At 37.2% G+C, this 122,342-nt stretch overlaps 3 protein-coding genes and 1 long non-coding RNA gene across 8 annotated transcripts; 3 read left to right on the forward strand and 1 right to left on the reverse strand.

Moving 5' to 3' along the window:
- The first annotated feature begins 21,867 nt into the window (after window positions 1-21,867).
- On the forward strand, window positions 21,868-49,999 carry LOC121521164. Its single transcript, XM_041804919.1, has 19 exons — window positions 21,868-22,004; window positions 22,146-22,171; window positions 25,864-26,055; window positions 26,620-26,828; window positions 26,916-26,952; window positions 30,864-31,058; window positions 31,625-31,820; window positions 31,917-31,954; window positions 35,865-36,059; window positions 36,626-36,834; window positions 36,922-36,958; window positions 40,770-40,961; window positions 41,525-41,727; window positions 41,833-41,860; window positions 42,868-43,059; window positions 43,228-43,430; window positions 43,535-43,562; window positions 47,052-47,209; window positions 48,560-49,999. The coding sequence occupies exons 1-19, from the start codon at window positions 21,976-21,978 to the stop codon at window positions 48,941-48,943; spliced, it is 2,751 nt and encodes a 916-aa protein (XP_041660853.1). The 5' UTR covers window positions 21,868-21,975; the 3' UTR covers window positions 48,944-49,999.
- A 781-nt stretch (window positions 50,000-50,780) lies between these two features.
- Window positions 50,781-69,679, forward strand: LOC121521576. 4 transcript variants are annotated; one of them, XM_041805673.1, is made up of 11 exons: window positions 50,781-51,076; window positions 51,204-51,229; window positions 52,924-53,115; window positions 53,313-53,515; window positions 53,616-53,643; window positions 54,507-54,588; window positions 55,112-55,137; window positions 56,101-56,292; window positions 65,162-65,364; window positions 65,463-65,499; window positions 69,584-69,679. In XM_041805673.1, coding segments are annotated over exons 1-11 (1,026 nt in total). In that variant the 5' UTR covers window positions 50,781-51,041; the 3' UTR covers window positions 69,586-69,679. The 4 variants fall into 4 exon arrangements, with proteins under 4 accessions (XP_041661607.1, XP_041661606.1, XP_041661604.1 ...); XM_041805672.1 differs by lacking the exon at window positions 69,584-69,679 and adding an exon at window positions 67,873-69,071; XM_041805670.1 differs by lacking the exon at window positions 69,584-69,679 and having other exon boundaries at window positions 65,463-65,824.
- Window positions 69,621-73,061, reverse strand: LOC121521577. The gene is made up of 6 exons (XR_005992864.1): window positions 73,036-73,061; window positions 72,890-72,944; window positions 72,765-72,815; window positions 72,345-72,481; window positions 70,571-70,671; window positions 69,621-69,723 (listed from the first exon to the last, which is right to left on the reverse strand). It is a non-coding gene; the product is annotated as an uncharacterized LOC121521577 (long non-coding RNA).
- A 5,885-nt stretch (window positions 73,062-78,946) lies between these two features.
- On the forward strand, window positions 78,947-84,957 carry LOC121521655. 2 transcript variants are annotated; one of them, XM_041805782.1, is made up of 6 exons: window positions 78,947-79,175; window positions 79,396-79,421; window positions 80,003-80,194; window positions 81,462-81,670; window positions 81,763-81,799; window positions 83,763-84,957. In XM_041805782.1, the coding sequence occupies exons 2-6, from the start codon at window positions 79,400-79,402 to the stop codon at window positions 83,867-83,869; spliced, it is 567 nt and encodes a 188-aa protein (XP_041661716.1). In that variant the 5' UTR covers window positions 78,947-79,175; window positions 79,396-79,399; the 3' UTR covers window positions 83,870-84,957. The 2 variants fall into 2 exon arrangements, with proteins under 2 accessions (XP_041661716.1, XP_041661715.1); XM_041805781.1 differs by having other exon boundaries at window positions 78,947-79,171.
- The last annotated feature ends 37,385 nt before the right edge of the window (window positions 84,958-122,342 follow it).

Raw genomic sequence — 122,342 nt, forward strand, 5'->3', positions numbered from 1 at the left:
CCACCTAGGAACTTTGACCCAAGGAGTTTTATCCAGTTCTAAAGATAAGAGGCAAACACAGGTTCAGCTCTACAGGAAGACAGACGTGGTTCAGAAGCAAATAAACTGTATTCATATCTGTAAATGCAAAAATAAATTAATGTAACTGGAAGTGTCTGCAGAAAGAAAAAGGAGTTAGAGATTGGCAGTGAATTTCAAGTCAAAATTATGGAAAGGATGTATCAAAATTTTATTACAATTTATTCTTTTAACAATTAGTCTTTAACTAATAAAACACTTTCAGGTGAAATGGTGTAAAAAGAAGAACTGTGCCCTCATAGCAGAATTATCTTCATGCATGGCAATGCACAGTCTCATGCTGCAAAGAATCCCTCTGTGTCATTGGCTGCTATGGGCATAAAAGGAGAGAAACTCATGGTGTGGCCCCCATCCTCAACCCTACTGAGAACCTTTGGAGCATCCTCAAGCTAAAGATCTATGAGGGTGGGAGGAAGTTCACATCAAAAGAAGGGGTCCTATGTTAACATGTAACTTGGCCTGTGAAGATGTTTTTGATTGAAATAGCTTTTGATTTCAGTAAATATGACCTCCTAATGCTGCAAATTCAACAAATGAACATTTTCAGTTCTTTACAACGTATAAAATGTTTTTAAACTGTTGTGCTTAATTTGGAACAGTGCATTTTAAGTTTTTTTTATTTTCTATTTTTGAAGTTATCATTGGGAGGTTTGATAGATTTTGAAACAATCTAATGGTTGATGACTTGAAAATTATACTGACTGTCATTTGAATTGAATATTTCGGAAAATCAGAGAAAAATATCATTTGCATAATGATTTGGAGCATGATGTATTCTGATTTTGTAAGCCCACTTTTTTATTCTCAGTAGGACTTCCAGGTAAAATAATTAAATCACAAGCATTAAAGTGACTCAGACATGTTTTCTGTCTTCAGTGTCCTGGAGAAAGTTTTAATTAGTCTTTAATTAATAAAACACTGCCAGGTGAAATGACTAAAACTGACAAAAAGGGAAGGGGGAGTGAGTGGAAGCTAGCAAGAGGGAGGCAGTCTACCAAAGGAAGTGTCCCAGGAGTGCACTTACCCACCACACGTGAACTCACTGCAAACACGGCAAACAGGTGCAGACTACTGTGTCCCAGTGCGCCTGTCACTACAACAAAAAGGTGCAGGGAACCACCCAGAGTGCCTAGCCTCCACCGCTAGCCAGCAACCACTGCACTGTAGGGGACAAGAAAGAAAACGTTACACAAAAGAAATAGTTAAAACCTATGTAAAACCAGTTGTTCCGCTAAAAAAAGGCCTATTTTAACAATTCAGTGAAAATGCTTACACAAGAGAATAAAGCAAAACCTAAGGACCAAACAGAAGACAAAACAGCAGCTGATTGTGTCTGAAATATAAAAACCAGAATCATTATACTGTCATAAAAATATAATAAATGTGTAATAATCTCATACACTTCCTATCAACAGTATGCAGCTTGTCATACCTGCACAGGTAGCTACATTTAGCAGCTGTCCGCTGATCCAGCTTTACACCACTACAAAGATACAAATGTTAACTTCCATTGAAACAATTAAAATGTGTTCAACAATGTTCTAGAAGGTGACAAACCTTGATTCAATGGACACCAAGATGACCAGGTAAAAGTGTGCAAACAGGAAGGAAACTATTTAAAACAAACACAATTTGACTAATGATTAAAAGCTTTCAACTCAAGTTAAACAACAGACTAAAATGATCAAGGCCACAGTTCCTACCTCAGATCTGGCCATGCGGCAGCTACCAGGCAAAGACAAAGGGTAAAGACGCAGCTATCCTGCCACAGGTGGCTTAAATAGGCTCTGCCAATTTAGAGGGGGAGGAGCTGACCTACTTTTGCACCCAGATTCTCTCTGCTACATATGCAAAACATTCCAACATTCAGCAAAGATTTAATATTTGAGTTGTTTTATTAAATGTCTCCAAAGCAGCATTTAAGAGTGAAAGAAAAAACAAACAGCAGTTAGAAGCATTAGTGTTTGTTTAACCATCCAGTGGCTCCATTAAAAGAGGTAGTTCCAGCTCTGTTTTGTATGGAAATCCATGTGTGCCCCTGGAAAGAAGGATAATATATATTTACAGTGCTTAAAAAATCTATTAGACCACCTGCCATATTTGTCTCAAAGACCATCCAGCATCATGAAGTGCTTTAATGCGGACTCTTTCATTTTCAGTGAGCTCTCCACATTTTACCATTTTGAACAGGAATGAGGAATTTCAAACTGAATTCACCTTTTTATACCCAAATTTGAGCTGGCTCACTGGGCTTCTCTGAGAAGTCAGAAATTAGCCAAGCATAACATTCAACCACTAAAACTCATTTTTCTGTTCAGGAATGCAAGTAAATAATTTTAATTTGAAATATTAATCAAGAAATAATAATGCGCTTTACTATTTTTTCAGCTTTTTTGTGAATCAGTAAATTTGAAAATTTGTGGATAACAATAATAATTATATTTTAGCATTAAAATATCATTTGGGTTAAAGAGCTTCTACATATTGGTGTATTAACCATTGCAGAAACATAAAAAAAATGTGTGTGTGTGTATATATATATATATACACACAGAATTACATGAGTTTAGTTTTTTATGATTCTGTTGAACCACAATTTATAATTTGTCAGTTTCAAGTTATTTTAGTGACTATTTTTTCCTGTTTTTTTTTCTTTTTTTTTTTTTTTTTAACAGAAGTGTACCAACACCTGTGTCCATGTGTGTAAATTAAAAAACCCTCAAGTGACTCAAGCATGTTTTCTGTCTTCAGTGTCCAGGAGAAAGTTCTATGTCCACCTGTCAGGAACGACCCATGGAGCCCATCGTTCCTGGGTATCAAGATTTGAAGGTATTGGCCAAGTTAAGGTGGACTCTGCTGAGGACAGTGACTACATCCTGCTGTTCTGTCCCATCGCATCCAGAGTTGGAACAGACATCAGCAAGGCTCTGGAAAATATTCCAGGTAGGTGATGGATCAGGAACATTTTGGCTCATTTCTTACTGAGCATCAGTCTTTAGTGATGAATGATGTTGGATTTTTGCTGGTAGTCACAAATTCATTTTAGCTGGTACGGATTATTAATTGTAGTTCAAACCTTAAACTTTTGTCCTTCAAACTAGGGCTGGGCAATTTATTGCAAATTAATAATTCATGTTTTGCAGCAGCAGAGATTTTATGCCCATTATGCAAACATTTAAAATGATTTTCTTTTAGAATGCTTTACAAAAATTCTCCTTTTCTCATTTTATGTATGTTTTTTTCTTAAATTAAAACAAGTGATCTAAAAATAATAATCCCCTTCAATAAAGCAATGGATATCAAATTTGCAGTATAAGCAAGAATCGTATTTTTTAATTGTTCTGCCTGAGTTCATTCTATCTAATATTGATGAGACTTAGCGTTACTTCACAGAAGTCAAACCTCCAGCCACAATCACCTGATAGCCAGCTGATACCAATTATTGCCTCCCAGCTCCCACAGCCAATCACAGCTCTTTTTCTCAGTACAGCATCCCATTCAAACATGACATACTGCTCACTGATCCCTGCTTTCATTAATGCTAATGCAACACACTGCTGCTACTGGCAGAGCTTCACCTCCTCCACCCCAGCCTCCTCCATTATAGCATATAGCCGCACCCTCATATTCAAATTCATGCTACTATGGATGAATTGCTTCTGACATAATTTCATTGTTTAAAATTAGGACCGGGCAATTGATTGAAAATTAAATTAAAACACGATATGGCCTGCTGCAATTTTCAAATCACAAAAGGTAATTTTTTTGAAACTTTTCTCTTAATAAATACAAGAATGACAAAAACCCTTCAATGCAATAATTCATGTCCAATTTGCAATGTGAGCAAAATCATCACAATTAGATACTTTTAAAGAATTGTTCAGCCCTTGTTTAGTAATAAGAGAAAGTTAAGGAATAGTTGCATATCAAATCGCAGTTGCAATATTTGGGAAAATAATCGCAATTAGATTATTTTCCAAAATTGTTCAGCCCTATTTAAAATATACATTTTCTTAAATGTATCTATACATACAGGGGTTTCTAGCTATGCACTCCCTGGAAAGTCAAAGCAGCTGCTTGATTAACTCAGGGAGCATCTTGTCAGCAGAGCCTTCTCTGCTAAGTAAAACTGCAGCTCCATTAAGCATAAAATGCTTAAATGTATGACGAGAGTGCTCCTGGCTGAATGTGGGTTCAGATATAAAAATTTTTTGGCTGTTATTTTTAAAAGATTACATAAGATGAGGAACCTAATAATAAATGTGTATTAAATTGCAATGTTGGGTAAAAAAAAAATCACATTTAGATTATTTTTGCAGATCGTTCAGCCCCACTTCAAACACACTTTAATGTTTAAGAAATGAGGATGAAAAAGAAAGACTGTAGCTGGTGTACGTCTCTGTCCTTTACAAACTTATGAAGTTAAATACTGTTGATATTTAAGCTAATATAACGGTTGTGATCTCGCTTTATTGACTTTTCTCTGATATTTTTAAGTGAAGACATGTCTGTGTTTACAGCTGGTGACAAAGACGTCATCCTTGTGGTGATGCATCACACCTTCAACAAAGATCATGTTGTGGCTGAGAGCAGGAGGCAGGTCGAAGACCCAAAGGTCCTCCTGGTTGTGGACACTCTGTTCTTCGAGGGACGTGTTCTTGAGTCTAATCGCAATGATATCGCATGGGATGAAATCAAGAAGTTTTTTGGTGTCCGTGGCCTTGCTGAGGTAAAGCTAGATTTAACAGTCAGATTAATTCAATGCATGATGCACCAATATTGTACGTCTGTAACTGTTGTTTTTTTTACTCTTTCCTCAGTTCATTCAGGTCTCCAGCCGTGGTTTCATTAATGACCGTAAGTATAATATAAAAGTTAACTTCAGACTTAAAATCAGAGACTTTCAGTCTGTTTAAAATGTTCATTCAGATGGTTTTATGTAAACCAACTTTTATTGTGAACACTTCTGAGCAGCATGTACGGTTGTTTAGTAAGAAAAACTGACTCACATCACCTCCACTTCCCCTCTGTAGTAACTGTTCAGCCTGTTTTATATTCTTCTTCTTTTTATTTGCTTTACATGTACAATATTTCAGGTTTTTCCCTGAAATATCTACTTAAATATTTCACAAACTATTTTTTGTAAAGATATTTTTTAGTTGGGCCATCACATTACCACAAATATTTTCAACAGCTTTCAATAGGGCCTCCCTGATATGGATTTTTGGGCGCCAATACTGATATTAGGGAATAAAAAATTCCCATATATCAGTCAGTTAATTTTTACTTTAAAAAGAATTAATTAATAAATAAAACAAGAACTGCTTTTGATCCATTGACTTTTGTTTAAACATATATATGAACTGAGGGCAGAATTCCTCATATTTTTAAATACTTTTATTGTAAAAAAAGAACAATTCTGAACAAAATGCTGTGCAAAAATTCAACAACCTCTGGGAAATGGAGATGTCATTATTACTGTGCATTACATCACATAAGATAAGATGTATCTCTATTAGTCCCACAAGGGGGAATTCTAAATTCACAGCAACAAGAGTGGAGTAAACAAAACATGCCATCAGAAACAGAGAACAAAAAATAAACAAGAGCATGCAATTTAGGACAATGAAAAAATACAATAGGAAATCTAAAAATGTAACTTAAAAATTATATAAATATAAACAGTATTTACAGCTGTTATGTACAAGTTGGATAAATAGATGTGTCTAATCAAGTGGTCAGTGAATGTATTTACAAATGATGAATTCTTTATGATTATGATTATGATGATGATGATGATGAAGAAGATGAATATTATTATTACTATCATTATTATTATTATACAGTACTCCAGTAAAAGTACAGTTACTCTGGTTAAAATTTATTTAAATACAAGTAAAAGGACTGGCCTATACATCTACTGAAGTGAAAGTCAAAAGTATTTGATTTGAAGTTTACTTCAAGTCCTAAGCAGTTGGACAGTAAAATCTGATCTTTCTATATTGGCAAGAACAAAAAAAGAATAGAGTTCAAACCAGATTGTTCAGGTAAAGCCACACCTCTATAATAAGGTAAAATACAGAGGAAAAACTACCAGTTTTAATTGAACTGATGTAGAGTACATTCAAGTTTCTATATTGGTCCACATTGCACATAGCTAAACTACACTTTTCAATAAATATTTTACAATATTATAGAGCTCTCTAACTCTAACTCAGTTGATAACTTCATTCATGGTGCAAATGTGTCTCACATAAAAAAACAACAGCAATCGACCAGAAACATGACCAAAAACACCATAAAAGTCACTGGTAAATCACGATTTGTGACGCTCCTCTCTCATGTGCATTCACATTTTCTCTCCTCTATCTTTCTAAACTGTGAACTTACTGTTACTCAAAGGCCAACCAAAAACAACCCCCACTCCCTCTGGCCTAAACTCTTATTTGCTCTGATCATAACTGGCAGCATACGTCTGCCTTGAGTAAGTATAATATTAATGTGAGATATTGCACCATTACATGCATTGTGTTGTTACTGACTCAGCTAAAGCTAGCTAATATTAAGCTAGGTTATCCTAACTTGAGCTTGCTAACATAAACAAACTAGGTCAAAATTGCAGTTTCAGCTCAAATTACGTGGGGATGCTGGGAGCTGAATTGTGAAAGAACTGCTGAAAATAGCCAAAAGCACAAAAATAGCTGAAAATAGCATAAAAGTAGCTGAAAATGGCGTTCAATAGCTAAAAAAAGATAAAAATACATGAAAGTAGCATAAAAAAAGCTGAAAAATAGCTTTGAAATGGCTGAAAGTAGCCTAAAAATAGCCTAAAAGTAGCTGAAAATTGCATTCAATGGCTGAAAAAGCTTAGAAATACCTATAAATAGCTGAAAATAGTGGAAAAATAGCTGGAAATAGCATAAAAGCTGAAGAGTGCAATACCTGATTTGTGAAGAATGTGAAATCATTGCTAAAAACATAGAATTTATTAAACCAAAAAACTGAACACTGCCTTATTGACAGAGTAGCCTCTTGAGTCTAAAGGCTGAAGGTGTGTGAGATTGTGCTAAAGATGGTGGAGATATTGTTCACAGCAGTGTTACTTAACCTGCTCAACCAGAGGCCAAATTGTTGAAAAAATACCTTTGCAAGACCCACCCCTTTCACCTTGCAATGGTATTTGTTTGTATTATAAATGTGGACCAAATATTTTTTTCAGGAGAGCAGTTTGTTTGGGAAGTTCAGCCTCTATTTCACACAGCTTCTGTGCTCTAGAGTGTGACATCATCACTCTAAGCCTCTTCATTTACCCCCATTGTAATAATCATGAAATTTGATCAGTGATTATAAGAAATCTGTAAAAGATATCAATAATATGAATCAGTCCTAAATAGCTGAAGAGTTTGTCTATGTTTTAAAGTTAAAATGAAGTCTGTATGTGGAAGTGAGCTAAAGTTACAAGTCTTAGAAGCTGAAACAGTTTTAAAGGATTTAAAGAGCTGGCCCATCTGAAATATTGTTATTTTAGTTTTAGAAAAAGCAAAATAGTTAAAAAATTATAAATAGTATAAAAAAGTATTATTAATAGCTGGAAAGAGCACAATAAGCTGAAGAGTATGATAGTAGAATAGTGAAAATAGCCCAAGAAATGCCAAAGTGTAATGATGAAGGAACTTAATTTTTTAAAGTTTAAACGCTGTCAATATGAAGGAGGAGATAGCCGGCACGGAAGAAGAAGAATAAACAAAATGTCCAACGCGAATATCAATAGTGTGGATGCTCAGCATCCCCACTAACAAAATGGCAGATGTGATTATCAGTAGTACAGGTGCTCAGCATCGCCACTATTTAGTGTAGCCAACACACTGAGGTACATCATGACTCGTGGACAAGCAGGTTGACCTGAAACTTATGGAGTTATTTTATTGACAGACTAGTTATACACTCACCACTGAGGCAAACTGTTCTCTTCAACAAATCTGATGCTCAGCCAAGCTGCTCTGAGCTCTAGTTCACTCTGCTGTAAAGAGGAAAATATGGAGCGTGTGACATAAAAGGAGTCAGAGTGTCCTCTACTGGATAAATAATAGAACACAGACATCATGTCTAAGTAAAACCAAGTCATACTGTATTTCCTTCATTTTATCGCTGAAAACACAAGTAACATCGGCATCCATTGACCAACTTTTTGCCGATTAACATTTACTTTTAATATGCTATGATCGGCCAATCATCCAGCAGATAAATTACAAGTTTAAGATTTGTTAAAGTTTTCTTTATTATACTCAATATAATACTCTAACAATCTTTTTTCTTCATTTCAGGTATGAAGAACGTTTTGATCATTGTACTTACTTTCACCTTGGGGATAATTCTGGGTCGTCTAATCGAGAGATATTATTATTATTGTTAAAGGCTGTCGCTGACAAAGTTCACAGTCATTTGACTATCACATCAGGTGTTCTTAAAGCTACAAGTTTACACAGGAAATCTGTCCAGTAAAACAAGAATCATCTGATAAAATTAAATACAATTTGGATACTGTTGATAGGGTAGTGGTTTTTAGGGGTGATGAAGGTATTTTAGTGCCAAAGCCTTTCAGTGGTCTTTGACCCCCCCCTTTTCTGAAGGATGTTCATCCATTTTGGGTTTTGGCATACTGAGTGTTAATCCTTGATGCTTTTTAGCCAAAGCACCTTCATGTGAACTGAAAATAATTTGGTATCAGATAGCTCAGACTGCATACAGAGGCGGTCTCAGTTGCCTTAATCAGAACTAGATTGTAGTAAACTGCCACCTGATCTGCTGTATGACAAAAATAAAGGCTTTGTTTTAGGACTGTCAAGATTAATCGCATAAATCATGATTCATTAAGATCCACTAACAGTACACTATGCTTTCTTTTTTTATTTTATGTTATTTCTGTTTTGTGTGACTTTTTCTGCATCTTTTTCTTGTTAAAAAACTAAGGCTATGTGGGTTATCACCATCTGTGCTATAGACAATTTATTGTGGTTTTTCTTAAGTTTATTTTGGTTAATACTCACAAATAACCGTAATTTGCCTATTTTATACCTTTAAAGGGGACATATATGCAAAACTCACTTTTTCAGGCTTTTCTAATGAATATATGTGCCCCTGGCCTGTCCACAGTCTCCACAAATACCAGAAAATCCATTCCCTTCCCTCCCTTCTCCACCTTTCACAAAATGTGTGCTGAAACAAGCCATTCTCAGATTTTCCTCTCATGATGTCATGTGGGGAGTTAGCCCCACTCCCAGGTTTGGTTGGCCCTTGGAAGAAAGTTCCGCCCTCCTCTCATGATCCTCCTCTCAGCTGAGATGCTGGATAGCCCAGTGGGTTACCCTGCTGACTTTGGTCTGGGAGATTGATGGTTAATCCCAACCAGGTCCTTAAGTTTGGATGAAAGTGTCTGTAACATCAGGAATGCCACATCCATTTCCTGAGAGGGGTGTGGTCAGGGGCAAGGTCAGACAACTAACTAACATTTAAAGCCACACACAGAAACGGTTTGTTCTGAGAGGGGCTGAAACAGAGGGATTGCAAAAAAACACAAAAATCCTATACTGGAGTGTTTTTCAGCAACAAACTTCACAGGCATGTTTTGGGGACCTCTGAGAACAATATAAACTTGTTTTAAAAGGGTAAAATATATATGTGGCTCTTGCAAAGGCCTTTTTTAACAATTTGGCTCCTTGGTTAAGCAGGGTTGAGTAACACTGGTGTAGACTGAACATGTTTAAATTGTTTTTTTTTGTATCTAAATACAAGAATGCACGGACCATCCAGAGACTGTAGAAAGAATTGGACAAACCCTGTGTGACGTCAGCCGTCTGCTTACAATAGGCGGACTCAAACACCTTTTTTTTTGCCTTCCACTTTTCTTTTTCAAGTTCTTTTTTAATTAAACTTTATTGCAATTATTGAAAAAATACAAAATCTCGTTGAGGAAATACAAATGCCATAAACAATTCAACTGAATAACAAACAATAGACAAGGGAACAAAACAAGCTAGGGGGGTTTGAATATAAAATAAATATCAAATAAAATTACAGTACAGACATAAGTGCATTTGTCTTTAAGTCAAACAAACTGGATTAGAAGCCAAGGCTGGTGTGGAAAACAAGCTTCAATAAACATAAGACAAAAAAGACATTTGGATCAAGACAAATTTGACAAGTCAACACAGATTTGTCTTGCAATCTTGTTAGAGATCACTCTTTCCAGGGACAAGAAGTACAATTTAAATTCATTTATAAAACATTAAAATGAGGGCTTGCCACCTCTCCATTTACTATAAGGAAAAATGTATTTACCCATAAGTAAAATAGTATTAATCATGTCAGAAACAGATGTGTTCAAGTTATCCATATACAGAAAAATATTACAAGTCAAATAATGGAGTATCATCAATTCTGAGTGATAACCAATTTCTAATAGTAGTCCAGAGTTATAGGACATAAGACAAACAGATTTTCTAAGCTTTTTTCAGCCTCACCACAGAGGGCACATGGGCTTTCTCCAAAATTAAACCTTTTCTTAAGAAACATAGAGGTTGGGTAAATTTTGTGCATGATCTTAAAATGTGTTTCTTTTACTTTTGGAGAAACAAGCATCTAAATAAACTGAGAATGTGCTTTTTTAATACTAGAAAGCATTGTTGGTGTCAGCACGGGGAGGTTTTGGGACACAATAGCAGAAGAAGGGTTTCTTAAAGTTATCATAAAAGGATAACCACAAAAATCACAAGCGATTAGTTGGGAGAGGGGAATAAAAAAAAACAATGAACCAAAAGCTCCTAATCATAAACACCTCTAGAACAAAACCACCACTGCCCTGCAGCTGACAACAAACCTAAAATACTGGGGAGACTGAGAACCTCTCTTTAAATAGAACTCAAAGGCCACAAGGCTCACGTCAACAAAAAACACTGAGTAAGGAAACTCAGAACTGATTCACCACTGTCTTTGAATAAGAGGTAATTACTCTAATTACTCTAACTACTCAGAAAAATTGTCAGATTGCTTCAGCGGATTCTTATTTTCACACACACACAAGAGAAACCACAGAGAGATGCGCTCAGTATCTCTGGTGGTGAGATAATGAGTCAGCACAGAGTGCTGCAGCCCAGGAGTATATATAAGTTTGCCACACCTGGCCCTAATCAGTGGCAAACAGCCACCCACACCTTGTGGTGCAGTGATTGGCCCACACCTGGAACTGCACTGATTGACACACACCTGGCTGTGCACTGATTGACTCGCACTCAGTAGACATGTTTACATGGACCACTTGCTATCGGAATAAATGCCTGATCGGAATGAAAATGCTTCATATACACACTCCATTCGGAATGAAATCTTCCAATCCGGCGCATTTGGAAAGGAATTTCATTCCCAACGAGAGGGGTGGTTTTGGTCGATCCTCATTCGGATCAGCTATTAGGCTACACAATGAGTCTATACAGTTAGCATGATGTTAGCTCTAAACTGCTGGATCATGCTAGTTTTTCCAAAATACTGGGGCTGGGGTGATTTGTGCCAAAGGGCCTGGGTTAAGTTGTGCCAGTAGCACATCCATAAAACCAGACCCAAAGACACATCCAAACCCAAATACCCACACATGCAGACCCACACACCCAGAGACAGAAATCCCACACCAACAGACCTAGACCCTAACCCACACACACCGAAACACCCACCCTAACAAATCCACACAACCACACAATGAGACCTACACATCCAGAACCTAACAAAGAAGGGCCAAAAACAGCTGGAGAAGTGAGGAGATGGACATGCCTCATAAGTGTTTGATTTACCTGCCATTTGTTTAATATAGCTAACACTGATTTCAGTTTTGAGTTTGCACTGTTATTAAAGAGCAGTTTTATTCAGTTTTTAAGTGGCCTAAGTCACAATGAGATGTTCAGAAATTGGTCTAAATCACTTTATTGAATGATTCACAAATATCATATATTGTGTATTTAAGTTTTTTGTATTTTCCCAAAAACTAGAAAATATGACTTATGCCATTAGTTTAATAGGGTGATGATATCTAAATAAAACTTAAATGAGTAATTTTGTATTGAATTTGTCTTGCTTTTATATAGCATTACAGTTTATGAGATTAAAATGTTCTGTTTTACTTCAATAATCTTCAATAACCACTGGCACAATTTACCCCAACATATTCTCCCCAAAGGCACAACTTACCCCGCACCGGGGGCAAGTTGTGCCAAGAGACCACTTTTTTTTCTGAAAGCTGTATTTCTTAAACAGTTTATTTCAGATCCAAGGTTATTGTTCCCAGGGATGCACCACATCCTGAAATATGTGTACATACTTAAGTTGGAGGCATTACTGTCACGGCCTCACTTTAAAGTCACTTTGAGTAAAAACTGGCACAACTCACCCCACTCTCCCCTATGAGCCCTACATCGTTCTGCATATCCGTTCTGTCAGAATCCCCCTTACACCCCTGCATGCGTCATGAACTTATCCATCTCCGTGCGTAACTTTGGATGCCTTTTGGCGCTGCACCAAGTCACAGGACAGCCTGTGTACAGATTAGGATTAAATTTGTAGTTATAAAGAATTTTTTTTACAGTTATGAGTGGAATTTTTACCATTTGATGAGACCCTAAGTTAAACAGGATGCCCCGTTTAACGTGAGTGATCGAGACCATAATTGCACTTCTTGCTGACATAAAATTATATTGTATGTAAATAAATTTAGTTGATATTAGTTTGGCATTAAAGATTTTTTTTATATTAAGGGGTTAAATCAGGCGGACACTGAACTGAATCACTCACCAAAGTAAGGTACGACGTCTACGTTTGTGGCTGTTACGCAGGGAAAGTATTTGCTATCCTGACAGCAGCTCTTTTAATCCCCCACAGAGATAGAAGTTTGGTTTTAAAAGGCAAAAACCTCTGGCTCTGATATTTGTTAAGGCCCAGAGATGCAGAAAACTAGTCAGAGGTGCAGACAGGACTGGACTTCAGAGAGCGAATTGTAGCAGTGCACGGTGGTTAAATTCTTCGTCTTGAAAAAAAAAAAAAAGAAAGAATTTAAAAAACATTAAAAGTAGACAAAATAAATTAATCTCCTTCAGTCTAAAAAAATCATGCAGTCTGCATCAGCCTAGTATTTGACAGCATATTTGCAGAGCTGAGAGGATGTGCTGCTGGGCGTCTTTTTATGATATTCCCCCCTGCTCTTAGAAGAGTTCAGTGTACCACAGGCTATTTAAATCATTTACTGCATCATATTGCGACCTTTCCTTGCTACAATTATAGATAGATCATGATAAGTGAGTGGAAATTTGTATGTGAAATATGTAAATATTGTAAATTGATATTAAAAAAATATCCATCTTTTTCCCCAAACGTCTTGCGGGCCAGATGACCCCTGCTGGCACCAGACCTGGCCCGCTGGCCGTCATTTGGGGATGGCTAGTGTGAGTCAGGCGGTTTGTTTACAGCTGCAGAAGAAGAATTTCTTCTTCTACGGCAAATTGTCGGTAGATTTAACTGGTGGGATGATAAGGCGCATGTCAGAACATTTGTATTCAGATCAGATTGAGATGCCTGTGCATGCATGCCTGAATTAGATTGTATCTTCCAGCATCCATGTGTACAGAGACGTTTTCATCTCTGATCTGAATGAATTTAATCTGATCGTGAAAAAAAGGCTCATGTAACCACAGCTAATGAGTTACCAGGCAGATCTTCCTCACAGTTGGCTCTGAAAATGGAGTCTGCATCTCTCTGTGGTAATCATGGAACAGCCTTGATTTAAAAATAATGATAAAAAAATAATAAATGGATGAAATAAATTTGTTGTTACATTTTCTTTCACATAACTGAAATCCTTGGAAAACTAATTTTGGCAAGACAGGTGTAACGTGAGCATGTTATGTTAAGACGCTTTTAATCATTCGAATTAGTGGTAAAGGGATTGATTTGCAGATCTTATTAAATTCTCTGAGACTACAATTAAGATTGTATTTGTGTACAAAGGATTCAAATTCATAATCATACTACCATGAGAATCCATTAAATCAGTGACAAATATCACACCTTTCTCCTACCAGACATTGTTAAATATTGATTTCTTATTGGTTGTTATCACTCTATTGTTCCATAGAGATGTACAATGAGGAGAGAAATTATGGGTAAATATCATCTTCCAAAAGTGCAGTATTTGCTGGTGAAAATTAGCTAGCTTAATAGGAAATTTTTTTTATCTTGAAGTCACATTTTAGAAGAAAGTCTAATCCTCCAATTCTATTAAACAAAACTCTTGGAATATGAAACCACATTGAAGTTGGTTAATTTAAAAGGCTTTTATCCAGTTAATCTTAAATGCGCCATCCATAGATTCAAATTCAAGAGCTTTAACACCTCCCATATCATACTCTCTTAACCAGTGACCAGTGAAGAGATTTTCTCATATCATTGATACGATCAGAAATATTGTCTTCTCTTCTCAGAGGGTTTTTAGATATTGTTATTCCCAAGTATTTAACTTCAGGTTCAACTTTTACAGAAGCAATATTTTGATCAGTACTTGAATGAATAGGAAGTAGTTCACACTTGTTAATATTGAGAGATACACTATATTGCCAAAAGTATTCGCTCACCTGCATTGACTCGCATGTGAACTTAAGTGACATCCCATTCTTAATCTATAAGGTTTAATATGATGTTGGTCCTTTGCTGCTATAACAGCTTCAACTCTTCTGGGAAGGCTTTCCACAAGGTTTAGGAGTGTGTTTATGGGAATTTCTGACCATTCTTCCAGTATCCCATTTGTGAGGTCACACACTGATGTTGGACGAGAAGGCCTGGCTCTCATTCTCCGCTGTAATTCATCCCAAAGATGTTCTGTTGGGTTAAGGTCAGGACTCTGTGCAGGTCAGTCAAGTTGATTCACACCAAACTCTCTCATCCATGTCTTTATGGCCCTTGCTTTGTGCACTGGTGCACAGTCATGTTGGAACAGGAAAGGGCCATCCCCAAACTGTTCCCACAAAGTTTGGAGCATGGAATTGTCCAAAATCTCTTGGTATGCTGAAGAATTCAGAGTTCCTTTTACTGGAACTAAGGGGCCAAGCCCAGCTCCTGAAAAACAAGCCTACACTATAAACCCCCCTCCACCAAACTTTACACTTGGCACAATGCAGTCAGACAAGTACCGTTCTCCTGGCAACCGCCAAACCCAGAATCGTCCATCAGATTGCCAGATGGAGAAGCAAATTCGTCACTCCAGAGAACGCGTCTCCACTGCTCTAGAGTCCAGTGGCTGGGTGCTTTACACCACTGCATCTGACGCTTTGCATTGCACTTAGTGATGTATGGCTTGGGTGCAGCTGCTCAGCCATGGAAACCCATTCCATGAAGCTCTCTACGCACTGTTCTTGAGCTAATCTAAAGGCCACATGAAGTTTGGAGGTCTGTAGCGGTTGACTCTGCAGAGGGTTGGCGACCTCTGCGCATTATGCTCCTCGGCATCCGCTGACTCCGCTCCGTCATTTTATGTGGCCTACCACTTCATGGCTGAGTTGCTGTCGTTCCCAATCGCTTCCACTTTGTTATAATACCACTGACAGTTGACTGTGGAATATTTAGGAGCGAGGAAATTTCACCACTGGACATGTTGCACAGGTGGCATCCTATCACAGTACCACACTGGAATTCACTGAGCTCCTGAGAGCGACCCATTCTTTCACAAATGTTTGTAGAAACAGTCTGTATGCCTAGGTGCTTGATTTTATACACCTGCGGCCATGGAAGTGATTAGAACACCTGATTTTAATTATTTGGATGGGTGAGTGAATACTTTTGGCAATATAGTGTATCTTCAAGAGATATGCATCACTTCTACAAACACAAGCAGGTATTTCTCTAAGGAACAGAGAGGTGAAGGAAGCATCAAATGTTATGTCCAAGGTTTTCACAATTAACTGCTTCGCATCATTTCAGAAGGGACTAAGACATGGGCAGGACCAAAAAATATGAACACAGTCTGCAGAAACCATCCCACACCCCTTCCTGCAAGAGAACTGTGACCCACTTAACTTTGACTTCTGTTTTGGGGTAATAAAGAATCACATTAGATTTTTTCCAGCAGAAATCACACCAGAATAACAAGTGTGTGGTGCTGGACTGAATTACCCAGATTTGAAGCCACATTTCTTCTGTAATGACTACATTAGCTTCTTTATCTCAGCGCTGCCTCATATAGTCCATTATATTCCTACTGTTCAATGTGAAGATTTTGTAAAGTTTACCAGTAACACCTTTAGAAATTTATGAGTCATAAGCATCATTGAATATCTGTATTATTCCCGAGTCTTTCAGCCAAGTCAGGTGTTTTTATTTCTTTCAAGAAGAAGTGGCGAATTTCGGCGCACAGATGGTCAAGTGGTTTAAGGCGCACCATTTATGTGGGCGATGCAGGTTCGAATCCGGCTTGTGGCCCTTTGCCGCATGTCTCTCCCCACTCTCTTCCCTGTTTCAGTCTATAGCTGTTTTATTATCCTACAGAAGGAGATGATTCCTCTTTCAGTCCATTGCTTGTACTTATGATCCTGTAATGCTGGGAGGAAGTGCGGCTGGAACACAGGCCAACTCAGCATCCCGACCTCTCTGTGGAGCTTAAATCTCTTAACCCCCTCTGACCACATTTTCACAGATACACTAACACAATGATTTTGGAACTAGAATACTTCATTGATTCTACTAGAACAACCTAGGACTGACTGGATGGGAATGTCCATTAAAGATACTTCAATGTCTTTCCATTGAGCTTCATATGCTGGATTACACTGATATACTAAAGGCCTCAGCTAAGCTGAAAAATAGTAGTCTCTAAGTCAAGGTAGGGCCATACCTCCCCTCCCTCCCGGCTGCTGCAGCGTTGAATATCTTACTCTTGGTCATCTATTGTTCCAGATGAATCTTGCCAAATGTTCATCCTACTCCCTGATTAGTTTTAGAGAAACATCTGCTAGGGCTGTGAACAAATACCACAGTCTTGGGAGAATATTCATTTTGATAGTCTGGATTCTGCTGTTGAGGTTGAGAGGAAGCAAGCCCCACCTGTCCAGGTCATCATAGATTTTCTTATTTATCAGTTTCTGATTAACGTCATATATCTTGTTGTCAACAAAACACCCAAATATTAAATATATGTTTGGTATTATTCTTGTCAATGCAGGAGCTCCTTCTTACGTTGCCATAATCGTTGCCACACTCGTTGCCGTACTAGTCGCCATGTCACCAGTAGTCCATGTCAGTACTGTTTTTGAAAAGAGTATTCAAAGCTAGAATTTCAGCTCAAATGTTACAACATTAGTGCTTCAACTTTTTGTAGCATGTGAATGTTTAACTAAGTCTGTTAATGATTTATGTTCAATTTAATATTGTTGGTGTATAATGGAGACATAAAAATACCCATGTCAACAACTTTGTCCGGCCCATTTTTGTATAAAATGATGTCAACTTTGGCTTTTTTGTTCTGTTTTTTTGTGTTGTTCCAATGCACATGAAGGAAATAAACATGTTAATAATGTTAATTGCAACAACTTCTGGGAGAAATGGTGTATTTCCTGGAAAAATTCCAGGGGTGCCACTACTTTCACTACTCCTCAATTTACTCAATTACTCGTTCAGTCAAAAATTAATTGCATCATTTTTATCTGATCTAAATGTACCTATTTCTTTAGTTTTAAATGTCCTTATCAACAGTGTTCATAAAAATGCATTCCTTATGCAAATGTTTGTTCATGGTAGCAATCCACAGAATTCACAGAAACATCCCTTTAAACCTGAGGGGCTCAAAACAGGATCACACAAAAAGAGAGATTATAAATACAGTTAGAGGATTACACTACAGATTACTGGGTGAAGTTAAGGCTTCGGTGAGAGCAAACATGAAGATGAGAGGGCCTTCTAGTATTTTACTTACAATAATGGCTCTCAAAGAAAGTATTTATTTGCTGACAATGGATGCAAATTATTTCCAGCAGAACCTCATCCTCTACAACACTGATCATCAACTGGCGGCCCAAGGGTCATGTCAGGCCCCCAGAAGATCATTAAATTCAGAAAAGAGGATGTTGTGGTTTTAAGAGAATCTTGAGGCTTTAATTGTATGTTAACATCAACCTGCCCAGGTTCAAAGGACAGAAATTAGCCACTGGCTACAATCCTACATATTTACATGTAAGTGTTTAATAATATGTACTGACCCTGTTATTTCAAATAAAATAAATACAAATACAAATAAATGTCTGCAGCTGTTAATCCAAACCAAAAATAATTAATATTAAAATAGATTGAATGACTTAAGAATGACTAGAATGACTTAAAGTTTGATCTGTTTTTACAGAAATCCACTTGTCAACCATTATTACTAAATGTAAAAAAAAAAGAGTTAAGACTGGCAGAAATGTTGCAAAAATGGCCAGATAAAGTGATGAAAAGGGGTTAGAGAGTGGCAAAAATGGGTGATACAGTTGCAAGAAAAAGTATGTGAACCCTTTGAGATTTCTTGGATTTCTGCATAAATTGGTCATAAAGACAAACCCAGTCTGCTCAAACTAATACTGCACAAAAAATCAATATGTTTTCATGTTTTTATTGAACAAAACATGTAAACATTCACAGTGCAGGGTGGAAAAAGTATGTGAACCCCTAGGCTAATGACTGGTTGACCTTCCTTTGGCAGCAATAACCTCAACCAAACGTTTCCTGTAGTTGCAGATCAGACCTGCACAACGGTCAGGAGGAGTTTTGGACCATTCCTCTTTACAAAACTGTTTTAGTGCAGCAGTATTCTTGGGATGTCTGGTGTGAATCGCTCTCTTTAGGTCATGCCACAGCATCTTAATCGGGTTGAGGTCAGGACTCTGACTGGGCCACTCCAGAAGGCGTATTTTCTTCTGTTGAAGCCATTCTGTTGTTGATTTACTTCTATGCTTTGGGTCGTTGTCCTGTTGCATCACCCATCCTCTATTGAGCTTCAGTTGGCGGACAGATGGTCTTAAGTTTTCTTGCAAAATGTTTTGTTAAACTTGAAAACTCATTTTTCCATCAATGACAGCAATCCGTCCAGGCCCTGAGGCAGCAAAGCAGCCCCAAACCATGATGACCCCTCCACCATATTTCACAGTTGGGATGAGGTTTTGATGTTGGTGTGCTGTGCCTTTTTTTCTCCACATATATCGATGTTTGTTCCTTCCAAACAACTCAGTTTTGATTTCATCTGTCCACAGAATATTTTGCCAGTAGTGCTGTGGAACATCCAGGTGCTCTTTAGCAAACTTCAAACATGCAGCAATGTGTTTTTTGGACGGCAGTGGCTTCCTCCGTGGTGTCCTCCCATGAACTCCATTCTTGTTTCATGTTTTACTTATTGTAGATTTGTCAACACAAATGTTAGCATGTGCCAGAGATTTCTGTAAGTCTTTAGCTGACACTCTAGGATTCTTCTTCACCTCATTGAGCATTCTGCGCTGTGTTCTTGCAGTCATCTTTACAGGACGACCACGTCTAGGGAGAGTAGCAACAGTGCTGAACTTTCTCCATTTGTAGACAGTCTGTCTTACCGTGGACACATGAACATCAAGGCTTTCAGAGATACTTTTGTAACCCTTTCCAGCTTCATGCAAGTCAACAATTCTTGATCGTAGGTCTTCTGAGAGCTCTTTTGTGCCAGGCATGGTTCACATCAGGCAATGCTTCTTGAGAACAGCAAACTCAAAACTGGTGTGTGTTTTTTATAGGGCAGGGCAGCTTTAACCAACACATCGAATCTCATCACATTGATTGGACTCCAGGTTGGCTGACTCCTGGCTCCAAATACGTAGCTCTTGGAGAAGTCATTAGCCTAGGGGTTCACATACTTTTTCCATCCTGCACTGCGAATGTTTACATGTTTTGTTCAATAAAAACATGAAAACATATCATTTTTGTGCGGGATTAGTTTAAGCAGACTGTGTTTGTCTGTTGTTGTGACTTAGATGAAGATCAGAACACATTTTATGACCAATTTATGCAGAAATACAAGAAATCCCAAAGGGTTCACATACTTTTTCTTGCAACTGTAAGTGTCAAAATGGGTTGTTGAGTTGCACAATGGAACAAAAATTGGCAGGAAAAGTGGTGAAAAGAGGTCAAAATGTGGCAAAAATTGGTACAAGAGGAAAAAAAGGTCAAAATAGTGTGGAATGGGTAAAAAGTGGCAAAAATTAGTGCAAACAAGTAATGAGGGGGTTAAAAAGAGGCAAAAATAAATGAAAAATGGCAGATATTGATAAAAGACAGGGGGTTAAAGAATGGCTTTGTGTATAATAACTGTGTTTTTTTGTTTGTTTGTTTTTTTGGGGGGGTAAATATTTTATTATTATCAGTTGTGTTATAGGGATTGTCATTATTATTATTTGTTTTGTTTTGTTTTGTTTATGTACTCTGCTTTGGCAACAAAGGTTTTAACCATTCATGCCATTAAAGCATATTTTGAACTTTGAATGGCAAAAAATGATGTAAGAGGCAAAAGGGGGCAGATAGTATCATAAATGAGTTAAAAGTGGCAAAAAATATAGCAAAAACAGCCTGACAAAGCAGTGAAAAGGGGTCAAGGAGTGGCAAAGTTAGTGAAAAGTGGCAAAAAAAAAGATTTAAAAAATGGGGTAAGTGTGACAAAAATGTTGTAGAAATGGCTGAATGAAGTAGTGAAAAGGGGTTAAAAGTGCCAAAATGACTTAATATTGTTGAGGGCCTGTTCTGGGATTTTCAGGGGCCCAGCCAACTCTGTGGGCGGGCCTGTCTCTGTGTGGCCTGCTGCATTATAGATAACAGGCTATATCTCACTGGTAGTGCCTTAAAACTTACTGTGTTTTGAAAGAAACATACGACTACATAGTAATACACCAATATTTTAATCAGACCAAAATATGACATCTTTTTTAATTTATTGTTTAGAAGTCTCTGTGAAGACTAATCCTGGCCCTTGTGCAAATGTACTTGATGACCCCTGCTCTACAACCTTAATCGGCCTGCAATCTGTAGCCCCTCAGTTATATAGTTTGCTGATCTCTCAAACTGTTAACCTTGCAAAGCTGACCTGTTTCCATGTTTCTCACTGGTGGATCCATCTGACGTGTCAGGTTATCAAACTATGGGATGAGACTAAACTTTTGAATGCACATGTCCAGATGTTCAGTGTTTCAGTACTTATTACATATCATGCTGGTTTCTTACAAGGTGATTAACTACAGAAGTTACAAGTGTCTGATCCACGAATCGACCACTAAATGTTCTGATTTAGTGACAGTTTATATTTAAACAGGACTCTTCATCATACTGTTCACAATTCACATCATGAGACCAAAACGACACCGAACAGTTGATCAACAGTACCTGGCCACTCCAAGGCTTCAAACAGGATGAGACAGAGAGACTGGAGGAGTCAGACTGTGCGTCAGCAGCACTTGTTTCCTGCCTTCGCGCCTCTCGCCGCCACCAGAGGGCGATGTAACACAGACAGCTGTATGTAACCTAAAGAAAGATGAGAGGATTTTAAAGAGCAGGTAACAAAAGAAGACTGATGTTACAGGAGCTCCTGATCTTGTTTTATCTTCTCCTTCACACTGATAGTGTTATATGGTTCATATGTGATCTTTGTTTTTGGAGGTCAGTCAACAGGAAATGTTCGAGTAAAAAACAAAAGTGAAAGTATTTCACAGACAGGGAGCAGCTCCGGCTGAGAGAAAAATGTCAGAGACTTCACAAACAAATTCCGGATCTGTTTCGTAAGTAGGAATTATTTACTCTGAGGCTGTTTAACTTCTAAATCTCTACAAAGAAATGGAGAATAGAGATGATATCCTTCTGAGGTATTTTTAACTTCATCTGTTTTGCTGGACTGACGCTGGTACAGAGCAGCTATGACAGTGCAGCTTCTCATCAGATTAACTTTAAATATTTTTAAACGATGCTGACTAAAAATTCACGTCTTTTTTCTATCCATCCTCCAGGGCCATGGACGAAGAAAGAAGAATAGGTGAGAGAAAAATAAATCTTTTCGTTTACTGCTAAAATGATTGGCTTACACCAACAGATTCTGGATTGAAGTCTAACCTGAGAGCTTGAGAGGGTTAAAATTGGACCACAAACTGTCAACCTCTTTTTTCTCCAGGAAAAAAAAAAGTAAAAAATACACGACAAAAAAAAAAAACAAAAAGAAAAGAAAAAAAAAAACAACAACTTTGCATTGATTATAAATCACTTTTGAAATAAAAAGTCAAAATAATAAGTTTCAATGCTCATAATCTAATCAAATCAAAACTAAAATAGAAAAACAGTGTTTTAAGAAATGCAAATATATGAAAAAATAAAAATCATGACTTTAAAAGGTCAAGATATAGTTGAAATACCAAATTGTACGTTTAAACGGTCAAAATATGGGATTAAAAAGCTGAGGTTAAGAGTTGAATGGTCAAACTATGACTTAAAACTAAAAATGAGTTAAAATGGTAAAAATATGACTCCAAATTAAAAAATCTTGTATCTTAAAGGTCATTATATGATATAAAACATCAAAATTATGAGTTGAAAGGGTCAAAGATAAAATAAAAAGTCAAAATACTTAGTTTCTGTCATAATTTTGAGATGCAAAATTGCATATAAGACATGAACACACAAATTAATCACTTTTCCCATTTTCTTGACTTTTTATGATAATATTTTACTCTGTTTCAGATTTTCATGACTTACAAAGGATATTTTAAATCATCAAGGTTAGGTTTACATTTTTATACTGGAGGAAATCTGCAGGCCTCATCTCATACTGGTGGGCCAGTTAAAATAGAAATATATGATCTTGCGGGCCAGATTTACTTGTACCATGGGCCGGATTTGGCCCCTGGGCCTTGAGTTTGACACCCCTGGCTTACACTTTTATGTCAAAATTAAGTTGTACACACAAACCAGAAACATCATCATTATCAGCACTGTTGTGTTTTCATCAAAAATATGTAGACATGCTATGCAAAACATTCCAACATCACAGTATTCAGCAAAACATTCAAACCTTATTAATTATTAAACATCTCCAAAGCAACCTTTAAGAGTGAAAGTAAAAAAAACAGATGGAAACTTGGCTTTAGAAACCTTTTTGTTTAACAATTCAGTGGCTCAGTAAAAAAAAAAAAAATAATATAGATAGATAGATAGATAGATAGATAGATAGATAGATAGATAGATAGATAGATATGAGATAAAAAGTGTAAAATATGTGATGGGGAGATTTAATTGTGAGTTTAACCCCTTAAAGCCTGTTGTATTATTTTTGATACATACTTTTATGATACCTCTATCTAATCAATATGATCAATAAATTACTAAAAAAAAATTCTGAATACAATTTGATAAATAATAAAAATGCCCGCAAATGGATTATCAGTTACCAAAAACACCTAGTGTTTCAAATGAGATACAAAAAATGTATGTATATGTTAAATTTTATGGACATTTGGATTTTTTTTTATTTCAGTAGAAAGTGAAATAAACATTTCAATTCCAAAAATGAGAATTTTCTTGCTATAATTTCTTGTTTTCAGGCTTTAATGGGTTAAAATTCAAAATTCTGAGATTTAAGTTGAAATTTGTTCATTTAAAAGTTTTAATTAAGAGATTTAAAGTCAAAGCTATGAGAAGTACTATATGAGACGGCAAATCATGCATTTGAAATAAAACACAAGCAAGATTATGGAATAAACGGTAAATTATGAGATCAGAGGTTGAAATAATGGGATGAAAAATGTGAAACTTTGAGATTAAAAACTGGAGTTATGACAAAAAGCCCTAATTAATAAATTATGAGATAAAGTAAAACTTGAGAAAGTAAATCAAACTTATGAAATTAAAAGTTAAAAATATTGGGTAAAATGATAAAATATTAGAATGTGAGTTTAAATGATGAGATCAACAATGAAGTTGATGATAAATGTCAGAATTATTACCTCCGCCAAGAAGGTTTTGTGATCGGGTGGGTTTGTTCGTTTGTTTTTTTGTTTGTTTGTTTGTTAGCAATATAACTCAAAAAGTTGTGGACGGATTTTGATGAAATTTTCAGGAAATTTCAGAAATAGCATAAGGAAAAACTGATTAGATTTTGGGAGTGATCTGGATCACTGTCTGGATCCAGGAATTTTTTTAAGGATTCTGTGCTATTGGGAGATAGGGCTAACAGTGGAGCTCTGCGCTGTTACCACTTTACACCAGGAGATGGCGAACATGAGTAACTTCAATCCCAGCAGCATTTTGGCTGTTCCTATTCAAAGTTTTGGAGTTTATAGTGTTTGAAAGATGCACACCCGGTCGTGGAGATGAGTCGAATTGTAACAGAGAGAAAGACAGCGAACTGTAGTGAGAATTCTCACAGTGCTGGGAGGAATAGTGGAATATTCACCCTCTGCCATGACTTCCAGTCGTCCAGTGAAACCATGGGTGAGACTTTCAGTGCATCTGTTGGCACCAGCAGGAAATGCTGCAACCATTAAAGTCCATGTGTGGTGAAGCCAATACTTTGCCTCATTGTGTCTTCACCCCACTAGGGAGGGAGGAATTGGTGAGTACCATGGTGGGGAGCACATGGGGATGGATCCAGGAATTTCTTAAAGGACCCTTTGGTAAGGGGAGATAGGGCTAATAGTGGAGGTCTGCGCTCTCTGAATGCCTTAGTAATTAGATAACAAATGTTGAGTATTACTGTAATTCTGGTTTTTGACTCACATGAAAGTGTAGTGAGCAAACTCACCCTTCATGTGTTAAAGCCACATTTAAAGTAGAAATTGATTGTAAATAGTGTTTACTTTAAATCCATTTGTCTGTGGTATTATAAGGCTCCCACCAAAGTAATTCCAGATTGTTGGAAGAGATCTCATAATTTTTTTTTATCATACAATTTTGACTTTATATCTCAAAATTGCAACTTTCTATTTCAAAATTGTGACCAGGTAGCACAAATAACAGTATCTCATTTCATTTTACTGTCACATAATTATGACGGTTTATCTCTTAATTCTAACTTATCATTTTCTTATTTCAATTAACTCATAATGTAGTCTTTTTAAACTCACCCTTTTGACTTACTATCCCATTATTATGACTTATTGTCTCAATTTTACTTTATTCCATAATTTCCAAAGTGTATATCTCAGTTTTGACTACCCAGCTAATATTTTTGACTTTTTAATGTTAAAATGTCAACTTTTGACCCTGTTATGACTTATCTTGCCTTGTTATAGGTCTGATGATGACCCATATGCAGACCCAGAATCATAAGCATGTGTTGAATGGTGTGGGAGCTGAATGTTTTAAGTTGTTCAAGAGAAAAAAAATCTAAATTCAGAGGAGGTAATTTTCTATAGGCAGAGGGGGGCACTGCGTCAGAGTTATGATGCTGATGCATGAATGAACAGCTGTGGCAAGATTTTGAGAATGGACACAGGCCCTAAATCCTCCTAAAGAATGTGGTGGCAGAGGCATGTGGCTGCTTTCCTATAAAGGTCACTGATGATTATGAAATCCTATTTAAATTTGTCAGGTGTTGTCATTTTTGCTATTTATCTGGATTTATAATGTGTATTGTGATTTTGTCTGCCCACTTCTTTTTTATTCCCAGTGGGACTTCCAGGTCAAATAATGAAATCAAAAACATTAAAGTGACTCAGACATGTTTTCTGTCTTCAGTGTCCTGGAGAAAGTTCTATGTCCACCTGTCAGGAAGGACCAATGATGCTCATCTTCCCTGGGTATCAAGATTTGAAGGTATTGGCCAAGTTAAGGTGGACTCTGCTGAGGACAGTGACTACATCCTGCTGTTCTGTCCCATCACATCCAAAGTTGGAACAGACATCAGTGAGGCTCTGGAAAACCCTCCAGGTAGGCGATGAATCAGGGACAACTGAAAACCTAGAAACCAAATTTTTGTTTAACCCTTTACCTACTGAGTTTAAAATAGACATATACGTATAATATAATAATATATAATATTTGGACATATTTTGTTATTATGGGTTTAAGTCTAAGAGCTTTGGTCCCTTTTTTCCCAGGAGTACTTGAAACTTTACAACCTCTGGTTAATGATTATTGCACATTATATGGAATTGTCAGCAGTTTAAAGAAGAAACAAACAAAACTGGTGTTTTGCTATGAATGCCCACGTCATATGGTTGCGAGTACCATAATGTGCCATATATGTGCGCATGCCCACAATTCTCAGCTTTCCAAAACCATTGGAATTTTTCTGATCGGACAAACTCACACGGAGTTATGGTAATAATACTACGGACATATTAAATATAGCGTCGGCGCTATGGCACTAGCTAAAGGGTTAACTGGAATCATATTGACTTAATAATTTGTACAGAAAAATGTAGAAAACAAATGATCTCCTCTTATTGTTTTTTCTGATATTTTTACGTGAAGACATGTCTGTGTTTACAGCTGGTGACAAAGAAGTCATCCTTGTGGTGATGCATCACACCTTCAACAGAGATCATGTTGTGGCTGACAGCAGGTGGCAGGTCAACGACCCAAAAGTCCGCCTGGTTGTGGACACTCTGTTCTTCGAGGGATGTCCTCTGCAGTCTAACCGCAATGAAATCGCATGGGATGAAATCAAGAAGTTTCTTGGTGTCTGTGGCCGTGCTGAGGTGAAACTGATTAGTCTGATTAATTCATTGCATGATGCACCAATATTGTACGTCTGTAACTGTTGTTGTTTTTTACTCTTTACTCAGTCCATTCAGGCCTCTAGCGGTGGCTTCATTGATTGCTGTAAGTACAATATAACTTGAGACTTAACTCAGAGACTTTCACTCTGTTGTAAATGCTCATTCAGATGGTTTTATGTTAAACCTTTTATTTTTGTGGCCCTTCTTTCCATGAACATTGTGGAGTAAAAAATCAATTTTTAAGGTCTTGTGCTCACTGAATTGCCAATAACCTCAGTTTCAGTGCACTTCTCAGCAGCATGTACGGTTGTTTAGTAAGAAAAACTGGCTCCTATCACCTCCACTCCCATCTGTAGTAACTGTTCAACCTGTTTTATATTCTTCTTCATGCCTTTTATTTGCTTTAAGGGTACAATATGTCCGTTTTTTCACTGAACTATCTTCTCAAATATTCCACAGTCTATGTGACGTAAAGATACAGTGGCTTGCAAAAGTATTCATACCCTTTGAACTTTTCCACATTTCTTCACGCTACAACCACAAACGTAAATATATTTTATTGGGATTTCATGTGATAGATCAATAGAAAGTGGTGCATAATTGTGAAGTGGAAGGAAAACTATACATGGCTTTCACAGTTTTTACCAAATAAAAACCTGAAAAGTGTGGTGTGCAAAAGTGTTCAGCCCCCTTGAGTTAATACTTTGTAGAGCCACCTGTAGAGCCAAATAGCTCCAGCTCAGTCAGATTTGATGGATAGCGTCTGTGAACAGCAATTTCAAGTCTGGCCACAGATTCTCACTGGGATTTAAGCCTGGACTCTGACTGGGCCATTCTAACACATGAATATGCTTCAGTCTAAACCATTCCATTGTAGCTCTGTGTGTATGTTTAGGGTCGTTGTCCTGCTGGAAGGTGAACATCCACCCCAGTCTCAAGTCTTTTGCTGATTCTAACAGGTTTTCCTCTAAGATTGCCCTGTATTTGGCTCCATCCATTTTGCCATCAACTCTGACCAGCTTCCCTGTAGCAGCTGAAGAAAAGCATCCCCACAGCATGATGCTGCCACTGCCATGTTTCACAGTGGGAATGGTGTGTTCAGGGTGATGTGCAGTGTTAGTTTTCCACCACACAAATTGCTTGTGTTTCTGCCAGAATGTTAAATTTTGGTCTCATTTGACCAAAGCATCTTCTTCCACATGTTTGGTGTGTCCCCCACATGGCTTTAGGCAAACCCAGAGCCAATGAGAGAGAGTTGTGTCATTAAGGGGTCTGGAAGCTAGAGGGTCACGTGGTTCATGTAGCAGCCGAATAGTTCCAAACAAAGCTTGGCGGGCCATTTAAATGAACTGCTTAGCCGCGATTTCTGGTAACTGCTTACCAGTATTTTCCACTTTACATTCATACATAGATATAGATATATTCCAACGTGACACATATTCTATGCGCATGTGTAGGAACATTATTATTGCGATAATGCTTTTAAAATTGCTGAAATTTCCTCTGGAAGGGAAGAATGTGGACAGTAGACTAGCTGGCTTTACTTAGGTTCTTGACTAGCACACATTGCTTGACACTGTAACGTTACCAAATTGCCTTGTTTATAACGTCAACGTTGGTGATTTTGAAAATTACTGACTTGTTTTGTTTGAACATTTCAGATGAAGAAAGAAGCAGCCTGTGTGATATTCCTGAGTGGGAAAACATGTTCAGATGTTTCAAGGACAATGTCTATGCTGTGACTTAGCTCTATTAACTTAAAGCATGTAGGAAACTCTGTCTTGTGAAGTATAAAATATCTAAGTGATCAATCTGTAGTCCATACAATATAGCTGTTGCAAGATACTCCAAGCTGCAATATGCTGTTATGGAGGGGGAAACATCAGAATCGTATCCATCTACTGTATGTATGTATATGAAAATATGAAAGTGACAGCTGGTGACTGAAAAAATTAGGGAGGACAGGAGGACAACCAACCATGGCGTGGTTATTTTATACTAGTTAACTACTTCTCCATACTTTCTAATATTTCACAAAAATTGAGCTGTAATACAATGGCTTACACGAGTCCTTCAAAACATTTTATTCAATCCTGTTGTTTCCAGATGAACCATACAGGCCTAATGCAAAAGAGTATTCATCAAAGATGTGAGATGTAACAAGAGGCAGACCAGTGTTCAACACCTGTGTAGGCACCCAGTACGTCACAGTGGGAATTTACATGACACCCTCTGATTTAAAAAGGAAAAACAAAAACCATTAACATCTGGAATTATCAATAACAAAGCAAGTGTTCCACTCAATGTACATATTTGAAGACTATCTTTATAGCTGCTGTGAAGCCTCTTGTTGCATCCAGTCTTCCAAGAGCAAGAGAGAAGTAATGGCTGGCTGTCTTCTTTAGATCTTGCAAGGTCAGAAGAAGTCTAGTCAGTAAAATATCAACAGAAATCAAGCTTCAACAGTTTAATAGGGATTGGAAAAAGCTGTATTTTGAACACTGTGTAGGTCCTCCAGGGCAATATCTCATATCTGAGAAATCTGGAGCAGTTTGCAAAAGAAGAGTGGTCCAAAATTCTAGTTGAGAGGTGTAAGAAGCTTGTTGATGGTTATAGGAAGACATTGGTTTTAGTTCAATCAGGAGAGACCAGTGACTGATTTGAAGATAACATTTTATTTTACATGTGAGATAATGAATAATATTTATTAACCTAGATGTGATATTGAATTATTGTCAGAGTCTCTTTGGCGCTTGAACTCCACAAGGACATAGCGTGATCGAAGGGTGTCTGCCCTGAGCGGCCGAAAGATCTAGCCCCGTGGAGTCAGACACTGGTGGTGGTGGTGATGGCTGAAGAAGTCATCTTAGTCCATAGTTGATGGACCTGTAGACTTGGCAGTGATGGGGAGGTGGAGGGTCGCGCGGAACCACGCCATGAATGAACTGATGGAGGAGAAAGCCAGATTTAAAAGGGGCAGCAGAGATTTGATAGGCCAACAGTGAGGAAGTGGAGCAGTGCTATTGGATAGGTGTTATAGCGACTAAGTCTAAACTTAAAGCCACTGAGGGCTACATAGACTAATTAACTGATTGATGTGCTCACCATGGCACCGATCCTGAGTGTCTTGCGAAATAAGAATGTCCAATATTCTCCTTCTTTGACAGAAGATTTATTTGTGATCCAACACTGGTCTTCAATGCTCTTCACATGCAAGACTCCAACAAATCCATAAACCATTGAAAGATTCACATTGATCACTCAGTGTTTCCCGGCATAGCGGTCAAAAAACTGTATGTGCTCCTCCGTCTAGCAATACCTGACACCTCAATGAAGGTTCCTACCTAAATGTGCTTTACCTTTACCCAACAGTGACACCTTATGGATAGCTATATACATAACATTTTATGGCCTCCTTGTATGGCTCCTACAGGTGTGCCCAGGTGATGTGAACAGCTGATTATGATGTGACAGAGAGCAGAAGGAGGGAGTGCATGAAATAGCGCAGGCATGAGCTACTAAACCCGCATGGAGAATATGGTCTTCCTGACTGAACTTACGCTATAAGCTTCAGTTATTTTTCCCAAGGGTGTGCAACCAAATATTAAGTTAAGGGTGCTAACAATTTTGCCTGGCCCATTTTTTGAGTTTTGTGTAAAATTATGTCAATTTTGGCTTTTTTCTGCTTTTTGTGTTGTTCCAATGCACATAAAGGAAATAAACATGTGTACACAAAAACATTTGTAATTGCAACAATTTCTGGGAGAAATGGTGCATTTTCTGGAAAAAATCTGTGGAAACCAATAATTTCCTCCATGACTGTTTAAAGGTCACAGATGGATTTGAAATCCTGTTTTCATTTTTCAGGTGTTTTCATTTTATGCTATTTATTTGGATTTATAATGTGTTTTGTGATTTTGTATGCCCACTTCTTTTTTATTCCCCGTTGGACTTCTAGGTCAAATAATGAAATCAAAAGCATTAAAGTGACTCAGACATGTTTTCTGTCTTCAGTGCCCGTGAAAAAGTTCTATGTCCACCTGTGGGGAAAGACCAATGGCGCTCATCTTTCCTGGGTCTCGAAATTTGAAGGTATTGGCCAAGTTAAGGTGGACTCTGCTGAGGACAGTGACTACATCCTGCTGTTCTGTCCCATCGTATCCAGAGTTGGAGCAGACATCAGTGAGGCTCTGGAAAACTGGAAAACAGGTAGGCAATGAATCAGGGACAACTGAAAAACTAGAAACCAAATTTTTGTTTAACCCTTTACCCACTGAGTTTAAAATAGACATATATGTATCATATAATAATATATAATATTTGGACATATTTTGTTATTATTATTGGTTTAAGTCTAAGAGCTTTGGTCCCTTTTTTCCCAGGAGTACTTGAACTTTTCAACCTCTGGTTAATGATTATTGCACATTATATGGAATTGTCAGCAGTTTAAAGAAGAAACAAACAAAACTGGTGTTTTGCTATGAATGCCCACGTCATATGGTTGCGAGTACCATAATGTGCCATATATGTGCACATGCCCACAATTCTCAGCTTTCCAAAACCATTGGAATTTTTCTGATCGGACAAACTCACACGGAGTTATGGTAATAATACTACGGACATATTAAATATAGCGTCGGCGCTATGGCACTAGCTAGAGGGTTAACTGGAATCATATTGACTTAATAATTTGTACAGAAAAATGTAGAAAACAAATGATCTCCTCTTATTGTTTTTTCTGCTATTTTTAAGTGAAGACATGTCTGTGTTTACAGCTGGTGACAAAGAAGTCATCCTTGTGGTGATGCATCACACCTTCAACAGAGATCATGTTGTGGCTGAGAGCAGGTGGCAGGTCAAAGACCCAAAGGTCCGCCTGGTTGTGGACACTCTGTTCTTCGAGGATGTCCTCTGCAGTCTAACCTCAATGAAATCGCATGGGATGAAATCACAAAGTTTCTTGGTGTCTGCGTGCTGAGGTGAAACTGATTAGTCTGATTAATTCATTGCATGATGCACCAATATTGTACATCTGTAACTGTTGTTGTTTTTGTACTCTTTACTCAGTCCATTCAGGCCTCTAGTCGGTGGCTTCATTGATTGCTGTAAGTACAATATAACTTGAGACTTAACTCAGAGACTTTCACTCTGTTGTAAATGCTCATTCAGATGGTTTTATGTTAAACCTTTTATTTTTGTGGCCCTTCTTTCCATGAACATTGTGGAGTAAAATATCAATTTTAAGGTCTTGTGCTCACTGAATTGCCAATAACCTCAGTTTCAGTGCACTTCTCAGCAGCATGTACGGTTGTTTAGTAAGAAACTGGCTCCTATCACCTCCACTCCCATCTGTAGTAACTGTTCAACCTGTTTTATATTCTTCTTCATGCTTTTATTTGCTTTAAGGGTACAATATGTCCGTTTTTTCACTGAACTATCTTCTCAAATATTCCACAGTCTATGTGACGTAAAGATACAGTGGCTTGCAATTGTATTCATACCCTTTGAACTTTTCCCACATTTCTTCACGTTATAACCACAAATGTAGAAGTGTTTTATTGGGATTTTGTGTGGTAGATAAACACAAAGTGACACATAATTGTGAAGTGGAATGAAAATTATACATGGCTTTAAAAATTTTTTACAAATGAAAATCTGAAAGGTGTGGTGTGCAAAAGTATTCAGCCCCCTGGAGTCTAATACTTTGTAGAGCCACCTGTAGAGCCAAATAGCTCCAGCTCAGTCAGATTTGATGGATAGCTGTGAACAGCAATTTCAAGTCTGGCCACAGATTCTCACTGGGATTTAAGCCTGGACTCTGACTGGGCCATTCTAACACATGAATATGCTTCAATCTAAACCATTCCATTGTAGCTCTGTGTGTATGTTTAGGGTCGTTGTCCTGCTGGAAGGTGAACATCCACCCCAGTCTCAAGTCTTTTGCTGATTCTAACAGGTTTTCCTCTAAGATTGCCTTGTATTTGGCTCCATCCATTTTGCCATCAACTCTGACCAGCTTCCCTGTAGCAGCTGAAGAAAATCATCCCCACAGCATGATGCTGCCACCGCCATGTTTCACAGTGGGAATGGTGTGTTCAGGGTGATGTGCAGTGTTAGTTTTCCACCACACAAATTGCTTGTGTTTCTGCCAGAATGTTAAATTTTGGTCTCATTTGACCAAAGCATCTTCTTCCACATGTTTGGTGTGTCCCCCACATGGCTTTAGGCAAACCCAGAGCCAATGAGAGAGAGTTGTGTCATTAAGGGGTCTGGAAGCTAGAGGGTCACGTGGTTCATGTAGCAGCCGAATAGTTCCAAACAAAGCTTGGCGGGCCATTTAAATGAACTGCTTAGCCGCGATTTCTGGTAACTGCTTACCAGTATTTTCCACTTTACATTCATACATAGATATAGATATATTCCAACGTGACACATATTCTATGCGCATGTGTAGGAACATTATTATTGCGATAATGCTTTTAAAATTGCTGAAATTTCCTCTGGAAGGGAAGAATGTGGACAGTAGACTAGCTGGCTTTACTTAGGTTCTTGACTAGCACACATTGCTTGACACTGTAACGTTACCAAATTGCCTTGTTTATAACGTCAACGTTGGTGATTTTGAAAATTACTGACTTGTTTTGTTTGAACATTTCAGATGAAGAAAGAAGCAGCCTGTGTGATATTCCTGAGTGGGAAAACATGTTCAGATGTTTCAAGGACAATGTCTATGCTGTGACTTAGCTCTATTAACTTAAAGCATGTAGGAAACTCTGTCTTGTGAAGTATAAAATATCTAAGTGATCAATCTGTAGTCCATACAATATAGCTGTTGCAAGATACTCCAAGCTGCAATATGCTGTTATGGAGGGGGAAACATCAGAATCGTATCCATCTACTGTATGTATGTATATGAAAATATGAAAGTGACAGCTGGTGACTGAAAAAATTAGGGAGGACAGGAGGACAACCAACCATGGCGTGGTTATTTTATACTAGTTAACTACTTCTCCATACTTTCTAATATTTCACAAAAATTGAGCTGTAATACAATGGCTTACACGAGTCCTTCAAAACATTTTATTCAATCCTGTTGTTTCCAGATGAACCATACAGGCCTAATGCAAAAGAGTATTCATCAAAGATGTGAGATGTAACAAGAGGCAGACCAGTGTTCAACACCTGTGTAGGCACCCAGTACGTCACAGTGGGAATTTACATGACACCCTCTGATTTAAAAAGGAAAAACAAAAACCATTAACATCTGGAATTATCAATAACAAAGCAAGTGTTCCACTCAATGTACATATTTGAAGACTATCTTTATAGCTGCTGTGAAGCCTCTTGTTGCATCCAGTCTTCCAAGAGCAAGAGAGAAGTAATGGCTGGCTGTCTTCTTTAGATCTTGCAAGGTCAGAAGAAGTCTAGTCAGTAAAATATCAACAGAAATCAAGCTTCAACAGTTTAATAGGGATTGGAAAAGCTGTATTTTGAACACTGTGTAGGTCCTCCAGGGCAATATCTCATATCTGAGAAATCTGGAGCAGTTTGCAAAAGAAGAGTGGTCCAAAATTCTAGTTGAGAGGTGTAAGAAGCTTGTTGATGGTTATAGGAAGACATTGGTTTTAGTTCAATCAGGAGAGACCAGTGACTGATTTGAAGATAACATTTTATTTTACATGTGAGATAATGAATAATATTTATTAACCTAGATGTGATATTGAATTATTGTCAGAGTCTCTTTGGCGCTTGAACTCCACAAGGACATAGCGTGATCGAAGGGTGTCTGCCCTGAGCGGCCGAAAGATCTAGCCCCCCGTGGAGTCCAGACACTGGTGGTGGTGGTGATGGCTGAAGAAGTCATCTTAGTCCATAGTTGATGGACCTGTAGACTTGGCAGTGATGGGGAGGTGGAGGGTCGCTCGGAACCACGCCATGAATGAACTGATGGAGGAGAAAGCCAGATTTAAAAGGGGCAGCAGAGATTTGATAGGCCAACAGTGAGGAAGTGGAGCAGTGCTATTGGATAGGTGTTATAGCGGCTAAGTCTAAACTTAAAGCCACTGAGGGCTATGTAGACGGACTAATTAACTGATTGACGCACTCACCATGGCACCGATCCTGAGCGTCTTGCGAAATAAGAATGTCCAATATTCTCCTTCTTTGACAGAAGGTTTATTTGTAATCCAACACTGGTCTTCAATGCTCTTCACATGCAAATCCAACAAATCCATAAACCATTCAAAGATTCACATTGATCACTCAGTGTTTCCCAGCATAGCGGTCAAAAAACTGTATGTGCTCCTCCGTCTAGCAACACCTGACACCTCAATGAAGGTTCCTACCTAAATGTGCTTTACCTTTACCCAACAATGACACTTTATGGATAGCTATGTACATAACATTTTATGGCCTCCTAGTATGGCTCCTACAGGTGTGCCCAGGTGATGTGAACAGCTGATTATGATGTGACAGAGAGCAGAAGGAGGGAGTGCATGAAATAGCGCAGGCATGAGCTACTAAACCCGCATGGAGAATATGGTCTTCCTGACTGAACTTACGCTATAAGCTTCAGTTATTTTTCCCAAGGGTGTGCAACCAAATATTAAGTTAAGGGTGCTAACAATTTTGCCTGGCCCATTTTTTGAGTTTTGTGTAAAATTATGTCAATTTTGGCTTTTTTCTGCTTTTTGTGTTGTTCCAATGCACATAAAGGAAATAAACATGTGTACACAAAAACATTTGTAATTGCAACAATTTCTGGGAGAAATGGTGCATTTTCTGGAAAAAATCTGTGGAAACCAATAATTTCCTCCATGACTGTTTAAAGGTCACAGATGGATTTGAAATCCTGTTTTCATTTTTCAGGTGTTTTCATTTTATGCTATTTATTTGGATTTATAATGTGTTTTGTGATTTTGTATGCCCACTTCTTTTTTATTCCCCGTTGGACTTCTAGGTCAAATAATGAAATCAAAAGCATTAAAGTGACTCAGACATGTTTTCTGTCTTCAGTGCCCGTGAAAAAGTTCTATGTCCACCTGTGGGGAAAGACCAATGGCGCTCATCTTTCCTGGGTATCGAAATTTGAAGGTATTGGCCAAGTTAAGGTGGACTCTGCTGAGGACAGTGACTACATCCTGCTGTTCTGTCCCATCGTATCCAGAGTTGGAGCAGACATCAGTGAGGCTCTGGAAAACTGGAAAACAGGTAGGCAATGAATCAGGGACAACTGAAAAACTAGAAACCAAATTTTTGTTTAACCCTTTACCCACTGAGTTTAAAATAGACATATATGTATCATATAATAATATATAATATTTGGACATATTTTGTTATTATTATTGGTTTAAGTCTAAGAGCTTTGGTCCCTTTTTTCCCAGGAGTACTTGAACTTTTCAACCTCTGGTTAATGATTATTGCACATTATATGGAATTGTCAGCAGTTTAAAGAAGAAACAAACAAAACTGGTGTTTTGCTATGAATGCCCACGTCATATGGTTGCGAGTACCATAATGTGCCATATATGTGTGCATGCCCACAATTCTCAGCTTTCCAAAACCATTGGAATTTTTCTGATCGGACAAACTCACACGGAGTTATGGTAATAATACTACGGACATATTAAATATAGCGTCGGCGCTATGGCACTAGCTAGAGGGTTAACTGGAATCATATTGACTTAATAATTTGTACAGAAAAATGTAGAAAACAAATGATCTCCTCTTATTGTTTTTTCTGCTATTTTTAAGTGAAGACATGTCTGTGTTTACAGCTGGTGACAAAGAAGTCATCCTTGTGGTGATGCATCACACCTTCAACAGAGATCATGTTGTGGCTGAGAGCAGGTGGCAGGTCAAAGACCCAAAGGTCCGCCTGGTTGTGGACACTCTGTTCTTCGAGGGACGTCCTCTGCAGTCTAACCGCAATGAAATCGCGTGGGATGAAATCACAAAGTTTCTTGGTGTCCGTGGCCGTGCTGAGGTGAAACTGATTAGTCTGATTAATTCATTGCATGATGCACCAATATTGTACGTCTGTAACTGTTGTTGTTTTTTACTCTTTACTCAGTCCATTCAGGCCTCTAGCGGTGGCTTCATTGATTGCTGTAAGTACAATATAACTTGAGACTTAACTCAGAGACTTTCACTCTGTTGTAAATGCTCATTCAGATGGTTTTATGTTAAACCTTTTATTTTTGTGGCCCTTCTTTCCATGAACATTGTGGAGTAAAATATCAATTTTTAAGGTCTTGTGCTCACTGAATTGCCAATAACCTCAGTTTCAGTGCACTTCTCAGCAGCATGTACGGTTGTTTAGTAAGAAAAACTGGCTCCTATCACCTCCACTCCCATCTGTAGTAACTGTTCAACCTGTTTTATATTCTTCTTCATGCTTTTTATTTGCTTTAAGGGTACAATATGTCCGTTTTTTCACTGAACTATCTTCTCAAATATTCCACAGTCTATGTGACGTAAAGATACAGTGGCTTGCAAAAGTATTCATACCCTTTGAACTTTTCCACATTTCTTCACGCTACAACCACAAACGTAAATATATTTTATTGGGATTTCATGTGATAGATCAATAGAAAGTGGTGCATAATTGTGAAGTGGAAGGAAAACTATACATGGCTTTCACAGTTTTTACCAAATAAAAACCTGAAAAGTGTGGTGTGCAAAAGTGTTCAGCCCCCTTGAGTTAATACTTTGTAGAGCCACCTGTAGAGCCAAATAGCTCCAGCTCAGTCAGATTTGATGGATAGCGTCTGTGAACAGCAATTTCAAGTCTGGCCACAGATTCTCACTGGGATTTAAGCCTGGACTCTGACTGGGCCATTCTAACACATGAATATGCTTCAATCTAAACCATTCCATTGTAGCTCTGTGTGTATGTTTAGGGTCGTTGTCCTGCTGGAAGGTGAACATCCACCCCAGTCTCAAGTCTTTTGCTGATTCTAACAGGTTTTCCTCTAAGATTGCCTTGTATTTGGCTCCATCCATTTTGCCATCAACTCTGACCAGCTTCCCTGTAGCAGCTGAAGAAAATCATCCCCACAGCATGATGCTGCCACCGCCATGTTTCACAGTGGGAATGGTGTGTTCAGGGTGATGTGCAGTGTTAGTTTTCCACCACACAAATTGCTTGTGTTTCTGCCAGAATGTTAAATTTTGGTCTCATTTGACCAAAGCATCTTCTTCCACATGTTTGGTGTGTCCCCCACATGGCTTTAGGCAAACCCAGAGCCAATGAGAGAGAGTTGTGTCATTAAGGGGTCTGGAAGCTAGAGGGTCACGTGGTTCATGTAGCAGCCGAATAGTTCCAAACAAAGCTTGGCGGGCCATTTAAATGAACTGCTTAGCCGCGATTTCTGGTAACTGCTTACCAGTATTTTCCACTTTACATTCATACATAGATATAGATATATTCCAACGTGACACATATTCTATGCGCATGTGTAGGAACATTATTATTGCGATAATGCTTTTAAAATTGCTGAAATTTCCTCTGGAAGGGAAGAATGTGGACAGTAGACTAGCTGGCTTTACTTAGGTTCTTGACTAGCACACATTGCTTGACACTGTAACGTTACCAAATTGCCTTGTTTATAACGTCAACGTTGGTGATTTTGAAAATTACTGACTTGTTTTGTTTGCTCTATTAACTTAAAGCATGTAGGAAACTCTGTCTTGTGAAGTATAAAATATCTAAGTGATCAATCTGTAGTCCATACAATATAGCTGTTGCAAGATACTCCAAGCTGCAATATGCTGTTATGGAGGGAGAAAAATCAGAATTGTATCCATCTACTGTATGTATGTATATAAAAATATGAAAGTGACAGCTGGTGACTGAAAAAATTAGGGAGGACAGGAGGGCAACCAACCCATGGCGCGGTTATTTTATACTAGTTAACTACTTCTCCATACTTTCTAATATTTCACAAAAATTGAGCTGTAATACAATGGCTTACACGAGTCCTTCAAAACATTTTATTCAATCCTGTTGTTTCCAGATGAACCATACAGGCCTAATGCAAAAGAGTATTCATCAAAGATGTGAGATGTAACAAGAAGCAGACCAGTGTTCAACACCTGTGTAGGCACCCAGTACGTCACAGTGGGAATTTACATGACACCCTCTGATTTAAAAAGGAAAAACAAAAACCATTAACATCTGGAATTATCAATAACAAAGCAAGTGTTCCACTCAATGTACATATTTGAAGACTATCTTTATAGCTGCTGTGAAGCCTCTTGTTGCATCCAGTCTTCCAAGAGCAAGAGAGAAGTAATGGCTGGCTGTCTTCTTTAGATCTTGCAAAGTCAGAAGAAGTCTAGTCAGTAAAATATCAACAGAAATCAAGCTTCAACAGTTTAATAGGGATTGGAAAAAGCTGTATTTTGAACACTGTGTAGGTCCTCCAGGGCAATATCTCATATCTGAGAAATCTGGAGCAGTTTGCAAAAGAAGAGTGGTCCAAAATTCTAGTTGAGAGGTGTAAGAAGCTTGTTGATGGTTATAGGAAGACATTGGTTTTAGTTCAATCAGGAGAGACCAGTGACTGATTTGAAGATACCATTTTATTTTACATGTGAGATAATGAATAATATTTATTAACCTAGATGTGATATTGAATTATTGTCAGAGTCTCTTTGGCGCTTGAACTCCACAAGGACATAGCGTGATCGAAGGGTGTCTGCCCTGAGCGGCCGAAAGATCTAGCCCCCCGTGGAGTCCAGACACTGGTGGTGGTGGTGATGGCTGAAGAAGTCATCTTAGTCCATAGTTGATGGACTTGTAGACTTGGCAGTGATGGGGAGGTGGAGGGTCGCTCGGAACCACGCCATGAATGAACTGATGGAGGAGAAAGCCAGATTTAAAAGGGGCAGCAGAGATTTGATAGGCCAACAGTGAGGAAGTGGAGCAGTGCTATTGGATAGGTGTTATAGCGACTAAGTCTAAACTTAAAGCCACTGAGGGCTACATAGACTAATTAACTGATTGATGCGCTCACCATGGCACCGATCCTGAGTGTCTTGCGAAATAAGAATGTCCAATATTCTCCTTCTTTGACAGGAGATTTATTTGTGATCCAACACTGGTCTTCAATGCTCTTCACATGCAAGACTCCAACAAATCCATAAACCATTGAAAGATTCACATTGATCACTCAGTGTTTTCCGGCATAGCGGTCAAAAAACTGTATGTGCTCCTCCGTCTAGCAATACCTGACAACTCAATGAAGGTTCCTACCTAAATGTGCTTTACCTTTACCCAACAGTGACACCTTATGGATAGCTATATACATAACATTTTATGGCCTCCTTGTATGGCTCCTACAGGTGTGCCCAGGTGATGTAAACAGCTGATAATGATGTGACAGAGAGCAGAAGGAGGGAGTGCATGAAATAGCGCAGGCATGAGCTACTAAACCCGCATGGAGAATATGGTCTTCCTGACTGAACTTACGCTATAAGCTTCAATTATTTTTTCGAAGGGTGTGCAACCAAATATTAAGTTAAGGGTGCTAACAATTTTGCCTGGCCCATTTTTTGAGTTTTGTGTAAAATTATGTCAATTTTGGCTTTTTTCTGCTTTTTGTGTTGTTCCAATGCACATAAAGGAAATAAACATGTGTACACCAAAAACATTTGTAATTGCAACAATTTCTGGGAGAAATGGTGCATTTTCTGGAAAAAATCAGCGGAAACCAATATTTTCCTCCATGACTGTTTAAAGGTCACAGATGGATTTGAAATCCTGTTTTAATTTTTCAGGTGTTTTCATTTTATGCTATTTATTTGGATTTATAATGTGTATTGTGATTTTGTATGCCCACTTCTTTTTTATTCCCAGTTGGAATAATAATGAAATCAAAAGCATTAAAGTGACTCAGACATGTTTTCTGTCTTCAGTGCCCGTGAAAAAGTTCTATGTCCACCTGTGGGGAAAGACCAATGGCGCTCATCTTTCCTGGGTATCGAAATTTGAAGGTATTGGCCAAGTTAAGGTGGAGTCTCTTGAGGACAGTGACTACATCCTGCTGTTCTGTCCCATCGTATCCAGAGTTGGAGCAGACATCAGTGAGGCTCTGGAAAACCTTCCAGGTAGGCGATGAATCAGGGACAACTGAAAAACTAGAAACCAAATTTTTGTTTAACCCTTTACCTACTGAGTTTAAAATAGACATATATGTATAATAAAATAATATATAATATTTGGACATATTTTGTTATTATGGGTTTAAGTCTAAGAGCTTTGGTCCCTTTTTTCCCAGGAGTACTTGAACTTTTCAACCTCTGGTTAATGATTATTGCACATTATATGGAATTGTCAGCAGTTTAAAGAAGAAACAAACAAAACTGGTGTTTTGCTATGAATGCCCACGTCATATGGTTGCGAGTACCATAATGTGCCATATATGTGCACATGCCCACAATTCTCAGCTTTCCTAAACCATTGGAATTTTTCTGATCGGACAAACTCACACGGAGTTATGGTAATAATACTACAGACATATTAAATATAGCGTCGGCGCTATGGCACTAGCTAAAGGGTTAACTGGAATCATATTGACTTAATAATTTGTACACAGAAATGTAGAAAACAAATGATCTCCTCTTATTGTTTTTTCTGATATTTTTAAGTGAAGACATGTCTGTGTTTACAGCTGGTGACAAAGAAGTCATCCTTGTGGTGATGCATCACACCTTTGACAATGATCATATTGTGGCTGACAGCAGGAGGCAGGTCAACAACACAAATGTCCGCCTGGTTGTGGACACTCTGTTCTTCGAGGGATGTCCTCTGCAGTCTGACCTCAATGAAATCGCATGGGATGAAATCAAGAAGTTTCTTGGTGTCTGTGCTGAGGTAAAACTAGATGTATCAGTCTGATTAATTCGATGCATAATGCACCAATATTGTACATCTGTACCTGTTGTTGTTGTTTTTTTTACTTTTCCTCTGTTCATTCAGGTCCCCAGCCGTGGCTTCAGTGATTACTGTAAGTATAACAGTTAACTTCAGATTTAACTCAGAGACTTTCAGTCTGTTTAAAATGCTCATTCAGATGGTTTTATATTAAACATTTTATTTTTGTGACCCTTCTTTCCATGATCATTGTGAAGTAAACAATCAGTCTTTAAGGTCTTGTGTTCACTGAATCACCAATAACCTCAGTTTCAGTGCACTTCTCAGCAGCATGTATGGTTTTTATCTTGAAATTGCAACTTTCTGTTTCATAATTGTGACCAAGTATCTCATATAACAGTATCTCATTTTATCTTACTGTCACATAATTATGACGGTTTATCTCTTAATTCTAACTTATCATTTTCTTATTTCAATTAACTCATAATGTAGTCTTTTTAAACACATACTTTTGACTTAGTATCACATTATTATGACTTACTGTCTCATATTTTACTTTATTCCATAATTTCCAAAGTATATATCTCAGTCTTGACTACCCATCTAATATTTTTGACTTTTTAATCTTAAAATTTCAGCTTTTGATCCTGTTATGACTTATCTTGCCTTGTTATTGGCTTGAAGTCTTTTTTGTAGGTCTGATGATGACCCATATGCAGACACAGAATCATAAGCATGTGTTGAATGGTGTGGGAGCTGAATGTTTTAAGTTGTTTAAGAGAAAAAAATCTAAATTCAGAGGAGGAAATTTTCTATTGGCAGAGGGGGGCACTGCGTCAGAGTTATGATGCTGATGCATGAATGAACAGCTGTGGCCAGGTTATGAGAATGGACACAGGCCCTAAATCCTCCTAAAGAATGTGGTGGCAGAGGCATGTTGATGCTTTCCTATAAAGGTCACTGATGATTATGAAATCCTGTTTAATTTGTCAGGTGTTTTCATTTTATGCTATTTATCTGGATTTATAATGTGTATTGTGATTTTGTATGCCCACTTCTTTTTTATTCCCAGTGGGACTTCCAGATAAAATAATGAAATCAAAAGCATTAAAGTGACTCAGACATGTTTTCTGTCTTCAGTGTCCTGGAGAAAGTTCTGTGTCCAGCTGTCAGGAAGGACCAATGACGCTCATCTTCCCTGGGTATCAAGATTTGAAGGTATTGGCCAAGTTAAGGTGGACTCTGCTGAGGACAGTGACTACATCCTGCTGTTCTGTCCCATCACATCCAGAGTTGGAACAGACATCAGTGTCGCTCTGGAAAACCTTCCAGGTAGGCAATGGATCAGGGACAACTGAAAAACTAAAAATCAAATATTTGTTTGATTGAAATCATATTCAAATAATAATTTGGAACACTGTATATATACTAGAAAACAAATGATCTCCTTTTATTGTTTTTTCCTGATATTTTTAAGTGAAGACATGTCTGTGTTTACAGCTGGTGACAAGGAAGTCATCCTTGTGGTGATGCATCACACCTTCAACAAAGATCATATTGTGGCTGACAGCAGGAGGCAGGTCAACAACACAAATGTCCGCCTGGTTGTGGACACTCTGTTCTTTGAGGGACGTCCCCTGGAGTGTAACCTCAATGAAATCGCATGGGAACATATCAAGAAGTTTCTTGGTGTCTGTGCTGAGGTAAAACTAGATGTATCAGTCTGATTAATTCAATGCATAATGCACCAGTATTGTACATCTGTAACTGTTGTTGTTTTTTTTGTACTTTTCCTCTGTTCATTTAGGTCCCCAGTCGTGGCTTCAGTGATTACTGTAAGTATAACAGTTAACTTCAGATTTAACTCAGAGACTTTCAGTCTGTTTAAAATGCTCATTCAGATGGTTTTATGTTATACATTTTATTTTTGTGGCCCTTCTTTCCATGAACTTTGTAAAGTAAACAATCAGTCTTTAAGGCCTTGTGTTCACTGAATCACCCATAACCTCAGTTTCAGTGCACTTCTCAGCAGCATGTACGGTTGCTTGGTAAGAAACTGGCTCACATCACCTCCACCTCCCTCTGCAGTAACTGTTAATTCTGTTTTATATTCTCCTTCAGGCTTTTTATTTGCGTTAAGGGTACAATATGTCAGTTTCTTCACTAAAGTATCTACTTAAATATTTCACAACCTATATTTTGTAAAGATACTGTGGCTTGCAAAAGTGTTCATACCACTTGAACTGTCCCACATTTCTTCACGTTACAACCACAAATGTAAATATATTTTATTGGGATTTCATGTGATAGATCAACATAAAATGGTGCAAAATTGTGGAGTGAAAGGAAAATTATACAGGGCTTTCAAAATGTTTAAAAATAAAAATCTGAAAAGTATGGTGTGCAAAAGTATTCAGCCCCATGGAGTTAATACTTTGTAGAGCCACTTTCACTGCAGATACAGCTGCAAGTCTTTTGGGGGTATGACTTTACCAACTTTGCACATCTAGAGAGTGACATTTTTGCCCAATCCTCTTTGCTTAATAGCTCAAGCTCAGTCAGATTTAATGGATAGTGTCTGTGAACAGCAATTTCAAGTCTGGCCACAGATTCTCACTGGGATTTAGGCCTGGACTCTGACTGGGCCATTCTAACACATGAATATGCTTCAGTCTGAACCATTCCATCGTAGCTCTGTGTGTATGTTTAGGGTCGTTGTCCTGCTGGAAGGTGAACATCCACCCCAGTTTCAAGTCTTTTGCTGATTCTAGCAGGTTTTCCTCTAAGATTGCCCTGTATTTAGCTCCATCCATCTTGCCATCAACTCTGACCAGCTTCCCTATCCCGGCTGAAGAAACGCTTCCCCACAGCATGATGCTGCCACCCCCATGTTTCACGGTGGGGATGGTGTGTTCAGGGTGATGTGCAGTGTTAGTTTTCCGCCACACATAGTGCTTGTGTTTAGGCCAAAAAGTTCAGTTTTGGTCTCATCTGACTTAAGTACTTTCCTCCACATGTTTGGTGTGTCCCCCACGTGGCTTTAGGCAAACCTCAAATGAGACTTCTTATGGCTTTTTTTCAACAATGCCTTTCTTCTTGCTGCTCTTCCATAAAGGCCAGATTTGTGGAGACTATGACCAATAGTTGTCCTGTGGACAGGTTCTGCAGCTCCTCCAGAGTTCCCATTAGCCTCTTTGTTGCTACTCTGGCTAATGCTCTCCATGCCCAGCCTCTATGTTTAGGTGGACGTCCATTTCTCAGCAGGTTTGATTTTGAGAGTTGGGAACGACAAACAGGTCTAATAATTAACGACATGTCCAAGACTCCTTACAATTCCTTACGACTACAATTCTGCAAGACTAGCATGTCAGAACTTTTCCTGGCATTCTCCTCTAGTCTGACACCTCAATGTGCTGTCAACGACATGGATCCTGTAGCTGACCAATAAAAGGACAGCATTTTTTCCCTCGTGCTTAGGTAAACAAACATGTCAAAGAGACAGACAGACCTGCAGCTGTTCCCAGATGGAGGGGTGAAACAGAGATGAAATTCGTTGGACTGTTGAGAGAACACCCCTGCCTCTTTGATGTCTCAGTGAGAGACTACCATGACAGGATCAAAAGGAAAATAGCTGGCATCAAATAGCAGAGGCACTTCATCAACCCAGTGAGTAGGCTACGTGCTAGAAGATATGCTAACATTCCATGCTCTCATCAGCAATTCACTCCTCTCGTCGTATTTAATAAAAAGACTTTATTAAATAAATGGTAAACCAGAAGTAGATTACATATGCCTCTAACACGTCAGTGTCTTCTTGCTAATGTTACTCTGTTTATTTGGTAGGGGGATGAATAAATAGGCATGTTATCTTTAGAAAGGATATTCTTGCATTTCTTTGGGGATAGCTTTCAGTTGTAAAGGAAGGTTCAACGGATAAGTGGTTGGAGACATTACTGTCTGCAGCAGGCGGTGGAACAGAGCTACACTTTCTAATCACCTGTCCGCTGTACATGAACATCAGAGTCAAGTTTTTTCCACTTTTCACCAGCAAAAAACAAACAAAACAAAGGGATTCACCACTACGAATAATAAACAGAAGCTTCCATATCTGCTTGGGGATGTGGAACACATACAGGCTATATGAGTGTGTGTATATACAGTATATATACATATACAGATGCATCTCAAAAATTAGAACATCATGAAAAAGTTCAATATTTTTGTCACTCTTTCTGAAAGTGAAACCCATATATAGACTTGTGACACATAGAGTGTAATATTTCAAGCCTTGATTTCTTGAAATGTTGATGATTATGGCTTACAGATAAGAAAACCCAAAATTGGCATCTGCTGGTGTTGGTCCACTGTGTTTTCTCAAGTCCACAGTCAGTGCAGCCATCTACCAGTACGTTTTAGAGCACTTCATGCTTCCTTCTGCTGACAAGCTTTATGGAGATGCTGATTTCATTTTCCAGCAGGACTTGGCACCTGCCCACACTGCCAGAGGTACCAAAAGTTGGTTCAATGGCCATGGTGTTACCGTGCTTGACTGGCCAGCAAACTGGCCTGACCGGAACCCCATTGAGAATCTATGGGGTATTGTCAAGAGGAAGATGAGAGACACCAGACCCAACAATGCAGATAACCTGAAGGCTGCTATCAAAGCAACCTGGGCTTCCATTACACCTGAGCAGTGCCACAGGCTGATTGCCTCCATGCCATGCCACACTGATGCAGTAATTCATGCAAAAGGAGGTCCAACCAAGTATTGCGTGCACAGAAATGAACATACTTTTCAGAAGACTGACATTTCTGTTTAAAAGATCCATTTTTTATTGATCTTGTGTAATATTCTAATTTTTTAAACACTGAATTTTGGGTTTTCTTATCTGTAAGCCATAATCATCAACATTTTAAGAAATAAAGGCTTGAAATATTTCACTCTCTGTGTAACAAATCTATATATGTATGGGTTTCACTTTCAGAAAAGAGTAACAAAAAAATTGAACTTTTTCATGATATTCTAATTTTTTTTAAATGCACCTGTATATAAAACCCCATTTTTTTTTACCATCTTTATGAAAGAAAACCCAAAATTTTGATACATGTACTTACAATGGTTATTTTTGTATGGATTATGATTATCATTATAATTAGTAGTAGTAGTAGTAGTAGTAGTAATTTGTAAATCCATTTGGCAATGAAAATTAATATTTTCCGTGCCAGTAAAGCTTGCTGAACTGATGTGAATTGACATTAACATGTTTATGTGTTCGGAGGACTAAATTTTGCTTTCTTTTAAAAATGTTTTGTTTTTGGAGAAGTACAGACAAAAGCTGCCTCATTGAAGACACAATTTGGGAAGCAATTTGCGACCAAAATAAAGTGGGGGTGGCCACAAAGAACCAACCCTCAGGCAGAGTTCGTTTTTAGCCCGGACTTTCCACATGTGACCAACAAAGCCCCTCACACCACCCTGAATGTAAGTCCTCTTGCCAAATAGCTTCTTTGTAACCTCAAAATGATTTATGGGCACACATAAGGGCACAGATGCCCTAGTGCAGGGATGTCAAACTCAATCACAGCAGGGGCCGGACTCTGGATTCAGAACTAACCTGAGGGCCTAACAGGGTCACCTTTTAAACCATAAACTGTCAACCTTATTTCACTGGTAATAAAATCTGAAACAAAAAAAAAAAAAAATACTTAGCACTGATGATAAACGATTTTGACATTTAAAAAAGTTAAAAAGATAAGTTTAAAGACTCACAATCTGAGAAAAGTAAATTTATTAGTTCAAAAAGGTCAAAACAAGAAATAGAAAAATGTTTTTTAAAGGCAAATACATAAGAAAGAAGTCAAAATCATGAGTTTAAAAGGTCAAAATATGAAATAAAAATTATAATCCTGAAATAAAAAGTTAAAGTATGATTCAAAATTTGAAATTATGAGTCTAAAAGTCAAACTATGGGATTATGAAGTCGAAGTTTGATGTTGAAAATATGAGATAAAATACAAAATAATTGGTTCAATAGGTGAAAATATCACTTAAAAATTAGACTCATTCATCTTAAAGCTCAAAATATTACATGAGAAGTCAAAATTGAGTTGAAATGCTCAAAGTATGAAACAAAAAGTCAAAATCCTAAGTTTGAGTCCTAATTGTGAGATGCTAAATTGAAAATGTGAAATTACAACACAAATTTATTTCTTTTCCCAAATTCATGACTTCTTATCTAATTATTTTACGCCTTTTTCAGATTTTATGACTTAACAAGGATATCTTAAATCATCAAGGATAAGTTCAAATATTTATACCTGAGGAAATGTGCAGACCTCATACTGATGGGCCAGTTAGAACAGAAACGAGATCATTTTTGGGGCCGGATTTAACTGTCCCAGGGGCCAAATTGAGGGGCCTTGAGTTTGACACCTGTGCCCTAGTGTGTTGAGGCACACACCATGCACAAGGGTGGGCCAGATTTGGGTCCGGCCTGTGGCTACTTTCCTGCATGCCTCTACCCTGCTCTCTCATCTCTGTTTCTGACTCTATCCACTGTCCTCCTTTATGAATGAAGACTTAAAAAGCATATTACATATATCTATGACGCCATCTCCAGATAACAGTGCAGTTGCTACAAACAAGTAATAAGATTGATACTTTTTTCCAGCATGACTTTTTTTCACTCTATCAGTTCTGAATTTCTAGCCCAAAATACATGCCAACCATACCTTATTTCTGTGAGGGGAATGTAGTTGTTTTTTTCCCTGCCAAAATAGGCAGTTTAAATTCCTTCACTGCTTTTATCTCTAATTGTTTTCTCTTATCTAGGTAGATACTATGCAGTTGGCCAGTGCCAGTCGGGACATCGCTGAGTACAGTGATGATCAGCAGGAGGAGGAGGAAATGTCGGAGAATGCCACCTCCATGTTACAGTTGTCATGTAAAACCCAGCAGGAGTCAAGTGCATCACAGTCCAGTCCCAAGCCTGTGCCTGCTGAAAGGGCACGTAAAGCCGAAAAGAAAAGAAATGTCTCACAAACACTGCTTGATGCCAGTCAGGATGTAGACGAAATGTTTGGCAAGCAGGTTGTGTGCGAATTAAAACAAATTAAAGATACAGCAACAAAAACTAGACTCCGTAGAAATATCCTTGTAATGATATATGATGCAGCAGAGGCTGAGCAGAGAGCTGCATCAAATCAGTCCAAATAAACCCAACACCCCCAATATACACTCCCATGAGACCTTGGCAGGATGACGCCAGTCACCTGCTTCAACCTACTTACCATCCAAAATACCAAATGTTAACACCTATACCAGAGAGCCTCTTGACAGAACTGGAGAAATGCAACCTGCAGAAAGAAAAACTTCTCTCAACCTCAAGCATGTGTATGTATGATGTGTGTGTGTGTGTGTGTGTGTGTTTACATTTAATATCAATAAATTCCTTCCATTCTTTCAGAAATGTTTTTTTCTTTGAGATTTCTTTGAAATTTACCTTAACAATTTCACATTCAGCAAGAATGTGCTCTACTGTTGCAGCAAGAATGTGCTCTTTGACAAAAAAGGATTTGTATACTTTTAATACAAACAAAAACATCCAAGGAGGCAGAATGCTTGGACAGATACAAAACAGAGGACAAACTTTTACTCCAGGCGTCAGCTGAACTGACAAATAGTAGTCTCTAAGTCAAGGTAGGGCCATGCCTCCCCTCCCTACTGGCTGCTGCAGCATTTAATATCTTACTCTTGGTCGTCTATCATTCCAGAAGGATCTTGCTAAATGTTCACCTCGCTCCCTGAATAGTTTTAGAGGAACATCTGGAAGGGCTGTGAACAAATACAACAGTCTTGGAAGAATTTTCATTTTCAGGTTGAGAGGAAGCAAGCCCCACCTGTCCAGGTCATCATAGATTTTCATATATCTTTCTGTCAACAAAACACCCAAATATTGAATATGTGTTTGGTATTATTTCTGTCAATGCAGGAGCTTCGTTTTACGTTGCCATGTCAGCAGTAGTTCATGTCAGTATTGTTTTTGAAAAGAGTATTCAAAGCTAGAATTATAGCTCTAATGTTACATTCGTACTTGTACTTTTTGTAGCATGTGAATGTTTAACTGAGTCTGTTAATGATTTATGTTCAGTCGAATATTTTTGGTGTATAAGGAAGACATAAAAATAGCCATGTAAAAGAAGGATTTCTGCTGATTTTTTGCTCATTAAAAAACCCGATTTGTGTGATTTCCTTCATGAATAAATAATTATTGACCAATAAATGTTGTCTCATTAAAAAAAATACTCTGGATCATGACTAGACACGTTACATGTGGTGTACCTCAAGGTGGATGTTTAGGACCTTGTGTTTTATAATAATCCTCTGCCATTTATTTTAGAAAAAGCCCACATTGCTTGTGTACAGTTGGCTCAATATGCAAATGCCTCATTAAAAGGCAAAAAGGAGGAGTTAAGTGTTTGCAGGACAACTATTTTATACTTTGAATACAGTACTGTGCAGAACTTTAAGGCATGATGGGCCAAAAATGGAGGCTGAAGTTAGACATAGATGTGATGGGTAAACCACCTGAGAGCGGAAAGGACGACTAACATGACCCTGGTTGTGCTCTGGATGTTGTTGCATATAACCAGTGTCAGGGGAAAATAATACATCACTCTATTAGCTACACCACTTATCCCATTTGGTGTCGCGGGGGGCCTGGGCTATCCCAGTGGTCAGGGGCGAGAGGCGGGGTGAACCCTAGACCAGTTACCAGTCAGTCACAGATGGAAATACAAAAAATTACCAAGCCCACACCTTTAGGCTACAGTAAGGGGTGGACGTTGCGAGTAAAGCCCATTTCAGATTAGGAGCGTGACACGCGCGCGGGAAAACACCCAGGCAGTCTGAAACAGCGGTAAGGAGAACGCTATGCATCAGCAGCATTTGTTTCCTGCCTTCGCGCCTCCCGCCACCACTAGAGGGCGGTGTAACACGGGCAGCTCTTTGTGTAACCTAAAAGATGAGCGTGTTTTAAAGAGCAGGTAAAAATATTAATGTTGCATGAAGTCCCCGTGGTTTGTTCTTTTCTCCTTCACACTGATAGTGTTATATGGCTCATATGTGATATTTTTTAGAGGTCAGTCAACAGGAACTGCGTCTGTTCGAGTAGAAAAACAAAAGTGAAAGTGTTTCACAGACAGGGAGCAGCCCCGTCTGGGAGGGAAACGTCAGAAACTTTACAAACAATTTACGGATCTATTTCGTTAGAAGGAGTTATTTACTCAGGCCGTTTAACTTCTGAATCTCTACAATGAAATGGAGAAAAGGAGATTATGTCCTTCTAAGGTAATTTTAACCTCGTCTGTAGCTGGTACAGAGCAGCTATGACAGTGCAGCTTCTCATCAGATAAACTTTAATTATTTTTCAACGATGTTGACTAAAATCTCACCTTTTTTTCTGTCCCTCCTCCAGGGACATGGATGAAGAAAGACCAAGAGGTGAGGCAGAAACTTACTCTTTTCGTTTATTGCTGAAATGATTTGCTTACACTTCACTAAATTAAGTTATACACACAAAATAGAAACGTCGTCATTAGCGCTGTTACGTTTTCATAGTCGTTCGTGAACGAGCAGGTTCAACGAGCCGGCTCTTTTATGTGAACGAGAACAGGTGGATCCCGTTCGAGAGCCGTTTTACATCATTATAACATTTTATTTTTTAATTTTTATGTATGTTGTTTGTGTGCTATATGATCGATTAACATGAATGATCTTTTCTACATACACTTCCACAGGCACATCTCACATTAGGGACACAAGCTTGATGATACGACGTTAATTATATCAGGTGTTTCATACAGCCCAGCCAGAGAGCAGATTTCATTTGACCCACAAGGGGTTTTAGGGGAGGCAGTAAAGTATGTTTTAAAAAATAGTAGCATGGTATTTTCATCAGTTCAAAAAATGAGCACAACTGGACTGAAATACCAGCACAAATATCAATCAAATGTCATGACATTGCTAAATCTGGCCAGTCAATATATATATATATATAAACACAGTTGCTTAACAAATTTATTAGACCACCTGTCATATTTGTCTCAAAGACCATCCAGCATCATGAAGTGCTTTAATGTGGACTCTTTCATTTTTCAGTGAGCTCTCCACATTTTACCATTTTGAACAGGAATGAGGGATTTAGGGATTTCAAACTGAATTGACCTTTTTATACCCAAATTTGAGCCGGCTCACTGGACTTCTCTGAGAAGTCAGAAATTAATCACACATAACATTCAAGCACTAAAACTCATTTTTCGTTCAGGAATGCAAGTAAATAACTATGATTTGACATATTAATCAAGAAATAATAATGTGCTTTACTATTTTTTCCGTTTTTTTGTAAATCAGTAAATTTGAAAATTCATGGATAACAATAATAATTCTGTTTTAGCATTAAAAATATCGTTTGGTTTAAAGATCTTCTACATATTGGTGTATTCACCATTGCAGAAACATAAAAAATGATTTTGGTAATTATCAATGCTGTTAATTTAGGGGCAGCTTTGGCATAAACCTTACTTTGGGTGGTGGTCTAATAAATTTGTTAAGCACTGTGTATTTATATATATATATATATATATATATTTTCCTCCAAAGTTTATATCTCCGTTTTGACAACCCATCTCTATTATTGACTTTTTAATCTTAAAATTTCAACTTTTGATCCTGTTGTGACTTATCTTGCCTTGTTATTGGCTTAAAGTCTTTTTTGTAGGTCCAATGATGACCCATATGCAGACCCAGAATCATAAGCTAATGTTGAATGGTGTGGGAGCTGAATGTTTTAAGTTGTTCAAGAAAAAAAAATATTGGCAGAGGGGGCACTGTGTCAGAGTTATGATGCTGATGCATGAATGAACAGCTGTGGCAAGATTTTGAGAATGGACACAGGCCCTAAATCCTCCTAAAGAATGTGGTGGCAGAGGCATGTGGCTGCTTTCCTATAAAGGTCACTGATGATTATGAAATCCTGTTTAATTTGTCAGGTGTTTTCATTTTTTGCTGTTTATCTGGATTTTTAATGTACATTCTGATTTTGTATGCCCACTTCTTTTTTATTCCCAGTGGGACTTCCAGATAAAATAATGAAATCAAAAGCATTAAAGTGAGTCAGACATGTTTTCTGTCTTCAGTGTCCTGGAGAAAGTTCTATGTCCACCTGTCAGAAAAGACCAATGACGCTCATCTTCCCTGGGTATCAAGATTTGAAAGTATTGGCCAAGTGAAGGTGGACTCTCCGGAGGACAGTGACTACATCCTGCTGTTCTGTCCCATCGCATCCAGAGTTGGAACAGACATCAGTGACGCTCTGGAAAGTATTCCAGGTAGGTGATGGATCAGGAACAACTGAAAACTAAAAGTCAGATATTTGTTTGATTGGAATCATATTGACATAATAATTTGGAGCACAGTGTATATATATATATGTATACCAGAAAACAAATGATCTCCTCTCTAAGTTGTATATACTTAATTATTGTTTTTTTCTGATATTTTTAAGTGAAGACATGTCTGTTTACAGCTGGTGACAAAGAAGTCATCCTTGTGGTGATGCATCACACCTTCAACAAAGATCATGTTGTGGCTGACAGCAGGTGGCAGGTCAGTAACCCAAAAGTCCTCCTAATTGTGGACACTCTGTTCTTCGAGGGATGTCCTCTGCAGTCTAAACACAATGAAATCGCATGGGATGAAATCAAGAAGTTTCTTGGTGTCTGTGCTGAGGTAAAACTAGATGTATCAGTCTGATTAATTCGATGCATAATGCACCAATATTGTACATCTGTAACTGTTGTTTTTTTTACTCTTTCCTCTGTTCATTCAGGTCCCCAGCCGTGGCTTCAGTGATTACTGTAAGTATAACAGTTAACTTCAGATTTAACTCAGAGACTTTCAGTCTGTTTCAAATGTTCATTCAGATGGTTTTATGTATATTAACTTTAATTGTGAACACTTCTCAGCAGCATGATTGGTTGCTTAGTAAGAAACTGGCTCACATCACCTCCACTTCCCTCTGCAGTAACTGTTAAGTCTGTTTTATATTCTTCCTCAGGCTTTTTATATGCTTTAAGGGTACAATATGTCTGTTGTTTCACTGAAATGTCTGCTTAAAAATTCCACAACCTATATTATGTAAAGATACTGTATCTTTGAGTTGGGCCGTCACATTACCACTTATTCTTACTTGCTCTGATCTTAACTGGCAGCCTGAGTGAGCTTAATATTACTGTGAGACTGATTTCACAAACTAGTTATAAACTCACCACTGAAGCAAACTGTTCTCTTCAACAAACCTGATGCTCAGCCAAGCTGCTCTGAGCTCTAGTTCACTCTGCTGTAAAGAGGAAAATATGGAGCGTGTGACATGAAAGGAGTCAGAGCGCCCTCTACTGGACAAATAATAGAGCACAGATATCATGTCTAAGTAAACCAAGTAACATTCCCTGCACTGTATTGGTGAAAATACAAGTGTTAACCAGGGTGTCCACCTATGATGTTTGATCTACTGTCACTTCCAGCTGTAGTGTTCCGACTACGTATCCCAGAAGCCCCAAAATTACTCACAGGGAGCGTGAGAGGGCCCGCTTGTGCCAGCCGCCGCAAAAACACTTTGACGTATATGTAGTCAATGGCACTCAATGAGTTAAGAATTGTTAAAAAAAAATGTAAATTATACTCAATATAATACTGTTTCGATCTCTTTTCTTCATTTCAGGTATGGCTGTTTTACAACTTGTGTGGGCTGTGATCTTGTTGATGATAACTTGGATTCGTCGACTCTGCGAGAGGTGTTTTGGGTAAAGGCTGTCATTCGACTATCACATCAAGTATTCTTCAAGCTACAAGTTTACACATGAATCTGTTCAGTAAATCAAGAATCATCTGATAAAATTAAATACAAGTTGAATATTATTGATTTTCTCAGAGGAAGTTTAAGTACGATGAAGGTCTTCTAGTGCCAAAGCTTTTCAGTGGTCTTTGATTTCCCACCCTTTTCCTGAAGGATGTTCATCCATTTTGGGTTTTGGCATACTGAGTGTTAATCCTTGATGCTTTTTAGTCAAAGCACATTAATGTAAACTGAATACAAATTGGATATCAGATAGCTCAGACTGCATACAGTCTATCTTTTTTGTAAGTAGGAATTATTTACTCTGAGGCTGTTTAACTTCTGAATCTCTACAAGGAAATGGAGAATAGAAATCATGTTCTTCTAAGGTATTTTTAACTTTGTCTGTTTTGCTGGGCTGAAGCTGGTACAGAGCAGTCGTGACAGTGAAGCTTCTCATCAGATTGACTCTTTTTTTATCCCTCCTCCAGGAATATGGAAGAAGAAAGACCAAGAGGTGAGACAGAAAATTACTCTTTTTATTTATTGCTAAAATGATTCGCTTACATTTTTCTGACAAAACTAAGTTATACACACAAAATAAAAACGTCATCATTATCAGCACCATTATGTTTTCATCAAAAATATTCAGACATGCTATGCAAAACACTCCAACATTCCAATATTCAGCAAAACATTCAAACTTTGAATGTTTTATTAAACATCTCCAAAGCAGCATTTAAGAGTGAAAGAAAACCCAAATAGATGGAAACATGGCTTTAGGAACCTTTTTGTTTAACATTTCAGTAAAAAAAAAAAAACTAGTCCCAGTTAATCTGTTTGTATGGAAATCCATCTCTGCCCCTGGTAAAGAAAATACACATTAAGAAGTATAGACATACTATATATGCAGATAAAGGCGTAATGAGGAAGGTTTCAGCCAGACAAATTCATGGGATTAAGAGAGCAGATGCTAAAATGCCATTACAAAGCAGCAAACAGGTGTTTGAAGCTGCTGGTGCCTCTGGAGTCCCACCAACCTCAAGGTGTAGGATCCTCCAGAGGCTTGCAGTCTTGCATAAACCTACTATTCAGCCACCCCTAACCAATGCTCACAAGCAGAAACGGTTGCAGTGGGCCCAGAAATACATAAAGACTCATTTTCAAACAGTCCTGTTTACTGATGAGTGCCGTGGAGCCCTGGATGGTCCAGGTGGATAGAGTAGTTATCATTGGGAAGTTTGTTTGATAAAAGTGAATTATGCTCCATCAGTTGATGATTTGAAATTTTACTGACTGTCATTTGCATTAAATATTTAGGAAAATCAGAGAAACATATTTGCATAATAATTTGGAGTGCGGTATATAATGTGCATTGTGATTTTGTATGCCCACTTCTTTTTTATTCCCAGTAGGACTTCCAGTTAAAATAATGAAATCACAAGCATTAAAGTGACTCAGACATGTTTTCTGTCTTCAGTGCCTTGGCGAAAGTTCTATGTCCACCTGTCAGGAAGGACCAATGACGCTCATCTCCCCTGGGTATCAAGATTTGTAGGTATTGGCCAAGTTAAGGTGGTCTCTCCTGAGGACAGTGACTACATCCTGCTGTTCTGTCCCATCGCATCCAGAGTTGGAACAGACATCAGCGAGGCTCTGGAAAGTATTCCAGGTAGGCAATGGATCAGAGACAACTGACAAACTAAAAATCGAATATTTGTTTGATTGAAATCATATTCAAATAATAATTTGGAACAGTGTATATATACTAGAAAACAAATGATCTCCTTTTATTGTTTTTTTCCTGATATTTTTAAGTGAAGACATGTCTGTGTTTACAGCTGGTGACAAGGAAGTCATCCTTGTGGTGATGCATCACACCTTCAACAAAGATCATATTGTGGCTGACAGCAGGAGGCAGGTCAACAACACAAATGTCCGCCTGGTTGTGGACACTCTGTTCTTCGAGGGACGTCCCCTGGAGTCTAACCTTAATGAAATCGCATGGGATGATATCAAGACTTTTTTTGGTGTCCGTGGCCATGCCAAGGTAAAGCTAGATATATCAGTCTGATTAATTCAATGCATGATCTTACTTGCTCTGATCTTAACTGGCAGCCTGAGTGAGCTTAATATTACTGTGAGACTGATTTCACAAACTAGTTATAAACTCACCACTGAGGCAAACTGTTCTCTTCAACAAATCTGATGCTCAGCCAAGCTGCTCTGAGCTCTAGTTCACTCTGCTGTGAAGAGGAAAATATGGAGGGTGTGACATGAAAGGAGTCAGAGCGCCCTCTACTGGAAATATAATAGAACACAGACATCATGTCTAAGTAAAACCAAGTCCTATTCCCTTCACTGTGTCACTGAAAAAACAGAAGTGTTACAAGGGACATATTTTACCCTTTTAAGACAAGTTTATATTGTTTTCAGAGTTCCCCAAAACATGCCTGTGAAGTTTGTAGCTGAAAAAACACTCCAGTATTGGATTGTTTCATGTTAAAAACCCCTCTGTTTCAGCCCTGCTCAGAACAAACCGTTTCTGTGTGTGGCTTTAAATGTTAGTTAGTTGTCTGACCTTGCCCCCTGACCATGCTCCATCAAGAAATGGATGTGGCTTAATGAATGTGGCTCTCCTGATCCTCCTCTCAGCTAGAGGAGGATCAGGAAAGGCGGGAGGAACTTTCTTCCAAGTGGGGAGGGCCAGCGCAACCTTGGGGCGGGGTACTCCCCACATGACATCATGAGGGGAAATATGAGAACGGCTTGTTTTAGCACACATTTTCTGAAAAGTGGAGGGGGTGGGGGGGGGGTGGGGGCAGGGAATGGATGTTTCTGGTACTTGAGGGGATTGTGGTCAGGCCAGGGGCACATGTTTTTGTTTGATAAGTGATTTTTTGCATAATATGTCCCCTTTAACCTCAGCATCCATCAACCAACTATTGGCTGATGAACATTTACTTATAATATGCTATAATTGGCCAGTCAAGTCTTCCAAGTTTATGAATTGTTTTAAGTTTTTTATTATTCTCAATATAATACTGTGTCAATCTTTTTTCCTTCATTTCAGGTATGAAGAACCTCGTGATTGCTTTTCAAACTGTGTGGGCTGCGATTTTGTCGCTAATAACTTCGTTCGTTCGTGGACTCAGGTGTTTTGGGTAAAGGCTGTCACAGAAAAAGTTCAGTCATTTCACTATCACATCAGGTATTCTCCAAGCTACAATATTACACATGAAACCTGTTTAATAAAACAAGAATCATCTGATAAAATTAAATAAATGTTGGGTATTGTTGATTTTCTCAAGTGAAGTTTTAGGATGATGAAGGTCTTCTAGTGCCAAAACATTTCAGTGGTCTTCAATTTTCTATCCCTTTTCTGAAGGATGCATGAATTAATGTTTTTATTTCAGTTACATACATGTTGATAAAAACAAAAGCATCAAATAAGATCAATTTTTACATAAATTTGTTAGTCAGCAACCAAAAAAGTAATGGACTAAAGCCAGTGGCTTATTTTAGCTCATCCTATAACATCACAGGATCAAGCCAGAAAATCATAATACAATGAAAAATTAAATACATGATAGTTCAATTAGAAATCAGTTTTCACCAAGTTTTAATTTAGATTATTACCTTTATTTTAGATTTGAAGTCTTTTTGAATGCAAAGGTAGAATTACAGTTCATCATTAAGTCCATTCCATAACTTCACTCTCTAAACTGACACGCATCTGGACTTAAGATTTGTTCTCACTTCACATGTTTCAAACATTAGCAATCCCCTTAAAGGGATACTTTAACATTTTGGCAAATTTGCCCATTGCCATAATTCCTATAGCCTTACTAATAGGTTTGTTACCTTTAGTTGTCAGTGCAAGCTATTTTTAGATCGGCGCTGCTGAGTTAGGAGCTGCTCAGCTAACGCTATGTTGTCTTACGGTATTCCAGCTTTCCCTCATCAAACTCATCAAATACACAATCCAACAACTCCAAAACGCTCTCGTGGACAAGTTGTGACCTGCACATTCACCACGCTATGAAATAATCACGGAACATTACGAGACGTTTTAAACGTAAACACAAAGCCAGAACTACACTCCAGACATGGCAGCTGCATTGTGTCACTCCGCCCAGTGGTTTACTCAAGAAATAGTTCAGAGTATTTGCTTCAATTGTCGTAATGTCACATAATTATACGTTATTATTTCATAGCGTGGTGAATGTGCAGGTCAAAACTTGTCCACAAGAACGTTTTGGAGTTGTTGGATCATGTAGTTGATGGGTTTGATGAAGGAAAGCCTAGAATTTCTAGCTAGAAATTCAGCTCTAATGTTACAACATTAATACCGATGCTCTTTGTTGCATGTGAATGTTTAACTAAGCTTTTTTAATGATTTATGTTCAATCTAATGTTGGTGTATAATGAAGACATAAAAATAGCCCTGTAAAAGAAGGATTTCTGCAGATTTTAGCTCACTAAAAAACTGAATTGTAAGATTTCCTTCATGAATAAACAACTGTTGACCAATAAAAGTTGACTCATTACGAGGAAAAAAAATACTATGGAGCATGTCAGTAAAGACACGTTACATTTGGGGTACCTCAAGATAGATGTTAAGGACATTTCTGTTTTCACTAACTGCCTGCCATTTATTTTAGAAAAAGCCCACACGGCTTTTTTAAACATCCTAGTTTCATTCTGGATGCTGAAATTATTTTACTTTGCACACAGAAATGAAAATATTCCACAAAAAAAAAAAAAAACTACCAGGGTCAAAATTATTAGCCCCTGGTGCAAATAGTCAATCGTGTCTCCTTTTTGCTGGATAACAGCCTGCAGTCGTTTATTGTAGTTTTCAACAAGTTTCTAAAACGTTATCTGAGTAATTCCAGCCCGTTCTTCTTTGGTGAAGCTCTCAAGCTCCTCCAGATTTGATGGCCTCCTGGCATGGACCTCGGTCTTCAGTTCACCCTACAGATTTTCAATGGGATTCAAGTCAAGGCTTTGTGCAGCCTCTATTTATGCGGAGGGGTATAGCCTTCTCCAAAATGTAAACAACTTTTCTTAAAATGTAATTAAAATGAGTTGAAAGTGGCAAAAAAATAGGTAAAAAGTGGCAAAAGAGGCAAAAAGTGGTGAAATGGGTTTAACATGGCAAAAATGGGCCCAACAAATAATGAAATGCAGTTGAAATGGACAAAAGTGGGCATAAAAAAGTGGTGAAAAGGGATTAGTAGTGGTAAAAATGTTAACCGTGGCAACAAAAAGGCAGAAAGTGGCCAAAAAAATTGGGTTAACAATTGCAAAATATTGCGCAGAAAAAGTGGAAGAAAGGGGTTAAACAGAAGCAAAAAAGGTTTTAAAGTGGCAAAAATGGGCAGAGAAGGTATGTAAATACGATTAAAAAGTATAAAAAATGGGTTTTAAGGGACAAACCTTGGCTAAAGCAGCAACAATATGTTAATATAAACAAAAAAAGGCAGAAAGTGGCACAAATAGGCAGAAAAAAGTTGGTACAAAGTTTTTAAAAGTGGAAAAATTGGTAAAAAAAAAGTAGCAAAAATGGGCAGAAAAGGTGTAAAAATTGGATTTTAGGAATAGTAGAAACTGGTGAAAAGTTGCAAGTGGGTTTGGGGGTGGGGTGGGGGGGTGATGAAAAGCAGTGAACGGGGTCAAAAATGGGTAAAAAGTTTGCAAAATTGATGGAAAATGTCAAATAAAAGTGGTAAATTTGTCAGATAAGAGGTTAAAAGGGGTTTAAAGTGGTAAACAAATAAATGACCTCAAGATCAGAACCCAATAATAGCTTGCAACACTTTTAAGCTCCAAAAGAAGTAACTGTTAGCCAGGATGCTCGGACTTGTGCTACTGATCCAGCGCACATGCTTGATACACACGATACTATCAATAAATCACAACTTGGGACGACCCATCCACCTGGTTTGTCAGGGGCCTGGTCAGTTCTGTGGACAGGCCTGGCAAGGGACAAGGCTGAAGGTCAGTATTGGATGCCGGTGATCTTCGGGCTCTCAGGCTGCACTGCGGTAAAAACATACATGGTTTTGTACTGGAAATCACTGCGTGGGCTCAGGAGTACTTCTAGAAAATGTCAACACAGTTCACTGTGTTATACACAAATGCAAGTTAAAGCTGCATCATGCAAAGAAGAAGCCACATATGAACACGATCCTGCCGCCATCTTCTCTGGACCAAAGCTTTTTATAAAAAAGACTGCAGAAAAATGGAAAACTGTTCTGTGGTCGGATGAATCCAGATTTGAAATTCCTATTATTTTTCCTCTTGTCATTTACTAACTTTTATTGCCTATTAACCTTGATTTATTTTATTGCATCTTTGGCTAGTTTTCATTTTATTGCCTTCCTCTCTTTCATGCTTGGATCTACATTAGTTTCCTTTTTTAGACTTTTGCCATTGTATTTATTCCTTTTACTGGCTTTTTATTTATAAAGCTGATTTTATCTTGATTTTACCCTTTATATTTTGCTGTTTTTTTATTGGCTCTTGTTCTATTTCTCTTATCAGATTTGCCTGCTTTTACCCTCCTGTTATTGTTTTTATCTCTTGTTGAATTCATTCCTCTTTGCTCTGTCTTTTAATCTCACATCTTAAATCTTTTGTCTCTCTGGCTCAACTTAGATGTGTTCCTGGTTTTTATGGTACCTTTGGTGTAAATGTAATGTTGGCTCTGCTGATGTCTTCATTTGCATGGTGATGCCTGGGTTCTTGACATCTTATGAGGTTGTGGGGTTATTATATTTATTACCTTTGATTTAAAAAGTGATACAAAAAAAAGTGTTGTCTGCAGTGTACGTCTCAAAGTTTTTAATATTTTATTGCTTTATCAAAGTCTTTTATTTCTGCACTTGAGTCCTGAATGAACTACGATTGAGTCAGGAAGTGTTGCATAACGAAGAGTTTCCCTTTGTAGCTTTCTTTTAAATGATGGTATCTTATATAGCAACCTTTGCAGAAGTTTGAGTAGTCCACACACCCAAAGAAAAACAGAGCAGTAGTTGTTTCATGCCTTCGCGCCTCCCGCCACCACTAGAGGGCGGTGTAACACAGACAGCTCTTTGTGTAAACCTAAACTAAGAAAAGATGAGAGTATCTTTAAGAGCAGGTAAAAATAATGTGACATGAAGTCCTCGTGTTTTGCTCTTGTTTTATCTTCTCCTTCACACTGATAGTGTTATATTGCTCATATGTGATCTTTAATTTTTTGGAGGTCAGCCTGCAGGAAGTGGGTCTGTTCGAGTAAAAAACAAAAGTGAAAGTGTTTGACAGACAGGGAGCAGCTCCGTCTGGGATGGAACTGCGAACGACTTCTCAAACAAATTACGGATCTATTTCGTAAGAAGAGGTAATCTACTCTGAGCCCTTTTAACTTCTAAATCTAAACAGGGAAATGGAGAATAGAGAGCATATCTCTATATTTTTAACTTCGTCTGTTTTGCTGGACTGAAGCTGGTACAGAGCAGTTATGACAGTGCAGCTTCTCATCAGATAAACTTAGATTCTTTTTAAACGATGTTGACTAAATATTCACGTCTTTTTTCAATCCCTCCTCCAGGAACATGGACGAAGAAAGACCAATAGGTGAGACAGAAAACTTACAGAAAATTGTTTTTGTTTATTTTATGCAATGCCAAGCTAGCAGCTTTTTAGTCACAGTTTGTTTTAACTTGTTTTATGCTATGCAAATCTGGCAACAGTTAAATTCCCGTTTGTTTTACTAATTTAATGTAATGCCAAGCTAGCAACTGTTTAGTCATACTTTTCTTAGCCCCCCTTGACGCAGTACGAGCTAGAAACTTTTGGCCCCCACTGTTTAACATTGTTTGATACAATGCAGATCCGGAAACAACTCAGCCAAATTCAGCAATTTTACCTTATTTTATGCGATGCCCAGCACGCAACTTTTAGCTAATTGGTTCAACTGCTGTTGCTTGGAGATGTGAAGTCAGCAGTGGCTTAAGGACAATTTGCTTAGCTCCACCAGAAATGAAACACTCAAGACTTTACTTAATTTACAGTATTCATGATTATATTGCAAGCTGTTTTATTGCTTAATTTATCTATTTTTTCACTTCTTTGATTCTAGTCTGTATGACTGGCTTAGGAATAAGTTGCTTAAACCCACCAAACATTAGATAATAGGTAGCAATAGCTTAGCAGCATCTTACACAATCTCGATAGTTTGATTAGTTGCACATTGAAAATACTTATTTGGATGCTTATTGTTAGAGATAAGAGCAAATGGCAATACCCCTCAGGGACAGTTTTCTTAGTCCCACTTTAGATGAGATGCACAGTCAGCAGTTTACTTCGCTCCACTTGCATTTTGTAATACTTATTAATAGCATAACCCTGTATGGGACAAAAGGATGCTTAGGTCAGCAGTGGGACTGCAGTACTTGAGATCTAGAATAACGTGCAGAATATGTATGAGCAAGCTTTGGCTTATTTAAAATTATTATTATTATTTTATTTTATTTACTTATTTTGTGACTCAACGTCATTTAGGTGGGACTTTCACACACCACCACCAGTAATATGCAATTTGCAAAACTATGTGCAGGCAATGACATTTGCAATATTGCAATAAGTAGTTTCATCAAAATTAAATGATTTTTTTTTAAAAAGCCAAATGGAAATTTAGAGTCATGACAGAATATGTTAACATGAGCAATGCCTGCAATATTGCCACCATAAATAGGTGTACACGAGTTAAGTTTGTTCTGTTATTTATAGAATTAGGTATTTATAATTCATTTATTTTAAGAGCTTTAATACTTACCATGTAGTAAACAACATGGTGACAACAAGAATACCTTGAGCACGATTTTTTTTCTTCTTCTTCTTTTTGGTTACAGTAATACCCATGGTGAATGAGCAGTGGAATGACTTCACATAATGACAAATACACGTTGATAACGACGTGATGAAACTGACAGAATCAAAGAATAGAGATCCTGTCAGCAGACTGCACCATCACAGGCAGATGGACTGTTAAGAGAATTTCAACAATTGAGAAAGGATCATGCTGTGGTAATTAGTAGAATATGTTTGCCCCATGTTTAAGGCCTGCAGTAACTGGATATGTGTGATACTTCCAACTATGACCAGAGACCATGTCAGAATGTTATTCTTAATTTATACATGATATTAAACATAAAAACAAGAGCAAAGCAGTGACAGTAAGGCTATAAAGACAAATCATGGTTGAAGCCTACTTCATAATGTTATTGACACCATGAGATACAGAGTGATAGTACAATATGATAATGCAGATTCAAGTTCCACTTGTTTTTGAAGGAATGTGTTTCATTGTGAGTGTAGCAGTTAATAGGTAGCTGAATGCTTAGTCAGTATCTTACACCACTAATAAGGACAGATTTTATGTTTACCAAAACTGGAGAGCTTTGTTTTGGCTGTACATGCAAATGAAACTGACTGTGGTACAGTGACCATGGCGTAAATATAACTCAGGTGAATGCAGCTGTGCACAGTGGTGTTGCAAAAGAAATAACTATTATTACTTGCTGATAAATTTATACCCAAGTGATGCAGAAGACAAGTGGTGCTTTTTGCCATGAAGTGTATTCTGAGCAACAGGATCCTTACAGGCATTCAGTTAGTTATATTTTACCAAGCCCCTTGGAATGATGCAGGAATAAATAATGGTATGAAGTGAATTTAATTAAGCATTGGATTAAATTGTGACAGATCTCATACTGTGATTAATGTGAAACCTGGTAACAAAACTGGTCCAGGATGAGCAGTTTGGATAAACAGAGTGTTTGCCTGAGATAACAGCCAGATCTTTCCATATGAGGAATTTATCATTGCTTTAACCCCGACGAGAATTAAATCAGTATCATAACTAGTGAGATATCTCAATTCTCTCTGAACCATGTCATGAATGAACTGATGGGGGAGAAAGGTTTAAATGGGGCAGCAGTGATATGATAGGCTAACTGAGGGAGTGCTATTGGATAGGTGTGACCACCAGGTGATGTGAACAGCTGATTATGATGACAGAGTGCATGAACTACTAAACCGGGGTCGAGAATGTGGTCTTCCTGACTGAACTTACGTTAAGCTTTATTAAATAAACAGCATTAAAGTTACTAAAGCATGTTTTCTGTCTTCAGTGTCTTGGCGAAAGTTCTATGTCCACCTGTCAGGAAGGACCAATGGCGCTCATCTCCCCTGGGTATCAAGATTTGAAGGTATTGGCCAAGTTAAGGGGGACTGTCCTGAGGACAGTGACTACATCCTGCTGTTCTGTCCCATCGCATCCAGAGTTGGAACAGACATCAGCGAGGCTCTGGAAAATGTTCCAGGTAGGCAATGGATCAGGGACAACTGACAAACTAAAAATCAAGTGTTTGTTTGATTGGAATCATATTTGCATAAAAATTAGGAACAAAGTGTATATATATATATATATTCTAGAAAATAATTGACCTCCAATTGTTTTTCTTTAAGTGAAGACATGTCTGTGTTTACAGCTGGTGACAAAGAAGTCATCCTTGTGGTGATGCATCACACCTTCAACAGAGATCATGTTGTGGCTGACAGCAGGTGGCAGGTCAAAGACCCAAAGGTCCGCCTGGTTGTGGACACTCTGTTCTTCGAGGGACATCTTCTGGAGTCTAACCTCAATGAAATCGCATGGGATGAAATCATGTTTTTTTTTGGTGTCCATCCTGGGGTAAAACTAATTTTATCAGTCTGATTAATTCAATGCATGATGCACCAGTATTGGACATCTGTAACTGTTGTTTTTCTTTTTTTTACTCTTTTCCTCAGTTCATTCAGGTCTGCAGCCGTGGCCCCAGTGATGACTGTACGTATAATTTAACTCAGAGACTTTCAGTCTGTTTAAAATGCTCATTCAGATGGTTTTACGTTAACATTTTATTTTTGCGGCCTTCTTTCCATGAACACTTTGAAGTAAACAGTCTTTAAGTCTTGTGTTCACTGAATCACCCATAACCTCAGTTCCATTGCACTTCTCAGCAGCATGTACAGTTGTTTAGTTAGAAAAACTGGCTCACATCACCTTCACTCCCATCTGTAGTAACTGGTCAGCCTGTTTTGTATTCTGCTTCATGGTTTTTATTTGCTTTAAGGGTACAATATGTCAGTTTTTTCACTGAAATACCTTCTCAAATATTCCGCAACCTATATTACGTAAAGATACAGTGGCTTGCAAAAGTATTCATACCCTTTGAACTTTTCCACATTTCTTCACGCTACAACCACGAACGTAAATATATTTTATTGGGATTTCACATGATAGATCAGTAGAAAGTAGTGCATAATTTTGAAGTGGGAGGAAAATTATACATGGCTTTCACAATTTTTACCAAATAAAAACCTGAAAAGTGTAGTGTGCAAAAGTGTTCAGCCCCCTGGAGTTAATTCTTTGTAGAGCCACCTGTAGAGCCAAATAGCTCAAGCTCAGTCAGATTTGATGGAGAGCGTCTGCAAAAGCAATTTCAAGTCTGGCCACAGATTCTCACTGGGATTTAGGCTGGACTCTGACTGGGCCATTCTAACACATGAATATGTTTCAGTCTGAACCATTCCATCGTAGCTCTGTGTGTATGTTTAGGGTCGTTGTCCTGCTGGAAGGTGAACTTCCACCCCAGTCTCAAGTCTTTTGCTGATTCTAACAGGTTTTCCTCCAAGACTGCCCTGTATTTGGCTCCATCCATCTTGCCATCAACTCTGACCAGCTTTCCTGTCGCAGCTAAAAAAAGAAAGGCATCCCCACAGCATGATGCTGCCACCCCCATGTTTCACGGTGGGGATGGTGTGTTCGGGGTGATGTGCAGTGTTTGTTTTCTACCACACATAGTGCTTGTGTTTTGGCCAAAATGTTAAGTTTTCGTCTCATCTGACCAAAGCATCTTCTTCCACATGTTTGGTGTGTCCCCCACATGGCTTTAGGCAAACCGCAAACAAGACTCCTCATGGCTTTTTTTCAACAATGGCTTTCTTCTTGCTGCTCTTCCATAAAGGCCAGCTTTGTGGAGTGCACGACTAATAGTTGTCCTGTGGACCAGGTCTCCCACCTGAGCTGTGGATCTCTGCAGCTCCTCCAGAGTTCCCATGGGCCTCTTTGCTGCTTCTCTGATCAGTGCTCTCCTTGCCCGGCCTGTAAGTTTAGGTGGACAGCCATTTCTCGGTAGGTTTGTAGTTGAGCAGTGTTCTTTTTCATTTTCAGATGATGGATTGAACAGTGCTCCATGAGATGTTCAAAGCTTGGGATATTTTGTTATAATCTTACCCTGCTTAAACCTCACAACTTTCCTGACCTGTCTTGTGTGTTTCTTGGTCTTAATGGTGCTGTTTGTTCACTGATGTTCTCTAACATACGTCTGAGGCCTTCACAGAACAGCTGTTTTATACTGAGATTAGATTACATACAGGTGGACTCTATTTACTCATTAGGAGACATCTAAAGGCAGTTGGTTGCACTGGCTTTTATTCATGGGTATCAGACTCCAGGGGGGTGAATACTTTTTCACACCACACTTTTCAGATTTTGATAAGTAAAACATTTTGAAAGCCATGAATAATTTTCCTTCCACTTCAACAATTATGCGCCACTTTGTGTTCATGAATCATGCAAAATCACATTAAAATATATTTACTTTTGTGGTTGTAACGTAAAGAAATGTGGAAAATCAAGGGGTATGAACACTTTTGCAAGCCACTGTATTTTTGAGTTGGGCCATCACATTACCACTTATTCTTTTTTGCTCTGATCTTAACCGGCAGCCTGAATGAGTGTAATGTTACTGTGAGACTGATTTCACAAACTAGTTATAAACTCACCACTGAGGCAAACTGTTCTCTTCAACAAACCTGATGCTCAGCCGAGCTGCTCTGAGCTCTAGTTCACTCTGCTGTAAAGAGGAAAAGATGTGTGTGACATAAAAGGAGTCAGAGCGCCCTCTACTGGACAAATAATAGAGCACAGACATCATGTCGAAGTAAAACCAAGTCCTATTCCCTTCACTTTATTACTGAAAATACAAGTGTTAACATCGGCATCCATTGATCAACTTTTAGCTGATTAATGATTACTTTTAATACGCTGTAATTGGCCAATTAAATCATCCAGCGGATAAATTACAAGTTTAAGAGTTGTTAGGGTTTTTATTATACTCAATATAATACTGTATCACTCTTTTTTTCTTCATTTCAGGTTTGAAGAACATCGTGATTGCTGTACTTATTGTGATGGTTGTGACCTTGGGAATAACTCTGGGTTATCTAATCTACGGGGGGTGTTTTTGTTTTTGTTAAAAGCTGTCAGACAAAGTTCACAGTCATTTGACTATCACATCAGGTATTCTTCAAGCTACAGGTTTACACATGAAATTTGTTAAGTAAAACAAAAATCATCTGATAACATTAAATACAAGTTATATTTGATCGATTTTCTCAAGTGAAGTTTGAGGACGATGTAGGTCTTCTAGTGCCAAGGCATTTCAGTGATCATGATTATTAAGGTCCACTATTAGTGTGCTGTGCTTTCTTTCTTTATTTTTGGTTTGTGTGACTTTTCTGCATCTATTTCTGGTCCAAAACTAAGGCTGCATGGGACGCCGCCTTCTATGCTAAAGACTATTGATTGTGCTTTTCTTTAGTTTTTTTCAGTTAATGCTCACCAATAACTTTAATTTGCCTATTTTGTAGCTTTAAAGGAGACATATTATGCAAAAATCACTTTTTCAGGCTTTTCTAACAAAAACATGTGACCCTGGCCTGTCCACAATCACCTTAAATACCAGAAAATCCATTCCCCCCCACACACACACACAGCTCATTCTGGGAGGGGCTGAAACAGAGGGCTTGCAAAAAATGCAAGAATCCTTTACTATATATTTTGTTTACTAAATATTTTTTTTTAACAAACTTCACAGGCATGTTTTGGGGACCTCTGAGAACAATACTTGTCTTAAAAGAATAAAATATGCCCCCTTGAAGTCACTTTACCAGTAAAATAAAAACTGAGTAAACACAAGAAATGTATTAATACTTAAGTTTTTCATTACATGATGAAGTTTTTCAAACATGAGTTGTAAAAGCAGTTAAAATAGGATCTAATTATTCTAAACTTGTTTTGACATTGAAGATAAAATCCACCTGCATACTGGGGAAAAAAAAACTACTGGCTGTGTAGTCAAGTGATAGGAACCCAGGTTTAGGAAGGAAGAAGAAGAAGAACTATTCATGTGACACCATCCCATCCAGTCTGCTAAAACTCAAACACGGAGACATCTGTGAAAGAGAGCAGCAAAGTTATTTTCTACTTTTATATAATAAAAGCAAAAAGTAAAGAAAGTGACTGAAAGTTAGGCGGAGTGACAAAGTTATTTTCTACTTTTCATGCAACAGTATATATATATTTACCAAGAAATATAATTTATATAAATATATAAGTTTCTACTTTTCTTGGAAAATGTGACTTTTTACAAAAAACGTTTTCATTTCAGCTGATGTATGATTTGGTTTTGTTACAGTAAATAACTATACATTGTTTTTGTAAAAATGTTGTCATTTATTTGTTCTAAATTATACAAATATTTACAGAACAAACATCAGAGGTTGGTGTGGGATGATCGTTCATTAAATGGCTCTGGATTTATCTACCATGTTTAGCTATTGTTATTTTATCTTGCTTTTGTGTTTACTCACATTTTCACTGATCCAGGGTTAAATTCTTATTTTAATCTTACTTTTATTTTATAAATCACGAGTTTTGTCTTTTTTTTATGGTTACCCCTTTAAGCTTTGAACTCTATGCTCACTTTATCAGGTTTTGTCCTGTTGATTTTGTGTGGAAGGAGGCTGACTCACTCACTGTAAATTAGTGGTGTAAAGCTAAACTGATATACACTTCTGCCTCTCAGAAAAAAAATCATTCCAGCTCACCTCTGACCCAGTAGACTGCTGTCGTGAATGCCCGCGCATGCGCTGAGGTGGCATTATGCAAATCAGTCGGAGGCAAGAGGTCTGCATGGGTGAGGTCTGCATCCAAGAGGTCTCCGGGCTGCAGTCAAACGGAGGGGCCATTAAGGTCAGTAAAATCATGCTCCATTGTAAAGTTAAGCTGGGATAAGTTATAATTTTTGATCTTGAGAAAAATTACTTTTGTCAAAGCAGTAAACATTTTTTAATCTTTTAATGTAAAGTAACCCCCTTTTCTAAAAACAATTAAAATGGGCAGAAAAAAGTGGAGAAAGGGGGTAAAAAAAATGGCATAAATATGTGAAACATGGCGAAAATGTGCATTAAAAGTGGTGAAAAGGGGTTAAACAGTGGTAAAAAAAAAATGCTTTGAATGGCAAAAATGGGCAGAAAATGTGTTGGAATAAGATTAAAAAGTAGCAAAACTGGATTTAAAGGGGCAAACATTGTCTAAAAGTAGCAGAAATATGATAAAAGCAAAATTAAAAAAAGGGCAGAAAGTGACGAAAAAGGAGGCAGAGTGGCAGGAAAGGCAAAAAGTGCTAATTTGTGGTTTTAAAAAAGTAGAAACACTGGTTAAAATCAGCAGTAAAAGGTAGAGAAATTGGATTTTAGATGTAGCAAAAAAAACTTTAAAGTGGCAAAAATGGGAAGTTTGAGGTGGTGGTGATGAAAAGCAGTAAAAGTGTGGAAAAAAAATTGTAAAATGTGTGCAAAATTGATGAAAATGACAAAAGTGGTGAAAAGGTCAATTAAAGGGGTTTAAAGTGGCAAAAATAATCAATTTCAACATCAGAACTCAGTAATAGCTTGAGACACTTTTAAGCCCCAAAAGTAACTGTTAGCCAGGATGCTAGCACTAATGCTACTGATCCAACACACATGCACTGATACTGTCAATAAATCACTACTGGGGACGGCCCATCCACCTGGTTTGTCAGGGTTCCAGTCAATTCCTTGGGCTGGCCTGGCAAGGGACAAGGCTGAAGGTCAGTATTGGATACTGGGGATCCTCAGTCATCAGGAGGCACTGCATTAAAAACAGACATGGTTCTGTACTGGAAATCACTGCATGGGCTCAGGAGCGCTTCCAGAAATCACTGTCTCAACACAAAACAAATGAAAGCTGTATCATGGAACAGGATCCAGAAACGCCACCATCTTCTCTGGACCAAAGAAAATGGACTGAAGCAAAATGGAAAACTGTTCTGTGGTCAGATGAATCAACATGTTAAATTCCTTCTGGAAACCATGGATGCTGTGTCCTGTGGACCAAAAAGGAGAGGGACCATCCAGCTTGTTATCAGTAAATTTCAAAATCCTGCATGTCTGATGGTATAGGGTTGCATCCAAAATGACTCTGCTTGTGTTATTTCATCCATAATGGGTCTGCAGTGTAATCTATTATTTCTGTACTTGAGCCCTTCCTGTATGAACTGCAGTTGTGTCAGGACGTGTTGCATAATAAAGAGTTTTTTTTAGTAGCTTTCTGTCAACTGATATCATGTTTTGCAGAAGTCTGATTAGTCCACATCCACATGAAGGTTGTTTTTTTCCAGTTTAGAGCAGTAGTTGTTTCCTGTTACCACTAGAGGGGGGTGTAACACAGACAGTTGTTTATGTAATCTCAAGAAAGGTGAAAGTATTTTAGAGAGCATATAAAAATAATAATGTCACATAAGTCATCGGACTTTTTTCTTGTCTTATCTTTTTCTTCAAACTGATAGTGTTATATGGCTCATCTGTAATCTTTCATTGCAGGTCATTCAACAGGAAATGCGTCTCATTGAGTGAAACAAAAGTGAAAGTGTTTCACAGACGGAGCAGCAGCGCACGGGAGGAAAATGTCAGAGACTTTACAGACAAGTTATCAATCTTTTTCGTAAGTAGGCATTAGTTACTCTAAGACCGTTTAACTTCTAAGTCTCTTTAAGGAAATAGAGAAATACTGATTATTTTCTGCTGAGGTATTTTTCGTCTGTTTTGCTGGACTGAAGCTGGTACAGAGCAGCTACGTCAGTGCAGCTTCTCATCAGATAAACTTTAGCTCTTTTTAAACGACGTAGGCTAAAACATTCACGTCTTTTTTTTTTATCCCTCCTCCAGGGACATGGACGAAGGAAGACCAAGAGGTGAGACAGAAAACGTACCCTTTTCCTTTGTTGCTTAAAAATTCGGCTGTTCTTTTCTGCCAAAATCAAGTTATACACACAAAATAGATACATCATTTTCTTGTTTTGATAAAAAATACTTAGAAGCTATGTGTGGCAAAGTAGGGGTAAGGGCTATGATAAATTTGCACCAATACAAGCCAGACAACGCCACCTAGGGACTTTCACCCAGGAGTTTTACCCAGTTCTAAAGATAAGAGGCAAACACAGGTTCAACTCTACAAGAAGACAGAGACGTGGTTCAAAAAGCAAATCAAAATGTATATTAAGTTTAAATGCAAATATATATTACTGTAATTGGAAGTGTCTGTGGAAAGAAAAAGGAGTTAGTGTTGGGGAATGAATTTCAAGTCAAAATTTATGGAAAAGATGTATCAAAATTTTATTACAGTTTATTCTTTTAACAATTAATCTTTAATTAATAAAACACTTCCAGGTGAAGTGACTAAAAACAAAAAGGGAAGGGGGAGTGAGTGGAAGCTAGCAAGAGGGAGGCAGTCTACCAAAGGAAGTGTCCCAGGAGTGCACTTACCCACCACACGTGAACTCACTGCAAACACGGCAAACAGGTGCAGACTACTGTGTCCCAGTGCGCCTGTCACTACAACAAAAAGGTGCAGGGAACCACCCAGAGTGCCTAGCCTCCACCGCTAGCCAGCAACCACTGCACTGTAGGGGACAAGAAAGAAAAAGTTACACTAAAGAAACATTTAAAACTATGTAAAACCAGTTGTTCCGCTAAAAAGGCCTATTTTAACAACAGTTCAGTGAAAATGCTTACACAAGAGAATAAAGCAAAACCTAAGGACCAAACAGAATTCAAAACAGAAGACAAAACAGCAGCTGATTGTGTCTGAAATATAAAAACCAGAATCATTACGCTGTCATAAAAATATAATAAATATGTAATAATCTCAGACACTTCCTATCGACAGTATGCAGCTTGTCATACCTGCACAGGTAGCTACATTTAGCAGCTGTCCGCTGAGCCAGCTTTACACCACTACAAAGATACAAATGTTAACTTCCATTGAAACAATTAAAATGTGTTCAACAATGTTCAAGAAGTTGACAAACCTTGATTCAATGGACACCAAGATGACCAGGTAAAAGTGTGCAAACAGGAAGGAAACTGTTTAAAACAAACACAATTTGACTAATGATTAAAAGCTTTCAACTCAAGTTAAACAACAGACTAAAATGATCAAGGCCACAGTTCCTACCTCAGATCTGGCCATGCGGCAGCTACCAGGCAAAGACAAAGGGTAAAGACGCAGCTATCCTGCCACAGGTGGCTTAAATAGGCTCTGCCAATTTAGAGGGGGAGGAGCTGACCTACTTTTGCACCCAGATTCTCTCTGCTACATATGCAAAACATTCCAACATTCAGCAAAGATTTAATATTTGAGTTGTTTTATTAAATGTCTCCAAAGCAGCATTTAAGAGTGAAAGAAAAAACAAACAGCAGTTAGAAGCATTAGTGTTTGTTTAACCATCCAGTGGCGCCATTAAAAGAGGTAGTTCCAGCTCTGTTTTGTATGGAAATCCATGTGTGCCCCTGGAAAGAAGGATAATATATATTTACAGTGCTTAACAAATTTATTAGACCACCTGCCATATTTGTCTCAAAGACCATCCAGCATCATGAAGTGCTTTAATGCGGACTCTTTCATTTTCAGTGAGCTCTCCACGTTTTACCATTTTGAGCAGGAATGAGGAATTTCAAACTGAATTCACCTTTCTATACCCAAATTTGAGCTGGCTCACTGGGCTTCTCTGAGAAGTCAGAAATTAGTCAAGCATAACATTCAACCACTAAAACTAATTCTTCTGTTCAGGAATGCAAGTAAATAATTATAATTTGAAATATTAATCAAGAAATAATAATGTGCTTTACTATTTTTTCAGCTTTTTGTAAATCAGTAAATTTGAAAATTCATGGATAACAATAATAATTCTGTTTTAGCATTGAAAATATCATTTGGGTTAAAGAGCCTCTACATATTGGTGTATTAACCATTGCAGAAACATAAAAAATGTATATATATAAAAATATACACACATATATATACACACACACACACACAGAATTACGTGAGTTTAATTTTTTTCTGATTCTTCAAAAGCAGTGCCTGATTTTCATGAATTAATTTTTCAGTAGTTTTTTTAACTATAATTTGTCAGTTTCAAGTTATTTTAGTGACTATTTTTTCCTGTTTTTCTTTTTTTTTTTTTTTTTTTTTTAACAGAAGCGTACCAACACCTGTGTCCATGTGTGTAAATTAAAAACCTTCAAGTGACTAAAGCATGTTTTCTTTCTTCATTGTCAGGGAGAAAGTTCTATGTCCACCTGTCAGGAACAACCAATGACGCTCATCTTCCCTGGGTATCAAGATTTGAAGGTATTGGCCAAGTTACGGGGAACTCTCCTGAGGACAGTGACTACATCCTGCTGTTCTGTCCCATCGCATCCAGAGTTGGAACAGACATCAGCGAGGCTCTGGAAAACCTTCCAGGTAGATGATGGATCAGGAACATTTTTGGCTCATTTCTTACTGAGCATCAGTCTTTAGTGATGAATGATGTTGGATTTTTGCTGGTAGTTACAAATTCATTTTAGCTGGTACGGATTATTAATTTTAGTTCAAACCTTAAACTTCTGTCCTTCAAACTAGGGCTTGGCAATTTATTGCAAATTAATAAATCATGTTTTGCAGCAGCAGAGATTTTATGCACATTATGCAAACTTTTAAAATGATTTTCTTTTAGAATGCTTTACAAAAATCCTCCTTTTCTCGTTTTATGTATGCTTTTTTCTTAAATTAAAACAAGTGATCTAAAAATAATAATCCCCTTCAATAAAGCAATGGATATCAAATTTGCAATATAAGCAAGAATCGTATTTTTTAATTGTTCTGCCTGAGTTCATTCTATCTAATATTAATGAGACTTAGCGTTACTTCACAGAAGTCAAACCTCCAGCCACAATCACCTGATAGCCAGCTGATACCAATTATTGCCTCCCAGCTCCCACAGCCAATCACAGCTCTTTTTCTCAGTACAGCATCCCATTCAAACATGACATACTGCTCACTGATCCCTGCTTTCATTAATGCTAATGCAACACACTGCTGCTACTGGCAGAGCTTCACCTCCTCCACCCCAGCCTCCTCCATTATAGCATATAGCCGCACCCTCATATTCAAATTCATGCTACTATGGATGAATTGCTTCTGAAATAATTACATTGTTCAAAATTAGGACTGGGCAATTAATTGAAAATTAGATTAAATCACAACATGGCCTGCTGCAATTTTCAAATCACAAAAGGTGATTTTTTAAAACTTTTTCTTAATAAATACAACAATGAGAAAAACCCTTCAATGCAATAATTCATATCCAATTTGCAATGTGAGCAAATTCATCAAAATTAGATACTTTGCTCTCAAATGTACGTCGCTTTGGAGAAAAGCGTCTGCTAAATGACATTGTAACATTGTAACTTTTAAAGAATTGTTCAGCCCTTGTTTAGTAATAAGAGAAAGTTGAGGAATAATCGCATATCAAATCGCAATTGCAATATTTGGGAAAATAATCGCAATTAGATTATTTTCCAAAATAGTTCAGCCCTATTTAAAATATACATTTTCATAAATGTATCTATACATACAGGGGTTTCTAGCTATGCACTCCCTGGAAAGTCAAAGCAGCTGCTTGATTAACTCAGGAAGCATCTTGTCAGCAGAGCCTTCTCTGCTAAGTAAAACTGCAGCTCCATTAAGCATAAAATGCTTAAATGTATGACGAGAGTGCTCCTGGCTGAATGTGGGTTCAGATATAAAAACTTTTTGGCTCATATTTAAAAAAAAAATACATAAGATGAGGAACCTAATAGTAAATGTGTATTAAATTGCAATGTTAGGTAAAAAAAATCGCATTTAGAATATTTTTGCAGATCATTCAGCCCCACTTCAAATACACTTAATGTTTAACAAATGAGGATGAAAAAGACTGTAGCTGGTGTACGTCTCTGTCCTTTCCAAACTTATGAAGTTAAATACTGTTGATATTTAAGCTAATATAACAGTTGTGATCTCGCTTTATTGACTTTTTCTGATATTTTTAAGTGAAGACATGTCTGTGTTTACAGCTGGTGACAAAGACGTCATCCTTGTGGTGATGCATCACACCTTCAACAAAGATCATGTTGTGGCTGAGAGCAGGAGGCAGGTCGAAGACCCAAAGGTCCTCCTGGTTGTGGACACTCTGTTCTTCGAGGGACGTGTTCTTGAGTCTAATCGCAATGATATCGCATGGGTTGAAATCAAGAAGTTTTTTGGTGTCCGTGGCCTTGCTGAGGTAAAACTAGATTTAGCAGTTTGATTAATTCAGTGCAGGATGCACCAATATTGTACGTCTGTAACTGTTGTTTTTTTCCTCTTTCCTCTGTTCATTCAGGTCTCCAGCTTTGTTCCCATTAATAACTGTAAGTATAATGTAACAGTAAACTTCAGATTTAACTCAGAGACTTTCAAGTCTGTTATTAATGTTCATTCAGACACAATTCATTTTTGTGGCCCTTCTTTCCATGAACATTGTGATGTAAACAATCAATCTTTAAGGCCTTGTGTTCACTGAATCACCTATAACCTCAGTTTCAGTGCACTTCTCAGCAGCAACCCATATAGAGTTAAATTCACACTTTAAAAGTTTCTATCTTGATCCACACTACACAAAAGCTAAACTACACTTTTCAAATAAATATTTTATAATATGATAGAGCTGCTGTAACTTCTGAAAATCTGTGGCAAGGTAGGTCTCCTCTAGCAAGACTAAGGCAGAGTCAGCCTCATAGAAAGCATAACATGCATACTAGTGAAAAATGGTCACTGTGCATCCCTTAAGGACACCGAAAGTCAAAGGCAGAAAAACACTAACTCAGTGGATAACTTCATTCATGGCGCAAATGTGTCTCACATCAAAAACAACAGCAATCTACCAGAAGCGAGAGAGCGTAATATTACTGTGAGATATTCGCCATTTTATTCATTGTGTCATTACTGACTTGGCTAAAGTTTGTAGTTAGCTAATGGTAAGATAGGTTATCCTAAATTTAGTTTAGGAGTTATTTATTTCACAAACTAGTTATGAACTCACCACTGAGGCAACTGTTCTCTTCAGTAAATCTGATGCTCAGCCAAGCTGCTCTGAGCTCTAGTTCACTTTGCTGTGAAGAGGAAAACATAGAGTTTATGACATAAAAGAAATCAGAGAGCCCTCTACTGGACAAATAATAGAACACAGCAGTGTTAATAAAACTAAAACTAAAATACTTTTCATTTTTATAGTTTTTTGTGTCATACCCAATACAATACTGTATCAGTCTTTTTTCTTCATTTCAGGGTTGAAGAAGAACAAGGTGATCATCATGATTGCTGTACTTTCTGTGTTGGTTGTGATCTTGGTGATAATTCTGGTTAGTAAACTCTATAAGAGTAAAGGCCGTCACTGACAAAGTTCACAGTCATTTGACTATCACATCAGGTATTCTACAAGCTACAAGTTACAAATAAAATCACTTTAGTAAAATAAGAATCACCTGATAAAATTAAATACATGTTGGATATTATTGATTTTCTCAAGTTAAGTTTAAGGGTGATGAAGGTATTTTAGTGCCAAAGGTTTTCAGTGGTCTTCAGGTTACCTGCCCTTTTCTAAAGGATGTACATCCATTTTGGGTTTGGCATACTAAGTGTTAATCCTTGATGCTTTTTAGTCAAAGAACCTTAATGTGAACTGAAAATAATTTAATATCAGATAGCTCAGACTGCATACAGAGGCGGTCTCAGTTGCCTTAATCAGAACTAGATTGTAGTAAACTGCCACCTGATCTGCTCTATGACAAAAATGAAGGCTTTGCTTTTGGACTTTAAAGGTGAATCACATGAATCATGATTCATTTAGGTCCACTATTAGTGCACTGTATTATTTTATTTTTGGTTTGTGTGACTTTTTCTGCATCAAAAACTAAGGCTGCGTGGGACATTGCCATCAAAGATGAAGACGACTGATTGTGTTTATTTCAGTTAATACTCACAGAGCCTCTGACTGGCCTCCAAAAGCATCTCTTTACATGTCTGATCAGGTATTTGTATTATTTAGCTGTATATTTCATGCATAACACAATTAAAATTTGGAAATGTGTCGCTTAATATTCAGTGAGGAGGGATTAAAAGCTGCTCTGCGGGAGTATGGCTGTTAATGCAAGATGCAACAATTCCAAAAGAATGGTATGCAGAATTATATTGGTAGTGCTGCTTAATCCTGTGGGAATGCTTCCTTACAAACAATCAATACAGTCATTGAATTATAGCCCAATAATGTTACAACATTAGTACCTTTGCTTTTTGTAGCATGTGAATGCTTAACTAAGAAGACAAAAATAGCCATGTAAAAGAAGGGTTTCTGCTGCTTTTTGCTCATTAAAACCTGAATTGTGTGATTTTCTTCATGAATAAATAATTATTGACCAATAAAAGTTGTCTCATTATTGGAAAAAAATACTATGGAGCACGTCAGTAAGGGCATATTACATGTGGAGTACCTCAAGGTACATTTTTAGGACCTTTCTGTTTTAATAATCATCTGCCATTTGTTTTAGAAAAAGCCTGCATTGCTTGTATACAGATGGCTCAATATGCAAATGCCTCATTAAAAAGCAAAAAGGATGAGTTAACTAAAGTGTTTGCAGGACAACTATTTTATACTTTGAATACAGTGCTGTGCAGAACTTGTAGGCATGTTGGGCCAAAAATTGAGGCTGAAGTAAGACAAAGATGTGTTATTTTATCCATAATGGGTCTGCAGTGTAATCTATTATTTCTGTACTTGAGCCCTTCCTGTATGAACTGCAGTTGTGTCAGGAAGTGTTGCATAACAAAGAGTTTCTTTTAGTAGCTTTCTGTTAACTGATATCTTGTTTTGCAGAAGTTTGAGTAGTCCACATCCACATGAAAAGGTTATTTTTTTCCAGTTTAGAGCAGTAGTTGTTGCCTTATACCACTAGAGGGCGGTGTAACACAGACAGCTGTTTGTGTAATCTATAGAAAGGTGAGAGTATTTTAGAGAGCACATAAAAATAATAATGTCACATAAAGTCGTCGGACTTTTTGCTTGTCTTATCTTTTCCTTCAAACTGATAGTGTTATATGGCTCATATGTAATCTTTTATTGCAGGTCATTCAACAGGAAATGCGTCTTATTGATTAAAACAAAAGTGGAAGTGTTTCACAGACAGGGAGCAGCTGCAAACAAGAGGGAAATTTCAGAGACTTTACTGACAAATTATCGACTTTTTTCGTAAGTAGGTATTAGTTACTATTAGACCGTTTAACTTCTACGTCTGTATAAGGAAATGGAGAAATATTGATTATGTTCTGCTAAGGTATTTTCAACTTCGTCTGTTTTGCTGGACTGAAGTTGGTACAGAGCAGTAATGACAGTGCAGCTTCTCAACAGTTACCGTTAACTCTTTTTAAACGACGTAGGCTAAAACATTCACGTCTTTTTTATCCCTCCTCCAGGGACATGGACGAAGGAAGACCAAGAGGTGAGACAGAAAACGTACTCCTCCTTTATTGCTGAAAAATTCGGTTATTCTTTTCTGTCAAAATTAAGTTACACACACAAAATAGAAACGTAATCATTTTCTTGTTTTGATCAAAAATATTTTGACAGAAGCTATGCAAAAAATTCCAACATTCAGCAAAGATTTCAAATTTGAGTTTTATTAAGAGTGAAAGAAAAAACAAACAGCAGTTAGAAGCATTATTGTTTAACAATCCAGTGGCTCCATTAAGAGGTAGTTCCTGCTCTGTTTTGTATGGAAATCCATGTGTGCCCCTGAAAAGAAGGATTATACTGTGTGTGTGTGTATATATATATATATACACACACACACACAAGAATTATATGAGTTTAATTTTTTTTTATGATTCTGTTGAAACACAATTCAAAAGCAGTGCCTGATTTTCATAAATTAATTTTTCTGTTTTTTTTTTATTTATAATTTGTCAGTTTCAAGTTATTTCAGACACTATTGTTTCTTTTTTTGAGCAGAAGCGTACCAACTGTGTCCATGTGTGTAAATTCAAAACATTTAAGTGACTCAAGCATATTTTCTGTCTTCAGTGTCCAGGAGAAAGTTCTATGTCCACCTGTCAGGAACAACCAATGACGCTCATCTTCCCTGGGTATCAAGATTTGAAGGTATTGGCCAAGTTAAGGTGGACTCTGCTGAGGACAGTGACTACATCCTGCTGTTCTGTCCCATCGCATCCAGAGTTGGAACAGACATCAGTGAGGCTCTGGAAAATATTCCAGGTAGGTGATGGATCAGGAACATTTTTGGCTCATTTCTCACTGAGCATCAGTCTTTAGTGATGAATGATGTTGGATTTTTGCTGGTAGTTACAAATTCATCTTAGCTGGTACAGATTATTAAATTTAGTTCCAGCCTTTAAACTTCTGTCCTTCAAACTAGGGCTGGGCAATTTATTGCAAATCAGATGAAATCGCAATATGGCCTGCTGCAATTTACAAATCGCAGAAGTTGCATTATTTATTGAACTTGGAACATTTTATGCACATTATGCAAGCATTCAAATGTTTTTCTTTTAGAGTGGTTTATTACAAAAATCCTCCTTATCTTGCTTTATATTTGTTTTTTTATAATCAAAACAAGCGATGTAAAAATGATAATCCCCTTCAATAAAGCAATGGGTATCAAGTTTCCAATACAGGCAAGAATAATTGCAGTTAGATATTTTTTAATCGTTCTGCCCAAGTTCATTCTATCTAAAACTGATGAGTCAAACCTCCAGCCACAATCACCTGATAGCCAGCTGATACCAATTATTGCCTCCCAGCTCCCACAGCCAATCACAGCTCTTTCTCTCAACACAGTGGCCCATTTAAATATGACGTTCTGCTCACTGATCCCTGCTTGCATTAATGCTAATGCAACACACTGCTGCTGCTGCTGGCAAAGCTTCACCTCCTCCACCCCGGCCTCCTCCATTATAACATATAGCTGCAGCCTCATATTCAGATTCATGCTACTATGGATGAATTGCTTCTGAAATAATTTCATTGTTTAAAATAAACATTTTCATAAATGTATCTGTACATATTGGGGTTTCTAGCTATGCACTCCCTGGAAAGTCAAAGCAGCTGCTTGATTAACTCAGGGAGCATCTTCTCAGCAGAGCCTTCTCTGCTAAGTAAAACTACAGCTCCATTTTGCATAAAATGCTTAAATGTATGACGAGAGTGCTCCTGGCTGAATGTGGGGTTTTTTGGCTGTTATTTGTTGAAAAATACATAAGATGAAGAACCTAATAATTAATGTGTATTAAATTGCAATGTTAGGGGAAAAAAGTCGTATTTAGATTATTTTGCAAATCGTTCAGCCCCACTTCAAACACACTTTAACATTTAAGAAATGAGGATGAAAAAGACTGTAGCTGGTGGACGCTGTCCTTTCCAAACTTATGAAGTTACTGTTGATATTTAAGCTAATATAACGGTTGTGATCGGCTTTATTGACTTTTTCTGATATTTTTAAGTGAAGACATGTCTGTGTTTACAGCTGGTGACAAAGAAGTCATCCTTGTGGTGATGCATCACACCTTCAACAAAGATCATGTTGTGGCTGACAGCAGGTGGCAGGTCAACGATTCAAAGGTCCTCCTGGTTGTGGACACTCTGTTCTTCGAGGGACGTCCTCTGAAGTCTAACTGCAATGATATCGCACAGGATGAAATCAAGAAGTTCTTTGGTGTCCGTGGCCGTGCTGAGGTACAACTGGATTTAACAGTTCGATTAATTCAATGCATGATGCACCAGAATTGTACGTCTGTAACTGTTGTTTTTTTTCCCTCTTTCTTCAGTTCATTCAGGTCTCCAGCCGTGGTTTCATTGATTACTGTAAGTATAATAAAACAGTTAACTTCAGATTTAACTCAGAGACTTTCAAGTCTGTTATAAATGTTCATTCGGACACAATTTATTTTTGTGGCCCTTCTTTCCATGAACATTGTGAAGTAAACAATCAATCTTTAAGGTCTTGTGTTCACTGAATCACCCATAACCTCAGTTTCAGTGCACTTCTCAGCAGCATGTACGGTTGTTTAGTAAGAAAAACTGGCTCACATCACCTCCACTTCCCTCTGTACTAACCGTTTAGCCTGTTTTATATTCTTTTTCAAGCTTTTTATTTACTTTAAGGGTACAATATGTCCAATTTTTCACTGAAATATCTACTTAAATATTCCACAACCTATGTTATGTAAAGATATTTTTCAGTTGAGTTCTCACATTCCCACATATACTTCCAAAAGTTTTCAATAGATCCTGACTGATATGGATTTTTGGGGGACGATGCCGATATTAAGGAACAAAAATTCTGATAACTGATATATCAGCTGATTAAATTCTTTTTTTTTCCTGAATAAATAAAATAAAACAAAAACTACTTCTAAACCCTTGAATAGAGTTCAAACGTGTTAAACATATATAAACTGAGGGCAGAACATTTTACTATTTTAAAATACTTTTATTGTTAAAAAAACAAACAAAAGGAACTACTTTGCAAAAATTCAGCAGCCTCTGGGATAGGGAGATGTAGTTATTTGTGTGCATTACACTGCATGGATGTGTCTAATGAAGTGGTCAGTGAGAGTATTTACAAATGATGATTTTTTTATTATTATGAAGAACACAAATACTGTACTCTAGTAAAAGTACATTTACTCTTTACTTAAGTAAAAGTAAAACGCATTTAATTTTAAGTTCACTTAAAATTAAATGAGAGTTGGACAGTGAAATCTGAGCATAATCTATATTGGCAAGAGCAACAAGAGAATAGATCTCAAACCAGGTTGTTCAGGTAAAGCCACACCTCTATAATAAAGTAAAATACACAGAAAAACTGACAGTTTTAATTAAACACATATAGAGTTAAATTCATTCTTTAAAAGTGTCTATGTTGATCCACACTACACACAGCTAAACAACACTTTTCAAATAAATATTTTATAATATGGTAGATTTTGGAAATCTGTGGGAAGGTGGGTCTCCTCTAGCAAGACAAAGCAGAGTCAACCGAATCAGAATCAGAATCTTAATTGTCATTGTACACAAGTACAAAAAAATTGTGCGCAGTTCTATTCAGTGCAAAAGAAATATATAAATAAAAAAAGGTATTATAATAAATAATGTAATGAAAGCATTACAGCATAGAAGCATAGGTGGTCACTGTGCCTCCCTTAGGGACACCTAAAGTCACAGGCAGATAAACTAAGTCAGTGGATAACTTCCTTCATGGCGCAAATGTGGCTCACATCAAAAACAACAGGAATTCACCAGAAACAAGAGAGCGTAATATTACAGTGAGATATTGCACCATTTTATTCACTGTATCATTACTGACTCAGCTAAAGTTTATAGCTTGCTAATGTTAAGCTAGGTTATCCTAACTTTAGCTGGAGTTATTTATTTCACAAACTAGTTATAAACTCACTACTGAGGCAAACTGTTCTTTTCAGTAAATCTGATGCTCAGCCAAGCTGCTCTGAGCTCTAGTTCACTCTGCTGTAAAGAGGAAAATATGGAGGGTGTGACATGAAAGGAGTCAGAGCGTCCTCTACTGGACAAATAATAGAACACAGACATCATGTCGAAGTCAAACCAAGTCACATGTCCTTCATTTTATCACTGAAAATACATGTGTTAACATTGGCGTCCATCGACCAACTTTTGGCTTATTAATGATTACTTTAATAGGTTATAATAATCTGGCAGATTAATGGTTGGGCCCTCGTTTAAGGATTGTTCAGTTTTTTGTATCATCACAATATAATACTGTATCGATCTTTTTTCTTCATTTCAGGTGTGAGGAACAACATGATGATCGTCATGATAGCATTCATTTTTGTGTTGGTTGCGATCTGGGTGATATTTATGGTGTATCTATTCTGCAAGAGCTGTGTTTGGTAAAGGCTGTCACTGACAAAGTACACAGTCATTTGACTATCACATTAGGTATTGTTAAAGCTACAAGTTTAAACATGAATTTTGGGTTTTGGCATACAGAGTGTTAATCTGTGAGGCTTTTTAGTCAAAGCACCTTAATGTGAACTAAAAATAATTTGGCATCAGATAGCTCAGACTGCATACAGAGGCAGTCTCAGATGTCTTAACCAGAACTAGATTGTAGTAAACTGCCACCTGATCTGCTCTATGACAAAAATGAAGGCTTTGTTTTAGGGCTGTCAAGATTAATCGCATGAACCATGATTCATTCAGGTCCACTAATAGTGCACTATGCTTTCTATCTTTCTTTTTTCTGGTCAAAAACTAAGGCTGTGTGGGACATTGCCAATGAAAGATGTAGACTACTGATTGTGCTTTATCTTTAGTTTAATTCAGTTAATACTGACAAATAACTGTAATTTGCCTATTTTATACCTTCAAACACCAATATCCAAATGCAAGTGTGCACATCTACTCTCTGAATACGCACAGAGCCTCTGATTGGCCTCCAAAAGCATCTCTTTACATGTCTGATCATGTATTTGTATTATTTAGCTGTATATTTTAATGCATAACACAATAAAAATCTGGAAATGTGTCACTTAATATTCAGTGAGGAGGATTTTAAAGCTGCTCTGTGGAGTACAGCTGTTAATACGTGATGCAGTCATTCCAAAATAATGAAATGCAGTACTATATTGGCAGTACTGCTGTGGGAATGCATCGCTACAAACAATCAATACAGTCATTAAATTATCTTAAGTCCCCAGGTAATACTAACCTTTTGTGAATAGTGCATATGTATAAATAAACATGTTAGTATTGTTTTTGAAAAGAGGATTCAAAGATAGAAATTCAGCTCTAATGTTACAACATTAGTACTTGTACTTTTTGTAGCATATGAATGTTTAACTAAGTCTGTTGATGATTTATGTTCAATCCAATATTGTTGGTGTATGATGAAGACAAAATAGCCATGTAAAAGAAGGATTTCTGCTGCTTTTTGCTCATTAAAAACTGAATTGTGTGCTTTCCTTCATGAATAAACAATTATTGACCAATAAAAGTTGTCTCATTATTGGAAAAAAAGTACTTATGGAGCATGTAAGTGAGGGCACATTACATGTACATGTACAAGTACCTCAAGGTAGATGTTTAGGACCTTTCTGTTTTACTAATCATCTGCCATTTGTTTTAGAAAAAGCCTGCATTGCTTGTACACAGATGACTCAATATGCAAATGTCTCATTAAAAGGCAAAAAGGATGAGTTAACTAAAGTGTTTGCAGGACAACTATTTTATACTTTGAATACAGTACTGTGCAGAACTTGTAGGCATGTTGGGCCAAAAATTGAGGCTGAAGTAAGAAATAGATGTGGTGGGTAAACCACCTGAGGGTGGGAGGGAGGACTGACATTACCGTGGTCTTGCTTTTAAATATAGAAAATAATACATCCATCCATCCACTTGTCCCATCTAGGGTCACAGTGGGCTGGAGCCACTGGGTAAGTGGTGGGGTGCACCCTGAACTGGTCACCAGTCAGTCGCTGAAGGGAAAATAATCTGTTGACACAGATTGCAAAGTACACACCTCCTTTAGGGCACAGTAAGCAGTTACCTGAGTACGTTGCAGATAAGCATTTAAGGAGACCTTGAGGAGATGGTCTCTTTATATCTTTTTAAAGGTAGATTGAAGGCATTGGAGGATGATATATCAGGTGGTAGATGTTTTGACTGATGCCTTTCTGATCCGTGACTCATATTTGGTATCTCTGTGATTTTAATTTCTTTGTTTTTTTGTGTCTGCCTTTGTTAAATGTGCTGCTACCTGTCTTGGCCAGGACACTCTTGTAAATGAGATATTTAATCTCAGTGAGGTTTATCCTGGTTAAATAAAGCCAAATAAAAATAAATAAATGATAAAAAAGCATGGCCTATGGTACTGTAGGGTGTTAGCAGTGTTGCTCTGAGCCCCTGGTTGTGCTTGACCACTGAAGAAGCCGGTATGGTGAATTGTTTGTTCCTGTTGGATGAATGTTGGATTACAATTGCTTATATCAGCACAAAAAAGTTTTGGAGCAATAAATACACAGATTATTGAAACCCTAGCTATTGTCTCAGACTCTCTTCATCAGATGCGGTAAAGTTTGTCAGCGCGTCAATTCCAAGAGTACCTTGCTGCAGACAAGATGGCCGACATACATCTAATCCATACCAGAAGTCTCAACCGAAGTCCGTACGTCTAAGGTTAGGCTTCGGCAGTAAAACCCAAGTGGTTAGGTTCAGGGTAAGGCAGTGGGGAAGGTGATAAATTTGGGATCCAACACCAAGGGTTAGGCTTGGGCACGAAAAAGACTGACAAACACTGGCAGCTGAGTCCAACATGAAGAAGAAACTTCCGCTTGGGACTTCCAGCATGGATTGGATATATAGAGTCGGCCATCTTGATTGCAGTTGGATCCCTCTCCGTCAATTAGATAAATCCCAATGAAGCACCTCAGGGGCTTCAAGCATTGGCTTAGCCTCTACAGTCCCATAAAATCATTGGACTTGGTTCTTGTCTTATCTTTTCCTTCAAACTGATAGTGTTATATGGCTCATATGTAATCTCTGTTTGCAGGTCATTCAACAGGAAATGCGTGTCATCCAGTAAAACAATAGTGAAAGTGTTTCACAGACAGGGAGCAGCAGCGCACGGGAGGAAAATTTCAGAGACTTTACTGACAAATTATCAGTCCTTTTTGTAAGTAGGCATTATTTACTCTAAAACCGTTTAACTTCAGAATCTCTACAAGGAAATGGAGAAATAGAGGTTATGTTCTGCTAAGGTATTTTCAATTTTGTCTGTTTTGCTGGACTGAAGCTGGTACAGAGCAGTTATGACAGTGCAGCTTCTCATCAGATTAACTTTAATTATTCTTATACGACATAGTCTAAAAAAATCTTTCTATCCCTCCTCCAGGGACATGGACGAAGAAAGACCAAGAGGTGAGACAGAAAACTTACTCTTTTCCTTTATTGCTAAAATGATTCGCTTACACTTTTCTATCAAAATGGAAATATGCCACACAAAAGAGAAACGTCTTCATTGTCTTGTTTTGATCAAAAATATTTAGACAGAAGCTATGCAAACAACATTCAGCAAACATTTCAAATTTGAATAATTTAATTAAACATCTCAAAAGCAGCGTTTAAGAGCGAAAGACAAACCAAATAGCAGTTAGTAGCGTATTTGCTTTTTTTTTTAACAATTCAGTGGCTCAGTAAAAAGAGGTGGTTCCAGCTCTGTTTTGTATGGAAATCCATGTCTGCCCCTCAAAACAAGGATTTTATATATATATATATATATATATAGCCAAAAGTGTTTACTCACCCATCCAAATAATTGAAATCAGGTGTTCCAATCACTTCCATGACCACAGGTGTATAAAATCAAGCACCTAGGCATGCAGACTGTTTCTACAAACATTTGTGAAAGAATGGGTCCCTCTCAGGAGCTCAGTGAATTCCAGCGTGGTACTGTGATAAGATGCCACCTGTGCAACAAGTCCAGTCGTGAAATTTCCTCGCTAATAAATATTCCACAGTCAACTGTCAGTGGTATTATAACAAAGTGGAAGTGATTGGGAACAACAGCAACTCAGCCACAAAGTGGTAGGCCACGTAAAATCACGGAGCGGGGTCAGCGGATGCCGAGGTGCATAGTGTGCAGCGGTCACCAAGTTTCTGCAGAGTCAATCGCTACAGACCTCCAAACTTCACATGGCCTTCAGATTAGCTCAAGTACAGTGCGTAGAGAGCTTCATGGAATGGGTTTCCATGGCCAAGCAGCTGCATCCAAGCCATACATCACTAGGTGCATTAAAAGTGTCAGATGCAGTGGTGTGAAGCAAGCCGCCACTGGACTCTAGAGCAGTGGAGACGTGTTCTCTGGAGTGATGAATCGCGTTTCTCCATCTGGACGAGTCTGGGTTTGGTGGTTGCCAGGAGAACGGTACTTGTCTGACTGCATTGTGTCAAGTGTAAAGTTTGGTGGAGGGGGGATTATGGTGTGGGGTTGTTGGTCAGGAGCTGGGCTTGGCCCCTTAGTTCCAGTGCTAAGGGGCCATGTTTTCTTGTTGGTATGCTTCAGCATACCAAGAGGTTTTGGACAATTCCATGCTTCCAATTTTGTGGGAACAGTTTGGGGGTGGCCCTTTCCTGTTCCAACATGACTGTGCATCAGTGCACAAAGCAAGGTTCATAAAGACATGGATGAGAGAGTTTGGTGTGGATCAACTTGACTGGCCTACACAGAGTCCTGACCTCAACCTGATAGAACACCTTTGGGATGAATTAGAGCGGAGACTGAGAGCCAGGCCTTCTCGTCCAACATCAATGCGTGACCTCACAAATGCGCTTCTGGAAGAATGGTGAAAAATTCCCATAAACACACTCCTAAACCTTGTGGAAAGCCTTCCCAGAAGAGTTGAAGCTGTTATAGCTGCATAGGGTGGACCGACGTCATATTAAACCCTATGGATTAAGAATGGGATGTCACTCAACTTCATATGTGAGTCAAGGCAGGTGGGCGAATACTTTTGGCAATATATATTGTATATATGTATATATACACATACATATATTGATACACACACGGAGAATTACGTGAGTTTAATTTTTTAATGATCTGTTGAACCACAATTCAAAAGCAGTACCTCATTTTCTTTAATTAATTTTTCAGTAAATTTTTATTTATAATTTGTCAGTTTTAAGTTATTTCAGACACCATTGTTTCTTTTATCTAAAAGCGTACAGAAGCGTACCAACAGCTGTGTCCATGTGTGTAAATTCAAAACATTTAAGTGATTCAAGCATGTTTTCTGTCTTCAGTGTCCAGGAGAAAGTTCTATGTCCACCTGTCAGGAGGGGCCAATGACGCTCATCTTCACTGGGTATCAAGATTTGAAGGTATTGGCCAAGTTAAGGTGGACTCTGCTGAGGACAGTGACTACATCCTGCTGTTCTGTCCCATCACATCCAGAGTTGGAACAGACATCAGTGAGGCTCTGGAAAATATTCCAGGTAGGTGATGGATCAGGAACATTTTTGGCTCATTTCTCACTAAGCATCAGTCTTTAGTGATGAATGATGTTGGATTTTTGCTGATAGTTACAAATTCATTTTAGCTGGTACGGATTATTAATTGTAGTTATAACCTTAAACTTCTGTCCTTCAAACTAGGGCTGGGCAATTTATCACAAATCAGACGAAATCGCAATATGGCCTGCTGCAATTTACAAATAGCAGAAGTTGCAATATTTCCTGAAGTTGAACATTTTGTGCACATTATGCAAATATTCAAATGTTTTTCTTTTAGAATGCTTTACAAAAATCCTCCTTTTCTCGTTTTATGTATGTTTTTTCTTAAATTTAAAAAAGTGATATAAAAAATATAATCCCCTTCAGTAAAGCAATGGGTATCAAATTTGCAATATAGGCAAGAATAATTGCAGTTAGATGTTTTTTTAATTGCTCTGCCCAAGTTCATTCTATCTAAAACTGATGAGTCAAACCTCCAGCCACAATCACCTGATAGCCAGCTGATACCAATTATTGCCTCCCAGCTCCCACAGCCAATCACAGCTCTTTCTCTCAACACAGCGGCCCATTTAAATATGACCTACTGCTCACTGATCCCTGCTTGCATTAATGCTAATGTAACACTGCTGCTGCTGGTCAAGCTTCACCTCCTCCACCCCAGCCTCCTCCATTATAACATATAGCTGCAGCCTCATATTCAGATTCATGCTTCTATGGATGAATTGCTTCTGAAATAACTTCATTGTTTAAAATAAACATTTTCAAAAATGTATCTATACATATTGGGTTTGTGATCTCACTTTATTGACTTTTCTCTGATATTTTTAAGTGAAGACATGTCTGTGTTTACAGCTGGTGACAAAGAAGTCATCCTTGTGGTGATGCATCACACCTTCAACAAAGATCATGTTGTGGCTGAGAGCAGGTGGCAGGTCAATGACCCAAAGGTCCACCTGGTTGTGGACACTCTGTTCTTCGAGGGACGTCTTCTTGAGTCTAACCACAATGAAATCGCATGGCATGAAATCAAGAAGTTTTTTGGTGTCCAAGGCCGTTCTGAGGTACAACTAGATTTAACAGTCTGATGAATTAAATGCATGATGCACTAATGTTGTACGTCTGTAACTGTTGTTTTTTTTCCTCTTTCCTCTGTTCATTCAGGTCTCCAGCCATGGTTTCATTGATAACTGTAAGTATAATATAACAGTTAACTTCAGATTTAACTCAGAGACTTTGAAGTCTGTTATAAATGTTCATTCAGACACATTTTTTTTTGTGGCCCTTCTTTCCATGAACATTGTGAAGTAAACAATCAATCTTTAAGGTCTTGTGTTCACTGAATCATCCATAACCTCAGTTTCAGTGCACTTCTCAGCAGCATGTACGGTTGTTTAGTAAGACAAACTGGCTCACATCACCTCCACTTCCCTCTGTAGTAACTGTTCAGCCTGTTTAATATTCTTCTCCATGCTTTTTATTTGCTTGAAGGGTACAATATGTCAGTTTTTTTCACTAAAATATCTAGTTAAATGTTCCACAACCTATGTTATGTAAAGATATTTTCAAGTTGAGTACCCAAATTATCACAAATAATTCCAAAAGCTTTCAATAGGGCCTGACTGATACAGATTTTTGGGGGCAGATATTACCTAAGAATAATTCTGATAACTGATCCATCAGCCAATTAAATTCTTAGTTTTTTTTCCAGATTAACAAATAAATAAAACAAAAACTGCTTCTGATTCCTTGAATAAAGTTCAAGTGTGTTAAACATACATACACTGCATTCCAACTTATTATACAAATGATATTTTTCTCTTATTTTCCTAAATATGAATGCAAATGACAGTCGGAATATTTTTCAAGTCATCAGCTGTTAGAGCATAAATCACATGTTTTTGAAAAAACTTCATAATCACAACTATTATTATTATTATTATTTTAAATAAAAACCTCAAAATGCACTGTTCCACATTATTAAGCATGACAGAGTTTTAAAAACATTTTTTGGGGTTGTAAAGAACTGAAAATAGTCATTTGTTGAATTTGCAGCATTAGGAGGTCATATTTACTGAAATCAAAGCTATTTCAATCAAAAAAAAAAAAATCTGAACAGGCCAAGTTACATGTTAACATAGGAGCCCTTCTTTGATATCACCTGGGCCCACACCAGGATGAGGAGGATGGGGGCCTCACCATGAGTTTCTCTCCTTTTATGCCCATAGCAGCCAATGACTCAGAGCTATTCTTTGCAGCATGAGATGGTGCGTTGCCATGCATGAAGACAATTTTTTCTACAGAAGGCACTGTTCTTCTTTTTGTACCATGGTAGACAGCCAGAAGCTTTATATGCTTTGCAGAGGTCATTTTCACACCTTCAGGGACCCTAAAGGGGCCTACCAGCTCTCTCCTCATGATTCTGGGCCAGAACATGACTCTGCCACCTTCTTGCTGACATCACAGCTTTGTCTGGACATGGTGGCCATCCACCAACCATCCACTACTCCTCCATCAGGACCATCCAGGGTTGCACGGTACTCATCAGTAAACAAGACAGTTTAAAAATGAGTCTTCATGTATTTCTGGGCCCACTGCAACCGTTTCTGCTTGTGAGCATTGGTTAGGGGTGGCTGAATAGTAGGTTTACGCACGACTGCAAGCCTCTAGAGGATCCTACACCTTGAGGTTGGTGGGACTCCAGAGGCACCAGCAGTTTCACATACCTGTTTACTGCTTTGTAATGGCATTTTAGCAGTGCTCTCTTAATCCCATGCATTTTTCTGTCAGAAACCTTCTTCCTTACGCCTTTATCTGCATGAAACCGTCTGTGCTCTGAATCAGCCACAAATTTCTTCACAGTACAATGATCACTCTTAATTTTTCAAGAAATATCTAATGTTTTTATTCTTTGTCCAAAGTGTTGCACTATTTGAGGCCTTCTGCAGAAGAGAAATCCTTTTTCTTTTACATATTGAAACCTGTGTTCTGCTTAATAATGTGGAACATCCTTCTTAAGTAGTTTTCCTGTAATTGGGCTCACCTGGCAAACTAATGATCACAGGTGTCTGAGATTGAGTTCAGTGATCCACAGAACCCTGAGACACAACACCATCCATGAGTTTAATTGAAAAACAAAAATTTGAATGTTTATGACATTAAAATACAATTTGCATAATAAGTTGGAACATGGTGTAAACTGAGGGCAGAACATTGTACTATTTTAAATACTTTTATTGTAAAAAAAACAAAAAAACCAACCAACCAAACAAACAAACAAACAAAAAGAAAACAAAACATAAAAGAAACTATTATGACCAAAATGCTGTGCAAAAATTCAGCAGCCTCTGGGAAAGTGAGATGTAGTTATTGGTGCGCATTACATTGCATGGATGTGTCTAATGAAGTGGTCAGTGAGAGTATTTACCAATGACGAATTTATTATTATTATGAAGAACACAAACACTGTACTCCAGTAAAAGTACAAATGCGTCTCAAATAAAAACAACATGAATCCACCAGAAACGAGAGAGCGTAATATTACTGTGTGATATTGCACCATAACAGTCATTGTGTCGTTACTGACTCAGCTAAAGTTTAAAGCTTGCTAATGTTAAGCTAGGTTATCCTAACTTTAGCTGGAGTTATTTATTTCACAAACTAGTTATAAACTCACCACTGAAGCAAACTGTTCTCTTCAGTAAATCTGATGCATAGCCAAGCTGCTCTGAGCTCTAGTTCACTCTGCTGTAAAGAGGAAAATATGGAGCATGTGACATGAAAGGAGTCAGAGCGCCCTCTACTGGATAAATAATAGAACACAGACATCATGTCGAAGTAAAACCAAGTCGTATTCCCTCTTTTATCACTGAAAACACAAGTGTTAACGTCGGCATCCATGGACCAACTTTTGGCTGATACTGATATTTACTTTTAATAGGTTATAATCATCCGGCAGATTAGTGGTCGGGCCCTCGTTTAAGGATTGTTCAGTTTTTTGTATTATACCCAATACAGTACTGTAACAATCTTTTTTCTTCATTTCAGGTATGAAGAACAAGAAGATGAACATTGTTGTACCTTTTGTGTTGGTTGGGATCTTAGTGATAATTCTGTTTTATGTACTCTACAAGAGCTTAGTTTGGTAAAGGCTGTCACCAACAAAGTTCACAGTCATTTGACTATCATATCAGGTATTCTTCAAGCTACAGGTTTACACATGAAATCTGTTCAGTAAAACAAGAATCATCTGATAAAATTAAATATAAGTTGTATATTCTTGAATTTCTTAATTGAAGTTTAAGGGTGATGAAGGTCTTCTAGTGCCAGCGCTTTTCAGTGGTCTTTGATTTCCCTCCCCTTTCCTGAAAGATGTTCATCCATTTTGGGTTTTGGCATACTGAGTGTTAAACCGTGATGCTTTTTAGTCAAAGCACCTTAATGTGAACTGAAAATAATTTGATGCCTCAGATGTCTTAATCAGAACTAGATTGTAGTAAAGTGCCACCTGATCAGCTGAATGACAAAAATGAAGGCTTTGTTTTAGGGCTTTCAAGATTAATCGCATGTACCGTGATTCATTCAGGTCCACTAATAGTGCACTATGTTTTCTGTCTTTCTTTTTTTCTGGTCAAAAACTAAGGCTGTGCTGGACATTGCCATCAAAGATGTAGACTACTGATTGTGCTTTTTCTTTGGTTTATTTTGGTTAATACTGACAAATAACTTTAATTTGTCTATTTTACATGTCTGATCATGTGTTTGTGTTATTCAGCCGTACATTTCATGCATAACACAATTTAAATCTGGAAATGTGTCGCTTAATATTTAGTGAGGAGGGTTTTAAAGCTGCTCTGTGGGAGTACGGCTGTTAATACGTGATGCAGTGATTTCAAAATAATGAAATGCAGTATTATATTGGCAGTGCTGCTGTGGGAATGCATTGCTACAAAAAATCAGTACAGTCATTAAATTATCTGAATTCCCCAGGTAATACTAACCTTTTGTGAATAGTGCATATGTATAAATGTATATGTTAGTATTGTTTTTGAAAAGAGGATTCAAAGATAGAAATTCAGCTCTAATGTTACAACATTAGTACTTGTACATTTTGTAGCATATGAATGTTTAACTAAGTCTGTTGATGATTTATGTTCAATCCAATATTGTTGGTGTATAATGAAGACAAAATAGCCATGTAAAAGAAGGATTTCTGCTGCTTTTTGCTCATTAAAAACTGAATTGTGTGCTTTCCTTCATGAATAAACAATTATTGACCAATAAAAGTTGTCTCATTATTGGGAAAAAAGTACTTATGGAGCATGTCAGTAAAGGCACGTTACATGTGGAGTACCTCAAGGTAGATGTTTAAGACCTTTCTGTTTTACTAATCATCTGCCATTTGTTTTAGAAAAAGCCTGCATTGCTTGTACACAGATGACTCAATATGCAAATGTCTCATTAAAAGGCAAAAAGGATGAGTTAACTAAAGTGTTTGCAGGACAACTATTTTATACTTTGAATACAGTACTGTGCAGAACTTGTAGGCATGTTGGGCCAAAAATTGAGGCTGAAGTAAGACAAAGATGTGGTGGGTAAACCACCTGAGAGCGGGAGGGAGGACTAACATTACCGTGGTCGTGCTCTGGATGTGGTTGCATTCAAATATAGAAAATAATACATCCATCCACTTGTTCCATCTAGGGTCACAGTGGGCTGGAGCCACTGGGTAAGTGGTAGGGTGCACCCTAAACTGGTCACCAGTCAATCGCTGAGAAAATAATCTGTTGATAAAGATTCAAAGTCCACACCTTCTTTAGGGCACAGTAAGGGGTGGACATTGTGGGTAAGCATTTAAGGAGACCTTGAGGAGATGGTCTCTTTAAATCTGTTTAAAGGTAGATTAAAGGCATTGGAGGATGATATATCAGGTGGTAGATGTTTTGACTGATGACTTTCTGATCTGTGACTCATATTTGGTATCTTCATTTCTTTGTTTTTTTTTGTTTCTGTGTCTTTGTTAAATGTGCTGCTACCTGTCGTGGCCAGGACACTCTTGTAAATGAGATTTTTAATCTCACTGAGTTTTTTTCTGCTTAAATAAAGTCAAATAAAAATAAATAAATAATAAAAAGCATGGCGTATAGTACTGTAGGGTGGTAGCAGTGTTGCCCTGAGCCCCTGGTCGTGCTGTGGATGCCCGGAAACTGCCGGTGGTCTGGGGTTATTATCAGGGTTGAAAAGGCCTCCACAAAAAAAGATGCTGTTAAGCTTGACCTTAGCTGCCAAGTGATACAGGTGTGTTGACATGTTGAGCTTGGCAAGTCCCAAACACACACACATCTATTTAAAAAAAACAAAACTAAAACCAAAACATTCTCATTTATAAATGTATGAAACACACACACACACACACACACACACATATATTATATATATATATATAGATAGATAGATAGAGAGAGAGAGAGAGAGAGAGAGAGAGAGATACATTATACATGCACACATGTATATATTCATAAATAAAGGTATGTATACAGAGGTGCTTTTCTTGTTATGTGGGAGTTTTATCTATGTCTTGTGTCATTTTGATTTGAGACTACTGATGAAAATGTCAGTCTACCATGTCTCTTAAATAAAATAAATGCACAGATATGCATCTAAGTTGCCACTAGAACATTTATACAGAATTTAAAAACACTACTGCATAGAAACAACCAATTCATAAGAAAAAACAGCTCAACATAGTAATATAAACACACAAGAGGATCTCCATACCTGTATTAACTGACAGAAATCCATGAGCAGTGTGTTGAGTCTGCATCATGCATGTCTCCTGATAGAAGAACAAACACGTCATAGGCCTGCGATGGGGTTCCACCTAGCAAGGAAGCTATGTTTTCACGCTTGCTTTAGCTGTTAAACACGAGACAAGATTGATCAATAACTTAATTTAACAGACTCAGAAACTTCCCAAACTGATGCAAAATGTGTTGAACATTAAAAAGAACTCAGCACATCAGTTTGGCTCCATTTTAGTCACAATAAACAACTTTTAAACACATTTATCAGTGATTTAATGATCTACCTCTGACTAAGGTCTGTTTGAACAAAGCGAACGCCACGCGCCCACGTAACGCACCTACGTAACTACATCACTACGTCTACAGGAACAGGTCTTCAAAATATGCAGGTAAAGTTGTCAGAGAGCCGAAAAAATATATTTAAAAACGGGGTCTTTTGGTGAAGTTCATAAGCAAACTTTGTCAGACTACATCTGTCCCCCAGCTCACTCCCCCTTCACCATATCAAAGCATCGCTGATGTCTGCTGGTGCTGCACCGATCAGCACAAGTCCGAGGTCATGGTCATGATTTAGCCTGGGTCAACTCTTCACTGTGTTTCTTCTGAAGTGTGAGCTGACTGTAGACTGGAGAGGTTCAAATCAGATAGGAAACACGAACTTTTTTATTCTTTAAACTATTGGCTGTTAAGAAAGTCTGACAGGATTTGATTTCTAACTTAACATGGATCTTATATAGAAAAATATTATGTGGCTTTTAGACTCTAGAAAGATGGTTTGATTTTGTGTTAGGATGATTTAGTCTGACCTTATTGACTCCAATCATGGGAAACAGTTCATTGATGTGACTAAGGTACATACAAGACTTGATCTTTTAATAGCAGTGTAATGGTCATAAATCTAAAACTCCTTCTTTTTATATCTTCCTCTTTCAGTGGAGCAAACTTCCATCCAGGAGTAAAAGAGTGGAGCAGAGAGAGAAAGGGACAGAATAAAAGAAGATTAGAGGATGAAGCGAGAGCAGAGTGAGTCAAAGGAATTGATCAGAGTATAGATGATGAGTCCCATTTGAAATTCCATTATGCTATTTGCCTTTGGGAATCTTAAAAACATACGTAATAGGGTGACAGGTGTAAACTCAACACTTATATGTTTGTTATTAGATAAGGTATATGGGCTACTCAACACTTTAAAAGGATCAAAATTGTTTTAAGAGGTACTTCAAGTTCTAAAACAAATAAAATATGTGCATTTCATGAATAAAAATGGCACAATGAAATAGCATCTGTAAAACAGGAAAATCTCACCAGGAGAATTTTCCCAGACTCCTCTAGTCTTGGGCTAAGCCCCTAATGTTGGCAACTCCTTGCCCTGCCCCTGCTTAGGAGGGCACTTTGTTTCATTTTAATTTTAAAGAGGGCACTTAGCCAAATTTTGTGCATTGAGAGGGCACTAAATTGTGTCTATTTCTAGGGTACTTAAAAGGCAATTAGTCAAATTTTATCTATTAAGAGGGCACTTAAGAGGGTTCGCAGCCAAATTTTGTCAACTTGCTCCAGTCCGACTCTCTGACTGCGAACAAACGTTTCATTTTGAAGCTTTACAAGAGGGATCCCTCTGGTGATAACAGACATGGAATATGGCCGGTGAGATAAAATAAGTCATAAACTGGAAAACAAATAAAGATTGACATCGATGATCGGGATTTATTATTTTATAGGCTATAGATATATTTTTCAACATTTTGGATAACAGGTTTCTGATTGAAATGAGGCAGAGAAAAACATAATCAGCACTGTAAGAAAAAGCCTGAATGAAGCTGTTGTTATATTTTACATGCCAGTGACTTCAACACAAGTAATGATTCATATTTTATTGCTTTATAGAAGTCTATCAGAACTACAGATGCAGAAGGAGGTGGTACATAAGAAATTTCCCTCTGTGTCTTTCTCGTAGAGTTATATTATCTATTTAGAAAATATGTTGAAGCACACTGATAGTGTTATATGGCTCTTATGTGCTTTTTATGATCAGCTATCTGTAGGTTAGCCTGCAGTAAAGGCGTTTCCTCCAGTCAGAACAAAAGTGAAAGTATATCCACACAGGGATCAGCTCAGGCGAAGGGAAAGGATGCCAGAGGTTTTGGAAACAAATTATCAGTCCATGCTGTGAGTAGGCATGATTTAAAATCACTTCTTTAAGGCAGCTTCTGATCAGATTAATGTTATTTCTTTTTAAATGATGCTGACTGAAGATTCATGTCCTTTTTATCCCTCCTCCAGGGACGTGGAACAGGGACGACCAAGGGGTGAGACAGAAAATGTTCTGATTTCATTTGCAGCTGAAATGATTGTCTTATGCTTTTCTTTCAGAATTCAAATATACTAACCAAATAGACATGTTATCATCAGCACTGCTGTTTGGATCAAAGATATTTAGATAACGGCTATGCCAGGAATAAATCTCTGATTGTATGGAAGCCCATTTATGCCACTGAAAAGAAAAAAAAAAGAAAATCATAAAAGTCAAAATGTGAGATAAGTTATATTATGGGATAAAAGTCATAATGTAAAGATAAACAGTTTAATCAGGAGATTATAAATCTTAGTTATGAAAAAAGTAATATTTAAGAGATAAAGAGTGAAGATGATGAAATAAAAAGTCAAATCATAACATCAAAAACAACCGAATATAAATTTGTTGTTTTGATTATGAGATTAGTCTAAATAATGAGATGTAAATTTAGATGATTAGATGAAAAAGTCTGCAGTGAGATCAAAGGTTTTAATTCTGAGAAATAATAAGACTAAAAGAATATTAGATTTAATTATATTATATCTATATTATACTTAATTTTAATAATAGATGAATATGACAGTTATTTGCAATTATGAGATAAAAGTCTAAATTATGAGATTATCAGTCTTGATTATTAGAAAAAGTTATGTTTAACAGATATTGTCAAGATTATGAGATTAAAATCACAGGCTGGACAAACCCATGCTGTCCTGGGATGACAGCTGAGCTGTCCTCCATGATGGACAAAGACCCCCCCCCCCTTCCAACACACACTCTCTCTACTGAGGGCTCCATTAGTGACAGGATGCTCCACCCCAAGTGTGTGAAGGAGATAGGGCTTATTGCAGGACTTTGCTTCCTGCAGCTGTGAAACTCCACAACAAAATCTGCTCCAAACAGTCCCAGTGCAATAAATAATATTTATATTCATAATCTGTACACATGTTTGTATCTATATTTGTGTATGTAGCTATATGAATATAGGAGTTCATATCATTATCTCCACTATCCAATCCGTAATATATCCAACATGTACACAATAGCTGTAAAAACTATTTATAATTTTTCTATAATTTTTTTAAATTTGTAAATAACATTTTTATATGTCCTATTTTGAATTTATTGATGGTCCTAATTGCATGTTCTTACTCTATTTATTGTTCTATGTGTCTAATTGTATGCTTTGTTTACACCACTCTTGCTGATGTAAATTTGGAATTTCTCCCTTGGCCTTGTGGGTCTAAAAAAGGAATATCTCATCTCATTTCATCCTATCTTATCTTAAACAATGAAAAAAGTTTTTTTCAAAATAAAAATTTGAATTATGACAAAAAAAGAGTAAAATATAAAATTCTGGTTTTGATTATGAGATTAGTCAAAATGATGAAAAAAAATGTAAATAATGAGATTTCAAAAAAGTATAAATTGTGAGATCAAAAGTTGAAATTCTATAAATTCTAGAATTCTAAAAGTCAAAATTATTTAAAATGATGTGCAAGGTTTTTTTTTTTAAATTATGAGATCAAAAGTAAAACAATGAGGAAGTCCACCATGATTTTGAGATTAAAAGTAAAAACCAAAGAAGTTAGCTCTAATTATGAGATCAAAGTAAAATAACAATGGAAGTCCCTCATAATTATGAGGATAAAAGTAAAACAATAAGGAAGTCCATCATAATTATGAGATTTGGACTTAATGTCTAAATTGTGAGAAAAAGACAAAAAATTAATATGTTTAGATTAAAGGTCAGGAATCAGTGTTAATTTTGGCAGCTATTTTAAATTTTAGTCTAAGTTTTAGTCTTTAAATTAAATGCATTTTAGTCATTTCTATCCTTTTTAGTTTTAGTCTAGTTTTTCTTTATAAAAAGTCCTCACATTTTTTATCAAGATGTCAAGATGACTCTTAGTCATCTTGACAAAAACTAAACTTAGTTTTAGTCAGTTTAAATCATCAAAGATCTATTTTTTGTTGGTCTTTGTCTAGTTTTTGTCATGGAAAAAAAGGCTGTCGATGAACATTTTTAGTCATAGTTTTAGTTGACGAAATTAACACTGTCAGAAATATGAGAAAAGATGTACAACATGACATGGTAAACCATAATCAGGAAATAAAAAGTAAAAAATTATGGGATAAAAGAGTGAACTATGAGACAGTAAGATGTCATTATGACATAAAAATCTGAATTATTGAATAAAAGTCAAAACTATCAGATTATAAAGTCACAATAACGAGAGACTAAATCTCAGATGAAAACAGATGAAATACTGATTTAGACTCACATGAAAGAGAACAGAGCAAACTCTGATGTAAAGCCATGTTCAAAGTAGAAATGAACGATGCAGCAGTATGTATTTTACATTTAATTTCTGTTGTGTTGAATGGCTCCCACCAAAGAGGATCTATATTATAAAAAAGATCTCATAATTCCTGACTATTCATCTCCAAATTTGACTTTTTATCTCAAAACTTAATCATAATCTCTAAATAACGATACGTTCTCACACTTTAATATTTTTTCTCAGAGTTTAGACTTTTTATTTTAAATGAAGACTTTTATCTCATGATTATTACTTTTTATCCCTTAAACATCTACTACCATCATTTTGTATTGTGATTAGTTTTATTTTTATTTCTAATTACTTAACTTTTTTTCTTTTAAAGCAGAAGTGGAAATCAGATGCTTCAGCTTAGTTCAACTACAATGATAATTTAGGCAGGGGTGGAAGGAGAAGAAGAATATTGTACTCAAGTGGGACAACCCAATAAAACACCTAAATTCAGAGCATTTAAAGTTTATCATGACTCAAACATGTTTTCTGTCTTCAGTGTCCTGGAAAAGGTTTTCTGTCCGCGTGTCTGGAAAAACCAATGGAGCTCATCTTCCCTGGGTATCTAAACTTAAATATGCTGGACAGATTGAGGTGAACCCTTCTGTGCAAAGTGACTACACACTGCTGTTCTGTCCCATCGCATCCAGAGTTGGAACGGACATCGGCGAGGCTCTGGAGAACATTCCAGGTAGGTGATGGATCAGGAACATGCGTGACAATTTCTTACTGAGCATTCAAAGGTAAACATGGAGGATGTTTTCAAGTTTACTCTCTTAAGTGTGTGTTTTTTAAGAAACAGTATGTAAAACTCCACCACCAGGGGGCTCTCAATCAAAATAATAACAGACCAGCGCTGCCCATCTCTGCTGTTTTCTAGTTTAAATTGAGGACTGTGTTTAATAAAATGCCGCCTCATAAGGGATATTTACCAAACAATCTATTTTTGTTTTAAGTCATAAATTTCTCATAATTAGGGAGAAATGCACTGAAAAGTGCACTTCTACATTCACGCTTGAAGTGGTACCAGAATACACATGTGCTCTGGTATTGCTAACATAAAAGGCTGCAGCTGCTCTTTATGCTGTTGTATAATTTCACAGCTTAGCAGTTAATGGAGCTGATATTTAAAAAAAATACCATTAAATTACATCAATGAAGATACAAAGCATGCCATCACTGAGGCTTTTATTTTGAAATGCTCACCTTTCCCAATGGTCACATGATTTCCTTTTCCTCAAGAATGTCTTTAAATGAAGACAACTAAATAACTGAATTAAAAAAAATTTACCCTATTTTTTAAAACATTGTTATTTGTTTTATCGTTTTTGGGACCAAAATGAATAATTTTTTTCCATTTGTGGTCAAAAACAGAATTATGAGAGTTTTTCCTGGTTTTTGCATCTGGTTTTACCAGGAAATGGATCTGCCAGAAAATACACTGACCAGCAACTTAACAACAAAGACATCTCATAAACTGGAGAGAGACTTAACTCCACATAACTCTTAAAATGAGATATAAGGAAGCCCTGAAGAGATAAATACAGACGAGAAAATGAAACTGAGACTTCTTAGCTCTAAAATGTCTGCCTTTTATGATACAGATGTGATGGTTTCTCTGGAAGCTGACATTGAGAGCTGCCTCATTTTTCATGATTTGAACTTAATTTTACAAACTTAGAATTTTGTTTTTTGACTGAAATTTTGCCTGCTGGTTCATAACACACTGGCCTTTCATAAAACAACCCTAAATACAGATTTATTATCACTTTACAGGGTCTTTAACACTAGAACTGCCATGGCATAAAACTAACCTGAAGTGGTTTCTGAGTTTCTGAGTGCTTACTCAGCATCCCCACTATTATTAAAGAAATATCAATAGTGTGGATGCTCAGCATCCCCACAAATAATGGGTAAATTTTACCTGTTGGCTGTTTCAGGTATTTGAAGATGTGGCGATACTGGTTATATGAGCCAAATATTGAGAAGAAAACAAATGATCTCTCCTTGTTGTTTTTATTTCTGATTCTTTAAGTGAAGACTTGTCTGTGTTTACAGATAACAAACCAATCATCCTTGTGGTGATGCATCACACCTTCAACAAAGATCATGTTGTGGCTGAGAGCAGGAGGCAGGTCAACGACCAAAGGGTCCACCTGGTTGTGGACACTCTGTTCTTCGAGGGACAGCCTCTGCCGTCTAACCGCAATGATATCGCACAGGATGAAATCAAGAAGTTTCTTGGTGTCCGTGGCCATGCTGAGGTACAACTAGATTTAGCAGTCTGATTAATTCAATGCATGATGCATTGATATTGTACGTCTGTAACTGTTGTTTTTTACTTTTTCCTCTGTTCATTCAGGTTCCTAGCCGCGGCAACACTGATTGCTGTAAGTATGATATAAAAGTTAACTTCAGAATTAACTCAGAGAGTTTCAGTCTGTTTAAAATGTTCATTCAGATGGTTTTATATATGTTAACTTTTATTGTGAACACTTCTCAGATAAATTACAAATTTAAGAATTGTTAAAGTTTTTTTTTTATTATACTCAATATAACACTGTATCAATCATTTTTCTTCATTTCAGGTATGGCTGTTGTACAACTTGTGTGGGCTGTGATCTTGTCGGTGATATCCTACATTTGTGGACTCTGCGAAAGGTGTTTTGGGTAAAGGCTGTCACTGATCCCTTTTCTGAAGGATGTTCATCCATTTTTGGTTTTGGCTTACTGAGTGTTAATCCTTGGGACTTTTTCTGCATCTTTTTCTGGTCAAAAACTAAGGCTGTGTAGGACATTGCCATCTATGCTATAGACTATAGATTGTGCTTTTTCTCTAGTTTATTTTGGTTAATACTCACAAATAACTGTAATTTGCCTATTTTATACTTTTAAACTCTACTATCCAAATGCATGTGTGCACATCTACTCTCTGAACACTCAAAGAGTCTCTGATTGGCCTCCAAAAGCATCTCTTTACATGTATGATCATGTGTTTGTGTTATTTAGCCATACATGTCATGCATAACACAATTTTAATCTGGAAATGTGTCGCTTAATATTTAGTGAGGAGGGATTAAAAGCCGCTGTTAATACGTGATGCAGTGATTCCAAAATAATGAAATGCAGAATTATACTGGCAGTGCTGCTTAATCCTGTGGGAATGCATCGCTACAAACAATTAATACAGTCATTAAATTACCTGAATTCCCCAGGTAATACTAACCTTTTGTGAATAGTGCATATGTATAAATGTATATGTTAGTATTGTTTTTTAAAGGAGGATTCAAAGATAGAAATTCAGCTCTAATGTTACAACATAAGTACTTGTACTTTTTGTAGCATGTGAATGTTTAACTAAGTCTGTTAATGATTTATGTTCAATCCAATATTGTTGGTGTATAATGAAGACAAAATAGCCATGTAAAAGAAGGATTTCTGCTGCTTTTTGCTCATTAAAAACTGAATTGTGTGCTTTCCTTCATGAATAAACAATTATTGACCAATAAAAGTTGTCTCATAATTGGAAAAAAAGTACTTATGGAGCATGTCAGTGAGGGCATGTTACATGTGGAGTATCTCAAGGTAGATGTTTAGGACCTTTCTGTTTTACTAATCATCTGCCATTTGTTTTAGAAAAAGCCTGCATTGCTTGTACACAGATGACTCAATATGCAAATGTCTCATTAAAAGGCAAAAAGGATGAGTTAACTAAAGTGTTTGCAGGACAACTATTTTATACTTTGAATACAGTACTGTGTAGAACTTCTGGCATGTTGGGCCAAAAATTGAGGCTGAAGTAAGACAAAGATATGGTGGGTAAACCACCTGAGAGCGGGAGGGAGGACTAACATTACCGTGGTCGTGCTTTGGATGTGGTTGCATTCAAATATAGAAAATAATGCATCCATCCACTTGTCCCATCTAGGGTCACAGTGGGCTGGAGCCTATCCTAGCTATCACTGGGTAAGTGGTGGGGTGCACCCTAAACTGGTCACCAGTCAATCGCTGAAGAGAAAATAATCTGTTGATAAAGATTCAAAGTCCACACCTCCTTTAGGGCACAGTAAGGGGTGGACGTTGTGGGTAAGCATTTCAGGAGACCTTGAGGAGATGGTCTCTTTAAATCTGTTTAAAGGTAGATTAAAGGCATTGGAGGATGATATATCAGGTGGTAGATGTTTTGACTGATGACTTTCTGATCCGTGACTCATATTTGGTTTCTTCATTTCTTCATTTTTTGTGTCTGTGTCTTTGTTAAATGTGCTGCTACCTGTCGTGGCCAGGACACTCTTGTAAATGAGATTTTTAATCTTACTGAGTTTTTTTCTGCGTATATAAAGTCAAATAAAAATAAATAAATAATAAAAAGCATGGCCTATGGTACTGTAGGATGGTAGCAGTGTTGCCCTGAGCCCCTGGTCGTGCTGTGGATGCCCGGAAACAGCCAGTGGTCTGGGGTTATTATCAGGGTTGAAAAGGCCTCCACAAAAAAGATGCTGTTAAGCTTGACCTTGGCTGCCAAGTGATACAGGTGTGTTGACATGTTGAGCTTGGCAAGTCCCAAACACACACACATCTATTAAAAAAAACAAAACATTTTCATTTATATATCTATAAAACACACATGCATATATATATATAGAGAGAGAGAGCGAGAGAGAGATACATTATATACATGCATATACACACATATATATTCAAAAATAAATGTGTGTATATAGAGGTGCATTCCTTGTTATGTGGGAGTTTTGTCTATGTCTTGTGTCATTTCGATTTGAGACTACTGATGAAAATGTCAGTCTACCATGTCTCTTAAATAAAATAAATGCACAGATATGCATCTAAATTGGCACTAGAATATTTATACAGAATTTAAAAACACTACTGCATAGAAACAACCAATTCATAAGAAAAAACAGCTCAACATAGTAATATAAACACACAAGAGGATCTCCATACCTGTATTAACTGACAAAAATCCATGAGCAGCGTGTTGAGTCTGCATCGTGCATGTCTCCTGATAAAAGAACAAACACGTCATAAACCAGCGATGGGGTTTAAAGGCAGCCTGGAGACACTTCGTCAGAAATTGTCCTCTGAGAGGGCCCTTAGGAGAGCTCTTTGGCAAATTTTGTCTATTTTAGAGAGCACTTAGAAGGCTCATTGCCAACTTTATTCTACTTATTTACTTAAAGGGCACTTTTCAAAATAGTTTTCTATTTATAGAGCACTTTGTCAGTTTTTGTCAATGTTAAGGGCACTTCTGAGGTAATGAGTCAATTTTTGGCCACAGAATGGAATTTAGATTAATTTAGTTTAATATTCTCTATTAATAGGGCACTTTGTCAAATTTGGTGTATTCAGAGGGCACTTATAAGGGCACTTTGTTAAATTTCAATTTCAAAGAGGGCACTTAGCCAAATTTTGTCCATTTAGAGAGCACTTAAGGGGCAACAGGCAAATTTTGTGCACAGAGAGTACTTAATAGAGTTATTTGCTAATTTCTAGGGCACTTAAAAGGCAATTAGTCAAATTTTATCTATTTAGAGGGCGCTTACGAGGGTACTAAGCCAAATTTTGTCCACTTATAGGTCAATTGTGAGGCAATAAATAGATTTGAAACAGGCACTTTATCGTGTTTATCCACAGGCACATGAAAGAGGCAACTTTGCGGTGAATTTTTAAATATTAACTTTTACTTTAATATCTGTCTTTATCTTTTGTGGGTTTTATTTGCTGTTTTTATCACCATTTACATGTTTTGTTTAAAATGTTTCCATTGTGTTTCTTTTTCCCTTTGTCATTGTACTTTAATGTTCTGTGTGAAGCACTTTGAATTGCCTTGTTGCTGAAATGTGCTATACAAATAAACTTGCCTTGCCTCTTAGGGCACCAAAGGGGTTGATCGGAGTACAAAGCTCCCTCCTCTTTCTAGTCAACGACACTGATTGATCCAGTCCGACTCTCTGACTGCGAACAAACGTTTCATTTTGAAGCTTTACAAGAGGGATCCATCTGGTGATAACAGACATGGAATATGGCCGGTGAGATAAATAGGTCATAAACTGGCATACAAATAAAGATTGATATCGATGATTGGGATTTATTATTTTACATACATATAAATTTCTTTACATTTTGGATAACAGGTTTCTGATTGAAATGAGGCAGAGAAAAACATAATCAGCACTGTAAGAAAAAGCCTGAATGAGGCCGTTCTTATATTTTACATTCAATTATTGACTTCAGCACAAGTAATGATTCATATTTTATTGCTTTATAGAAGTCTATCACATAGCCGCTTTGTGGCCTTGTTATAATCTACAGATGCATAGGGAGGTGTTGCATAAGAAATTTCCCTCTGTGTCTTTCTCCCAGAGTTATATTATCTATTTTGAAAACATGTTAAATTGTGAGTGAGTCAGCACTCATAGAAACAGGTCTGATCCTCCGTGTTTCCTCCCTTCACTTCCCACTTCCACTAGAGGGCGGTGTAACACAGAAAGCTGTTGATGTAATCTAAAGAAAGAAGAGTGTTTGAAAGTGCACGGGAAATAAATGAACACTGTTACATAAACTTCTCGAGTCTTACACTTTTGTTATCTTCTCCAGCACACTGATAGTGTTATATGGCTCTTACGTGCTTTTTATGATCGGGGTCAGCCTGCAGGAAAGGCGTTTCCTCCAGTCAGAACAAAAGTGAAAGTATATCCACACAGGGATCAGCTCAGGCGAAGGGAAAGGATGCCAGAGGTTTTGGAAACAAATTATCAGTCCATTCCGTGAGTAGGCATGATTTAAAATCACTTCTTTAAGGCAGCTTCTGATCATGTTATTTCTTTTTAAATGATGCTGACTGAAGATTCATGTCTTTTTTTATCCCTCCTCCAGGGACGTGGAACAGGGACGACCAAGGGGTGAGACAGAAAATGTTCTGATTTCATTTGCAGCTGAAATGATTGTCTTAAGCTTTTCTTTCAGAATTCAAATATACACACCAAACAGAAATTTTATCATCAGCACTGCTGTTTGGATCAAAGATATTTAGATAACGGCTATGCCAGGAATAAATCTCTGATTGTATGGAAGCCCATTTATACCACTGAAAAGAAAAAAAAAAGAAAATCATAAATAGACGAAATGTGAGATAGTAAGTTATAAATATGGGATAAAAGTAATAATGTAAAGATAAAAAGTTTAAATTAGGAGATTATAAATTTTAATTATGTAAAAGTAATATAAAAAGATTAAAAGTCAAGATTATAAAATAAAAAGATGAAAACATCTTTAAATAAGTCATTTCTATAAAATAAAAAAGCCAAATCATAACATAAAAACAGCCAAATATAAATTTGTGGTTTTGATTATGAGATGAGTAAAATAATCAGATGTCATCTTAGATGATTAGATAAGAAAGTCTACATTGTGAGACCAAAAGTTGAAGCATACTACTTATAATTTTTCAATTTTTTTTTTAAATTTGTAAATTATGTTTTTATATTTCCTGTTTTGTATTTATTCATTGTCCTAATTGCATGCTCTGTTCACACCACTCTTGCTAATGTAAATTTGTGGAACTGATAAAGGAATATCTTATAAACAAATCTTAAAGAAACAAAAATTCAAATAATGACAAAAAAGAGTGAAATGAAAGATTATCTTTTTGGTTCTGAGATCATTTGAAATGATGAAAAAAAAGGGAAAAATTAGATTTAAAAAAGTAAAAATTGTGAGACCAAAAGTTGAAATTCTAAAAACTCTCCAAATTAAAAGAACTAGTAAAGCACTCGGAGAGCACAGGCCTCCGCCATAAGCCCTATCTCCCAATAGTACAGAATCCTTTAAAAAAATTCCTGGATCCAGACGGTGATCCAGATCACTCCCAAAATCTAACTAGTTCTTCCTTATACCATTTCTGACATTTCCTGAAAATGTCATCAAAATCCGTCCACAACTTTCTGAGTTATGTTGCTAAAAAACAAACTAACTAACTAACAAACCCCGCCGATCACATAACCTCCTTGGCGGACGTAAAAAGTCATAATTATCAGGATACAAGTAAAATAATAAGTAAGTCCGTCATAATTATGAGATTAAAAGTTGAACACGAGATTAAAGGACTAAATGTCTAAATTATGAGAAAAAGACAAAAATCATATAAGGTGAGATTAAAAGTAAAACATGAGAAAAAATGTACAATATGACATGTTGAATCATAATCAGGAAATAAAAGGTAAACAATAATGTGATAAAAAGAGTAAACTGTGAGATAATGGGTTGTAATTATGACAGATTAATCTCAATTACTGAATAAAAGTCAAAACTATCAGATTAAAAAGTCACAATAATGAGAGACTAAATGTCAGATGAAATCAGATGGAAAACTGATTTAGACTCATGCGAAAGAGTACTGAGCAAACTCTGATGTAAAGCCACATTTAAAGTAGAAATGAACTATGCAGCAGTATGTATTTACAGTTAGTTTCTGTTGTGTTGAATGGCTCCCACCAAAAGAGGATCTATCTTATAAAAACGATTTCTAATTACTTAACTTTTTTACTTTTAAAGCAGAAATGGACTTCCTTAGATGCTCCAGCTTAGATTAACTAAAATGATCATTTAGGAAGGAGTAGAAGAATATTGTACTTAAGTGGGACATCCTGATAAAATACTTAAATTCAGAGCATTTAAAGTTTATCATGACTCAACATGTTTTCTGTCTTCAGTGTCCTGGAAAAGGTTTTCTGTCCGCATGTCTGGAAACACCAGTGGAGCTCATCATCACTGGGTATCTAGACTTAGAAATGCTGGACAGATTGAGGTGAACCCTCCTGTGCAAAGTGACTACACGCTGCTGTTCTGTCCCATCGCATCCAGAGTTGGAACGGACATCGGCGAGGCTCTGGAGAACATTCCAGGTAGGTGATGGATCAGGAACATGCGTGACAATTTCTTCCTGAACATTCAAAGGTAAACATGGAGGATGTTTTCAAGTTAACTCTCTTCAATATGTTTTTTTTTTTTTGAAGAAACAGTATGTAAAACTCCCCACCAGGGGGCTCTCAATCAAAATAATAACAGACCAGCGCTGCCCAGCTCAGCCCATCTCTGCTGTCTTCTAGTTTAAATTGAGGACTGTGTTTAATAAAATGCCGCCTCATAAGGCATAATTACCATACTTGTTTTCAGTTATAAATTTCTCATAATTAGGGAGAAATGCACTGAAAAGTGCACTTCTGCATTTACACTTGAAGTGGTACCAGAATACACATGTGCTCTGGTATTGCTAACATAAAAGGCTGCAGCTGCTCTTTATGCTGTTGTATAATTGCACAGCTTAGCAGTTAATGGAGCTAATATTTAAAAAAAAAAAACATTAAATCACATCAATGAAGATACAAAGCATGCCATCTTTGGGGCTTTTATTTTGAAATGCTCCTAAAATGAGATATAAGGAAGCCCTGAAGAGATAAATACAGATGAGAAAATGAAACTGAGACTTCTTAGCTCTAAAATGTCTGCCTCTTATGATACAGATGTCATCGTTTCTCTGGAAACTGACATTGAGAGCCGACAGGTCCAGCAGAGCAGACAGATGATTCCTCTAGTCAGCACTTGTGAGTGGGCGTGGCTTCAGCTCGTTCAACAGACACGCCCACACCATCCTAGGGCAGATTTTTAATGCCTCATTTTTCATGATTTGATTTTTTGTTTTTTAACTGAAATTTTGCCTGCTGGTTCATAACACACTGGCCTTCCATAAAACAACCCTAAATACAGATTTATTATCACTTTACAGGGTCTTTAACACTAGAACTGTCATGGCGTAAAATTAACCTGAGGCTGTTTTTTGAGTTGTGTCTAACTTATAAAGGCAGATATTCCTTGTAGAACTTTGAAATCAAAATTGTTTGTATAAATCCAGATTTTGGATAAATAGCCATTTATACCAAGAACTGCCACACTGGTCTTAGCTCTTGAGAAATCATTGATTTTCCATCTGTTTTTCATGCCAGTACATAAATAATAGATGTGGTGGAAACACCCTCTGTCTGTTGCTGCGTCATCCACATCATAACTCAGAGACTACTTTCAACATGGCTACCACAGCCAGAGCTCTTTGTTAAATTTATACTGTAATAATGGGTAAATTTTACCTGTTGCCTGTTTGAGGTCTTTCAGTGAAGACTTGTCTGTGATTACAGATAACAAACCAATCATCCTTGTGGTGATGCATCACTCCTTCAACAGTAGTCATGTTGTGGCTGAGAGCAGGAGGCAGGTCAACGACCCAAGGGTCCACCTGGTTGTGGACACTCTGTTCTTCGAGGGACGTTGTCTGGAGTCTCACCTCAATGAAAATGCATGGGATGAAATCAAGAATTTTCTTGATGCTGAGGTAAAATTAGATTTAGCAGTCTGATCATTTCAATTCATGATGCACCAATATTGTACGTCTGTAACTGTTGTTTTTTACTCTCCTCTGTTCATTCAGGTTCCCAGCCGTAGCCTTATCGTTAAATGTAAGTATAATATAAAAGTTAACTTCAGATTTAACTCTGAGCCTTTCAAATCTGCTGTAAATTTCATTCAGATGGTTTTATGTAGGTTAAATATTTGTATCAATGTGGCCCTTCTTTCCATGAAGATTATGACGTAAACGATCTTTAACCCTTTAAAGATCCTAGGTAGCCATTCAGTTTTTTATTTTCAGGCCATCTTGGTTGTGTTGAATGTAGCTCAAATTTCCTTAAATAAGCCTAAAATGGCAAAGCTACACAAAAACAGACACATTTGTTCCTTAGGACTAAAAACGTCCCCTTGAAAACCAGTGAAAATTTAATTTTTGATACCTCATTTATCTCAACATTAACTTATACATTCATTTATAATACAATTTTATTTTGGACTACTAGCTTTCAGTTTTCCTATTTTTATATTTGTCCACCAGATGGTGCTGCTGTTTCTCATTCAAAGCATGGTGCAAAATTTCATACTTTTACTGTTTTATGTAAGGGTGTGTATGTGTGCGGATATTTTTTGTCCTAAGGGACAAATACGGTAGGATATTAAAGGAACTCTTAAGGGTTAAGGCCTCGTGATCACTTACATTTTTTCTTTGATATGAAATAATCTCATAACCTCAGTTTCAGTGCACTCCTCAGTAGCTGGAACGGTTGTTTAGTAAGAAAAACTGGCTCACAGCACCTCTACTTCTCTCTGTGGTATAAAAACAGGAATAAATCACAGTAAAGACTCAACAGTATTCCTCTAGACTTACTGGAACAAACCATAATATTCAAACATTATAAACAAACTTATTACTGGGAACTCAGAGCAAGGTCAGAAAAGAGACAGGCTGATTTTTCCTCCAATTTTGTTGTTTACAAAGCTGATATCAGAAGTCCCGCCCCCTCTTGATTCTGACTGGTCCGTAAGGGGACAGTAAGAGTTGACACAGACAAAAACGGTAGAATCCCATAAAATGAGCTATTTTCAACTGAGAGCGCTGTGAGAGCAGCAGCAAAGAAAAATAAAACAGATACTAAGAGAGCTTTTGTGTTCCAGAAGCTGAGCGCCTAAATCCCCAAACTGTTTATCCAGTCAAAGAAAATAAATTCTGCCGGCACTAAAAGAAAAAGAGGGATGGGCACAGCTCCTTAAATCTTTTGGTCCTACAGTAGTTCTGCTCATATTAAATCTAAATAACAAAGTTGTTAGCAACATTTTTAGGATTGTTAAAGTTTTGTATGGTACCAATACTGTACTGATCTCTTTTCATTTCAGGGTGTAGTCAACACAGGAGGATAATTATTGCAGTCGTGTTTGTGGGGATTGTGATCTTGGTGGGAATTGTTGCTGGTACACTAGCGTAAGACAAAATACAAGATTACTGGAGGCTGTCACTGACAAAGTTATTATACTTAAAGGTATTGGTTCGTACATCATTTTATTTGAACAAAAATCATCTGATAAATTTGAATATCAGTTGGATATTATTGAAGTGAAGTCTAAGGGTGATGAAGATATTTTAGCGCTGAAGCGTTTTCAGTTTGTTTTTACAGTGCATTAAAAGAAATGTATGTCCTTCAATTTCAAAAACAAGATGACTGAAGTGCTTCTGGTATCCCTCTTACCACCTGTGGTTCAAACAAGGGCTGGAAAACTTGAGACCAAACAACACTTTCTCTAGCAACTTTGGCTGCAGTGCACCCTACAGGCCAGAGTGGTGACTGCAACAACATTAAGCCTCTTTGTCCTAATGCACATTGGTTTATTTTTAATGTAATAGACCTGTAAATTAAAGACCTTTTACATTTTATGAACCATCTTGACCTGGGCCTGGATTCTTTTTACCAGTGTTTTTTGGTCCTAAATTTTCCAACCCTTTCCTGAGGTATTTACATTCATTTTAGGCTTTGGATGCCGAGTAGTATTCCTTAACACTTTTTTGTCAAAGCACCTGAAAAATGATCAGATATGAGCTCAGACTGCTCAGAATGCTTAGAGGTGGTCTGTGGTTCTTTATCAGAACTGGATTGCATGTATGTATGTAAACTTCCACACATTAAAGACGACCTCTTTGACTGACCTGACCCGCTGTACGCCACTAGTAAACAGAAATGATGTCTTTGTTTTAGGGCTGTCAAGATTAATCACATTATTCATGATTAATTAAAGTCCACTATTAATGCACTAATTTTTTTTAATCTCATGCTTCGTGCACACTTTGGTTAAGCCATGTCAGCATCTTCATGCAGCCACAGTGATGTAAAATAAGTCCAACACTGCTCCTGAATGTCTCATTTCACGTTATATACTCACAAACAGCTTAGTGGACAAGTTAAAAGTCACCTACACTTTGTGTAGCAAACATTCAGCTATTTTCTGTCCCCTTATTTCCTTTTCAATCTGTCACAAGTTCCTTTGTCCGTGGTTAAGATCAAGTTAAAATCTTCAGTCTATTTATAAAAGCCTGTCTGTTCCAAACAGGAAGTCAGTTACTGTTTAAGATGGTACAAAAATTACAAAAATACAAAAACAGTTTTGAATGCAAAATAGTGGAATGTTAAAATGGGCTGCAACCAATCACGATTAACAACAGAAATTCTGAGATTCTTTCCGATTAAAATTGTAGTTGTTTGACAGCCCTAGCTTTGTTTATTTGAACTGGAATTAAAGAATGACAAAACTGGGGATGGAGGCCTTGTGTCAGCTGGAAAGAAAGCAAGTGAGTAAGACCAAAGTCCATCTAAAAACAGTGATGAAATGCTTGGTGGTATTTTTCCCCAAGTCTGTATTAGCTCCAAAAAAGTCAAGTTTAACCCTTTCTATAAGTCCATTTGAAAGGATCTAGGGACCTCTGATTATTTATAGTAATAGCCAAGGACATATCTGTCTTAAATAGACCATATCTGTACTTTGTAAGGTAAAATTTCCAAGGTAAATGACACACTCTATTTCAGCCCACACAGACCACCACAGGTAATACTAATCCTGTACAACAAATTACAGAAATACAATAACTATTTGCTTCTTGTTTGAAAAGTTGCTGAGTTGAAGGTTTTATTTCAACTTTAAGGAAAAAAGTTAAACAATAGCATGCCATATTTTTTCTTTCTCGAATTTTTTTCTAATTTAACTACCCTCCGAGGACCGGATGGGAGGCCATGGAGGCCTGATGTGGTCCCCAGGCCACCAGTTGATGATCACTGCTGTACAAACTGGCATCTCTGTATTTTGGGGTGGTAATATTGCAGTCTTTTTGGTCTGTGTTACTTTTTCTGCATCTTTTTCTGGTCAAAAGCTAACTGAGAAGGCGTGGGAATGTTGTTTATTTCATTTAATACTCACAAATAACTTTAATTTGCCTATTTTACTACCTTTAAATTCTACTATTCAAATGCACATGTGCACATCCGCTCTCTAAATACACACAGAGCTCCTGCTCTCCCTATAAAAGCATCTCTTTACATGTGTCTGATTTTATATCAGTATTATTTAGCTGTACATTTCACGCACAACACAACTGACATTTGGAAATGTGTCGCTTAATGTTCAATGAGGAGGGATTAGCGGCTGCTATGACTGAGTAGGGTTGTTGATGCATCATATTAAAAAATACTGAAATGCAGAATAATATCGACATCACTGACAGCAGAAACCTTTAAAACATTGACTGAGGAGGTTCATATATTTAACATAAGACGTCTCACTTCTCCCATACATCAACAGGTGGGATTTTACAGTGCTCGTATTTCTTTCTCTCTCCTCCTCTCTGTCTGAGCACCTGCAGAAAAACAGGTGACAGACGGGACCTAAGTAATTGATGGAAGAGCAAGGAGAGCTTATTCACTAGTTTACTGATCATAAACAGTTTACAACAGATTATTAAACAGTAAAACAGGTTCAGAAAATAGGCCACACTTTGGGATGTGTCTGTTATAAACTCTGGTTATCAGATGGCTATGTGTAGGATAACATGAAGGAAATGCCCCCAGCAAAATACAATGTGCACTGAATCATCTTTTTAAAAAAAAAATAAAGATAAAAAAATGCATAGCATGTGATTAATTGCTGCTGTCATGCCGCATCCCAGTGTTTTCAGTCAGAAATGTAAGTACATTCAGGTATATAGTATATAGAGTGTATGTATAAATGTGCATGTCAGTACTGTTTCTGAAAAGAGAAATTAAAGCTAGAAATTCAGCCCTAATGTTATACAATTTGTTATTCTGCTTTTGAATACAGGTTTTATAGCATGTGAATGTTAAACTAAGTCTGTTATGAATTTATGTTCAATCTGGTATTGTTGGTGTATAATGAAGATATAAAAACAGACATGTAAATGAAGGATTCCTGCTGATTTTTGCTCAATAAATAACCTGCTTTGTGTGCTTTCCTTCATGAAGAATAAACAACTACTGACAAATAAAAGTTGTCTCATTATTGAAAAAAAAAAATCATTCTGCAGTGTAAGTAATGAAACACAGATGTATAAGAGAGTGTTGCATAAGGAACTTCCCCCTCTGTCTTTCTCCTAGAGCTATACTATCTGTTTTTTACGGTGGCCCTGAAGGCCAACAGGAAATAAATATTTCAAAAGCGCAAAATATATTTGATGATACACAAAAACATTTCACAATACACAAAAACATTTCACTGATCGCAAAATACATTTCACAAAACACAAAAACATTTCACAATACACAAAAACATTTCACCGATCGCAAAATACATTTCACAATACACAAAAACATTTCACAATACACAAAAACATTTTACAATACAAAAAAACATTTTACAATACACAAAAACATTTCACCGATCGCAAAATACATTTCACAAAACACAAAAACATTTCACAATACACAAAAACATTTCACCGATCGCAAAATACATTTCACAATACACAAATACATTTCACAATTCACAAAAACATTTCACAATACACAAAAACATTTCACAAAACACAAAAACATTTCACCGATCGCAAAATACATTTCATGAAACCGGAAAGGGTAGGACCATGGTGCTTGTTTGTGATTGGCTAAACCCAAGTCTGTCCGGCATCAGTCATTTATCATTTCCTGTTTACACTTCTTACCGCAATGGCTGAGCCAACGCGAAATTTGAAGTGTCTACCGGCATGGAAGAGGAACTTGAGTTGATAGCGGAATACTTCAACAAGGGAAATACATATAGTGTGATTCTTGATATGCTCTCCTCGTATCATGACATACACATTTCAGTTGGAAGCCTAAAATCGCGCTGAAAGTGTCGTGCCAAAAGAAGTACCCCCGGTAGATTTGTATCCCCTGCGCCTTTGCCGAAGGAGCTGACTATCGACTATCAGGCGTAGATTTCGCCTCAGTGAATAAAAATGACAATAAAAGAATGTATAAAGCAGAAGATTAGTTTTGATCATCTGTTTTATTCATCATTATCGTGTTTTTGTCAGTAATATCTTTTAAAATAAGATCTTTTAAGTAAACGTTTTAATACTGCAGCTTGGTGCACACTCATTACTGAGAACGCATCTTTTTCCTCCTGCATCCTGTCATTGTATTTTGGCGGCGTGTTGGTCATCAAATCTGGGTCCACGCTGCTGTACATGAGTAACAGACATATTTCTTCATAACTTTTATCATCTTCTATTAGCGCTGTTTAGCGTCAAGCCGCTGACATGCACTCACCACTTCCCACTTCCACCTCGAGGTATTTCAAAATAAAGGTCCTGCATAGCCATTTCACTGAATATTAACTTGTCTATTGACCAGTCTGAACAAGATTTATGTACAGAGAGCTCAATTTCAGACCATTTATTTCAACACATCGTCCACTTTGACTGCATCCCACTCTAAACAAGTGTTTCACAGTGTAAAGAACTGTAAAAAACAAAGGAACATTTAATTGCGATCAAATATGTCATCTCTTCGGGGTGTATAAATGGTGCAAAGTGTATCCCCCCTCCAGAATGCTCAAATCATGAACTACCATCATAACATTCATTTTGTGTTCATTTCTGATCAAGCCTGATAATACTGGAGAGTTTGAACAGGTTAACTCACTTCTATTTCAAGTTACAGGGGGATACAAATTATTTCAGGGCCAAATCTAGGCCTGATGTATTTGTTATCCCCCCTCTAATTTCAAGAGTAATGCTTCAAACTTCTCCAAAGTCCCAAATGTTATCAGTGGTGATGAGAGCTGGCCAAGAAAAGACAACTGAGGCAGGGGCCCTCAACCCTGGCTTGTGGGTGGGGAGCACAAATTATTTCAGGGCCAAATCAGGGCCTGATTTGTTATATCCCCTCTAACTTAAAGAGGAAAGCTCAAAACGGTTCCAATTTCACAAATGTCATCAGTTGTCATGAGAGCTGGCCAAGAAAAGTCTATTGAGGCAGGGGGCCCCACCTCTTCCTTGTGGATGGGGGTACAAATCCTGGCAAGGCTAAAATGAGACCTAAAATCATTTGTAATTTGCATTAAAGCAAAGACAAGGCAGTAGTACACCATGTATACACCCCGAAGAGATGACATATTTGATCGCAATTAAATGTTCCTTTGTTTTTTACAGTTCTTTACACTGTGAAACACTTGTTTAGAGTGGGATGCAGTCAAAGTGGACGATGTGTTGAAATAAATGGTCTGAAATTGAGCTCTCTGTACATAAATCTTGTTCAGACTGGTCAATAGACAAGTTAATATTCAGTGAAATGGCTATGCAGGACCTTTATTTTGAAATACCTCGAGGCGGAAGTGGGAAGTGGTGAGTGCATGTCAGCGGCTTGACGCTAAACAGCGCTAATAGAAGATGATAAAAGTTATGAAGAAAATATGTCTGTTACTCATGTACAGCAGCGTGGACCCAGATTTGATGACCAACACGCCGCCAAAATACAATGACAGGACGCAGGAGGAAAAAGATGCGTTCTCAGTTCGGCGTAATGAGTGTGCACCAAGCTGCAGTATTAAAACGTTTACTTAAAAGATCTTATTTTAAAAGATATTACTGACAAAAACACGATAATGATGAATAAAACAGATGATCAAAACTAATCTTCTGCTTTATACATTCTTTTATTGTCATTTTTATTCACTGAGGCGAAATCTACGCCTGATAGTCGATAGTCAGCTCCTTCGGCAAAGGCGGCAGGGGGATACAAATCCTACCGGGGGTACTTCTTTTGGCACGACACTTTCAGCGCGATTTTAGGCTTCCAACTGAAATGTGTATGTCATGATACGAGGAGAGCATATCAAGAATCACACTATATGTATTTCCCTTGTTGAAGTATTCCGCTATCAACTCAAGTTCCTCTTCCATGCCGGTAGACACTTCAAATTTCGCGTTGGCTCAGCCATTGCGGTAAGAAGTGTAAACAGGAAATGATAAATGACTGATGCCGGACAGACTTGGGTTTAGCCAATCACAAACAAGCACCATGGTCCTACCCTTTCCGGTTTCATGAAATGTATTTTGCGATCGGTGAAATGTTTTTGTGTTTTGTGAAATGTTTTTGTGTATTGTGAAATGTTTTTGTGTATTGTGAAATGTTTTTGTGTTTTGTGAAATGTATTTGTGTATTGTGAAATGTTTTTGTGTATTGTGAAATGTTTTTGTGTTTTGTGAAATGTATTTGTGTATTGTAAAATGTTTTTGTGTATTGTGAAATGTTTTTGTGTATTGTGAAATGTATTTTGCGATCGGTGAAATGTTTTTGTGTATTGTGAAATGTCTTTGTGTTTTTTGAAATGTTTTCGTGTATTGTGAAATGTCTTTGTGTTTTTTGAAATGTTTTCGTGTATTGTGAAATGTTTTTGTGTACCGTGAAATATATTTTGCGCTTTTGAAATATTTATTTCCTGTTGGCCTTCAGGGCCACCGTAGTTTTTAAAACAGGTTTGGTCCTACTTGATTCATCCTTGTACTTCCCACTGCCGCTAGAGGGCGATGTAACATAGAAAGCTGTTTACATAAACTGATAAAAGCGTATTTCAAAGAGCATGTGAAAGAAATTAATGTTGTTCCATAAATGCATCATGTATTTTATTTTTATCTTGTCCTACACACTGATAGTTTGATATTGTTCTTATGTGCTTCTTTATATTCAGAGGTCAGCCTGCAGGAAGGGCGTTTCTTCAAGTGAAAACAAAAGTGAAAGTATTTCACAGAACGGGAGCAGCTCAGTCTGGGGGGCGACACTACAAACAAGTTACCGATTTATTTTGTAAGAACAGATCGTTTTAAATCACTCTTTTGAGGCAGTTTGCTGAATTTCTACAACACAACGGAGTTTAAAGCTCCTACTCCTCTAAGGTAGGTGAACTGTGCATGCTGGTCTGGACTGAAGCTGGTACAAAACAGCGATGACAAAGCATTTCCTGATTAGATTAACTTTACTTATTTTTTAATTATGCTAACTACATTTTCATGTGTTTTTAAGGGATAGACCTCCACCAGGAACATGGTCCAGGAAATTCAAGCTGGTGAGACAGGAAATGCACAGTTTTATTCAGTGTTAAAATGCTTTGAATATGCATTCTTGTCAAGATAAAGCCTTATCACATTAAGGGAGAGATGTACTATTAGCACTTCTGTTATCCTGTGCTTTGGACGACATTAAAGTGGGGGTATTATGCCTTTTTTCAAGGCTTTACACCATCTCTCTGATACACACGTAGTAGCTTTACATGGTTTACAGCTCAAAAAACTCCTCATGTTTCTCACACTGGCGTCCTGAAAAACCCCTATTTTAACCTCCGTCTGAAACGCTTCGCTGCTGTCTCTTTAACTCTCCCTGCTGGACGGCGACGCCCCTCCTAAACTTTGAATGATCCGGTCAGAATGAGTAAATTATGGCGAATTTTGATATGTGTTAGACCCAGAGTCTGACCCTGATAGTTTCATGCCACTGAATAGAATATATTGAAGTTGATTTATTACTAAAAGAATGTCAAACTTTAAAGTAGATATACTGACATAGTAAGTAATAACTATGAGCTATAGAAATTAAAATTATGAGACAGCATTATGCGATTGCAAGTCAAAATGATGAGATAGTTATAGTTGTCAAATGAAAAGCCACAAATATGCAAAAAAGCAAGTCAGGTATGACATAAAAAGCCATAATTAGGATCGAAAAAAGTCAAAATTATTATGAGGTTATCATTGAGAGATAGTCAAAACTACAGTTTAGTTATAATTAAGAGTTTTAAAATCAAAATAATTATATAGGGATAATTCTGAGATCTAAAGTCAAAATTATGAGATCGTTATAGTTGTTAAATGAAAAGCCAGAAGTATGCGAAAAGAAAGTCTGCTATGAGACAAAAAGTCATAACTATGAGATAGAAAGTCAAAATTAGGATTAAGTTATGATTGAAAGCTAGATAGTCAAAATTATGATTTAGTTATAATTACAAGTTCTAAAATCAAAATAATGATATTGTGATAATTATGAGATCTAAATTAAAATATATGTTTTAATTACAATTACAAGATCTTAAGTCAAAATTATGATATAGTTATAACTATGAGATCAAAAAGTTACATTTATGATTTAGTCATAATCATAAGATAAGTACTCAGAATTAGATATATTTATAGTTATGAGATGAAAAGTCAACATTTTGATTTAATTGGAATTATGAGATCTGAAGGCAAAAGTTTAATTATGAGATAAAAGGTTGTAAGTCCAAAATATTATAAAGTTATAACGGTGGTCTGAAAGGTAATAGTAAGGATTAAGTTATTATTGAAAGATTATAATTTATCATTTAGTTATGATTATAAGACAAAAAAAAAAAAGTCATGAGATAAAAAGACAGTTATGAAATTAGATGTCAACTCTATGAGATAATTATAATTATGAGATTATGAAACCATAATAATTATTAGAGTAAAGTCATTATTATGAGATATTTATAAATGTGTGGTTATCACATTTTTGGATTAAAAAGTTGATATTCTGAGATGAAAAGTTGATTTTTTTGTATAGTAAGCCATTTTTATGATAAAACAAGTTATAATTTGTGCTAGTTATGTGAGATTAAGTTATAATTTTCAGTTAAAAAGTTTAAATTATAAGATAAGTCGAAATTACTTGATAGTAAAATCAGTAATGAAATACAAATTATGAAATAGTAATAACTACAATATTAATCAGCATAATTGTGAGATGAAAAATTGAAATTATGAGTTAGTAATTCATAGTTTTGAAATAGTCATCATTAGATAAAAAGTCAACATTATGAGCTGGAATAATACTGTGTAATGAGTAAAAAAAATGTAACTTTTTGTTTCATTATTTAGTCCTGTGTAGTGTTGTCATCATTTTCCCAGGTTTTTTTTAATTACATAACATCTTTGTCATTTTGTATGACTGCTAACTTCACCGTGTCTCTCTTGCCGTTGAGATTTCTTCCTGGTCAAAACAGAAAAATGAAAAAAGGAAAATGAAAACAAGATTCTTGTCTTTAGGGTACTGGAAAAAGTTCTATGTCTACCTATCGGGAAGAACCAATGGAGCTCATCTTCAATGGGTATCAAGATTTAGAGCTATCAGCCAAAGGGAAGTGTTGACCCCTGAGGACAGTGACTACATCCTGCTGTTCTGTCCCATCTCATCCAGAGTTGGAACAGACATCAGCGAGGCTCTGGAAAACCTTCCAGGTAGGTGATAGATCAGGAACATTCTTGGCTAATTTTTTTCTGAGCATTCAAATGTAAACATGGAGGAAGTTTTTTTAAGTTAACTTGACTCTAATCGCAGCTCTTATTAGGCTGACTGATGGTGTTGTCTGCTATTTAGAAAGACAATAAACCCCAACGAATATTGATTTGAATCAAAATGTTTTGTGAGATAAAACCATGCTGTGAATCTTGGAAAAATGTAACTAAAAAAAAGCCTATTTTGAATTTGATGCCAGCAGCAGATCACAAAAATGTAGGGATGAGACAACAAAAGGCTCGAACAGCAAGTAATAAAGTAGCATTTTTCAACTAATGAGAATCTGGAGAAATCTCTGTGATCAAGGTCAATATTAGATGTAATGATCTTCAGGCCCTCAGGAGGCACTGCATCAAAAACAGACATGATTATGTACTGGAAATCACTGCATGGGCTCACAAATGCAAGTAAAAGCTGTATCATGCAAAGAAGAAGCCATGTGTGAACTGGATCCTGCTGCTTTCTTCTCTGAGCCAAAGCTCATTTAAAACAGACTGAGGCAAAAGAATTTGAAATTCTTTTTTGAAACCATGGATGTCATATCCTGCAGAGTCAAGAGCAGAGGGACCATCCAGCTTGTTATCAGAGCACAGTCCTGAAGCCTGCATCTCTGATGGTATGGGGTTGCATTAGTGTCTATGGTGCGGACATCTTAGGGTGCTTTCACATTAGGCCCAGGTGTTTTGAACC

This window comes from Cheilinus undulatus, linkage group 14 (assembly GCF_018320785.1).
Source record: "Cheilinus undulatus linkage group 14, ASM1832078v1, whole genome shotgun sequence".
Taxonomy (NCBI): domain Eukaryota; kingdom Metazoa; phylum Chordata; class Actinopteri; order Labriformes; family Labridae; genus Cheilinus; species Cheilinus undulatus.

What these genes read in the sequence shown, in the direction of transcription:
- LOC121521655 (XM_041805781.1), top strand. Translation starts at nt 78,957, where the DNA reads ATGTCACATAAAGTCGTCGGACTTTTTGCTTGTCTTATCTTTTCCTTC. An exon ending in GGCTCTGGAAAATATTCCAG is followed by an intron (nt 80,195 to 81,461) that starts GTAGGTGATGGA and finishes CTGTGTTTACAG; the next exon opens with CTGGTGACAAAGAAGTCATC. An exon ending in GTGTCCGTGGCCGTGCTGAG is followed by an intron (nt 81,671 to 81,762) that starts GTACAACTGGAT and finishes CTCTTTCTTCAG; the next exon opens with TTCATTCAGGTCTCCAGCCG.
- LOC121521164 (XM_041804919.1), top strand. Translation starts at nt 21,976, where the DNA reads ATGGAGAATAGAGATGATATCCTTCTGAG. An exon ending in GGCTCTGGAAAACCCTCCAG is followed by an intron (nt 26,056 to 26,619) that starts GTAGGCGATGAA and finishes CTGTGTTTACAG; the next exon opens with CTGGTGACAAAGAAGTCATC. An exon ending in CAAAGTTTCTTGGTGTCTGC is followed by an intron (nt 31,821 to 31,916) that starts GTGCTGAGGTGA and finishes CTCTTTACTCAG; the next exon opens with TCCATTCAGGCCTCTAGTCG.
- LOC121521576 (XM_041805670.1), top strand. Translation starts at nt 51,042, where the DNA reads ATGAAATGGAGAAAAGGAGATTATGTCCTTCTAAG. An exon ending in GGAAGAAGAAAGACCAAGAG is followed by an intron (nt 55,138 to 56,100) that starts GTGAGACAGAAA and finishes TTCTGTCTTCAG; the next exon opens with TGCCTTGGCGAAAGTTCTAT. An exon ending in GGCTCTGGAAAGTATTCCAG is followed by an intron (nt 56,293 to 65,161) that starts GTAGGCAATGGA and finishes CTGTGTTTACAG; the next exon opens with CTGGTGACAAAGAAGTCATC.